The 144179-nt window shown below is 45.2% G+C and overlaps 3 protein-coding genes across 3 annotated transcripts; 2 read left to right on the top strand and 1 right to left on the bottom strand.

The window, feature by feature from the left end:
• Positions 1 to 9364: 9364 nt before the first annotated feature.
• LOC135513286 (claudin-18-like) lies at positions 9365 to 14951 on the top strand. The gene is made up of 5 exons (XM_064936164.1): positions 9365 to 9857; positions 12940 to 13104; positions 13238 to 13382; positions 14115 to 14234; positions 14486 to 14951. The coding sequence occupies exons 1-5, from the start codon at positions 9638 to 9640 to the stop codon at positions 14619 to 14621; spliced, it is 786 nt and encodes a 261-aa protein (XP_064792236.1). The 5' UTR covers positions 9365 to 9637; the 3' UTR covers positions 14622 to 14951.
• A 90-nt stretch (positions 14952 to 15041) lies between these two features.
• dzip1l (DAZ interacting zinc finger protein 1-like) lies at positions 15042 to 39434 on the bottom strand. Its single transcript, XM_064936165.1, has 16 exons — positions 39209 to 39434; positions 38685 to 38977; positions 35442 to 35526; positions 33620 to 33744; positions 27922 to 28083; positions 27141 to 27275; positions 25286 to 25348; positions 25063 to 25203; positions 24899 to 24929; positions 22736 to 22816; positions 22512 to 22645; positions 21771 to 21993; positions 21415 to 21544; positions 19256 to 19587; positions 18695 to 18837; positions 15042 to 17183 (listed from the first exon to the last, which is right to left on the bottom strand). Exons 1-16 carry the CDS (start codon positions 39432 to 39434, stop codon positions 17010 to 17012), a joined length of 2478 nt encoding a protein of 825 aa, XP_064792237.1. The 3' UTR covers positions 15042 to 17009.
• A 29656-nt stretch (positions 39435 to 69090) lies between these two features.
• Positions 69091 to 129492, top strand: hs2st1b (heparan sulfate 2-O-sulfotransferase 1b). The gene is made up of 7 exons (XM_064933246.1): positions 69091 to 69494; positions 117263 to 117501; positions 121327 to 121412; positions 126420 to 126558; positions 126693 to 126790; positions 127079 to 127236; positions 128992 to 129492. Exons 1-7 carry the CDS (start codon positions 69371 to 69373, stop codon positions 129216 to 129218), a joined length of 1071 nt encoding a protein of 356 aa, XP_064789318.1. The 5' UTR covers positions 69091 to 69370; the 3' UTR covers positions 129219 to 129492.
• The last annotated feature ends 14687 nt before the right edge of the window (positions 129493 to 144179 follow it).

Raw genomic sequence — 144179 nt, 5'->3', positions numbered from 1 at the left:
AAATGTATATGTAAAATGTATGTCTATGTAGCAGAAAAGCTGTAAAAACAAACTAAAAGATAATTGTCCTCCCAAGAGCGGTGGGTGGTGAAGGTGTAACGACATTCATTAGAAGAAGGTGAAGACCAAGGTGTTCATATTATTTATTCTGACTGAACACTGAATACAAACTAACAAAAAGAACCACTTCTGACAGGTGCAACAAACACTAACCAGAAAATAACCACCCACAACTAACAGTGGGAAAACAGGCTGCCTAAGTATGGTTCTCAATCAGAGACAACGATCGACAGCTGCCTCTGATTAGGAACCATACCATTTGATTTGATACCAGGCCAAAACATAGAAATACAAAACCTAGATATACAAACATAGAATGTCCACACCCTGACCAAACAAAAAAATAGAAACATACAAAGCCACGGTCAGAGCATGACAGAAGGGATTAATAAACATTCAAATTATATAAAAAAATACATATATATATATATATATATAAAGTGAGCTAGCAAGTTTTTAAAATACATATTTTGTTGATATTTTGACATTTGTGAAAGCTTATGTAAAACGCTCATATCCTTGGCAAGAATACGAAAAGCTTTACAACAAGGTTCTCCCAAAGCAGGGTTTTGTAAAGGACTGCTTGGATGTAGAATGCTGACCTACCATATTCTCCTGTCAACCACGGAGGTTACATTTGTTCTCTGCTATCTAGCACAGCAGGACTCCACTCAGGGCAATAATCTGCCCTGGGCTGTCACTCACTCACAGTCCCTGGCACAGGAAGGTAAAACAGGAAAGTAGAGTACACTTCCTCCTTCCATGGTTTGTGAGCACAAGACTGCAGGTAGATGAAGTCTGTCAGATAAGCCCTGAAGTGGCATACTGCATCCTGGTTGTGAGGACAGCGGTGCAGGACAGGTAGACTGTGTGTCCTGGTTGTGAGGACAGCAGTGCAGGTCAGGTAGTCCGTGAGTCTCTGTGTGTGTCAGATAGGACCCAAAGGGCATGGTGCAGCCTCGTACTTAAAGCTTCCAACACAAAGCAGGGCTGTCACGTCTCCTCTCCTCCTATCCACCTCTCCTCTTCGCTTCATCTCCCTCCTCTCTACCACCTCCTCTCCACCCCCACCACTTCTCCACCACCCCTCTTCGCTTCCTCTCCCTCCTCTCCACCTCCCCCTCTCTACCTCCTCTCCTCCTCCTCTCCACCTCTCCACCTTCTCTCCACCCCCACCCCCTCTCTACCTCCCCTCTTTACCTCCTCTCCCCCATCTCAAACTCCTCTCCTCCTCTCAACCTCCACCCTCACCTCCTCTCCTCCTCTCTCCTCTCCTCTCCACCTCCTCCTCTCCTCCTCTCTCCATCCTCTCCACCTCCTCCTCTCTACCTCCTCCTCCCCTCCTCTCTCCCTCCTCTCCACCTCCCCATCTCCTCCTCTCTCCCTCCTCTCCACCTCCTCCTCTCCACCTCCTCCTCTCCTCCTCTCCACCTCATGTTCTCCTCTCCACCTCCTCATTTTCTCTCCACCTCCTCTCCTCTCAACTTCTCCTTTCCACCTTCCCTCTCCTCCTCCTATCCATCTCCTCTCTTCTCCACTCCTCTCTTCCCTCCTCCTCCCATCTCCTCTCCACCTCTCCTCATCTCTACCTCTCCACTTCCACATCCTCTTCTCTCCACCTCCTCCTCCTCCTCCTCCCCACCTGTCTCTAAACCTGCAGCTGTATAGACATAATTAACCCAGGAAGGTTGACTGTGGTTTAGCCTGACACCTCTACATCCCCCTTACTCTTCTGATCAACCTCAGCTCAGGTAAATAGTGGAATTAAGTACTGCTAAGTATCTTGTCGTGCACAAACAGATCAGGAACTCTGTTCCGTTGCTGCTGACATGTTGCTGTTGTTGGGCTCCTCCTCTGTTTTTGTTAGGTACCAGAACTACACTACCGTTCAAAAGTTTGGGGTCACTTAGAAATGTCCATGTTTTTTAAAGAGAAGCAAAAAATAAAAATAACATCAAATTGATCAGAAATAAAGTGTTGACATTGTTAATGTTGTAAATTACTATTGTAGCTGGAAACGGCTGATTTTTAGGGAATATCTACATAGGTGTACAGAGGCCCATTATCAGCAACCATCACTCCTGTGTTCCAATGGCACGTTGTGTTAGCTAATCCAAGTTGATCATTTTAAAAGGCTAAATGATCATTAGAAAATCCTTTTGCAATTATGTTAGCACAGCTGAAAACTGTTGTTCTGATTAAAGAAGCATTAAAACTGGCCTTCTTTAGACTAGTTGAGTACCTGGAGCATCAGCATTTTGTTCTGAGAAATTAAGGCTATTCCATGCGAGAAATTGCCAAGAAACTGAAAATCTTGTGCAATGCTGTGTACTTCTCCCTTCACAGAACAGCACAAATTGGCTCTAACCAGAATAGAAAGAGGAGTGGTAGGCCCCTGTGCACAAATGAGCAAGAGGACAAGTACATTAGAGTGTCTAGTTTTTGAGAAACAGACGCCTCACAAGTCCTCAACTGGCAGTTTCCTTAGGTAGTACCCTCAAAACACCAGTCTCAACGTCAACAGTGAAGAGGCAACTCCGGGATGCTGACCTTCTAGGCAGAGTTCCTCTGTCCAGTGTCTGTGTTATGTTGTCCATCTTTAATATTTTAGCCTTCATTTCTCAGAACAAGAATAGACTGACGAGTTTCAGAAGAAAGGTGTTTGCTTCTGGCAATTTTGAGCCTGTAATCGAACCCACAAATGCTGACGCTCCAGAGACTCAACTAGTCTAAAGAAGGCCAGTTTTAATGCTTCTTTAATCAGAACAACAGTTTTCAGCACTGCTAACATAATTGCAAAAAACTTGTATTAGCTAACACAACGTGCCATTGGAACACAGGAGTGATGGTTGCTGATAATGTGCCTCTGTACGCCTATGTAGATATTCCATTAAATAAATCTGCCATTTCCAGCTACAGTAATCATTTACAACATTAACAATGTCTACGCTGTATTTGTGATCAATTTTATGTTATTTTAATGGACAACAAAAAAAGTGTTTTTCTTTTTAAAAAACATGGACATTTCTAAGTGACCTCAAACTTTTCAACGATAGTAGACATCTTACAACGCGATAGTCAGTTACACTCTTTGTAGAGGATTATCTGTCAACAATAGCCAGGTCCCCAAAAAGGCAGACATGTAGGCTATTGTAAGTCTCTGCTGCTAGGTATGTCTGCACGCTAAACCAAGATCTAGGCCTACTCGGAGCAAGGCAATGTGTATCGTGCTGATACAAGGCAGTGTACAGGAACCTGACAGGTTCAGACCCACCAAGCAGGGAAATAACTAACAGAAGACCAGTTCTTTTTTTCCAGAACAGTTTTGTTTTATCAAGTTTCAGCCGAGGTAGAGTCGCTACCGTCTCTCTGTCCCGGAGGTCCAGCAAACTTAATCTCTCATTCATGCACCCCCCCCCCCCCCCACCTCAACGCCAAACAGACGGGAACTAATTTACTGCCTCATCCTCATTCTTTCAGCGGCGCCAAGTAGCTGTATACAGTACATACCAGATCAAAGCCGTAATTGAAAAATAATTATAGGCACTTAATCATAGAAAGCAGTGGGCTAATTGAAGTGGCAACAAGGAGGCGAGTGGTCGGCCCTCGGAATCGTGGCAGAATAGATGATATTGCATTGTCTTTAATAAAGCATCTTCTTCAATCCTCATTGTCTCTCAGATTAAATTGGAGAGGGCTATTAGCCTGGTTAATTGACTCTCTAATTTAGATCTCGCCCTACTGAATGCATAACGGATGCACGCCTGTCGGCCAATGATGTGTGCACTCTGTCACACCGTCCTGCTAGACTCCGATTGGTTAATTGCTCAGGGATTTTAGAAGTTTTCAGTCATTCTTCAAAATGGAACAGAACAGTGAGACTCCGTCTCTCTCTCTCTCTCTCTCTCTCTCTCTCTCTCTCTCTCTCTCTCTCTCTCTGACAGAATTGTCAAATGTGTGCTGAAATCCTAATTGTCCTCCTTCTGACCTGTTCACATTCTCTAAAAGTTCCTGAGGCCCGTTGAGAAATACAAATGGCACATTTCCGCTCAAGGCCTCTTTGCGTGAATGAAGGCGTTCTTATCACGCTCTCTGCAAACGTCTCCCCTGCTGTGATGGTGGAGACAGCCTGGTTGGAGACAGCCTGCTCCAGCTCTGCCCTCTAGTGGTGAAAGTCTGGTAGTAAAGTGATTGCTGTCAGAACAAGAGGCCATTTGAGGAGGAGTTCTGCTTCCCCAATGAGACCCTATTCCATATAAAGTGCACTACTTTTGACCAGGGCCCATGTTAAAAAGGGAATAGTTTGCCATTTAGAACTCAGTCGAGGAGGTCAAGGCAGCCATCTGACGGTGAAAGGAAGGTAGTTGGAAGTAAATAAATGCACCTATTTTACCACCATTTCCCAGGGCAGCCTTTCATCATGTTCAACAGAGATAGGTGTGTTTTGTGATCCTTCCTTTTCTCTGTGGCCTCACTAATGGAAGTCAAAATTCACTAATGAAATAGAACTCGGTGTAAAGAAAAATGCCCCCTAAAAGTTACAGCCCTGAAAACTTTTCTACAACATGTTCAGCACTTGTAAAATGACAGTGGGCTGATAAAGCCGTCAGATGACTTCAAAATTGGACGTCTGTCCATGTCCTCAGGATGTCTGGAAATGCTTTCAAAACCCGGCCACTAGGGGGCAGCAGTGGGCTCAATTACCATCGACTAGGCATGGGTTTGCTAGGGTATTGTAGACAGAGGTGGTGGATGGTTGTAATCACATGACTCCAGAACCGAAGGTCGTGTCTTCAATATCAGTGGTAGGCACATTTGGTTTTTACTTAATCCTATCCCAAACCTTAACCCTTCACTCAACTTAAGGTTGTAACCCTATCCAAAACCTTAACTTCGGGAACAGAATGATGAGGAGCAGCAGGAGCAACCCAGAGGTGTCACACTTGGAAATATGATGTTTGGACGTCAGAATCTGAAGAATCTGAAAAAAAAGTGATGGCCCTTGTCAAAAGTAGTACACTATCTACAGATGTAGGATCATAATTTGTGTGTGCTACAACAAGAAAATAATCCTGCAGCAACTGGGAAAAGTGAATTATCGTATGGATTATAATCATAGGCCTTTTTAAACCTCAAATACACTTCAATACACTTCAAGTTTTAAGAGACAATCCTACATCTGTATGGAATAGAGTGCATTTTGGATAAAGCCATAGTCTGCTGCAAGAACTACAGTACCACTCTACTGACAGTGATAACACTAAGTAGTAAGAACGCTGTGTGAATATGTACAAAATACTACTACTGGTATACTACTTGAATACGGCCTAATGTCACGTTGGTGTGAAGGATCGGGAGACAGAAGCAGGAATGCGTAATAGGATTTTTTATTAAACACAAATTATGGCGTGCCGTGTAAAGGCACGGGGACGAAGACCAAACAAACACGTAACGAAAACACAGGGTTGAAACCCAAAACAAAAGAGTGAGGAGTACCTCGAATAAATAACACTGTAATCATCTGCGCAATCCACAAGGTCACGAAAGCCCAAAACACACAGCAACAGGTACTCAAACGCACCAATGGACATTGTAACAATAATCAACCTCCCAATGGAAACCAAAGGGCACAAATACAGTGAGGGAAAAAAGTATTTGATCCCCTGCTGATTTTGTACATTTGCCCACTGACAAATAAATGATCCGTCTAACTGTAATGGTAGGTTTATTTGAACAGTGAGAGACAGAATAGCAACCAAAAAATCCAGAAAAAACGCATGTCAAAAATGTTAGAAATTTATTTGCATTTTAATGAGGGAAATTGGTATTTGACCCCCTCTCAATCAGAAAGATTTCTTCTCTCAGGTGTCTTTTATACAGGTAACAAACTTAGATTAGGAGCACACTCTTAAAGGGAGTGCTCCTAAACTCAGTTTGTTACCTGTATAAAAGACACCTGTCCACAGAAGCAATCAATCAATTAGATTCCAAACTCTCCACCATGGCCAAGACCAAAGAGCTCTCCAAGGATGTCAGGGACAAGATTGTAGACCTACACAAGGCTGGAATGGGCTACAAGACCATCGCCAAGCAGCTTGGTGAGAAGGTGACAACAGGTGGTGCGATTATTCGCAAATGGAAGAAAAACAAAAGAACTGTCAATCTCCCTCGGCCTGGGGCTCCATGCAAGATCTCACCTCGTGGAGTTGCAATGATCATGAGAACGGTGAGGAATCAGCCCAGAACTACACGGGAGGATCTTGTCAATGATCTTAAGGCAGCTGGGACCATAGTCACCAAGAAAACAATTGGTAACACACTACACCGTGAAGGACTGAAATCCTGCAGCGCCCGCAAGGTCCCCCTGCTCAAGAAAGCACATATACATGCCCGTCTGAGGTTTGCCAATGAATATCTGAATGATTCAGAGGACAACTGGGTGAAAGTGTTGTGGTCAGATGAGACCAAAATGGAGCACTTTGGCATCAACTCAACTCGCCGTGTTTGGAGGAGGAGGAATGCTGCCTATGACCCCAAGAACACCATCCCCACCGTCAAACATGGAGGTGGAAACATTATGCTTTGGGGGTGTTTTTCTGCTAAGGGGACATGACAACTTCACCGCATCAAAGGGACGATGGACGGGGCCATGTACCGTCAAATCTTGGGTGAGAACCTCCTTCCCTCAGCCAGGGCATTGAAAATGGGTCATGGATGGGTATTCCAGCATGACAATGACCCAAAACACATGGCCAAGGCAACAAAGGAGTGGCTCAAGAAAAAGCACATTAAGGTCCTGGAGTGGCCTAGCCAGTCTAAAGACCTTAATCCCATAGAAAATATGTGGAGGGAGCTGAAGGTTCGAGTTGACAAACAGCCTTGAAACCTTAATGACTTGGAGAAGATCTGCAAAGAGGAGTGGGACAAAATCCCCCCTGAGATGTGTGCAAACCTGGTGGCCAACTACAAGAAACGTCTGACCTCTGTGATTGCCAACAAGGGTTTTGCCACCAAGTACTAAGTCATGTTTTGCAGAGGGGTCAAATAGTTATTTCCCTCATTAAAATGCAAATCAATTTATAACATTTTTGACATGAGTTTTTCTGGATTTTTTTGTTGTTATTCTGTCTCTCACTGTTCAAATAAACCTACCATTAAAATTATAGACGGATCATTTCTTTGTCAGTGGGCAAACGTACAAAATCAGCAAATACTAATTAACTAACTAAATACTTTTTTCCCCCTCACTGTATACAAATACAATCAGTGGGAATAGGTGTTGTGCTTTCGTTCTGAAAGTAGATGAGGAGTCAGGCGCAGGAGATCAGAGATGTCAATCTAGCGGTTTTTAATAGGTACAGGTACAAACACCCCCCCAAAAAAACGCCCAAGACAATGGTAACTCACAGTTACTCACGGAAGGAGAAAAAAACCCAACGCTCCTTACTATAATAAACACACGTGAGTAAACTGAGGAAAGCCTCCACAAGCAGCATGAAAATAATCCTGCCCAAGCCTAAGCGGGAAAACAGGGGTAATATACACACAGAGGAATTAAAGCAAATGAAAACCAGGTGTGACAGAACCAAAGACAAAACAAATGGAAAAAGAAAAACGGATCGGTGATGGCTAGTAGGCCGGCGACCCCGACCGCCGCCTGAGCACCGCCCGACCTTCGTTGGAAGTCGCGACAATAGGAGCCAGGTGTACGTAATGAAAGTTCCCAGAGGGATCCATGACACCTAAATTCCATTATTCTAAAACTATAAAACAACTTTTATTAAATATAATAGCTTAGTATTTATTGAGCCCTGTTCCCAGGAATGAGAGAAATGCTTGTGTTCTGTCCATGTCTTATCAGACAGTTAAGGTGGTCTACTACAGGCACCGTATCTGCTCCATTTCTCTGGGTGAACCCCCATCTAATCTCTTTATCTAACTGATTAGACTTCTAACGACCTGAGAAGGCCATTCCACTACAATACAGTCTCACAGCATATCTCTCTTGACTCTCACATTTTCATAAACTACAAAGAGACATTGGCCTTATAGCTTTCAGGTATAGCCATCATTCTTTCTGTCACTTTCTATCATATTAAATATATAACGTACTTCTAACAAAGTAAAAAAAAATACTTTTCCAAATTAAATTTGTGTAACAGATATTTCTTTCCGTCAGGAACCGGCATATTCTGTTGAATAAATCCATTTCATCTTTCGGATGTTATATTCAATGACCTGAAATTACCGATATTTTGTGTCTCTCTCGAACGCAGGTGCCTGACATTTCTTTTCAAGATATCAGCCTTTGTCAAATTGGTTTCAGTTCTCCACAACGATACAATCATATCAGTATTTTCTATTTACCTTAGCTTGACTGGCTGACTGACTGGCTGGCTGGCTGGCTGGCTGGTGGTGATACAGAACTACAGTGTGTCAATAGAGTCATCGGGTATCATTATTAAAAAGGGACAGAAACAGACACAAAACACAGAACCAAAGTAGCAAATGCTTTTCTATCCACATCAAGGATGCGTTAGATACTTACTGTGTATCCTTAAGTTTAAGGCAAAAATACAAAAAAACTGCTTGTATAGAGAAATATCTGACTTCATGCTGCTAGCTACAAAGTATAGACATCAAATATACAACATGTTAAATACTGTAGGTCGAGTGTTCATTTGACTTCTAGGTTCTCAGATCAGTTTGAGAAACTCTTGTGAGAACCCCCCCCCCCACACACACACACACACTGATGTAATGAGAGGAACCCCCCCCACACACACACTGATGTAATGACTGCAACCCCCCCCCACACACACACACACACACTGATGTAATGAGAGGACCCCCCCACACTGATGTAATGACTGGACCCCCCCCCCCCACACACACACACACACTGATGTAATGAGAGGACCCCCCCCCCCCCCCCCACACACTGATGTAATGACTGGAACCCCCCCACACACACACACACTGATGTAATGAGAGGACCCCCCCCCCTGGGCTAAATGTGGAGTATCAATTCAGAAATGGAATACGCAGTCTTGTTATCAAAGTATTGGTCAACCTCTTAGCTTCCTGTGCGACCGTTACACCTCCCGTAACCGCCCCTCCCAACTGTAAGGGGTACATACCAAATGCCACCCTATTTGCTAAATAGTGAACCACTTTTGCCCAGAGATCATGGTCAAATGAAGTGCACCATATAAGGGAATAAGGGTGGAATTCGGGACGTAGGCGATGACTTGGCAGCAGTGGGCAAACACAGAGGGACAGATGTAACAGTCTTTCATGAGGTCAAGCCTGCCAGTATCAGATTCACTTCAAACACAGCGAGTCAAAAAGCCCAGTCTCAGTGTTGGCACTGCGGCATTAGAAACAATCAGAAGCTGAGAGACTCTGCAGTAGCTAAGGTTCAGATTTTTTTGTTTGCTTTTTTGTTATTTTTGCCTACCGAGAGAAAAAAGAAGAAGATCGTGATAGCGGTGAACGTTAGTTCCACCAGAGAGACAGAGAGGTAGGAGTTGGTTTCCCACCGAGACCGAAGAGAGAGAAGAGAGGCATCTGCATCATGGCGGCGACCCTGTGCCAGGTGATGGGCTTTGTGCTGAGCCTGCTGGGGGTGGGTGGGATTATAGCCGCCACTGGGATGGACCAGTGGGCAACGGAGGACCTGTACGACAACCCTGTGACCGCCATCTTCTCCTACTCAGGACTCTGGAGATCCTGTGTCCGGCAGAGCTCCGGATTCACAGAGTGCCGACCCTACTTCACCATCCTGGGGCTACCAGGTACGGGGCGGCAGGGTAGCCTAGTGGTTAGAGTGTAGAGGCGGCAGGGTAGCCTAGTGGTTAGAGCGTTCGACTAGTAACCGGAAGGTTGCAAGTTCAAACCCCCCGAGCTGACAAATACAAATCTGTCATTCTGCCCAGTTAACCCACTGTTCCTATCATTGAAAATAAGAATTTGTTCTTAACTGACTTGCCTAGTTAAATAAATAAAATAAACACTGAACCAAATATTCTGATTAAAGGTTGACTGAGACCAAAACATTGGAGAATTAGATCCATTAAATAGCTGGCATCAAGATCACTGACGTGCTGGAGTTCACCATTGCCAACCTTACTTCGACGAACGCCATTGTCCTCATACAGTTGCGGCAGCCTCTTCACAGTAGTGACCAGAGCAACAAGCTCTTTGACTCAACATGTAATAGTAACTTGTTGATTTACTGTGATAGTTTAGTTTACTCAGTTACTATGGATCCAGGTCAACAGTTCATTAGTAAGTTGGACAAATTTCCATTTTATTACACACACAAAAGAAAGCCAGGAAAAGTAGGATATTAGTTTATGCTAGGTTAATTTACACGATGTATGAATATATGGTAATATTGATGGTAATATTGATGGATCAGTAAAAGTCACACCACTGTGGGGATAGACTCAGAATCATAAATAAAAAGTAGATTAATATTGTAGTGTTTGTAGTGATTGGGGAAATGGCTAAATAGTTTGAATTTAGTTCCCCGAGAACCACATATGAAAAGAAGGTAAAGCGAGGCACACCCTTCGTTAGTTACGTAAGCGCGGAAACTCTTACTGAAAGTACAACCGTTGCCCGAAACTGTGACAGCAACTCATGAAAATGATTTGCAAACACCTGATAAGGTTCGTTCCCTGTTCAAGAGTACATAGTGATAAGAACCAGAGGATAGGCAGCCATTTCATGACCTCATTTACATCATGAAGACAAGGAGGGGTTTGACATCGAACAAAAAAAGGAACCTAAAATGGCCGCCACAAAGATAATTTATCGGCTTTATGCTGGTTGCATTGGGCCAGTTTTCGATATCTGCTGCCACAGCCATCTGGGGTTTACAGAACCATTATTTCTCAGTTGTAACGTCTCGATTAAGTTTTATATGTTGAGTACATCTCAAAGGTGTGGCTCTGTCTAAACAATATATTACATTTGTTTTTATAAGTACACATTCATTAATGGAATAAAACAAACATTTGTTTCTTTCACTTGACTTTGAAACCATTTTGAGCATTTCTAATCTAGTTTCTTCAGCAGTGTTTGATCTTTAACAGTGCGTGTTAAAAACAGGAAGGGAGATTATCTTCCTGCAAAACAAAGTATAGTTTAGTAAGGTGGTTCATTTTAAAGAATAGAGGCCATGATGAAAAGGCCATGATCAATAAAAGGTCAAATTTGGGGGGGGGGGGGTTTCTCACAAAATTTAGTTTTGATAGACGCACTAGAGATATTTGTTTTTGTTTCACAAAATCTAGTTGTGTTGATTTAAACAACTGTACAAGATCAGTTCAATCTTATAAAAAATTAAAATAGAGTTGATAAACGCACCAGAGATATTTGTTTAAGCACGGGCTGCGTTTTCATCCACCACATCCGTTGATGTAATTCTTCCTCATTTCATTTGTCACAAGACGTCCTGAAACTCGGTCTTCTCACATCTGCAAAAATAATGTGTGTTAAATATGTGTCCAAACAAAACTAAAAAAAAAATCCTGAACTTTTTTTTATATCTCCTAGATATAGGACAGACACTTCCAAACTTGATTCCTTGTGATTTATTTTTTTGAATGTCTGTTTTGCAATTAATGAATGTGTTATTTCATACATTTCTATGGGTTCTTGCAGTAAAGGCCATATTCTATATTTTATCAGAAAATTATATATTTTTATAAATTGAGACCTTACAGGGGACCTACAGAGACCTACAGGGGTCCTAAAAGAGCTAAATGAGCCATGGTATGAAAAAAATTCCAAATGTTAGCTTAGTAGACCCTGCCCCCCCCACACACACACAACAAAGGAAAGCAGTACTTATAGGATATACACAATTACAGGTCACCTAAGTACCAAATAAAGACAAGTAGATCTGACTGTGTGTTTTGGTTTGACCTATAGACTAGTCTATCTGACTGTGTGTTTTGGTTTGACCTGTAGACTAGTCTATCTGACTGTGTGTTTTGGTTTGACCTATAGACTAGTCTATCTGACTGTGTGTTTTGGTTTGACCTATAGACTAGTCTATCTGACTGTGTGTTTTGGTTTGACCTATAGACTAGTCTATCTGACTGTGTGTTTTGGTTTGACCTGTAGACTAGTCTATCTGACTGTGTGTTTTGGTTTGACCTGTAGACTAGTCTATCTGACTATGTGTTTTGGTTTGACCTGTAGACTAGTCTATCTGACTGTATGTTTTGGTTTGACCTGTAGACTAGTCTATCTGACTGTGTGTTTTGGTTTGACCTGTAGACTAGTCTATCTGACTGTATGTTTTGGTTTGACCTGTAGACTAGTCTATCTGACTGTGTGTTTTGGTTTGACCTGTAGACTAGTTTATCTGACTGTGTGTTTTGGTTTGACCTGTAGACTAGTTTATCTGACTGTGTGTTTTGGTTTGACCTGTAGACTAGTCTATCTGACTGTGTGTTTTGGTTTGACCTATAGACTAGTCTATCTGACTGTGTGTTTTGGTTTGACCTGTAGACTAGTCTATCTGACTGTGTGTTTTGGTTTGACCTGTAGACTAGTCTATCTGACTGTGTGTTTTGGTTTGACCTGCAGACTAGTCTATCTGACTGTATGTTTTGGTTTGACCTGTAGACTAGTCTATCTGACTGTGTGTTTTGGTTTGACCTGTAGACTAGTTTATCTGACTGTGTGTTTTAGTTTGACCTGTAGACTAGTCTATCTGACTGTGTGTTTTGGTTTGACCCGTAGACTAGTCTATCTGACTGTGTGTTTTGGTTTGACCTGTAGACTAGTCAATCTGACTGTGTGTTTTGGTTTGACCTATAGACTAGTTTATCTGACTGTGTGTTTTGGTTTGACCTGCAGCTATGCTCCAAGCTGTGCGGGCCCTGATGATAGTGGGGATGGTCCTGGGAGCCATCGGTTGTCTGGTCGCCATCTTTGCCCTCAAGTGTCTGAAAATGGGGAAAATGGAGGACAGCGTCAAGGCTACCATGACGTTGACCTCCGGGGTCATGTTTCTGCTCGGAGGTGAGGTGGTAATGTTTTGGTATTGATGTTCATAACTGGCAAGCAAAATCTTTCTGATTCAAATTTGGGTTTAAAGCCAAAAAGACACATTTCTGTGATCTGAATATGACAATGTAATTTCCATCCTCCTTAGGTGTTTGTGGCATTGCTGGAGTGTCGGTCTTTGCCAACCTAATCGTTAGCAGCTTCCGGTTCACCACCTATGCAGATGGTGGATATGGAGGAGGAGGAGTACTGGGGGGAGGATTAGGAGGAATGGGTGGATCTCTCACTCCCAGGTACATTAAAGCCCTCAAACAGTATTTTATTAATTGTCTTAATCGTCACTGTAGTCCAAATATATTTTTGTATCATTTGTGTAATTGAAAACTCTCGGTATAATCTTGTTTGGCGTGTCAATACAAATGTAAATATATTTACGTACACAGCCCTGATTGGTGGATAGGATCTTCTGGACTCTAGAGCCTACCCAGCTTACCCCTTTAAAGTAGGAGGATACATATGCAAATAAAAGATGACTGGTCATTGGTCCCAAAAAAAATCAGATCAGATTGTGATGTCATGATCTGGGCCAAAAATTCCAGGCATTATTTTTCAAACAGCTCTTACAGAATTTTGTGGGGTTTATTTTCAACCTCATAGTGTGGAAATATCATCAAAACAAATGGCAAAATCAAGTTAAAAAATAAACAAACTGTACTGGCCCTTTAACAGCAACATGAGAAGAATTCACTTTTGTTGTGTCCCAAATGGCACCTTATTCCATATATAGTGCACAACTATTGACCAGTGTCTTATGGGATAAGATACAGCATTTGTTTCTATTAGTGGACATGAACAAGTGGTATAAAATGAATATGTGGGCCCTGGTCAAAAGTAGTACACTATGTAGGGAAGAGTGTGGCATTTGGGTGACAAGCCTTGGTACATAAGTTGGTATCAATTATAAGGTGATGATGGCAATTTGTATTTTTTTTTTTACGTGTCAATGTATGTCTTTGGTTTCTCAGGTACACCTTTGGCTCCGCCCTCTTTGTGGGGTGGATAGGCGGAGCCGTGCTGGTCGTGGGAGGGGTTATGATGTGTATGGCCTGTCGGGGGATGGTTCCACCAGAGGAGAAGAGACCAAAGTAAGTTAGATTTTTCTCCACCAGATCATGAGTCAGAGAAACACGCTCATTCCCTCCATAAAATGACATCATTCTCAAGAAGAAAAAACAAACATAAAAGAGAACTTTCAAATCATGAAACGCATGCCTGATACATGGCTTAAACATTAAAGTTATAGTGTGACCAAACTTTCAAGTAATTCCTGAATATTCCCGTGTTATTCTTAATCACAAATAGAATCCATAATCATTTTGTTTTCTTTCTACCTCAGTTATGGGATGGCCTACAAGCCTGCTTCCCAGCACACAACAGTTTACAAAGCTAACACCAGACCCAGAACGGCCTATGACGATTCTTTCAGAGCCCAGAGTATGGATGGAAGACAATCCAACCAGCAATATGTGTGAAGAATATAATATTATGTACCGTTAGGTTTTAGAGATTCTCTGAAACGAAGCAAAACTGTTTTAATGTATCGATGCCAATCTCATGTAGCTCTGAAGGGCTTAGAAGATTTCATAGAGGGTTGCTATAGAGGTTTCATAGAGGGTTGCAATAGAGGTTTCATCGAGGGTTGCTATAGAGGGTAACTTTGAAGGAAGTACTTATTTAGGTTTGATTCATTATTTTTGTACTTGGAGCTCTCTTATGTTTCTGTGTTTTTGTTATTCTGCATTTAAGGGGACAATATTGTAATTTTCGAATGCATCTATATTAAAAGAATCACATTTCCAGAACTTAATGTTTGTTTGTTTTTTGTTTTCAAACGCAGCATAAAATATATTTAAAAAAAGGTTAATGAACAATCAATTTCTTCACACATCGAATTGTAGAAATATTTAACTATTTATTCATAGTGGAAATAGTGGTAAATATGTTATAAATATGAATATTGGTAAGTTCCTTTCAAAATTAGAAAATAAAAATATATATTAACCGTAGCTATATCAAAATCATTAAAAACAAAACAACAGTACAGAATCATTAAAAACAAAACAACATACACTACAAAATCCCTACAGTGGCAGGAAGTATTCACCACTTGCAATGAAAATGGATTAAATTGATATTTTGTTTTACTGGCCTACACACACACACACACACACACACACACACACACACACACACACACACACACACACACACACACACACACACACACACACACACACCGCCCCATATTGTCAAAGTGGAATTATGTTTTTAGACGTTTTTACAGATTCATTAAAAAATGAAGAGCTCAAACTGTCAATAAGTTTTCAAGCCCTTTTGTTATGACAAGCCTAAACAAGTTCAGGAGTAAAAATGTGCTTAACAAGTCACATAATAAGTTGCATGGATTCACTCTGTGTACAATAATAGTGTTTAACATGATTTTTGAATGACTACCTCATCTCTGTACCCCCACACATACAATTATCTGTAAGGTCCCTCAGTCGAGCAGGGAATTTCAAACACAGATTCAACCACAAAGACCAGGGAGGTTTTCCAATGCCTCGCAAAGAAGAGCACCTATTGGTAGATGGGTAAAAAATAAATAAAAACAACAGCCATTGAATATCCTAAGCACATCTTTACTCCTGAACTTATTTAGGCTTGCCATAACTTTCTGAAGGCACTATATCTCCTGATTATAAAAAAAACCAAGTCATTACTACATTCAAAGTCCCAACATAGTTTGAATCCTACCAAGAAAGTCCCTATATATACACGGAACAAAAATATTAATGCAACATGCACCTTTTTCCAACTGTTACTGAGTTATAGTTCATATAAGGAAATCAGTAAATTGATTAAAAAAAATCATTAGGCCCTAATCTATGGATTTCAAATGACTGGGCAGGGGAGCAGCCATGGTTGGGCCTGGGAGGGCATAGGCCCACCCACTTGGGAGCCAGGCCCAGCCAATCAGAATGAGTTTCTCCCCACAAAAGGTCTTTATTACTGACAGAAAGCTGTCCGGGTGGCTGGTCTCAGACAATCTTGTAGGTGAAGAAGCCTGATGTGGAGGTCCTTGGCTGGCGTGGTTACACGTGGTCTGCGGTTGTGAGGCCAGTTGGACGTACTGCCAAATTATCTAAAACGATGTTGGAGTCAGCTTATGGTAGAGAAATGAACATTCAATTCTCTGGTAACATCTTTGGTGGACATTCCTGCAGTGCAGTCAGCATGCCAATTGCAGCTGCCTGAAAACTTGAGACATCTGTAGGATTGTGTTGTGTGACCAAACTGCACATTTTAGGAGTGGCCTTTTATTGTCCCAAGCACAAGGTGCACCTGTGTAATGATCATACTGTTTCATCAGCTTCTTGATATGCCACACCTGTCAGGTGGATAGATTATCTTGGCAAAGGAGAAATGCTCGCTAACAGGGATAAATAAATTAGTGCCAAAAATTTGATAGAAATACACTTTTTTTTTTTTTTTTTTTTTATATGCTTTTTATTGCGCATATGGAACATTTCTGTAATCTTTTATTTCAGCTCATGACACATTGGACCAACATTTTACATGTTGCGTTTCTATTTTTTGCTGAGTGTAGCTTGATTCTGGAAAATGGAATAAAACCGAAAGGTTATTTGATTCTGTAATTGTTTTATAACTGGTATTACAAGCCGGCTCCTCATCACGTTGGAATGCATCTTCTGTAATTGTTTTAAAACTTGGAAGAGAGTAATTCATATTTCACATACGCCCATTGAAAAATAGATTTCCATCTCAAAAAAAGGCACTCCTCTGGATAAATAAAGGATACATAGCACTAAATAAACATTTAAAAAAACAGGAAAAGTGCATTAAAGCCCTCCTGCTCTGCTAGTTGAGGAGCTCCACACGTTGGTTCCTGAGGTTCCTCCCAGGCCCACCTCGGTGCTCCCTCGCCCCCCTAGGATCTGAGACTGGCCCCCTACCGGCAGGGACAGGATCTCCTCGATGGAAGACAGTTCTAGGTCGCTTTCTTCGTCCGATAACTGGGACAAAATGGAACATGTATGAATATTGAATCACTCGTGTAGGTATCACACAAAGAAACAGAAACAGCTCTATGCTATAGAAGTATTGAGAGAGGAAATAAACAAATAAAAGTATATTGATACATAGAGAGACATTATAAAGGCTCATACATGCTTTTAAAGAATTATATCTACAACTTTAAGTAAAGTGTTACGAGTGTACAGAGCCTTCAGAAAGTATTCATACCCCTTGACTTATTCTACATGTTGCTGTTGTTACAGCCTGAACTCAAAATGGATTAAAAAAATGTTTTTTTTTCCACCCATCTACACACAATAACCCATAATGACAAAGTGAAAACATGTTTTTAGAAATGTTAGCAAATGTATTGAAAATGTAATACAGAAATATCAAATTCACATAAGTATTCACACACTAGTCAATACTTTGTAGAAGCACCTTTGGTAGCAATCTAGAGCTGTCAGGCTTTCTGGGTAAAAGGTGGTGCTGCATTGCCAATCCGACGTCTGCATTTGGCCGTACAGCATTTACGGTGATACGGCCTCTGCAGACGTCGGGGCATTCATTACTTCTTGTACTCTACGGAGCAGTGCAGAGCTGTTATGAAGGAAGTTCTCAAGGAAGTGAGTTTGTGTTTATACAGGATGTACCGCCCCCCACCTACCGTCAACCAATCATGTCAATGCGGAGCTATACAGAGCCCTCCACATTGTTACAAAATTTGGGCGCTAAATTTGCAGAGCTCAATTTGGCCTCTGCATGCCTCCGGAGGCTCCGCAATTGGTTCAGTATTACTTTAGTGCCTTGTTGCAAACACAATGCATGTTTTGGAATATTTATATTCTGTACAGGCTTCCTTCTTTAGCTCTGTAATTAAGTCACCATTGGCCTCATGGTGAAATCCTTGAGCGGTTTCCTTCCTCTCCGGCAACTGAGTTAGGAAGGACGCCTGTATCTTTGTAGTGACTGGGTGTATTGATACACCATCCAGAATGTAATTAATAACTTCACCGTGCTCAAAGGGATACTCAATGTATGTTTATTTTGTTTACCCATCTACCAATAGGTGTCTTTTGCAAGGCATTGGAAAACCTCCCTGCTGTTTGAATCTGTGTTTGAAATTCACTGCTTGACTGTACAGATAATGTTAAACACTATTATTACATGCAACTTATTATGTGACTTGTTAAGCATAATATGACCCCTGAACTACAGTATGTGGGCTTGCCATAACAAAGGGGTTGAATAATTATTGACTCAAGACATTTCAGTTTTTCAATTTTTAATTTGTAAACAAACAAAAAATAAAACAAAAAAAATAGTTCTACTTTGACATTAGGGGGTTTTGTGTCTTGGCCCAGTGACAAAAAATAAAAATGTGTCCATTTTAAATTCAGACTGTTAACACAACAAAAGGTGTCCATTTTAAATTCAGACTGTTAACACAACAAAATGTGGAAAAAGTCAAGAGAGTGCGAATCCTTTCTGAAGGAGCTGTATTTCTTACCTGTAGGGGTTTTAACGCTGTCCTGGGTTTGGGTTTGGGTAAGACGTTGGCTGCTACTGGTGGCATCACCACTCTGGTTCCTCCTACTGGCTTGTTCATTGGACAACTCAACTGTCTCTCCAAGCTTCTGGTCAGGGTTTTAACTACAGACCCAGACAACACAAAACAAGGGACACAACTGAAATAATCCTGATACTTCTTCAATACTCATTATTAGAGCCCTGGGCAAGATGAAAACTTACTGTATAGCAATGCAATGACAATAGAACTGTAAGGTTTACACAGTGAGATGATACGTTTTTGGATTCATGGAAGATTGGCGGCAGCGTAGCCTAGTGGTTAGAGCGTTGGACTAGTAACCGGAAGGTTGCGAGTTCAAACCCCCGAGCTGACAAGGTACAAATCTGTCGTTCTGCCCCTGAACAGGCAGTTAACCCACTGTTCCCAGGCCGTCATTGAAAATAAGAATGTGTTCTTAACTGACTTGCCTGGTTAAATAAAGGTAAAATGAAATTAAAATTGGCCCTTATCGTGGGCTAAAACAGATCCAAACAAACAAACCAGTCTGATTTTGTGCTCCACGGTGGGTTGTTAGACTTGTAGGCCCTTCTGAGAGCTCTGTGTCTGTCCCAGACCAGTCCTCTCCCTGGGTAGAACCAGACATGTGGTACCTCTGCCTTGAGCTGGATCCAGACCGCACCACCCTCACAGAGGGGCCATACCTACTGCCAGGGCTGGTGGCAAAGACAGCAGACCTACTGCCAGGGCTGGTGACAGAGACAGCAGACCTACTGCCAGGGCTGGTGACAGAGACACCAGACCTACTGCCAGGGCTGGTGACAGAAGGAATGTCTTCTCCTGACGCCTCATCCTCAGAACTGAAGGGAGGGGTGCTGAAAGAGAAAGACATGTTTGTGACATTAACGCACATTTAAAGAAGGGTGGGAAATATATATTTTTTTTACATTTGTAAAACTTTTTTTTTTTTTTTTTACATAAAACAGACAATTATAAAAATGAAACCTATTCAAAACACATTCTTACAAAACAAATCCCAAGCTAGGGAGAGGTGCTGAAAGAGAAATGCATATTAGGTTAGGCTCCTCGGGAGGTTAAAGTAAGTACAATACAGTACAATATGACAAGAAAGGAGAGGAAAGGAGAGGACAGGAAAGGAGAGGAAAGGAGAGGACAGGAAAGGGAGAGGAAAGGAGAAGACAGGAAAGGAGAGGACAAGAAAGGAAAGGAGAGGACAGGAAAGGAGAGGACAAGAAAGGAGAGGACAGGAAAGGAGAGGACAGGAAAGGAGAGGACAGGAAAGGAGAGGACAGGAAAGGAGAGGAGAGGAAAGGAGAGGACAGGAAAGGAGAGGACAGGAAAGGAGAGGACAGGAAAGGAGAGGACAGGAAAGGAGAGGAGAGGAAAGGAGAGGACAAGAAAGGAGAGGACAAGAAAGGAGAGGACAGGAAAGTAAAGTACAGTACAAAACAGTACAGGAGTGGGGTATTTCAGTAGATACTGTAAGCATGACAGTGGGGTATTTCAGTAGATACTGTGGGCATGGCAGTGGGGTATTTCAGTAGATACTGTGGGCATGACAGTGGGGTATTTCAGTAGATACTGTGGGCATGGCAGTGGGGTATTTCAGTAGATACTGTGGGCAGGGCAGTGGGGTATTTCAGTAGATACTGTAAACATGACAGTGGGGTATTTCAGTAGATACTGTGGGCATGGCAGTGGGGTATTTCAGTAGATACTGTGGGCATGGCAGTGGGGTATTTCAGTAGATACTGTGGGCATGACAGTGGGGTATTTCAGTAGATACTGTGGGCATGACAGTGGGGTATTTCAGTAGATACTGTGGGCATGGCAGTGGGGTATTTCAGTAGATACTGTGGGCATGACAGTGGGGTATTTCAGTAGATACTGTAAACATGACAGTGGGGTATTTCAGTAGATACTGTGGGCATGGCAGTGGGGTATTTCAGTAGATACTGTGGGCATGGCAGTGGGGTATTTCAGTAGATACTGTAAACATGACAGTGGGGTATTTCAGTAGATACTGTGGGCATGGCAGTGGGGTATTTCAGTAGATACTGTGGGCATGGCAGTGGGGTATTTCAGTAGATACTGTAAACATGACAGTGGGGTATTTCAGTAGATACTGTGGGCAGGGCAGTGGGGTATTTCAGTAGATACTGTAAACATGACAGTGGGGTATTTCAGTAGATACTGTGGGCAGGGCAGTGGGGTATTTCAGTAGATACTGTGGGCAGGGCAGTGGGGTATTTCAGTAGATACTGTAAACATGACAGTGGGGTATTTCAGTAGATACTGTGGGCAGGGCAGTGGGGTATTTCAGTAGATACTGTGGGCATGACAGTGGGGTATTTCAGTAGATACTGTGGGCATGACAGTGGGGTATTTCAGTAGATACTGTGGGCATGGCAGTGGGGTATTTCAGTAGATACTGTGGGCAGGGCAGTGGGGTATTTCAGTAGATACTGTGGGCATGGCAGTGGGGTATTTCAGTAGATACTGTGGGCATGGCAGTGGGGTATTTCAGTAGATACTGTAAACATGGCAGTGGGGTATTTCAGTAGATACTGTGGGCATGGCAGTGGGGTATTTCAGTAGATACTGTAAACATGACAGTGGGGTATTTCAGTAGATACTGTGGGCATGGCAGTGGGGTATTTCAGTAGATACTGTGGGCATACCTGTTCTTTTTTCTATGAGTGCTTGGTGTCTGTTGAGTTCGTGGAGCCTTCTTTTTCCTCAAGGAGACCTTCACCTTCACCGGTGTCTGTCTGCTTTTTGGACTCTTCTCCCGGCTCGGACTCCTCTTCTCTAAAGACAAACGTGTTAGTGTGCTAAGCAGATCTGGGGGATTTCAGTTTACTTCCTGAATTGAGTAAATTGAAATATAATTGAGCGCAACCTTTGTACTAAGAGCAGGAGTGTATATGTGAGAATGTAGAGACTGAGAAGCACATCCCCGTGGAGGTGAGGCTGTGTTACATGGTTCTTGGACCTGAGGGTTAGGTACAATACGGAGGTGGGTGCTGGTTCTTACTGTGGGACTGAGGGGTGGTACTGGGTATGGTAACCTGTCTGGGTAAATTAGGTACGGTGATCCCCTGGCTCCTCTGTAGGGCGTGCACTCTGCGCATCAGCTCTCTGGCCAGGCTCTCCCTGAGCTCCAGGAGGTCTGCTTTCTGTCTGGACATCTGATGTCGCTGACCAGATACCAACGTGCTCAGGCTCTTAAAGGTCTTCTTGGATATACCCTTGGTTCCCTGGAATGTTACATAAGGGATTTTTAGATATAAATCACTTCTCCCATCGGTCATTTGTTATAATAAAATGACAGATTTCTACTTCAGATAGTGTTGGACTAGTAACCGAAAGGTTGCAAGTTCAAATCCCGAGCTGACAAGGTACAAATCTGTCGTTCTGCCCCTGAACAGGCAGTTAACCCACTGTTCCTAGACCGTCATTGAAAAAAAGAATTTGTTCTTAACTGACTTGCCTGGTTAAATAAAGGTTAAAAAACTTTAACTTTAACTTAACTTTGCCATCATACAAATTGAGGCTGCAGACTTTGTGAAAGTTAATATTTGTGTCATTCTCAAAACTTTTGGCCACGATTGATGAGGGGGGGGGGGGAAACTATTTAATCAATTTTAGAATAAGGTTGTTTGTAACAAAGTGTAGAAAAAGTCAAAAGGGTCTGAATCATTTCCAAAAGGCAGTGTATTTCACTTTGTGACAACTGCTGATTTAATTGACTGAGTGATTGACTCAATACATGTACCTTTCTGAGACCCATCTTCTCCAGCCTCTCCTCCAGGGTTTCCTCTAGTATGGGTCTGAACTCCTTCACCAAGGCGGGGTTCCTCCGGAGGGACTCCAACAGTCTACTCCTGGTCTCACCAGAGTCCTCCAGATCTAGGAGATATCGAAGGATGTTGACGGTATTGTTCTATAAAAAGAAAACTAACAAAAAGAAACATGATTCATAGTATGATTCATACATACTTTCTTCCTCTTCCTCCTCCTCCTCTTCCTCCTCCTCCTCCTCTTCCGTGGAGTGTTGGAACGTTTGTTTGATGGGAGTATCTGACAGAAAACCATCACATTAAAATAGACCATAGTACATATCTCAACAACCTCACCACACCAGTCATCCAACAACTACACCACACCAGTCATCCAACAACTACACCACACCAGTCATCCAACTACACCACACCAGTCATCCAACAACTACACCACACCAGTCATCCAACAACCACATCACACCAGTCATCCAACAACCTCACCACACCAGTCATCCAACAACCTCACCACACCAGTCATCCAACAACTACACCACACCAGTCATCCAACAACCTCACCACACCAGTCATCCAACAACCACACCACACCAGTCATCCAACAACTACATCACACCAGTCATACAACAACCTCACCACACCAGTCATCCAACAACTACACCACACCAGTCATCCAACAACTACACCACACCAGTCATCCAACAACCTCACCACACCAGTCATCCAACAACTACACCACACCAGTCATCCAACAACCTCACCACACCAGTCATCCAACAACCTCACCACACCAGTCATCCAACAACTACACCACACCAGTCATCCAACAACCTCACCACACCAGTCATCCAACAACTACACCACACCAGTCATCCAACAACCTCACCACACCAGTCATCCAACAACTACACCACACCAGTCATCCAACAACCTCACCACACCAGTCATCCAACAACCTCACCACACCAGTCATCCAACAACTACACCACACCAGTCATCCAACAACCTCACCACACCAGTCATCCAACAACCTCACCACACCAGTCATCCAACAACTACACCACACCAGTCATCCAACAACTACACCACACCAGTCATCCAACAACTACACCACACCAGTCATCCAACAACTACACCACACCAGTCATCCAACAACTACATCACACCAGTCATCCAACAACTACACCACACCAGTCATCCAACAACTACACCACACCAGTCATCCAACAACTACACCACACCAGTCATCCAACAACCACACCACACCAGTCATCCAACAACCTCACCACACCAGTCATCCAACAACCACACCACACCAGTCATCCAACAACCTCACCACACCAGTCATCCAACAACTACACCACACCAGTCATCCAACAACTACACCACACCAGTCATCCAACAACGACATCACACCAGTCATCCAACAACTACATCACACCAGTCATCCAACAACTCCACCACACCAGTCATCCAACAACCTCACCACACCAGTCATCCAACAACCTCACCACACCAGTCATCCAACAACCTCACCACACCAGTCATCCAACAACTACACCACACCAGTCATCCAACAACCTCACCACACCAGTCATCCAACAACTACACCACACCAGTCATCCAACAACCTCACCACACCAGTCATCCAACAACTACACCACACCAGTCATCCAACAACCTCACCACACCAGTCATCCAACAACCTCACCACACCAGTCATCCAACAACTACACCACACCAGTCATCCAACAACCTCACCACACCAGTCATCCAACAACCTCACCACACCAGTCATCCAACAACTACACCACACCAGTCATCCAACAACGACATCACACCAGTCATCCAACAACTACATCACACCAGTCATCCAACAACTCCACCACACCAGTCATCCAACAACCTCACCACACCAGTCATCCAACAACCTCACCACACCAGTCATCCAACAACTACACCACACCAGTCATCCAACAACTACACCACACCAGTCATCCAACAACTACATCACACCAGTCATCCAACAACTACACCACACCAGTCATCCAACAACTACACCACACCAGTCATCCAACAACTACACCACACCAGTCATCCAACAACCACATCACACCAGTCATCCAACAACTACACCACACCAGTCATCCAACAACCACATCACACCAGTCATCCAACAGATTCCCATTCAGAGACACACAGAAGCATCCAGGATCGACGCCCTGCTCAAGGGCACGTCAAAAGATCTCCCACAAGGCCAAAAACAACTGTGACCCTCACCCTCCAAGACCCCCCCCCCCCCCACACCACCCTTATTGAATACAATAACAAAGTCTAGAGTAAATGGGCCTGTGTTTTGTATTACCTGCCACTGTTCTTCTGGACATCTTGTTGATCTGTGATACAGAAGGTAATACAACCCTGATTAAAAACGCTCTCGACCAAGACGACAACTTAACGTACTGCCGTGATTATAGATGGACAGCATCAACAACAACAGCATAGCGTCGGTAGCAGATGATCATATACCTTATCCTCCTGAGACCTGATGAGCCGGTCTTTCTGTTGGACCCTGGCCGACAGGGTAGTGACCTGTTGTTCTAGCCTGTGTCGGTCTGACCTTTGTTCTACAGACAGGGCCAGCTGCAACCTATCATTCTCACTCTGCAGCTGAGGAGGACAACACGTCAGGAGGAGAATACTTTAGTGGCCGCTATTCAACCCCCGACACACGCACAGACATGCATCTTACCTCGTCTCTCTCAAACACGTGCCTGTTCTGGATCTCTTTAAACCGTTTGTTCCACTCACGCTTCTGAAGGAGACGGACAGAGATAGAAAAAAGGCCAATACCAACATGGATTTTGTGTCGATTGTTCTGATTTCATTGCAAGGTGTCTTAATGGACCACATACTGACATCTCAGCTGGTGATTACATACACACATACATACATACATACATACATACATACATACATACATACATACATACATACATACATACATACATACATACATACATACATACATACAGTGGGGCGAAAAAGTATTTAGTCAGCCACCAATTGTGCAAGTTCTCCCACTTAAAAAGATGAGAGAGGCCTGTAATTTTCATCATGAGAAAAAAAATCCAGAAAATCACATTGTAGGATTTTTAATGAATTTATTTGCAAATTATGGTGGAAAATAAGTATTTGGTCACCTACAAACAAGCAAGATTTCTGGCTCTCACAGACCTGTAACTTCTTCTTTAAGAGGCTCCTCTGTCCTCCACTCGTTACCTGTATTAATGGCACCTGTTTGAACTTGTTATCAGTATAAAAGACACCTGTCCACAACCTCAAACAGTCACACTCCAAACTCCACTATGGCCAAGACCAAAGAGCTGTCAAAGGACACCAGAAACAAAATTGTAGACCTGCACCAGAATGGGAAGACTGAATCTGCAATAGGTAAGCAACTTGGTTTGAAGAAATCAACTGTGGGAGCAATTATTAGGAAATGGAAGACATACAAGACCACTGGTAATCTCCCTCGATCTGGGGCTCCACACAAGATCTCACCCTGTGGGGTCAAAATTATCATAAGAACGGTGAGCAAAAATCCCAGAACCACACGGGGGGACATAGTGAATGACCTGCAGAGAGCTGGATCCAAAGTAACAAAGCCTACCATCAGTAACACACTACGCCGCCAGGGACTTAAATCCTGCAGTGCCAGACGTGTCCCCCTGCTAAGCCAGTACATGTCCAGGCCCGTCTGAAGTTTGCTAGAGAGCATTTGGATGATCCAGAAGAAGATTGGGAGAATGTCATATGGTCAGATGAAACCAAAATAGAACTTTTTGGTAAAAACTCAACTCGTCGTGTTTGGAGGACAAAGAATGCTGAGTTGCATCCAAATAACACCATACCTACTGTGAAGCATGGGGGTGGAAACATCATGCTTTGGGGCTGTTTTTCTGCAAAGGGACAAGGACGACTGATCCATGTAACGGAAAGAATGAATGGGGCCATGTATCATGAGATTTTGAGTGAAAACCTCCTTCCATCAGCAAGGGCATTGAAGATGAAAAGTGGCTGGGTCTTTCAGTATGACAATGATCCCAAACACACCGCCCGGGCAACGAAGGAGTGGCTTCGTAAGAAACATTTTAAGGTCCTGGAGTGGCCTAGCCAGTCTCCAGATCTCAACCCCATAGAAAATCTTTGGAGGGAGTTGAAAGTCTGTGTTGCCCAGCAACAGCCCCAAAACATCACTGCTCTAGAGGAGATCTGCATGGAGGAATGGGCCAAAATACCAGCAAGTGTGTGAAAACCTTGTGAAGACTTACAGAAAAAGTTTGACCTCTGTCATTGCCAACAAAGTATTGAGATCAACTTTTGTGATTGACCAAATACTTATTTTCCACCATTATTTTCAAATAAATTCATTAAAAATCCTACTATGTGATTTTCTGGATTTTTTTCTCATTTTGTCTGTTATAGTTGAAGTGTACCTATGATGAAAATTACAGGCCTCTCTCATCTTTTTAAGTGGAAGAACTTGCACAATTGGTGGCTGACTAAATACTTTTTTGCCCCACTGTACATACATACATACATACCTGCTCAGACATCTTCTTCTTCATCATCATCACCCTCTTCTCTGCCTCTTCTCTCTGCTGCAGGTCCTCCTCCTCTTGATAGGAGCCCAGGTTAGAAACAGTCACTTCTTCTCTGGTCTGGAGCTCCTGCAGTTTCTGTCAAGTGAGTTTTCCCATCTTGTTAAGTCATGAGACAACACAGTAAGTAAAAGAAAAAAACTGAACTTATTTTCATGTTTGGAATTAAGTATTTGTTTCAGAAGAATACATTGAGGAATAAAAAAATATATATATTTATTTATTTATTTATTTTTAAATGGCATCCTCTTTTTGGGGGAAACAGAGGCACTGTTTGCTTCAGCAGCTCGGTTATTGTTTTTGTTTTGATGATGAAACGGATGAGAGCAGGGTACAGCATCGGCGTGACAAAAATGTATTAAATAGCGGTACATATTGTGATGTTCTACTGTGCGTGCGATGATGTCAGAGCGGAAAGAAACCATGTTGGTTGTATGCAGTAATTCACTTGTTGGTTGTAATATCCCAAACGGATGTGACTGTTTCACCATTAAGGATTATAGCTTCAAAGGACATCGGAAAATGACTTGATACTGGTTTTGTGTGTCAGGCAAGCAGCAGGGGTGTGTGCTTGAGCTTTTGAAAACCGGCTCTTTCTTTACACTGTGGCGCCATCTAGTGGCTGGAAAGCACTACACCTCGGATTGACTCAACATCAATTTTACCACCACGCCACTAAGCCCCTGGTTCATGCGTGTCCTTTAAAAATGGGAATAGGACTCACAGCCTCGATGGAGGAGCTCCTGCTGGCCATATCTCTGAACTCCTGCAGGAACAGCTGCTTCAGGTCCCTCATTTCCTCATGAAACTTCTTCCTCTCCTCCTCTTTCCAGCTCTCCATCTTCTCTCTCTCCGAGGTCTCTTTCCTTCGCTGATCTTCCAGCTCCTGTTGGTTAAACCCATTGAAGCACTCATGAGAGACCACAGCAGTTTAGATATACATCTGGGATGGGGAACTGTGAAGGGGGTGGGGGAACACAACAACAACAACAATCTGAACTCATCATGAGTGGCCACACCGGCTCGTTGGTCGGCACGTACCCACATCCACACCTACACCCACACCTATACCCACATCTATACCCACATCCACATCTACACCCACACCTATACCCACATCTATACCCACATCCACATCTATACCCACATCTACGCCCACACCTATACCCACATCTATACCCACATCCACATCTACACCCACACCTATACCCACATCTATACCCACATCCACATCTATACCCACATCCACACCTACACCCACACCTATACCCACATCTATACCCACATCCACATCTATACCCACATCTACGCCCACACCTATACCCACATCTATACCCACATCCACATCTACACCCACACCTATACCCACATCTATACCCACATCCACATCTATACCCACATCTACGCCCACATCTATACCCACATCTATACCCACATCCACAACCACATCTACATCTACACCCACACCTATACCCACATCCACACCTACACCCACACCTATACCCACATCTATACCCACATCCACATCTATACCCACATCTATGCCCACATCTACATCTACGCCCACACCTATACCCACATCTATACCCACATCCACATCTACACCCACACCTATACCCACATCTATACCCACATCCACATCTATACCCACATCTACGCCCACATCTATACCCACATCTATACCCACATCCACAACCACATCTACATCTACACCCACACCTATACCCACATCCACACCTACGCCCACACCTATACCCACATCTATACCCACATCCACATCTATACCCACATCCACAACCACATCTACATCTACACCCACACCTATGCCCACACCTATACCCACATCCACAACCACATCTACATCTACACCCACACCTATGCCCACACCTATACCCACACCTATGCCCACATCTACATCTATACCCACATCTATGCCCACATCTACATCTATGCCCACATCTATACCCACATCTACATCTATACCCACATCTACGCCCACATCTATACCCACATCTATACCCACATCTACATCTATACCCACACCTACATCTATGCCCACATCTACATCTATACCCACATCTATACCCACATCTACATCTATACCCACATCTATACCCACACCTACATCTATGCCCACATCTACATCTATACCCACACCTATACCCACATCTATACTCACATCTATTCCCACATCTACATCTATACCCACATCTATGCCCACATCTATACCCACATCTACATCTATACCCACATCTACATCTATACCCACATCTATACCCACATCTACATCTACGCCCCCACTTATACCCACATCTACACCCACATCTACACCCACAACTATACCCACATCTACATCCACATCCACATCTATACCCACATCTATGCCCACATCTATACCCACATCTATACCCACACCTACATCTATGCCCACATCTACATCTATACCCACATCTACATCTATACCCACATCTATACCCACACCTACATCTATGCCCACATCTACATCTATACCCACATCTATACCCACACCTACATCTATGCCCACATCTACATCTATACCCACATCTACATCTATACCCACATCTATACCCACACCTACATCTATGCCCACATCTACATCTATACTCACATCTATGCCCACATCTATACCCACATCTATACCCACACCTACATCTATGCCCACATCTACATCTATACCCACATCTACATCTATACCCACATCTATACCCACACCTACATCTATACCCACATCTACATCTATACTCACATCTATACCCACACCTATACCCACATCCACATCTACATCTACATCTACACCCACACCTATACCCACATCCACACCTACACCCACACCTATACCCACATCTATACCCACATCCACAACCACATCTACATCTACACCCACACCTATACCCACATCCACACCTACACCCACACCTATACCCACATCTATACCCACATCCACATCTATACCCACATCTATACCCACATCCACACCTACACCCACACCTATACCCACATCTATACCCACATCCACATCTATACCCACACCTATGCCCACACCTATACCCACACCTATGCCCACATCTACATCTATACCCACATCTATGCCCACATCTACATCTATGCCCACATCTATACCCACATCTATACCCACATCTACATCTATACCCACATCTACGCCCACATCTATACCCACATCTATACCCACATCTACATCTATACCCACACCTACATCTATGCCCACATCTACATCTATACCCACATCTATACCCACATCTACATCTATAACCACATCTATACCCACACCTACATCTATGCCCACATCTACATCTATACCCACACCTATACCCACACCTATACCCACATCTATACTCACATCTATACCCACATCTACATCTATACCCACATCTATGCCCACATCTATACCCACATCTACATCTATACCCACATCTACATCTATACCCACATCTATACCCACATCTACATCTACGCCCCCACTTATACCCACATCTACACCCACATCTACACCCACAACTATACCCACATCTACATCCACATCCACATCTATACCCACATCTATGCCCACATCTATACCCACATCTATACCCACACCTACATCTATGCCCACATCTACATCTATACCCACATCTACATCTATACCCACATCTATACCCACACCTACATCTATGCCCACATCTACATCTATACTCACATCTATACCCACACCTATACCCACATCTACATCTACGCCCACACCTATACCCACATCTACACCCACATCTATACCCACATCTATGCCCACACCTATACCCACATCCATACCCACATCTACATCTATACCCACACCTATACCCACATCTATACCCACATCTACATCTATACCCACACCTATACCCACATCTATACCCACATCTACATCTATACCCACATCTATACCCACATCTATATCTATACCCACATCTACATCTATACCCACATCTATACCCACACATGCAGTCAGTGCAGGCCATAGCCTTTTGGGGGCCTTAAGTTACAGTTTATTTGGGGCCCCCACTTCGTGAGCAAAACATTTTAGCCGGTCCCCCTCTTGAGAGCAGAGGGAAAAAAAAAAATATTTTAGGAGTTAATTTTCTGCAATTCTACACATTTTGCCATGGAGCAGAGAGACATGTTCGCAGTTTTGAATAGGATATCTATGTGAGAGGGACGAACAAAATCAAGGGGGGCAACCGGTCCGTAATTCAACCATGATTACAACTAGTTTAGATAGGTAAATTAGTCTAGTCTAAAACGGTTTAGATGACATGGGCTAATTGAGTGAATGTTGGTGGTAATCAGTGGCTGTATTGGAGGGGGATTACTGTCCTGAATCTGCCTGTATTGGAGGAGGATTACTGTCCTGAATCTGCCTGTATTGGAGGGGGATTACTGTCCTGAATCTGCCTGTATTGGAGGGGGATTACTGTCCTGAATCTGCCTGTATTGGAGGAGGATTACTGTCCTGAATCTGCCTGTATTGGAGGGGGATTACTGTCCTGAATCTGCCTGTATTGGAGGAGGATTACTGTCCTGAATCTGCCTGTATTGTAGGGGGAGTACTGTCCTGAATCTGCCTGTATTGGAGGAGGATTACTGTCCTGAATCTGCCTGTATTGGAGGGGGATTACTGTCCTGAATCTGCCTGTATTGGAGGAGGATTACTGTCCTGAATCTGCCTGTATTGGAGGAGGATTACTGTCCTGAATCTGCCTGTATTGTAGGGGGAGTACTGTCCTGAATCTGCCTGTATTGGAGGGGGATTACTGTCCTGAATCTGCCTGTATTGGAGGAGGATTACTGTCCTGAATCTGCCTGTATTGGAGGAGGATTACTGTCCTGAATCTGCCTGTATTGGAGGAGGATTACTGTCCTGAATCTGCCTGTATTGTAGGGGGAGTACTGTCCTGAATCTGCCTGTATTGGAGGGGGATTACTGTCCTGAATCTGCCTGTATTGGAGGGGGAGTACTGTCCTGAATCTGCCTGTATTGGAGGAGGATTACTGTCCTGAATCTGCCTGTATTGGAGGGGGATTACTGTCCTGAATCTGCCTGTATTGGAGGAGGATTACTGTCCTGAATCTGCCTGTATTGGAGGGGGATTACTGTCCTGAATCTGCCTGTATTGGAGGAGGATTACTGTCCTGAATCTGCCTGTATTGGAGGAGGATTACTGTCCTGAATCTGCCTGTATTGGAGGAGGATTACTGTCCTGAATCTGCCTGTATTGGAGGGGGATTACTGTCCTGAATCTGCCTGTATTGGAGGAGGATTACCGTCCTGAATCTGCCTGTATTGGAGGGGGATTACTGTCCTGAATCTGCCTGTATTGGAGGGGAAGTGGTTTCACTTATTGTCTGAGAATATAACCAGCTTCTCAGGCTCATGGATCACCTCAGAGAACACTGCTACTCCAGCTGCTCTCTCTTCATCTGACTACATTTTCTCTCATAGTCTGAGAGCATCTGGTCGTCAAGGCGATGACACAGGACTACTAATGCATCCTATGTGGGGATTCTCTTTTCTCCCTCTCTCACCTGTCCATCTCCTCACTCACCTGTCCATCTCCTCTCCATCTCCTCACTCACCTGTCCATCTCCTCTCCATCTCCTCACTCACCTGTCCATCTCCTCACTCACCTGTCCATCTCCTCACTCACCTGTCCATCTCCTCACTCACCTGTCCATCTCCTCACGCACCTGTCCATCTCCTCACTCACCTGTCCATCTCCTCACTCACCTGTCCATCTCCTCACTCACCTGTCCATCTCCTCACTCACCTGTCCATCTCCTCTCCATCTCCTCACTCACCTGTCCATCTCCTCACTCACCTGTCCATCTCCTCACTCACTTGTCCATCTCCTCACTCACCTGTCCATCTCCTCACTCACCTGTCCATCTCCTCACTCACCTGTCCATCTCCTCACTCACCTGTCCATCTCCTCACTCACCTGTCCATCTCCTCACTCACCTGTCCATCTCCTCACTCACTTGTCCATCTCCTCACTCACCTGTCCATCTCCTCACTCACCTGTCCATCTCCTCTCCATCTCCTCTCCATCTCCTCACTCACCTGTCCATCTCCTCTCCATCTCCTCTCCATCTCCTCACTCACCTGTCCATCTCCTCACTCACCTGTCCATCTCCTCATTTGAATTCCATGCTGTCACTATCACTTGTCCGCTAAAGCTTAACATTGTTGTAATCTATCGCCCACCAGGTGCCCTTGGAGAGTTCCTCAATGAGCTTGACACCTCGATAAGCTCATTTCCTGACGATGGCTCACCGTACTGAGTGGCTTCAACCTCCTGAAGTCTCCCTTCCATTCATTTTCTTTCCCCTCCCACTCACAAGGCAGGCAATACGCTTGTGTATAGTGTTACCTGCTGTTTCCTAAGGGCCTCTGCTTCCCTCTCTACGTCCAGTCTAGTCTGGGACAGTTTCAGCACCTCTCTCAGCTCCTCTATCCCATCCTCCATCTGTTCCACCTGCCTCTTCTTCTGCCGCTCTGAGGATAGGACAACAGACAGTAGGGATCTGCCTCTATGAGGAGAGGACAACAGGCAGTAGGGATCTGCCTCTATGAGGAGAGGACAACAGACAGTAGGGATCTGCCTCTATGAGGAGAGGACAACAGACAGTAGGGATCTGCCTCTCTGAGGAGAGGACAACAGACAGTAGGGATCTGCCTCTCTGAGGAGAGGACAACAGACAGTAGGGATCTGCCTCTATGAGGAGAGGACAACAGACAGTAGGGATCTGCCTCTATGAGGAGAGGACAACAGACAGTAGGGATCTGCCGCTCTGAGGAGAGGACAACAGACAGTAGGGATCTGCCTCTATGAGGAGAGGACAACAGACAGTAGGGATCTGCCTCTCTGAGGAGAGGACAACAGACAGTAGGGATCTGCCTCTCTGAGGAGCGGACAACAGACAGTAGGGATCTGCCTCTCTGAGGAGAGGACAACAGACAGTAGGGATCTGCCTCTATGAGGAGAGGACAACAGACAGTAGGGATCTGCCTCTATGAGGAGAGGACAACAGACAGTAGGGATCTGCCTCTATGAGGAGAGGACAACAGACAGTAGGGATCTGCCTCTCTGAGGAGAGGACAACAGACAGTAGGGATCTGCCTCTATGAGGAGAGGACAACAGACAGTAGGGATCTGCCTCTCTGAGGAGAGGACAACAGACAGTAGGGATCTGCCTCTCCGAGGAGAGGACAACAGACAGTAGGGATCTGCCTCTCCGAGGAGAGGACAACAGACAGTAGGGATCTGCCTCTATGAGGAGAGGACAACAGACAGTAGGGATCTGCCTCTCTGAGGAGAGGACAACAGACAGTAGGGATCTGCCTCTATGAGGAGAGGACAACAGACAGTAGGGATCTGCCTCTCTGAGGAGCGGACAACAGACAGTAGGGATCTGCCTCTATGAGGAGAGGACAACAGACAGTAGGGATCTGCCTCTCCGAGGAGAGGACAACAGACAGTAGGGATCTGCCTCTCCGAGGAGAGGACAACAGACAGTAGGGATCTGCCTCTATGAGGAGAGGACAACAGACAGTAGGGATCTGCCTCTATGAGGAGAGGACAACAGACAGTAGGGATCTGCCGCTCTGAGGAGAGGACAACAGGCAGTAGGGATCTGCCTCTATGAGGAGAGGACAACAGACAGTAGGGATCTGCCTCTATGAGGAGAGGACAACAGACAGTAGGGATCTGCCTCTCTGAGGAGCGGACAACAGACAGTAGGGATCTGCCTCTCTGAGGAGCGGACAACAGACAGTAGGGATCTGCCTCTATGAGGAGAGGACAACAGACAGTAGGGATCTGCCTCTATGAGGAGAGGACAACAGACAGTAGGGAACGCAACCACTCAGTGATTATTAGAGCACGATGTAGGTAGGCAACATGAGGTCGAAGGTTAAATTCCTGCATGAGGTATATGCGCCACTTTCAATGGTCACAGTTCTGTAAGTCACTTTGGATAAAAGAGATTAAGTGGCTACTAAATGAACATATCATAATTGAAAAATGCACTCTAAATCACATAACACAGTACTGTTCAAACCTCCTAACCAGATAAACGTGTTTTATAATGCATTGTGGGTTGAATGATAGCCATTGTGTTGACTGACTACTTACAAATAAAGAGTACATCGGGTACAAAAAAAAGTCTGAGGAGTGAAGATATCAAACCTACCTGTGTCTGTCAGCTCCGGATGCCTGCGCTGTAGGTGGGCTTGTAAGTAGGAATAGTTGATGAAGGACTTCTCACAGCATTGGCACTGAAAAATATCATAGTTTGGTCAAGGTGGAGGGTACAGTATAGAGATGGTCAGGGTGGAGGGTACAGAGATGGTCAGGGTGGAGGGCACAGAGATGGTCAGGGTGGAGGGTACAGAGATGGTCAGGGTGGAGGGCACAGAGATGGTCAGGGTGGAGGGTACAGAGATGGTCAGGGTGGAGGGTACAGTACAGAGATGGTCAGGGTGGAGGGTACAGTACAGAGATGGTCAGGGTGGAGGGTACAGAGATGGTCAGGGTGGAGGGCACAGAGATGGTTAGGGTGGCGGGTACAGTATAGAGATGGTCAGGGTGGAGGGTACAGTACAGAGATGGTCAGGGTGGAGGGTACAGTATAGAGATGGTCAGGGTGGAGGGTACAGAGATGGTCAGGGTGGAGGGTACAGTACAGAGATGGTCAGGGTGGAGGGTACAGTACAGAGATGGTCAGGGTGGAGGGTACAGAGATGGTCAGGGTGGAGGGTACAGTACAGAGATGGTCAGGGTGGAGGGTACAGTATAGAGATGGTCAGGGTGGAGGGTACAGTATAGGGATGGTCAGGGTGGAGGGTACAGTATAGGGATGGTCAGGGTGGAGGGTACAGTATAGAGATGGTCAGGGTGGAGGGTATAGTATAGAGATGGTCAGGGTGGAGGGTACAGTATAGAGATGGTCAGGGTGGAGGGTACAGTATAGGGATGGTCAGGGTGGAGGGTACAGTATAGAGATGGTCAGGGTGGAGGGTACAGTACAGAGATGGTCAGGGTGGAGGGTACAGTACAGAGATGGTCAGGGTGGAGGGTACAGTATAGAGATGGTCAGGGTGGAGGGTACAGTATAGAGATGGTCAGGGTGGAGGGTACAGAGATGGTCAGGGTGGAGGGTACAGAGATGGTCAGGGTGGAGGGCACAGAGATGGTCAGGGTGGAGGGTACAGTATAGAGATGGTCAGGGTGGAGGGTACAGTATAGAGATGGTCAGGGTGGAGGGTACAGAGATGGTCAGGGTGGAGGGTACAGTACAGAGATGGTCAGGGTGGAGGGTACAGAGATGGTCAGGGTGGAGGGTAGAGTATAGAGATGGTCAGGGTGGAGGGCACAGAGATGGTCAGGGTGGAGGGTACAGTATAGAGATGGTCAGGGTGGAGGGTACAGTATAGAGATGGTCAGGGTGGAGGGTACAGTATAGAGATGGTCATGGTGGAGGGTACAGAGATGGTCAGGGTGGAGGGTACAGTACAGATGGTCAGGGTGGAGGGTACAGTATAGAGATGGTCAGGGTGGAGGGCATAGAGATGGTCAGCTGTCAGAAGAACAGGCCTTCATATTGGCTTAGTGTTTTCTGTCATTCTTACAGACTGCAGAGTTTAAACATTTCATGGGGCATTTACTTAAACGAAACTATGACACTGACAGTTGAAGTCAGAAGTTTACATACACCTTCGCCAAATACATTTATACTCAGTTTTTCACAATTCCTGACATTTAATCCTAGTAGAAATTGCCTGTCTTCGGTCAGTTAGGATCAGCACTTTATTTTAAGAATGTGAAATGTCAGAATAATAGTAGAGAGAATTATTTATTTCAGCTTAATTTCACATTCCCAGTGGGTCAGAAGTTTACATACACTCAATTAGTATTTGGTAGCATCGCCTTTAAATTATTTAACTTGGGTCAAATGTTTCGGGTAGCCTTCCACAAGCTTCCCACAATAAGTTGGGTGAATGTTGGCCCATTCCTCCTGACAGAGCTGGTGTAACTGAGTCAGGTTTGTAGGCCCCATTCCTCCTGACAGAGCTGGTGTAACTGAGTCAGGTTTGTAGGCCCCATTCCTCCTGACAGAGCTGGTGTAACTGAGTCAGGTTTGTAGGCCTCCTTGCTCTCACACGCTTTTTCAGATCTGCCCACAACTTTTCTATAGGATTGAAGTCAGGGCTTTGTGATGGCCACTCCAAAACATGATGCTGCCACCCCTGTGCTTCATGGTTGGGATGGTGTTCTTTGGCTTGCAAGCCTCCACCCTTTTCCTCCAACATAATTATGGCCATTATGGCCAAACAGTTCTATTTCTGTTTCATCAGACAAGAGGACATTTCTCCAAAAAGCACAATCTTTGTCCCCATGTGCAGCTGCAAAACGTAGTCTGGCTTTTTTATGGCGGTTTTGGGGGCAGTGGCTTCTTCCTTGCTGAGCGGCCTTTCAGGTTATGTTGATATAGGACCTGTTTTACTGTGGATATAGATACTTTTGTACCTGTTTCCTCCAGCATCTTCACAAGGTCCTTTGCTGTTGTTCTGGGATTGATTTGCACTTTTCGCACCAAAGTGCGTTCATCTCTAGGAGAAAGAACGCGTCTCCTTCCTGAGCGGTATGACGGTCCCACGTGGTCCCATGGTGTTTATACTTGCGTACTATTGTTTGTACAGATGAACGTGGTACCTTCAGGCGTTTGGAAATTGCTCCCAATGATGAACCAGACTTGTGGAGGTCTACAATTTCTTTTCTGAGGTCTTGGCTGATTTCTTTTGATTTCCCCATGATGTCAAGCAAAGAGGCACTGAGTTTGAAGGTAGGCCTTGAAATACATCCACAGGTACACCTCCAATTGACTCAAATGATGTCAATCAGCCTATCAGAAGCTTCTGAAGCCATGACATCATTTTCTGGAATTTTCCAAGCTGTTTAAAGGCCCAGTCAACTTAGTGTATGTAAACCTCTGACCCACTGGAATTGTGATACAGTGAATTATAAGTGAAATAAACTGTCTGTAAACAATTGTTGGAAAAAATGACTTGTGTCATGCACAAAGTAGATGTCCTAACCGACTTGACAAAACTATAGTTTGTTCACAGGAAATTTGGGGAGTGGTTGAAAAACAAGTTTTGTTTGACTCCAACCTAAGTGTATGTAAACTTCCGACTTCAACTGTAATAGCAATTAAATTATTGGTCAGGAGGACAAACGGGTTTAACGACATTGTGAGCTCATCAAACTGACATTTACAAATATGCTCACTTGATACTAAACCCAAATATCACAAGCCAATTGGAAAGAATAAATTCAAGACAGCATTAAAGCGCAGAAGTGAGTTGATGGGTAGAAATAAAAGAATATAATTTGATGGTTGTAAAAAAGGGTGTGGTCCAAAGATAACGTGTACCTTGTGGTAGTTGTTGAAGCTCGCCTGCAGTAGAAGCTGCTGTGTGGCTAGCATCTTCTTCCTGAGTTTGCTCTCCTGTTTAGTGGCCTGTAGCTCAGAGTCCAGCCTGGCCCTCTCCTCTCCCTCTCGGACTGCCTTAGAGAGGACCCCCTGTAAACGGTCCTCTAGCCCAGACACCTGGGAGCTCAGGTAGTCCTGACAGTGCAGCAGGTACTCTGTGCTGAGCTGGGACATACGTAGTAGGTTGACAAGGGCCGGGTCAACAGGGCTACGGCAGTAGGGACACCTCTCACCTTCAGGGATGGAGTTGAGGGTCAATTTTAAATGTAAACAGTCCTTGTTTGGTGCATTAAACCAATAAGCAATGAAGTAAAAAATTAAAATAAAAAAAAGTTTTAAAAATAAAATGGGAGGTTCACACACAAAAAATTGACAAAAGTCAGAACAGCTCCAATTGGAGTCATTGCTTTTCAATTGACTGAAGTGAAATGGAATTGACCCCAGGACCAACCCTGCTCTGTTACCTGTGACATCACAGAAGGTGACAGCAGATATGTACTCCTGCAGTACGACCACGTCCATCTCCCTGGCCACGTGATCCACATCCAGGGCAGAGAGGCGCCGCCAGTCCACGGATTCAGTTCGGGCTCGGAAACGTAGGGGCTGCAGGGGGCCAGAGCTCCAGGAGGAGGGGAAAGAGAGGAGGCCGGACACAGGAGGGTCACTGGGGGTTCTGAACTGGCCAGGCATGGTGATGTAGGCTCTGGCAGGGAATGAGGTGGGGTAGTGGCACTTGGAGGAGATGCTGCTGTGAAAGAAAGAAAGAAAGAAAGAAAGAAAGAAAGAAAGAAAGAAAGAAAGAAAGAAAGAAAGAAAGAAAGAAAGAAAGAAAGAAAGAAAGAAAGAAAGAAAGAAAGAAAGAAAGAAAGAAAGAAAGAAAGAAAGAAAGAAAGAAAGAAAGAAAGAAAGGAGAACCCTATTAACACTGAACAAAAATAAAATGCAACATGTAGAGTGTTGGTCCAATGTTTCACGAGTTGAAATAAAAATATCCCAGAAATGTTCCATAAGCATAAAAAGTGGATTTCTCAAATGTTGAGCACAAATTTGTTTACATCCCCTGTTAGTGAGCATTTCTCCTTTCCCAAGATACTCCATCCATCTGACAGGTGTTACATATCAAGTTGATTAAACAGCATGGTCATTACACAGGTGCACCTTGTGCTGGGGACAATAATAGTCACTCTAAAATGCGCCGTTTTGTCACACAACACAATACCACAGATGTCTCATGTTGAGGGAGCGTGCAATTGGAATGCTGACTGCAGGGATGTCCACTAGAGCTGTTGCCAGATAATTTAATGTTATAAGCCGCCTCCAAGGTCATTTTCGAAAATTTGGCAGTACGTCCAGTCCGGCCTCACAACCGCAGACCACGTGTAACCACACCAGTCCAGGACCTCCACATCCGGCTTCTTCATCTGCGGGATCATCTGAGAACAGCCACCCGGACAGCTGATGAAACTGTGGGTTTTCACAACCGAAGAATATCTGCACTAACTGTCAGAAACCATATCTGGGAAGCTCATATGTGTGCCCGTTGTCCACACCAAGGTCTTGACCTGACTGCAGTTCGGTGACTTCAGTGGGCAAATGCTCACCTTCGATGGCCACTGGCACGCTGGAGAAGTGTGTTCTCCATGGATGAATCACGAGTCCAACTGTCCTGGGCAGATGGCAGACAGAGTGTATGGCGTAGTGTGGGCGAACGGTTCGCTGATGTCAACGTTGTGAACAGAGTGCCCCATGGTGGCCGGTGGGGTTATGGTGTGGGCAGGAACAAGCTACAGACAACTAAAATGTACATTTTATCAATGGCAATTTGAATGCACAGAGATACCGTGATGAGATCCTGAGGTCCATTGTCATACCAATCATCCTACGCCATCACCTCATGTTTCAGAATGATAATGCAAGACACAAGGATCTGTACACAATTCCTGGAAGCTGAAAATGTCCCAGTTCTTCCATGGCCTGCATACTCACCAGACATGTCACCCCTTGAGCATGTTTGGGATGCTCTGGATAGAGGCTTCTTCACCTTGGACTCAAACATTAACCTGGGGTAATAACTCATCTTGTATCAATAAACACCTGGAGAAGAATGTTGTATTAATTTATTTCACCTTTATTTAACCAGATAGGCAAGTTGAGAACAAGTTCTCATTTACAATTGCGACCTGGCCAAGATAAAGCAAAGCAGTTCGACACATACAAAACAAACATACAGTCAATAATACAGTAGAAACAAGTCTATATACGATGTGAGCAAATGAGGTGAGATATGGGAGGTAAAGGCAAAAAAAGGCCATGGTGGCAAAGTAAATACAATATAGCAAGTGAAACACTGGAATGGTAGATTTGCGGTGGAAGAATGTGAAAAGTAGAAATAAAAATAACGGGGTGCAAAGGAGCAAAATAAATCAATAAATACAGTAGGGGGAGAGGTAGTTGTTTGGGCTAAATTATAGAAGGGCTATGTACAGGTGCAGTAATCTGACTGCAGAATGACTGCACACGGCATAGCACTGGAGTTTTAAGTGCAGCTTCATAGACTTGTCTCCTTGGAGTTAATGGTGTAAACAGATCAGCTCATAAGAATCCATTGTTCCAATGTAGCCTGGCCTTACAAAACACAAACAAACAGGATCGTTGCTGCATCCTTGTTGCTATCCTTTCAACAGGTGAGAGAACAACACCGCCTTCCTTTCAAGAGGGATTTCACTGGTCATGTGTGGCAGTTGATATGAGGGAGGCGCTAGCTAGCAACGCCAAGGGTATTTTTTGGGGTGTTTTTTATTAGGATCTCCATTAGCTGTTGCAAAAGCAGCTGCTACTCTTCCAAAACATGAAATATAATACAGAACATCAATAGACAAGAACAGCTCAAGGAAAGAACTCCATACATTGTTTTTAAAGGCACACAGCCTACATATCAATGCATACACACAAACTATCTGGGTCAAATGGAGGAGAGGCGTGAGGTGTTGCTTCATCTGTTTTTTTTAACCAGATTTGCTGTTTATTTGAGCAAGATGAGATGGAAGTTCCAAGCAATAAGGGCTCTATATAATACTGTACGTTTTCTTGAATTTGTTCTGGGTTTGGGGACTGTGAAAAGTGCCCTGGTGGCATGTCTGGTGGGATAAGTGTGTGTGTCAGAGCTGTGTGTAAATTCACTATGTAAACAATTCGGGATTTTCTTATGAAAAAATAAAGAATTGATGCAGTCAGCCTCTCCTCGACTCTTTACCAAGAGAGATTGGCATAGTATTTATATCAGCCCTCTGATTACAATTAAGAGCAAAACGTCCCGCTCTGTTCTGGGCCAGCTGCAGTTTAACTAGGTCTGTCCTTGCAGCACTGGATCACACGACTGGACAATAATCAAGATTAGATTAGGGGTCGTAGGCTCAACTTCCCGCATGGATCACATACTACACAACTAGGATTGTGGTTAGCTAAACTCACCGGACTAAATGGCACGAGACGTAACTAGCTATCCAGATCTGACAGCAAAGAGTTACCGGAAAATGCATCATAGCATATTGAAAGTTTCAAAGTTAGCTAGCTTGCTTACCTGTCCTTGGCGTAGCCCTGTTTTGGTATATTGCTTGCTCCTGCGAAGTAAACTTATTGGCACTTTTCTCAAATATGCAATATTTCAGTAAAAGGTTTCTAGAGGTAGAACTTTGCAAAAAATATAATTTGCACGAATAATGCATGTGGTGTTTGCACCAAAAAACGGTGTGATGGGTGGAGGGCTGCCCCCCTGCTGCCTTCTACAAGGGAAGGCGCAGCAACAAGGCACGCTCTGGCTGTTACCTAGGAAACGAAACGCCCTTTGGGCCATTGTCTTGCGTCAGATGGCGTCACTCCTACGTGACTCTCATCCCTCGAACGATTTGGGACTATGCGCCTGAATTCAGCGCGTTCAAGACAACTGGGAACTTGGGATTTAACGAGCTCCAACTGGGGGAAAAATATTTAGAACGGTCATCCAGCTCGGAATTCCAACTCGGGAACTCACGCCTCTTTCTAGAGCTCGAAATTTTTGAATTTTTCGAGTTTCCAGTTGTCTTGAAAGCACCATTATGCCGCGTTCGAGTACCAGTCGGAACTAGGAAACTCAGAAAGGTTTGACTTACTAACTGGTTGAACGCAGCACGTGTATAACTACAACCTGTTAGCATGTCTGACATTTCCGAGTTTGCTAGTTCCCGACTAGCATATAAATGTGGCATAGGCTTCTTTCTGACAACGGCCGAAGATGTAATATACACACTACATGCCAAAAACTATATGGATACCTGAACGTCAAAACATCTCACTCAAAAATCATGGGCATTAATATAGAGTTGGTCCATTTGCTGCTATAACAGCCTCCACTCTACTGGGAACGCTTCCCACCACTTTTTTCCTATATTTATATTTTATATATTTAATTTTTAATCCCAGCCCCCAACCTCGCAGGAGGCATTTGCCTTTTGGTAGGCCGTCATTGTAAAGAAGAATTTGTTCTTAACTGACTTGCCTAGTTAAATAGAGGTTAAAAAAAAAATAAAAAAAATAGATGTTGGATCATTGCTGGGGGGACTTGTTTCCATTCAGCCACAAGAGCATTAGTGAGATAGGGCACTGATGTTGGGCGATTAGGCTTGGCTTGCAGTCGGCGTTCCAATTCATCCCAAAGGTGTGCGATGGGGTTGAGGTCAGGGCTCTGTGCAGGCCAGTCAAGTTCTTCCACACCGATCCCGACAAACCATTTCTGTATGGACCTCGCTTTGTGCACAGGGGCATGGTCTTGCGGAAACAGGAAAGGGCCTTCCCTGAACAGTTGCCACAAGTTGGAAGCACAGAATCATCTAGAATGTCATTATATGCTGTCACATTAAGATTTCCCTTCACTGGAACACTTGGGGCCTAGCCCAAAACAAGAAAACAGCCCCAGCCCATTATTCCCCTCCACCAAACTTTACAGTTGGCACTATACATAAATTTGAAGCATTTTTTAAAATATGTTTATTGTTTTGATCAATTGCAAAGATATTGGCAACTTTGTATGTGTAGTCCACTTTGTTGTGAAGTTATCTGCGGTCACAGAGAGGCGGATAAACCACGTGATTCTGTGTATAAAGTTATGTGGGAGGGCAAATAAGCATCTAACGACCAAATATATGGTAGTGAGAGGAAGCGCAGTGGGCGAGAAGATGGAACGAGATGGATTTTGGTCGATATTGTTACAAATGTTGTAATCTGTGAAACATTTGCTCTTAATAGAGTTTCCTGTTCTCAAATCTACAATCTGCTATGAACAGAGGTGTGTAGACTTTACCCTTTGCAAAAAAATAAAAAATCACGTTGTGTATGACTGCAAAGGTGAATTGAGTTATTGCACATGCGCACTTCCCCGAGTAGGCGTTCCCTAACGAAACATGAAGATAATGCTAGAACGCGCCAATAGGATCTCTCTATCGCGTACTTGGCTCTGCCCACAATGACTCATTTGTTCCCATTGGAAACGACAGGCGGTGGTCTGTCTTGGTTGAGTTATAAATCTTTGGCTTCGCAAGCCAACGTCGCCATGACGTTAACTATAAGCGTGACCAGGGATTTGTATTGGAGAAGCAGTTTTATCCTATGTTCATACTGTACTGTCTTTGGTTTTGGGAAAGATTTAAGATGCTTCTACGTAGGTTCTATTGATGCATTTAGCCACAATATGCTTTTGGGAAACCAGGCCCAGTGAGGTTGTGCAGAAGGAATCAATGCGCTTTCAAATCAAATTGTATTGGTCACACACATATTTAGCAGATGTTATTGCGGGTGTAACGAAATGCTTGTGTTCCTAGCTACAACAGTGCAGAAATATCTAACAATTTACAAATTAATATACACAAATCTAAAAGTAAAAGAATGGAGTTAAGAAATATATAAATATTAGGACAAGTAATGTCTCAGTGGCATTGAATAAAATACAGTAGAATAGAATAAAGTATATACATATGAGATGAGTAAAGCAGTATGTAACATTATTAGAGTGGCCAATGATTCCATGTCTATGTATATAGGGCAGCAGCCTCTAAGGTGCAGGGTTGAGTAACCGGGTGGTAGCCGGCGAGTGATGGTTATTTAGCTGTCTGATGGCCTTGAGATAGAAGCTGTTTTTCAGTCTCTCGGGTCCCAGCTTTGATGCACCTGGACTGACCTCGCCTTCTGGATGATAGCGGGGTGAACAGGCAGTGGCTCGGGTGGTTGTTGTCCTTAATGATCTTTTTGGCCTTCCTGTGACATCGGATGGTGTAGGTGTCCTGGAGGGAAATCAACTCAAATCAAATTTTATTTGTCACATACACATGGTTAGCAGATGTTAATGCGAGTGTAGCGAAATGCTTGTGCTTCTAGTTCCGACAATGCAGTAATAACCAACGAGTAATCTAGCTAACAATTCCAAAACTACTACCTTATACACACAAGTGTAAAGGGATGAAGAATATGTACATAAAGATATATGAATGAGTGATGGTACAGAGTGGCATAGGCAAGATGCAGTAGATGGTATCGAGTAGAGTATATACATATGAGATGAGTATGTAAACAAAGTGGCATAGTTTAAAGTGGCTAGTGATACATGTATTACATAAAGATACAGTAGATGATATAGAGTACAGTATATACGTATACATATGAGATAAATAATGTAGGGTATGTAAACATTATATTAAGTAGCATTGTTTAAAGTGGCTAGTGATATATTTTACATCAATTCCCATTATTAAAGTGGCTGGAGTTGAGTCAGTGTGTTGGCAGCAGCCACTCAATGTTAGTGGTGGCTGTTTAACAGTCTGATGGCCTTGAGATAGAAGCTGTTTTTCAGTCTCTCGGTCCCAGCTTTGATGCACCTGTACTGACCTTGCCTTCTGGATGATAGCGGGGTGAACAGGCAGTGGCTCGGGTGGTTGTTGTCCTTGATGATCTTTGTGGTGTAGGTGTCCTGGAGGGCAGGTAGTTTGCCCCCGGTGATGCGTTGTGCAGACCTCACTACCCTCTGGAGAGCCTTACGGTTGTGGGTGGAGCAGTTGCCGTACCAGGCGGTGATACAGCCTGACAGGATGTTCTCAATTGTGCATCTGTAGAAGTTTGTGAGTGCTTTTGGTGACAAGCCGAATTTCTTCAGCCTCCTGAGGTTGAAGAGGAGAGGCACTGCTACGCCTTCTTCACGATGCTCTCCACTACTGTTCCATCGATGTGGATAGGGGGTGTTCCCTCTGCTGTTTCCTGACGTCCACAATAATCTCCTTAGTTTTGTTGACGTTGAGTGTGAGGTTATTTTCCTGACACCACACTCCGAGGGCCCTCACCTCCCTGTAGGCCGCCTCATCGTTGTTTGTAATCAAGCCTACCACTGTTGTGTCGTCTGCAAACTTGATGATTGAGTTGGAGGCGTGCGTGGCCACGCAGTCGTGGGTGAACAGGGGGAGGCTCAGAACGCACCCTTGTTTTACTAGGCAAGTCAGTTAAGAACAAATTCTTATTTTCAATGGAAAATAAGGAACAGTGGGTTAACTGCCTGATCAGGGGCAGAACGACAGATTTGTACCTTGTCGGCTCGGGGATTCGAACTTGCAACCTTTCGGTTACTAGTCCAACGCTCTAACCACTAGGCTACCCTGCCGCCCCAGTGTTGAGGATCAGCGGGGTGGAGGTGTTGTTACCTACCCTCACCACCTGGGGGCGGCCCGTCAGGTAGTCCCGTACCCAGTTGCACAGGGCGGGGTCGAAACCCAGGGTCTCGAGCTTGATGAAGAGTTTGGAGAGTACTATGGTGTTAAATGCTGAGCTGTAGTCGATGAACAACATTCTCACATAGGTATTCCTCTTGTCCAGATGGGTTAGGGGCAGCGTGCAGTGTGGTTGAGATTGCATCGTCTGTGGACCTATTTGGGCGGTAAGCAAATTGGAGTGGGTCTAGGGTGTCAGGTAGGGTGGAGGTGATATGGTCCTTGACTAGTCTCTCAAAGCACTTCATGATGACGGAAGTGAGTCCTACAGGGCGGTAGTCGTTTAGCTTAGTTACCTTAGCTTTCTTGGGAACAGGAACAATGGTGGCCCTCTTGAAGCATGTGGGAACAGCAGACTGGGATAGGGTTTGATTGAATATGTCCATAAACACACCAGCCAGCTGGTCTGCGCATGCTCTGAGGGCGAGACTGGGGATGCCGTCTGGGCCTGCAGCCTTGCGAGGGTTAACACGTTTAAATGTTTTACTCACCTTGGCTGCAGTGAAGGAGAGTTTGCATGTTTTGGTTGCGGGCAGTGTCAGTGGCACTGTATTGTCCTCAAAGCGGGCAATAAAGTTATTTATTCTCCCTGGGAGCAAGGCATCCTGGTCCGTGACTGGGCTGGTTTTCTTTTTGTAATCCGTGATTGACTGTAGACCCTGCCACATACCTCTTGTGTCTGAGCCGTTGAATTGAGATTCTACTTGCTTTCAGTTTCACGCGAATGCTGCCATCAATCCACGGTTTCTGGTTTGGGAATGTTTTAATCGTTGCTATGGGAACGAAGGCAGTGTGCCCCCGGTGATCAGTTGGGCAAACAGCACAACCCTCTGGAGAACCCTGCAGTTGTGGACGGTGCATTTGCCGTACAAGGGGGTGATACAGCCCAACAGGATGCTCTCAATTGTGCATTTGTAAAAGTTTGTGAGGGTCGTAGGGGCCAAGCCTGATTTCTTCAGCCACTGTTACGCCTTCTTCACCACACTGTCTGTGTGGGGGGACCATTTCAGATTGTCAGTGATGTGTACGCAGAGGAACTTGAAGCTTTTCACCTTCTCCACTGCGGTCCCGTCGATGTGGATAGGGGGCTGTGCTCCCTCTGCTGTCTCCTGAACTCCACGATCAGCTCCTTTGTTTTGTTGACGTTGAGGGAGAGGCAATGCGGTCATGGGTGAAGAGAGAGTACAGGAGGGGGCTGAGCATGCACCCTTGTGGGGCCCCTGGGTTGAGGATCCGCGTAGTGAAGGTGTTGTTTCCTACCTTCCCCACCTGGGGGCGGCCCGTCAGGAAGTCCAGGACCCATTTGTAAATATCAATAATAAGTGATATCCGTTTTTCTGTAGGTTACACCACTGCTCTCATCCCTACCTCCATGGTTTTATTCAAATTGGATAATGTTTGGATGCCGACAGCAGTCGACCAATTGGAAGACATAGTGGCCTACAAAAGCCTATTCCTGCTCTTTCCCCGCGATCCATCAAACACATTTGGTGTGTCATCATAGTGGTCACTGACATCATAGTGGTCTCTGACATCAGTGGTCTCTGACATCATGGTGGTCTCTGACATCATAGTGGTCTCTGACATCATAGTGGTCTCTGACATCATAGTGGTCTCTGACATCATAGTGGTCTCTGACTTGAGGTCAGACTCGCTCAGTTGGAACAAACTGAAACTTGACACTTTTTTTCAATTCTGATTTGAAGGTCACTGAGAAAACAGAGAAATGTCAAAGATTTTTTGTCGGCAAACGTCCTTCCTGTATTTAAAAGTAATCCTCAAAGTAATCATCTAGTTTTTCAAAAGTACAGTGCCTTGCGAAAGTATTCGGCCCCCTTGAACTTTGCGACCTTTTGCCACATTTCAGGCTTCAAAAATAAAGATATAAAACTGTATTTTTTTGTGAAGAATCAACAACAAGTGGGACACAATCATGAAGTGGAACGACATTTATTGGATATTTCAAACTTTTTTAACAAATCAAAAACTGAAAAATTGGGCGTGCAAAATTATTCAGCCCCTTTACTTTCAGTGCAGCAAACTCTCTCCAGAAGTTCAGTGAGGATCTCTGAATGATCGAATGTTGACCTAAATGACTAATGATGATAAATACAATCCACCTGTGTGTAATCAAGTCTCCGTATAAATGCACCTGCACTGTGATAGTCTCAGAGGTCCGTTAAAAGTGCAGAGAGCATCATGAAGAACAAGGAACACACCAGGCAGGTCCGAGATACTGTTGTGAAGAAGTTTAAAGCCGGATTTGGATACAAAAAGATTTCCCAAGCTTTAAACATCCCAAGGAGCACTGTGCAAGCGATAATATTGAAATGGAAGGAGTATCAGACCACTGCAAATCTACCAAGACCTGGCCGTCCCTCTAAACTTTCAGCTCATACAAGGAGAAGACTGATCAGAGATGCAGCCAAGAGGCCCATGATCACTCTGGATGAACTGCAGAGATCTACAGCTGAGGTGGGAGACTCTGTCCATAGGACAACAATCAGTCGTATATTGCACAAATCTGGCCTTTATGGAAGAGCGGCAAGAAGAAAGCCATTTCTTAAAGATATCCATAAAAAGTGTTGTTTAAAGTTTACCACAAGCCACCTGGGAGACACACCAAACATGTGGAAGAAGGTGCTCTGGTCAGATGAAACCAAAATTGAACGTTTTTGGCAACAATGCAAAACGTTATGTTTGGCGTAAAAGCAACACAGCTCATCACCCTGAACACACCATCCCCACTGTCAAACATGGTGGTGGCAGCATCATGGTTTGGGCCTGCTTTTCTTCAGCAGGGACAGGGAAGATGGTTAAAATTGTTGGGAAGATGGATGGAGCCAAATACAGGACCATTCTGGAAGAAAACCTGATGGAGTCTGCAAAAGACCTGAGACTGGGACGAAGATTTGTCTTCTAACAAGACAATGATCCAAAACATAAAGCAAAATCTACAATGGAATGGTTCAAAAATAAACATATCCAGGTGTTAGAATGGCCAAGTCAATGTCCAGACCTGAATCCAATCGAGAATCTGTGGAAAGAACTGAAAACTGCTGTTCACAAATGCTCTCCATCCAACCTCACTGAGCTCGAGCTGTTTTGCAAGGAGGAATGGGAAAAAATGTCAGTCTCTCAATGTGCAAAACTGATAGAGACATACCCAAAGCGACTTACAGCTGTAATCGCAGCAAAAGGTGGTGCTACAAAGTATTAACTTAAGGGGGCTGAATAATTTTGCTGTTTTCTTCTTACAAATGTGAACATTTAAACTACAAATTATTATGACCCCATCACTGAGAGACGAGACTCTCTGTTTCCCTCTACGATGCCTACAATCCTCAATAGAACAGAGCGGACAAGACCAGGTACTAAATCAGACTGTGGGGGGGAATAATGAACATTATCAATGATGATGTCCTGTTCTACACAGATGATGATACAAAAATATTTCCTGATGATCTTCTGAACTAATACCGTTGTGATGCATTTTCAGTCACTTCAAACCAATGGCGTGGCCATAAATTCATTGGTGGGTGGGGCCTGCCGAAATTTGGGAGGGGCTGTGTTGACTGTGATAAGACATTGGATTATGAGCCATCTTGTTTGATACATGAACAAATGAAATCGGCAGTGGCATGGTGCATGTAGCCATAGAAACACAGTTATGTACAGTGGCAAGAAAAAGTATGTGAACCCTTTGGAATGACCTGGATTTCTGCATAAATTGGTCACAACATTTGATCTGATCTTCGTCTAGGTCACAACAACAGACAAACACAGTCTGCTTAAACTAATAACACACAAACATGTCTTTATTGAACACACCGTGTAAACATTCACAGTGCAGGGTGGGAAAAGTATGTGAACCCCTGGATTTAATAACTGGTTGACCCTCCTTTGGCAGCAATAACCTCAACCAAATGTTTTCTGTAGATGTGGATCAGACCTGCACAACGGTCAGGAGGAATTTTGGACCATTCATCTTTACAAAACTGTTTCAGTTCAGCAATATTTTTAGGATGTCTGGTGTGAACCGCTCTCGAGGTCATGCCACAGCATTTTAAATAGGGTTGAGGTCAGGACTCTGACTGGGCCACTCCAGAAGGCAGATTCTTCTTAACCTCATTGAGCATTCTGCAATGTGCTCTTGCAGTCACCTTTGCAGGACGGCCACAACTAGAGAGAGTGGCAACAGTGCTGAACTTTCTCCATTTATAGACCATTTGTCTTAACTTGGACTGATGAACATCAAGGCTTTTAGAGATACTTCTTTAACCCTTTCCAGTCAACAATTTTTGATCTTAGGTCTTCTAAGATCTCTTTGTTCAAAGCATGGTTCACATCAGGCAATGCTTCTTGTGAATAGCAAACTCACATTTTGTGAGTGTTTTTTCTAGGGCAGGGCAGCTCTCACCAACCATCTCTTGACTCATTGATTGGACTCCAGGTTAGCTAACTCCTGAGTCCAATTAGCATATTGAGAAGTCATTAGCCTTGGGGGTTCACATACTTTCCCCAACCTACACTCTGAATGTTTAAATGATGTATTCAATATAGACAAGAAAAATACAATCATTTGTGTGTTATGAGTTTAAGCAGACTATGTTCGTCTATTGTTGTGACTTAGATGAAGGTCAGATAAAATGTTATGACTAATTTATGCAGAAATCCAGGTAATTCCAAAGTGTTCACATCATTTTTTTTTTGCTACTGTATGCCTCAATGCAGTCATATTCGTGGCTTATTGGGGGTGGGGCTTTCAGTTAGTTATTTTTGGCAACCCATCCCGTGAGAGTGAATGTCATTCTAGCTCATCTGTTCTGTTATATTTAATCAAATCTGACTAACCCACTGGACTGCTTGCAATTCACTGTATCTGTTAGTGTTTGCATGTTTAGGTAAAAACACGTTTGGAACACTGACAAGTAACAAGTATAAAAATCTGAGTGGATGGGCCTGGTACGTCTATGTCACTGCTTTAAACTATACTTCCTTCAGATTGAAATACTATCAAAGTACTGTCATAGCCCCCAATTGAGAAAAGTATACATTGTCTGTTGATTACATCACTTTTTTTTTTACATGGTTGTGGTCGCAATTATTATTTTTTATATCAAAATGAGGTCGTGGGCCAAAAAAGTTTGGGAACCCCTGGTTTAGGATAACGAACAGCTGGTGGCGCCAAATAGTTTTTTTCCCTCTGAATAAATTCTTGCTGTGTAGACAGAAATAGCATAATTCATAGTTTCACAATCACCATTTTAGTTCAGTTAATTACATCTTATTTTAAACAATATTTGCATTGCGAGGACTTGCAGATTACGTTTTCTCATCCTCACTGCCTCCTCCAATGGGCTGTTCTCTTCCTCACTGCCTCCTCCAATGGGCTGTTCTCGTCCTCACTGCCTCCTCCAATGGGCTGTTCTCTTCCACACTGCCTCCTCCAATGGGCTGTTCTCGTCCTCACTGCCTCCTCCAATGGGCTGTTCTCTTCCTCACTGCCTCCACCAATGGGCTGTTCTCGTCCTCACTGCCTCCTCTAATGGGCTGTTCTCTTCCACACTGCCTCCTCCAATGGGCTGTTCTCTTCCTCACTGCCTCCTCCAATGGGCAGTTCTCGTCCTCACTGCCTCCTCCAATGGGCAGTTCTCGTCCTCACTGCCTCCTCCAATGGGCTGTTCTCGTCCTCACTGCCTCCTCTAATGGGCTGTTCTCTTCCTCACTGCCTCCTCCAATGGGCTGTTCTCTTCCTCACTGCCTCCTCCAATGGGCTGTTCTCTTCCTCACTGCCTCCTCCAATGGGCTGTTCTCTTCCTCACTGCCTCCTCCAATGGGATGTTCTCTTCCTCACTGCCTCCTCCAATGGGCTGTTCTCTTCCTCACTGCCTCCTCCAATGCTGAGAAGAGGGCCTGTCTTTCACTATCTGTTCAATGTGCTGTTTGCAAGTTGCACTACATGAAGCAACTCACCACCATTTAGGTATCCCTCGCTCAACCCCAATACTATCCCATACAGAGCTACAGTATTAGACAGTGTTTCTAATAAAATACACAAATAGCTATTTAACAAGGGGAGGTGCACGATGATGATATTTGCACAAGGGGCAGATCTACAGGGGGTAAGAAGGTAGAGATTTTTTTTTTACCTTTATTTAACCAGGCAAGTCAGTTAAGAACAAATTCTTATTTTCAATGACGGCCTGGAAACAGTGGGCTAACTGCCTGTTCAGGGGCAGAACGCCAGATTTGTAACTTGTCAGCTCGGGGGTTTGAACTCGCAACCTTCCGGTTACTAGTCCAACGCTCTAACCACTAGGCTACACTGCCGCCCCCGGCTACACTGCTAGGGGTGTGTCCCATTCCTTCTGGTTATCAGACGGAGGGGCTAGTTTTGGATCGCTCTTAGTCAGGAACCGCCCCTCAACCTTTCCGTAAGACGACAGGGTCATGAGAATCAGCCCTTAGGATCAATGGGACTCACAAGGCCACCCCATGGAGGAGTAAAAAGTTCTGATCAAATCACATTTTATTTGTCCCATGTTTCGTAAACAAGAGGTGTAGACAAACAATGAAATGCAGACTTATGTGTCCTTCTCAACAATGCAGACTGACAGGCTCTTCCTAACAATGTAGACTTAAGGTCCTTCCCAACAATGCAGTCTGATGGGCGCTTCTCAACAATGCAGATTAACGGGTCCTTCCCAACAATGCAGACTGACAGGCTCTTCCCAACAATGCAGACTGACAGGCCCTTCACAACAATGCAGAATTACAGGTCCTCCCATCAATGCAGACTTACTGGTCCTTCCCAACAATGCAGACTGACAGGCTCTTCCCAACAATGCAGACTGACAGGCCCTTCCTAACAATGCAGACTGACGGGCTCTTCCCAACAAGGCAGACTTACGGGCTCTTCCCAACAATGCAGACTGACAGGCTCTTCCCAACAATGCTGACTTACAGGCTCTTCCCACATCCGTTTGCATGGTACGAGTCTCTGTGTCTTCGACTGAGCTTTCAGTCCTGACAGTGTCCAGTTCCCATTCCACCAGGGCATTAGCATCCCCTGGAACCCACAGTCTCACAATGTCCCCCACCCTTCTCCCGAAGGGTAACCTAGGCAACTTGCTTTTTCCTCAGGAGTACCGTGTTTCTATGAAGGGTAGTATGACTGACTAGGCACAAATAAGTCAGTGCTCATCTCAACTCAGTCTCTTGTCCCCGTGCCAGTGACTTGATGCTTTGAAACAACCCCAAAGTAAGGTTTGAGCCTGTTGTCGTGTACCACGGCACGATACGGTCCATTACACTGTACTACCTCATACAGCACCTCTGACAGTTTATTTTCGCAAATTTGAAAGGACCCTTGAATTTCTTTATCAGTTTGAGTGACAACCCCCCTTTGTCCTCTGATTATCTCTAAGCCACACATTCATTTTCCTCATATCTCTGGGGTGTCACCTTTTAGATTAAAGTATTGCTTTTGTTTGCCTGTGGCTTTTAGGTGATTTCTCTTTACAGCTTCCCTTACAGTGCTTAAATTACCCCTTGCACCTTTCGCACATACTGGCTGCATTCCAAACACTTAACAGACGCACCCTATCCCCTCAGCCCTCAAATTAAGTGGACACCTCTGAAGACGTATCATGACGTCTGACACTTGCAGGGCAAGGAGGAAGTAATTGTAAATGGATGTCGTCTGGAGATAGAGAGGAGGACCAAGGTGCAGCGTGGTAAGCGTTCATGTCTTTTCAATAAACAAACTGAACACTGGAACAAAACAATAAACGATGTGAACAAAACAAAACAGTACCGTGTGGCCCTAAACGCTCACACGGAAACAAACACCCACAAACCAAAAGTGAAACCCAGGCTACCTAAGTATGATTCTCAAACAGGGACAACAATTGACAGCTGCTTCTGATTGAGAACCATACTAGGCCGAACTCAAAAACCAACATAGAAAAACAAACATAGACTGCCCACCCCAACTCACACCCTGATCATACTAAAACAGAGACAAAAACAAAGGAACTAAGGTCAGAACGTGACGGGAATTCATTTTAAAAAATGGACCGCCCTTTTGCCTGAAAATGTATCAGCAACGATTGTGTTTTCAGCCACCAGTAGCTTGTGGTGCTTTATAGGCACTACAGTCAATTATGATTGCATGTCTACTTATATTAACTATATAATTATTAATATACGCCTACTGTATGATAGCTAGCAAATTAATTAGCTAACTAACGTTAGCCTGCCTAGCTGGAACTTCTAAAGGAGAAAATGTTTTATTTCTACAATTTCCAAAAGATAACCAAACAAAAATATCATTACTTTTACGAGATGTGTTTGTGCACTATTAGCACAATTTCTAACTTATTTACGTTCATTTTAACTTATACTTGTATGTTGACTCCATATTGACGTTGAGATTTTTCTTAGACGTACAATCATCGCAAATTGAATTATGTTTCAGGCCCCGAAGTGAACATAATTGTACACTCACAAACTCCATTAAAAAACGGCTTGGCTAATCATTTGGACCGACCACAAATATGACCGCGGGGATTCCCCCAAGGGCATAATGCGAGGGTAGGTGGACGAGGGAGTGGCATTTATGAGTTTGAAACGCAGCCACTGAAAAACATCATGTTTCCCTTCCTTTTGTTGTGTTCCCATAACCACATCAACCGGTAAAGTCATTTCAGGTAACAAACAGCACCCTGTATGGTGTGAACCCCTGTGGAAGATTGAACACTCCTCCTGTATGACATCACATATGGGGCGGCAGGTAGCCTAGTGGTTAGAGTGTTGGACTAGTGTCATGACGTTGGCCTCTTTGGGTTTAGCAAGCCCCATCCCCCTCTCCCTGCCTCCCCCTTGCCTCCTTCAACTAGGCTGCTGTGGTCAGAGAGACGTTGTAAATTCCTGAGAAGACCCTGCCACATGGCCACACAGTAGAGAGAGAGAGAGAGTAGATTTTCATGGAGAACAAAGGAAATCCTTCCACCTCACAGAACTTGAGGTACGAACACATTTCATGTTCCGGAGAAGGTATAAAAGATCCGGGAAGAATCCAGCTACGAACTGGTCCGTTTGTCACAACTTGGGAAGCTCATGGGAGAAAGTGTGGCCACATTACCATAACGCTGTTTATATAATAGCCTCAGATATGAGGTTTACATTTAATTGTTGTATAAGATGAATGAGTGAGTATGATACTGTTTGTATAATGGTGTAATATGATTTTGGACTGTTTAATGAAGAAAAATACAATTACCTTTTGATTTGAACTAAATCAGAGGACCGCCCCTGAGCCCAGTTCGGGTCAGACATCATGGGACAGCCCTCTTCGGCCCTTCCGAATAATATCCCCACTCTGGTTTTCAATCAGCAGACCAAGCTTACCTCAATTACGAGATGGTTAACCATTGCTAGCGGTCATCAGCTAACCTTTAGCTCGGAAAGCTCTCGCAGGTTCGAACAACGCGACTCTAACCAGAGCATAACGGACCTATTATTTTTATCCCCGGATTCCCACCGCAAACGGAACACTTTAATCTGGATCTTCACAACTAGCTAACTAGCTAACTGCAACCTCGGATGATTACTCCTGGCTAGCGTTTCCATCCACTTAGCTTGAAGCTAGCCCAGCCAGAGCTCCTGTGCTACCACCGAAGCATACTCCTGGGCTACAATATCCGGATCCACGACCGGTCTATCGATGTCACCGCATGAAGAGGCATAAACAGACTTAACCCCATCGCGACGTCCCCCAAAGGCTAACTTTCTAGCCCTTGCTATCTGCTTGCTTGCTAATTCGGCCTGCTAACTGCTAGCTTGTTTAGCCCCGGTCTGCTAACTGCTAGCTTGTTTAGCCCCGGCCTACTAACTGTTAGCTTGTTAGCACAGGCCTGCTAACTGTCTGAATCGCCGCGTCCCCAGCCAGCCCAACCACTCACTGGACCCATATTTACTTTCAATCTCTTTTCGATTTTTAATTTGATTAGACCGGTAACCTGCCTCACCCAATGTGATACGGAATCGCTATTATTTTTAATTTTCAGAACACATTCAAGAACCTCCAGAAGCTAACCAGCTAACTAGCTACAAGCTATTTAGTCATTGTTAGCCAATATGCTAGCGGCTTTTACCTTGTGCACAGCCAGCCAGTTTTTTTAACCTGGATAATACTCGCCAGTCTAGCTTCCCTGTCCCATCCACCGCTGCCCCTGGACACTGATCACTTGGCTACATAGCTGATGCATGCTGGACTGTCCATTAATCACGGTACTCCATTCTGCTTGTTTATGTTTTATCTGTCGGCCCCAGCCGCACTCAGGCTCTGTGTGTAGTTAATCCGACCCTCTCTACCTAGTCAACGCCATTTTACCTGTTGTTGTTGTGCTAGCTGATTAGCTGTTGTTGTCTCACCTACTGTTTTAGCTAGCTCTCCCAATCAACACCTGTGATTGCTGTATGCCTCGCTGTATGTCTCTCTCAAATGTCACTATGCCTTGTATACTGTTGTTCAGGTTAGTTATCATTGTTTTAGTTTACAATGGAGCCCCTAGTTCCACTCTTCATACCCCTGATACCTCCTTTATCCCACCTCCCACACACGAGGTGACCTCACCCATTACAACCAGCATGTCCAGAGATACAACCTCTCTTATCATCACTCAGTGCCTGGGCTTACCTCCGCTGTACCCGCACCCCACCATACCCCTGTCTGCGCATTATGCCCTGAATATATTCTACCATGCCCAGAAATCTGCTCCTTTTATTCTTCATCCCCAACGCTCTAGGCGACCAGTTTTGATAGCCTTTAGCCGCACCCTCATACTACTCCTCCTCTGTTCCGCGGGTGATGTGGATGTAAACCCAGGCCCTGCATGTCCCCAGGCACCCTCATTTGTTGACTTCTGTGATCGAAAAAGCCTTGGTTTCATGCATGTCAACATCAGAAGCCTCCTCCCTAGGGTTTGTTTTACACACTGCTTTAGCACACTCTGTAAACCCTGATGTCCTTGCCATGTCTAAATCCTGGCTCAGGAAGGCCACCAAAAATTCTGACATTTCCATACCCAACTATAACATTTTCCATCAAGATAGAACTGCCAAAGGGGGAGGAGTTGCAGTCTACTCCAGAAATAGCCTGCAAAGTAATGTCATACTTTCCAGGTCCATACCCAAACAGTTCGAACTACTAATTTTAAAAATTACTCTCTCCAGAAATAAGTCTCTCACTGTTGCCGCCTGCTACCGACCCCCCTCAGCTTCCAGCTGTGCCCTGGACACCATTTGTGAATTGATCGCCCCCCCATCTAGCTTCAGAGTTTGTTCTGTTAGGTGACCTAAACTGGGATATGCTTAACACCCCGTCAGTCCTACAATCTAAGCTAGATGCCCTCAATCTCACACAAATCATCAAGGGACCCACCAGGTACAATTCTAAATCTGTAAACAAGGGCACCCTCATAGACGTCATCCTGACCAACTGGCCCTCCAAATACACCTCTGCTGTCTTCAACCAGGATCTCAGCGATCACTGCCTCATTGCCTGTATCCGCTACGGATCCGCAGTCAAACGACCACCCCTCATCACTGTCAAACGCTCCCTAAAACACTTCTGTGAGCAGGCCTTTCTAATCGGCCTGGCCCGGGTATCCTGGAAGGACATTGACCTCATCCCGTCAGTTGAGGATGCCTGTTACTTCTTTAAAAGTAACTTCCTCACCATTTTAGATAAGCATGCTTCGTTCAAAAAATGCAGAACTAAGAACAGATATAGCCCTTGGTTCACTCCAGACCTGACTGCCCTCGACCAGCACAAAAACATCCTGTGGCGGACTGCAATAGCATCGAATAGTCCCTGCGATATGCAACTGTTCAGGGAAGTCAGGAACCAATACACTCAGTCAGTCAGGAAAGCTAAGGCCAGCTTCTTCAGGCAGAAATTTGCATCCTTTAGCTCCAACTCCAAAAGGTTCTGGGACACTGTGAAGTCCATGGAGAACAAGAGCACCTCCTCCCAGCTGCCCACTCCACTCCAGGTTCTCCTTTACCCAAATCCAAATAGCAGATGTTCTGAAAGAGCTGCAAAACCTGGACCCCTACAAGCCTGTTCAACCTCTCTTTCATATCGTCTGAGATCCCCAAGGATTGGAAAGCTGCCGCAGTCATCCCCCTCTTCAAAGGGGGAGACACCCTGGACCCAAACTGTTACAGACCTATATCCATCCTGCCCTGCCTATCTAAGGTCTTCGAAAGCCAAGTCAACAAACAGGTCACTGACCATCTCGAATCCCACCGTACCTTCTCCGCTGTGCAATCTGGTTTCCGAGCCGGTCACGGGTGCACCTCAGCCACGCTCAAGGTACTAAACGATATCATAACCGCCATCGATAAAATACAGTACTGTGCAGCCGTCTTCATCGACCTTGCCAAGGCTTTCGACTCTGTCAATCACCATATTCTTATCGGCAGACTCAGTAGCCTCGGTTTTTCTGATGACTGCCTTGCCTGGTTCACCAACTACTTTGCAGACAGAGTTCAGTGTGTCAAATCGGAGGACATGCTGTCCGGTCCTCTGGCAGTCTCTATGGGGGGGCCACAGGGTTAAATTCTCAGGTCAATTATTTTTTCTGTATACATCAATGATGTCACTCTTGCTGCTGGTGAGTTTCTGATCCACCTCTACGCAGATGACACCATTCTGTATACTTCCGGCCCGTCCTTGGACATTGTGCTATCTAACCTCCAAACGAGCTTCAATGCCATACAACAATCCTTCTGTGGCCTCCAACTGCTCTTAAACGCTAGTAAAACCAAATGCATGCTTTTCAACCGTTCGCTGCCTGCACCCACACTCCCGACTAGCATCACCACCCTGGATGGTTCCGACCTTGAATATGTGGACATCTATAAGTACCTAGGTGTCTGGCTAGACTGTGAACTCTCCTTCCAGACTCATTTATTTTTTATTTTACCTTTATTTAACCAGGCAAGTCAGTTAAGAACAAATTCTTATTTTCAATAACGGCCTAGGAACAGTGGGTTAACTGCCTGTTCAGCGGCAGAACGACAGATTTGCGAAATAACTAATTACAGAGAATCTTTGATAAAAACTATCAGTATTCAGTTAATGATAGTAAAGACAACATTTATGACGCCCCGTGCGAGGAATCTAAGAGAGAATTAGACTTTGCTGTAGAATTCTACATATCAATTTTGCAAACAGACTGCTGTGTATACATTCAAATTGGTTGTGTGTGTGTGTTCCCATTCGAAGGGGCTCCAGAGCGCCTCCAGTAGTGGTTTTTAGCTTCAGAGCAATGAGTGATAAATTCCAGATTTACTCTGTTAGGCCAAACGGTACTATTTCTGTCGGTCAATATTAACTTCTAGAGCCAGTAAGGTTAGAAATTAGAAGATATTCGTTTGGTGTCCGAGCCTAAGTATTTTTGTCCGCCTACCGCACAACAACAGTGTGGACAGACTACAGGCATACCCGTATTATGTACCGTGTCGCTCCGGTCAACACAACGCTAGAGTATGCCGAATTATTTAATATGAGATGTCACTAGTAAACCCACCCTTTCCATGGTAAAAGGGACGCTATTTTGTGCTTAGAACGTATTATTTCTGAACAACGTCGGATTACGAGATGTTAAACTAACAGAGGGGGAACATTTTTCACTTCCTGTGTTCCGTTGAAATTCCTCCACCTTGCGCTACGGAAGTCCCGCCCTTTGTACTTCCGTTTGATTTCAGCATTCTGCATCACTGGTGGTGAAGAATCGCAAATACATCTCTTAAAAGAAGGGATGGAAATCCAAACGTGGATCACGTTAAAATAATCCAGCAATCTCAATTGCTTGAGTCTCATTCAATGTATTTATTTAAATTGTCGGACATACCTTTCTAGGTTCATCCAATTAAATGAGACACCTTAAACTTTGCAATAGTAACCAAGATTAACCAACTTCCCAGGTGAATTTAAAGTTTAACTTCCAGATAGCCTATACAGGTTTGATTATTCATTAAATTTGATCAATCAGTAAAAACTGCTTCTGCAAAGCACAATCAATCAGTCCCGCCTCCAGCGGGAATCCCATATGGCTTTGGCCTGAGGGGAAAGTGTATCATAGTGGTAAATGTACCTAACATTTTCTTTATGATAATCCAGCAATCTCAATTGCTTGGGTATTATCGTCTCATTCAATTTATTTATTTAAATTGTCGGACATACCTTTCTAGGTTCTTCCAATTAAATGAGACACCTTAAACTTTGCAATAGTAACCTAGATGAACCAACTCCCCAGGTTAATTTAAAGTTTAATTCCCAGATAGCCTATCCAGGTATGATTAATCATTATCATTGATTAATTCAATTTGCTTTTGCAAATTCATTCACATCCAACTTCCACAGTACTGTCCAGTACTGATGGTTCATTAACGTCTATAAATAGAATAAAATCGTCTTTGCAGCTCCCAATATATTCAAAAACCAAACTAGGTTAAACATTTTTTCCTTTCAAAATGTTCTAATAATGTGCAAGCTATCAGAGGGGTTAGTCCACACTCGCCCGCTAATTAGTGAACCTCCACCCGCGAATGGATTGATCTCTGACCTCAGCAGCGATACCAACCGTAATTATGCCATTAGTGGGAAAGCAGACAACAACGCTTTCCAAAATCAACCATCGGGTGCAGGACTCGTAAAGGTTCTCTCCAGTCTAGCCTTGATGTCTTGCCATCCGAGATTGGCATCTGTCCAATACCACAGTGCACAGCTGAAGCACGAGCAGGTAATGGGAGACATAAAGAGACAGAGCGAGAGAACCGGGAAACCAATGACAAATGCAGAAAGGGGAAACATTCTGCTAGCTATGGAACTGCGCATGAAAACTGAACAATTAAATGTAATTGCAAAAAACGTATGACGATGAACAAGCACTAGCTCTTCAACGAAATTGTCTTCTACAGGAACAAAATCATATGCTACAGGAACAAATCAATTTAGCCAAAACTAAATACGATGATGTCCACGCCAAACTAGGTAAATCTGAAGAGTTATCTACAAACAGGAGCGCTCAACTTGATAACATGCATGACGTTTTGTTGAACGTTACTCAAAGTAACATGGTTCTACTCAAAACGCTGCAGACCAAAGAAAATCAGTTAATGAACACAATGACTAAGTTGGATGATAAATCAGCAGAACTCATTGAAGTCGCTGACCAAATGAATGATGAGAGAACTCAGGTGATGAAGATGGAAATATTGATTTCTAAGCAAGCGGAGGAAATCTCATCACTGAATCTCTCGCTCTGTACTCAAGACCTCTATCTGCAAACCATGACAGATAAGTTTGAGACCGAAAAGGAGCAAGTGTGACGCTCAGGTGTCCAAAAGCAGTACTCTAAGTGCTGAAGTGGATACTGTAATGCAGCAGAATACTACCCGTAGGTACCATTTGACAGTCATTAACAAAGACAGCCAGTTTATGGATCAAAGTTCTGTTCCTTCTTTCCACTAAAACCATATGATTGTGGGTTGTACAGAGTGGTTTGTGTTTTGTTCATTTGTAAAAGATTGCAGCCCCCCCCCCCCCCCCACCTCCCAGACTTAATGAGTCTGTTTACAGAGACGGGACGAGGTAACAAACACATAATGGTCGTGTCGGGTTACTCTACTAGGTGGTCAGAGGCACAAGCCATACCCAATCAGGAAGCAGTAACAGTTGCCAAGAAACTGGTAGAGGAATCTGTGTTGAAGCTCTATCCATAGTGACCAGGGGTGACATTTTAAATGAACAATTTTTTTTTAGAGAAAACATGTAAACGGACTCATTAAGTCTACAGCTCTCCTCTCAAAACGACGGCCTGTGACAGACCTTGTCATGGGGTGCTGGGGGGGGGCTGGACGCTGTAAATTGTATGCAGCGTACGCCACACAGCACTTATACCACTGCTTTTATGGCTCTCTGCTAGCCTGGCCAGTTATATCTGGCTCTAATTTTACTCGTTGAGTTTTTCAACACCTAAATAGCCTCCTGTTCTATCATTGTGGATAAAGGTTAAGTGTCTCATGTACAAGTTCCTCTGGTACAACCCCTCTCCAGATGGTGTCATCTGTCTCCTAGTTTTAAAAATCACTGGCTACTTTAATATATGGAACGCTAGTCACATTAATAATGTTTACTTATCTTACATTACCCATCTCATATGTATATACTGTATTCTACACTACCTACTGTATCTTAGTCTATGCCTCTGACATTACCCATCTCATATGTATATACTGTATTCTATACTGTTCTACTGTATCTTAGTCTATGCATTACCCATCTCATATGTATATACTGTATTCTACACTATTCTACTGTATCTCTGACATTGCTCGTCCATATATTTATATATTCTTACTTCCATTCCTTTACTTAGATTTGTGTGTATTGGGTATATGTTGTGAAATTGTTAGATATTACTGTACTGTCGGTGCTAGAAGCACAAGCATTTTGCTACACCCACAATAACATCTGCTGAACACGTGTGACAAATAAAATTTGATTTGATTTGAATACTTCCTCTCCTGATTTGACAGTGGCCAACTGGCACATGCTACTACTCTCTCTCTCGCTCTCTCTCTCTCTCCCCCCTCTCTCTCTACCCTGTGTCACGTGTCGCTATCCATTATGAAATATAGATTTGGGTCTGGGAAAGCCAGTTTGGGGGGGGGGGGTAAGCTTGGATTTTAATTAATTAAAAGCCACTTCACACGCTGCATTTCACTCAAAACATTGTCCCCCTTATTTGTCAATCTGTACAAAGGCGTCCGTCAACGCTACAAAACTGGGGCCATGAACTGACTGTCTCTGTTTCCAAGGGGTCAGTGGGCACTCCCTCAGCCGAGATAACGTTTCCCAGGTAGCTCACCTACGACCTGAACAAACGGGCACTTAGAAGGCTTCACCTTCTAAGTCCTGCCTGCTCCAATCTGGTGAAAAACTCGTCTATAAACGTTTCACATCCTCCTGGAATGTACGACCAAACTCTACGATGTCGTCTAAGTACACCAGACATGTTGTCCACTGTAAATCAGCTAAAACCAGGTCCATGAGACGCTGGAAGCTGCTTGGAGCATTTGTCAACCCGAACCCAATGACCTGGAATTCAAAAAGCCCTCTCTTTGTCACAAAAACAGTTTTGCAACCATCCTCGGGATGCATCTCGACTTTGCCGATACCCACTGGCTAAGTCTAAAGTGGAAAACCACTGAGCTAGCGAGTCCAAGGTCTCGTCGATCCTAGGAAGTGGATAAGCATCTTTAAGTGTTCTCGTTTAACCTTCTGTAAATCGCACAGAACCTGATTGAGCCGTCCTCCTTTCTTACTCACACCATTGGTGGTGTCCATGGACACTGTCGGATGGGTTAACTTTTCCCCTTTTCTAACATGTCCTGCAAATGCTTGTGAAACGTTGCTTCCAGATGAACAGGTACCCACCTCAACACTTGTTTGATAGGCACAAGCATTTCGCTACACTCGCATTAACATCTGCTAACCATGTGTATGTGACAAATAAAATTTGATTTTGATTTGGTGTCCCCTGTGTCAATCCTCGTGTCGCCCAAAGTAAAAAATATATATAAAAAAAATCACCAGTGGTTTTTAAACACTTCCACATACCTTCCCACCAATGTATTTTTATAGCTCTCAGCTGCACCTCATTTAGCTGGCTGAAATCTATGTCCAGCTTTTGGATGAACTGTGCTTTGCTTCCAGATGAACACTTGTTTCATAGGCCTGGTGTCCCCTGTGTCAATCCTCGTGTCGCCCAAGTCGAAAAAAAAGAAAATCGCCAGTGTTTTAAACACTTCCACATACCTTCCCATCAATTTATTTTTACAGTTCCCAGCTTTTGGATGAACCGGTTTTATGTCCCACTTTGCTGTGGTGGGAGGAGTATGGCAGCTGGTTAGAATCCTGTAGCCTACCTATTTTTTTTTCACGTGCAATGTGCAACCACAGTGCCAGCAGACCCTGCTATTGGTCAAAATAGGTCGTCCTCTGTCGTTCCCGGGGAAACTAGACCCTCCCTCCCCTCTCCCCCTGGTCCAGGCTGTATCTGATCAAGCTCTATAGCAATGCTAATGGCCTCTTCCAAAGTTTTTGGTACTCCTTTGCGCAGGTGCAAACAAAGATCACTGCACCCAATGTGTGTAATAAAATGATCTCGTGCATCAGGTCAATCAGGTCAATCAGGTCGCACTTTTATCTGGATAAATCTTTTGAAGCTAGCCTGCTTAAATCATGCCCAAAGTCACAAATGCACTCACCCACTCTAAGTTTTCTGTCCTGAAAAAAAATAAAAAATGCACGAATCCAGTCAGCATGTTTCGATGGCTCAGAATGGCGCTGCAAAGCCACTGTGGTGGGAAAATTTGGAGGGAGAAGTCGAAACAACCTGGGAGCAGCAATCAAATAACCACCAACCGAACGACAGCTGGTGGTGGATCAGCCGGGTGCCACAGACAGACGGATTGACCAGCCGGTGCTCATGCCAGGATCTTTCCAGGGGAAGGAGAGCAAATGGACTGTTTTGGATTGAACAATTTGAGTTAACAGCAGTGAAAGTGAATGCTGTTGTAATCGTTCTTTGTATCCTGAGGTTAAAGTATTACAAAATCTCAAGAGTATTTCCTCTCAGCAACAGCATGAGAAAGTTCAAACTATTTGCTGCTCGCCATCCATTCACTGCTGTTAACTCAAATGTGTTAATGTGTCAAATAGTGGCTAGTGTTTTTGTGTGGTTTAGGCCCGGACCATCACAGTAGGTGTGAGCAGAGCATGTTGAACATCTGATACATACCTCTTAGGTCTTCGGTCAGCAACAGCCTGCCTCACTGCCTGCGTCACACCCTGATTGGTGTCACACCCTGATTTGCGTCACACCCTGATCTGCGTCACACCCTGATCTGCGTCACACCCTGATCTGCGTCACACCCTGATCTGCGTCACACCCTGATCTGCGTCACACCCTGATCTGCGTCACACCCTGATCTGTTTCACCTGTCTTGTGCTTGTCTCCAACCGCCACCAGGAGTCTCTCATTTTCCCCCATTATCCCCTGTGTATTTATACCTGCGTTTTCTGTTTGGCTGTTGCCTGTTCAGTCTCTTTTCCTGTTGTCAAGTTTTTGTTTCTAGTCTTCCCGGTTCTGAGCTTTCTGCCTGTCCTGAAACTTTACTGACTCTGACCCGGTTACGAACCTCTGCCTGCCCTCGACCTGCCCCTGTGTTATAATACATAATCAGAGAATTTAACTATCTGCCTCCTGTCTGTATCTGGGTCGTATCCTGGGTCGTGATAGCCTGACAGTAAGCAACAGATTACAGTGAAATATACTGTATATTTTTTAAGAGAAATGCCATGACAGTGGAGGTGCAACTTAGAAACCCGCAACCAATACATTTTCACCCGCGACATCGTTTTCAAAGTATACCAATTTGGCGGGAAAACCGTGAACATGGCAACAATGCTTTCAAGACTATTCGAAACTCGAAACCTCAGTGTTAAAACATTTGAGTAGCTACATTTTTGCATAGAGGTTCCTATTGGTTGATTCTGATACCACAGATAGAACAATGAGACAGATATCTCACCGGATGTATAAATGTGAAGGATCCGCTTGGCTTTTCCACTCACCAAATATGGTGGTGAAAGGAAGCCCAGTGGCCGGCAGTGGGAGAAGATGGAATTGCACATGCGCACCTCACAGAGTAGGCGCTCGCTAACGGATGTACCAATAGGATCTTGCTAGCTCGTGCTTGGCTCTGCCCACCTCATTGCTTGTTCTGCACACTATGACTAATTTATTCACATTGGAAACGACAGGCTGTGGTCTATCTTGGTTTAGTTATAAAAAATCTTTGCTGATACTTTCCAAGTGTGAAACTTTTTTGCAACAACTTTGCAATACGAAAAGGGTAGAGTTCCGAGTTGTCTTGAATTTGGCATGAGAACGAACCAAGCGCTATTGTTATATCAAAGATGGTGGATAAATGATGACAGTTCACTCAGGCCGTTTACCATTGAATAAAATGCTAAATTCCGGTCTGCTCTCCCATAGTTCTTATTATACCCAGCCCTAACTAACAGTCCTAACACGGCAGAAAATCTGTCAATGAGAAAGTGTCAAATTTGGTCTACAACAAATAATGGCCTACTTGCTACCTGAGGTTTATTTGATCAAATTTAAGTTTTGTAGTGCTTAAGATGTTGAGTGGTACTGTATATACAATGCCTTCGGAAAGTATTCAGACCCCTTGTCTTTTTCCACATTTTGTTACATTACAGCCTTATTCTAAAATGGAATAAATTGTATTTTTCCTTCATCAATCTACCCACAATACCTCATAATGACAGAGTAAAAACAGGTTTTAGAAATCTTAGCGAATGTATACACACACACACATACATATTTGCTAAGATTTCTAGCAACTATCTTCAGATCTCTCCAGAGATGTTCAATCAGGTTCAAGTCAGGGCTCTGGCTGGGCCACTCAAGGACATTCGGAGACTTGTCCTGAAGCCACTCCTGCATTGTCTTGACTGTGTAATTAGGGTCGTTGTCCTGTTGGAAGGTGAACCTTCGCCCCAGTCTGAGGTCCTGAGCGAGCTGCAGCAGGTTTTCATCAAGGATCTCTTTGTACTTTGCTCCATTCATCTTTCCCTCGATCCTGATTCGTTTCCCAGTTCCTGCCGCTGAAAAGCATCCTTACAACATGATGCCGCCACCACCATGCTTCGCCGTTGAGATCGTGCCAGGTTTCCTGCAGATGTGACACTTGGCATTCAGGCAAAATAGTTTAATCTTGGTTTCATCAGACCAGAGAAGCTTGTTTATCATGGTCTGAGAATCCTTTAGGTGCCTTCTGGCAAACTCCAAGCGGGCTGTCATGTACATTTTACTGAGGAGTGGCTTCTGTCTGGCCATTCTACCATAAAGGCCTGCTTGGTGGAATGCTGCAGAGATGGTTGTCCTTCTGGAATGTTCTCCCATCTCCACAGAGGAACTCTAGAGCTCTGTCAGAGTGACTATGGGTTTCTTGGTCACCTCCCTGACCAAGGACTGCTCAGTTTGGTAGGGCGGCCAGCTCTAGGAAGAGTCTTGGTGGTTCCAAACTTCTTCCATTTAAGAATGATGGAGGCCACTGTGTTCTTGGGGATCACAATGCTGCAGATATTTTTTGGTACCCTTCCCCAGATCTGTGCCTCGACACAATCCTGTCTGGGAGCTCTACGGACAATTCCTTCGACCTCATGGTTTTTGCTCCGACATGCACTGTTTAAAAAAATTTGTAATACATTTGCAAACATTTCTAAAAACCTGTTTTTGCTTTGGCATTATGGGTTATTGTGTGTAGATTGCTGAGGATTTTTTAAATTTATTTTTTAAATCCATTTTAAAATAAGGCTATAACGTAACAGAATGTGCAAAATGTCACTGTATTTTGGCCCTATACCATAACCCCTTGTGCCTTATCGTTTAATCATAGCAGTCAAACAAATTCAATTGACATCCATTGATGGAAAATGATCTGGCGAGTTTAACAAGGGTGAATTATCTTTTCTCTTGCCATATATTTAAATTTCTTTACTAAGTAATCTCAAAGCTTGCAATAATTCTTATATTGAGGAAATTCAAATTTTGCTTCTAACACCGTTACAAGTTACACGGAACCCAAACTGGCTGCGCGCTTGTGCCATCGTGCATAAATGTATTTTGTCCCCCCACACAAAATGCGATCACGACACGCAGATTAAAATATCAACACAAGTTCTGAATTAATTATATTAATTTGGGGACAGGTCGAAACGCATTAAACATTTATGGCAATTTAGCCAGTTAGCATGCACTTGTTAGCTAATTTGTCCTATTTAGCTAGCTTGCTGTTGCTAGGTAATTTGTCCTGGGATATAAATATTGAGTTGTTATTTTACCTGAAATGCACAAGGTCCTCTACTCCGCCAATTAATCCACACATAAAATGGTCAACCGAATCGTTTCTAGTCATCTCTCTTCCTTCCAGGATTTTTCGTCTCTTTACTTTATATTATGATTGGCAACTTTCATAACTTAGGCGCATTACCGAAACTGACCTCGATCATCTTTCAGTCACCCAAATGAGGAGATGGCACATGGGTACCTGCTTCTATAAACCAATGAGGAGATGGGAGCGGCAGGACTTGCAGTGCGATCCGCGTCAGATATAGGAATGACTTCTATGCAGACACTTGTTGGCGCACACGAGCAGTGTGGTGCAATAATTGAATAACATAGATTTCTAAATTTATTTTGCAATGCAAGAGGTGTCGTCAGCCTGTTACTATAATGTTCCTTCTTAATTGGCTTGGTAACGTTATAGAAAATGGTCTATTGTATAGATATGGCAACTAATCTCCTGCTGTTTTGGCGGTGCGGGTTTTGAGTGATCATTCCCTTGAAATGGTCCTATCCTGGCAACCCTGCTTGAAAGCGCGCTGTGTGTATAGCAGGCTGCTTTTCACCGGAGCACGGATGAAACTACGGACGGAGCGGAGAGAATTTGGACCGCGAAGAGAACAAGACCCAACGTTGAACTGATTTGATAAGTGTCAGATATTACATTAGTGGGTAGCATTAGTTAGTTTTTTAATCCCTTGATAAATGAACGCAAGTCTCGGACATTCCCATCGTTTGCGTGCATTGATGAACACAAGACTTGACTTCACCCTGTCTCTTATGAATATTGAATTCGCGGTATGAATTGTTTACATCTGATAGTTTGATGGGGCTTTTAAGGATTATGATGCCTCCCAAGTTACAGCTTTTGTCTATTTTGGTTTTTGGAGTGTCGATGCTCTTCATTGAAAACCAAATCCAGAAATTGGAGGAGTCGCGGGCAAAACTGGGTAAGCATTTGAACGTTGTTGTGCACACGATATTTTATAAAATATCAACACTAGTTACGTGCTAAGTGTTTGTAAACATTGTGTTTGGAGAATTACAATCATCGATTTTGGATTGGAAAGCTATCTTGGGGTTTTTGGGTAACGTTTAACTAGCTTAAAATAGCTTTCCAGCCAAGAGTGCAGTTTTGCATTCTAATCGAGCTAGCTTGCAGCTGGTTACCTAAAGGCAACTCCGTAGCTAGTTGACTGGCTACAATGTATCCCCTGTTTCCACATTTAGCTGATGTTTTCCAACAACAAACTAGTTAACTTAATACGTTTTAGTATTTACCAGAAGATACCCGAACCTACCGTAATGCTTTTTTTTACACTGAGCTGCACTGGGGTCAGAACGTAATCATGGTTTCATTAACACAAGAGATCAACATCGCAAATTGGGAGTGATGAACCAATGGAAGACCATCCCATTTAAATGACAGAAGGGGGTGGACATTGGGTGATGCTAATATGGGTGAGGGACATGGCAGGATCAAAATTGGGGAGAGATTAACTTTAGGAAAATTGCGTTGCTATTGACATTTCGAATTTCACTAGTTTCCAGTAACTATAGTTTCCAGGCCATACGGGATTTACTGTTGATGCATAGCACTACCAAGCTGTTGCTAGCATGAGGGTGATGCAAACGTGGCTATACAAATTTATTTGGAAAAGGATCTCGGCCTTCAGACACGATGGAGTCGGAAAACATACCTCAATGCAGAGATGTGATATGCCACTGTACTCCAAATTGTAACTTTATCCACACTGATACATAGACAAGATTGAAATACTGCTAGTTTTCCTTGAAAAATCCCCTTTTTGTCCTCATGCTAGCTAGCATGAGGTGGCTACTGCTAGCTAGCATGAGGTGGCTACTGCTAGCTAGCATGAGGTGGCTACTGCTAGCTAGCATGAGGTGGCTACTGCTAGCTAGCATGAGGTGGCTACTGCTAGCTAGCATGAGGTGGCTACTGCTAGCTAGCATGAGGTGGCTACTGCTAGCTAGCATGAAGATGAAAGTTGCCGTTTCCTGGGTAAAAATGTGCAGTGTTTCAATCTTCTCGTTGCACAGCTGCATTGTAACTCAGTTGGCTGGAAATCTGAGTTGTCTTGTTCAAATCAAGCTAAAGATAGAGCAGGAAGGGCTCTCATATCTATGCGTGAAGAGTTTTGATTTGAAGAAGCTAGCTGTCACAGCTATAGCTGTGTTGGTCATGTTTCCCATTCCCTTAGAGGCAATTCTGCATCATGCAGTTGTCCCCACCTAGGTCTGATCCAAAAGATTTCCCCTCTCCAACAAATAGAATGTCATGTTATCGTTTCACCTGGGTATGATATTGCTGTAGCCAGACAGCAAAGAGAACACGCCCCTATCCGCACAGACAGGGCCGCTGTGGAGAGGGTCAAAGGGTTGGACATCACCGAGGACCTGTAACGGTCCCCTTCACACCGACAGAATGGTGATGAATGCTCAACAGAGCCTTGTTGAAGAAATTAGTCTTGGCCCCCCAATACCCTCCCTCACAAACTTACACAGATGCACTGTTGAGAGCATCCTGTCGGGCTGTATTACTGCATGGTAAGGCAATTGCCCTGCCTGAAACCGTGTCATAGGAAGGCCAAGAAAATCTTCAAGGACCTCAGCCACCCAAGCCATGGTCCTGTTCACCCCTCTACCATCTAGAAGATCTTCAAGGACCTCAGCCACCCGAGCCACGGCCTGTTCACCCCTCTACCATCTAGAAGATCTTCAAGGACCTCAGCCACCCGAGCCACGGCCTGTTCACCCCTCTACCATCTAGAAGATCTTCAAGGACCTCAGCCACCCGAGCCACGGCCTGTTCACCCCTCTACCATCTAGAAGACATCTATCTCCAGGCCATCAGACTAGCCAGGCCTCCGCCCTGAACCTTATTTTATTGAGCTTTATTTACTTAGGCACGTTGGTTCATAAGAACAAATTCTTATTTACAATGACGGCCAAACTGACGACGCTGTGCTGCCCCTATGGGACTCCCAATCACTGGCCGCCCGGTCGTGATACAGCCTGGAATCGAACCAGGTTCTGTAGTGAAGCCTCTAGCACTGAGATACAGTCCCTTAGACCGTTGTGCCATTCTGGAGCCCAGAACCTTAGACTCTAGCCGGCTACCACCCGGGACTCTAGCCGGCTACCACCCGGTACTCTAGCCTGCCACCACCCGGTACTCTAGCCTGCTACCACCCGGTACTCTACCCTGCCACCACCCGGTACTCTAGCCTACTGCTGCTCTATGTACATAGAATCATTGAACACTGATCACTTTTAATGTTCACACACTGTTCTACACACTTTATATATCTATATACTGTATTCTACACATGGCTCATCCTGTATAACTAACTACTGCTTGATATACACACATTTTCTATTCACATTCGGTATATACACACCATTCACATATATTATATTCTGGACTCTGGTCCGGAAGATCATTTCCTGCAATTCCATCCATCTTGCCATGGGGTTTTGTACTGTGTATTTAAATACGATATTCTTGACATAGCTCCAAACCATCTCTACTACTGTACATACCATTCTTAGTATATATTTGTAAATTAATCCCGTGTTGATACAGTGCCTTCAGAACGTATTCATACCCTCGATTTATTCCACATCTTGTTGTGTTACAGCCTGAATTCAAAATGGATTAAATACATTTTTATCTTTTTCCCAGCTACACAAAATACCCCATAATGACAAAGTGAAAACATGTTTATAGACATTTTGTAGAAGCACTTCTGACATTGACTACAGCTGTGAGTCTTTCTGGGTAAATCTCTTAAGTGCTTCCCACACCAGGATCGTTCAACATTTGCCCATTATTCCTTTCAAATTGGTTGTTGATCAAAAGCTAGAGAAACTATTTTCAGGTCTTGCCATATATTTTAAAATCGATTTAAGCCAAAACTGTTACTCGCCCACTCAGGAACATTCAGTGTCTTCTTGGTTAGCAACTCCAGTGTAGATTTGGCCTTGTGTGTTAGGTTATTGTCCTGCTGAAAGGGGAATTTATCTCCCAGTGTCTAGTGGAAAGCAGACTGAACCAGGTTTTCTTCTAGGATTTTGCCTGTTCTTCGCTCCCTCCTTCCATTCTTTTTTTTTATCCTGAAAAACTCCCCAGTCCTTAATGATTACAAGCATACCCATAACATGATGCAGCCACCACTATGCTTGAAGATATGGATAGTGGTACTCGGTAATGTGTTGTATTGGATTTGCCCCAAACATGAGGCTTTGTATTTAGGACATAAAGTGTATTTCTTTGGCACATTTCCAGCAGTGTTACTTTCGTGCCTTGTTGCAAACAGGATGCATGTTTTGGAATATATATATTTTTAAATTCAGTACAGGCTTCCTCCTTTTCACTCTGTCAATTAAGTTAGCATTGTGGAGTAACTACAATGTTGACCAATCCATTAAACTCTTAACTGTTTTAAAGTCACCATTGTCCTCATGGTAAAATCTCTGAGCAGTTTCCTTCCTGTCCGGCAACTGAGTTAGGAAGGAGGCCTGTATCTTTGTAGTGGCTGGGTGTATTGATACACCATCCAAAGTATAATTCACAACTTCACCAGGCTCAAAGGGATATTTAATGTCTGCTTTACATTATTTTTTACCCATCTACTAATCGGTGCACTTCTTGGCGAGGTGTTGAAAAACCTCCCTGTTCTTTGTTTGAAATTCACTGATCGCCTGAGGGACCTTACCTCTATACCCCACACATACAGATAATTGTGAGGTAGTCATTCAACAGTCATGTTAAACTCTATTATTGGAGCCAAAGTGAGTCCATGCAACTTAGTATGGGACTTGTTAAGCACGTTTTTACTCCTGAACTTGTTTAGGCTTACCATAACAAAAGGGGTTGAATATTTATTGACTGAGACATTTGAAGCGGCAGGGTAGCCTAGTGGTTGGAGCGTTGGACTAGTAACCAGAAGGTTGCAAGCTCAAATCCCCGAGCTGACAAGGTACAAATCTGTCGTTCTGCTCCTGAACAGGCAGTTAACCTACTGTTCCTAGGCCATCATTGAAAATAAGAATTTGTTCTTAACTGACTTGCCTAGTTAAATAAAGGTAAAATACAATTTCAGTTTGACATTTTTAAAATTAATTTCTTTCTCTTTGGGATGTAGTAACACAACATCTCACTGCACCCTCTATATCGTTGCTAAACTGTGTACGCGACCAATAAACAATTTGTTTTGATAATGTCTGTCAGTTGTCTGCGAAGGCTAAGCCATAACCATCCCAGAGGATAATTTTTCTGGTTCCTCTGAAGCGGGGTACAGACAAAGCTGCTCGTCGAGACTAGCCGTCATGCTCCCCTTTTGGTGTAAGTTACATATTTGTTTTAAATAAGGGAGGGGGGGGGAGTGTGTGTGTGTGTATAAATATAACAATCAATTGAGTATATCATGACTAATGAACCAATGAATAATGAACAGAAAGCATGTTTTTATTCCGATCTAATTTGTATTTGTCACAAGCTGCCTAAACAACAGGTGTAGACATAACAGTGAAGTGTTTAACTTTTCCAACAATGCAACAAGACCACAAAAACAAGGGTTTAAAAGATACAATAATAGAACTAGTGACCTGAGGAATAAGTACACAGCTTTCGGACATGTCCTGAATTTTCATTATGGATGAGATTGGGGAGGGGAGGGGAGGGGGGGTCTGAAATCCAATAATACTGTAATTAAATGGGATTAAATGTGGACGGCTGCTGTATCTGGAGAGGTGAAAGGTGACGAATGAGCAGCAATGGGGAATAATCCCCATCGTGCTGCCCGTCTGTCACTATAGCCCAGTCTCTGACGCATCAATGACTGCGTCCCAAATCACACCCTATTCCCTAATATAGTGCACTACTTTTGACCAGGGACCCCCTAGGTATTTCAAACTCTGAATAGGAGTAAACTGTACAGAAACTTTTACATATAGTTCTACTATGCAGGCTATCAATACAAATGGATGTTTTAATAAAAATAAAAAGAGATCTATCTTTTTTATATGCATTTCCCGTTATGATTTACTGCACAGTGACGGGTAGGTCACGCCAGCTCATTGTGTGAAACGCATTGCACCTACCATGAGCAGCTTCCTTGTGGTACTGCATATAATACATGCAGTACCACTAATACATTGCCATTAAGGCTATTGTTAAGGCCCACCACACCAGGAAGCTGCTGACACAACCCTGGAAACAAAGAGGATTGTAATAGTTGTTACTAGGTAGACAAGAAGAAGAAGCAGCTTAGCCAGACCTTTATCCTGTTGTCCACGTCCCTGCTGATCGTGCAACAGATTGACGTTCGGAGTGTGCTACTAGACGGTGGCAGTACTTCAGAAGGGGGGGGTTGTTCTGCCCGCAGGGACTGGTTGAGGGCACTGTCCAAGGATTAAGTTTGAGTGGGAGAGGAGGGCTCTATATTAATAGATGGTAGTAAGTAGGGCCAGGACGATACCTCAAGTTTCTGCTCTGATGGGGGTCCTAGGCTATTTGGAGGGAGAAAGAAGAGCAGGATGTCTATTTTGTGTTTGAGTAGACAATTACAGTGGCATTACCCATCCTGCCAATGGGTCAACCCTTTTGACCAGATGTGACTATCCTTTCTGATTGAACAGGATTCGTCTGCCCAGCGACGTTTGTAGAGTGCATTTTGCCATGTGCACGATTGATCATTAGCCCCTCTTTTGTTGCTGTCTTAACAGCTTTTTTTTATTTTTTTATTTATTTATTTTACCTTTATTTTACTAGGCTAGTTACTAGTTAAGAACAAATTCTTATTTTCAATGACGACCTCTTATTTTCAATGACGACCTGTTCAGGGGCAGAACGACAGATTTTGTACCTTGTCAGCTCGGGGAGTTGAACTTGCAACCTTTCGGTTACTAGTCCAATGCTCTAACCACTAGGCCACCCTGCCGCCTTATCCACGAATGCACACAGATGACACAGTGGCTATTTACCTAGGATACATGGTTGAATTCACAAGAACAAGGCATGTGCTTATATTTGAATATGTCTTAAGTCTGGTATGTGAGCTGCAATGGGTTTTATACTTGGCAATGTTACTTTTTTAGAAGAAATTCTAAATATCATTGTAAAACTGAACCTAATGGGGATGTTTCCTTCGTGTCCTCAATGCATTTCCCCACTTCTTTCCACTGCAATATTAGCAAGGGTTCTTGTTGTGGAGTGGGTTTTCTTGGTACCCTGGCAAGTCTCCTTGGCAAAGTGGGCTTCACGGAGGGGAAGAAAGGAGTGAGAAGGGGGGGGGGGGAGAGATTTGACAGACGCCTCTCTCACGGTTCAGTAAGGCCCTGTTCTTTTCTGGGCCTGGTTTTCATGTCTGTTCAATCTGGATCTCTGCTCAGCAACCTTATCACGAAGACTGCAACTTTTCAGTCCAACCTGCTGGAGCCATTTTGTATTTTCATGGACGGTTGGAATCCCAGCAAAATGCTCTCTGATTTCTTGTTTTAAGTGGTGCAGAGACAGAGGTAACTTTTTAATGTTTTGGTTCCATATATTTAAAACATCTAATTTTTTCTGTTTTTTAAATTGTTTTAACTGTTCTAGGGTTAGGCTATTATTGCTGCACGACAAAGTTATCTCTGCGAATCATTGTAATGTTTGTGTCAATTAATCCTGTAAGGGATGGGTTGTCAACTGGTGATTAGACACGGAAATAAAATACAAATTCATCAAATAATAATTGAACAAAACGTATCTGTTGTCCCACAACTTGCCAGCCCCAAAATAAGGTTTTGTTTCTGTGTAACTGATTTTTAATTATTCATGTTTTTGCTCACTCTGTAAGCAATTGTCTGAGTCCACTGGAGTAAGTTTGGTTCGAGTTGGTGATTGGCAGCACATCCATTATGATACTGGTTAGCTGAGTGATGAATGGAGGTTGTGTGTGTGTGTGTGTGTGTGTGTGTGTGTGTGTGTGATACGACTGCAGCAGGACTATCGTCTTTCTGACTGTCAATATTAATCTTTTATCAGGAGGCTGGCTTTTGTGTTAATCAGCAGTGCTTTGATAAACGAGCTGCCAGTCAAACTGCAAATGTAGTGGTGAGGAGAGCGATGCCAGGCCAGACCACACATTCTACTTCGACAGGACTTAATCTGCTGCTGTGGGCAAACTACCAAACTGGCACACCACGATGAGAGGTTTTGATTTCTACCGGTTTTGTCTTCTTCCTCTCAGCCTTGTGTGGTTTAGACTGGACGGACGGACAGGCAGAGACCAACCGAGACAGATGGCAAGTGGAGGATGGTCATTCTCTTTTTAGAAACTAATGACTCCGGTCTGATTGTCGATTTTGGGTGTTTTTGTCAAGTAACAAAGCCTAACACTTCCCCGTTCTAGGCAGATATGAGTAATTCATCTAAACTAGAGTGGAAGTGAGTGCATGAGCACTATGGAAGACATGGTACCCTGAATAATGAGTCCCCAATGGAAAAGAAAAGAAGAGTGAATGCCTCCTCTCCCTGTCTCAGCTGAAGGCATGCTGATTCCTGTCTCTAACACTCTGCATGGCCCAGAATGCCTCCTCTCCCTGTCTCAGCTGAAGGCATGCTGATTCCTGTCTCTAACACTCTGCATGGCCCAGAATGCCTCCTCTCCCTGTCTCAGCTGAAGGCATGCTGATTCCTGTCTCTAACACTCTGCATGGCCCAGAATGCCTCCTCTCCCTGTCTCAGCAGAAGGCATGCTGATTCCTGTCTCTAACACTCTGCATGGCCCAGAATGCCTCCTCTCCCTGTCTCAGCTGAAGGCATGCTGATTCCTGTCTCTAACACTCTGCATGGCCCAGAATGCCTCCTCTCCCTGTCTCAGCAGAAGGCATGCTGATTCCTGTCTCTAACACTCTGCATGGCCCAGAATGCCTCCTCTCCCTGTCTCAGCTGAAGGCATGCTGATTCCTGTCTCTAACACTCTGCATGGCCCAGAATGCCTCCTCTCCCTGTCTCAGCAGAAGGCATGCTGATTCCTGTCTCTAACACTCTGCATGGCCCAGAATGCCTCTTCTCCCTGTCTCAGCTGAAGGCATGCTGATTCCTGTCTCTAACACTCTGCATGGCCCAGAATGCCTCCTCTCCCTGTCTCAGCTGAAGGCATGCTGATTCCTGTCTCTAACACTCTGCATGGCCCAGAATGCCTCCTCTCCCTGTCTCAGCTGAAGGCATGCTGATTCCTGTCTCTAACACTCTGCATGGCCCAGAATGCCTCCTCTCCCTGTCTCAGCAGAAGGCATGCTGATTCCTGTCTCTAACACTCTGCATGGCCCAGAATGCCTCCTCTCCCTGTCTCAGCTGAAGGCATGCTGATTCCTGTCTCTAACACTCTGCATGGCCCAGAATGCCTCCTCTCCCTGTCTCAGCAGAAGGCATGCTGATTCCTGTCTCTAACACTCTGCATGGCCCAGAATGCCTCTTCTCCCTGTCTCAGCTGAAGGCATGCTGATTCCTGTCTCTAACACTGCATGGCCCAGAATGCCTCCTCTCCCTGTCTCAGCTGAAGGCATGCTGATTCCTGTCTCTAACACTCTGCATGGCCCAGAATGCCTCCTCTCCCTGTCTCAGCAGAAGGCATGCTGATTCCTGTCTCTAACACTCTGCATGGCCCAGAATGCCTCCTCTCCCTGTCTCAGCTGAAGGCATGCTGATTCCTGTCTCTAACACTCTGCATGGCCCAGAATGCCTCCTCTCCCTGTCTCAGCTGAAGGCATGCTGATTCCTGTCTCTAACACTCTGCATGGCCCAGAATGCCTCTTCTCCCTGTCTCAGCTGAAGGCATGCTGATTCCTGTCTCTAACACTCTGCATGGCCCAGAATGCCTTCTCTCCCTGTCTCAGCTGACTTCTTCCTGTCTAACTCTATGTCCCTGTCACACTACCATGTACACACTCACTGTCCCTCAACTAGGAATGTGACACATAATTTTTTTCTTAATGTTTAAACTATTTTATTTTGTATTTTTAAATCTGGTTTTCTTGTAAAATGATTGCATTCCACATGAATTCACAATGCTGCTGCTGTAACGGATGTGAAACGGCTAGCTTAGTTAGCGGTGGTGCGCGCTAAATAGCGTTTCAATCGGTAACGTCCCTCGCTCTGAGACCTTGAAGTAGTTGTTCCCCTTGTTCTGCAAAGGGCCGTGGCTTTTGTGGAGTGATTGGTAACGATGCTTCGTGGGTGATTGTTGTTGATGTGTGCAGAGTGTCCCTGGTTCGCTCCCGGGTATGGGCGAGGGGACGGTCTAAAGTTCTACTGTTACACTGCTAGCAACAATATGGGTCTCATGGTACATCCCGTTCAGATGGTTGCACATTGCACCTGTACTACCATTTGACTCACTATGCTGTGTATTTTCTCCATGCACTTCCTATCGCTGAGTCTACTATTTTAAATTACACAACCCAGGCCTTTATAGCCTATTATCCTGTTGGGCTATAACACAAAGTTTTGTTTTGTGATAACTGCACAGTGATTTAAATTTTGTGGAGGCAAAAAGTGGGATTTTTTTTTTAACTTGATAAGGTTCCCAATTTTAGTTTAAACGTTCACACCCCTACCTTCCATCTCAATTCCAGCTGGGTGTCCACATTCCATTATGTCATCAGCAACTTGTCTGATTTTAATGTTGTATAATAGGCTAGTCATTGAGTGGTAAAACAGGCTACGTGGCAGATTCTGCAGGCGTTTAATCTGACATATCCTTCTAACCTGTTTTTATTTAATTTAATTTATTTATTTTTATTTAAAAAAAAATGGGGGGGGGACTTTAATGAGATACATGTTTAGTCCTGCTTGATAAAGCTTAGGCATGGATCTCTGAGTGTATGTTTCTCTGAATGCATTCGAATTTCATCTGGTGAATTCCTTTTATAGTTTGGGCCCAAAAATTGTTTAGTAATTTGTCAAATGTATCCATAATTGATCATGTCCTTGCAGCCAGGCTACCGTACAGAATTAATGACCTATCACATTCCAGACAGTCCAATTCACGATCAGGACTCTCGACTAGGGGCGCCACGACTGTGATTCTGAACTTGTTCCACTTCCTGCTATTACACACGTTCACTGGAAAACAGACTTCTGGTGGGGAACAACAAACTGTTTGTGCTCCAACGTGACCCGGGACAGGACAGCTATATTGATCCAGAGAAGAGGGGGGTGATGGTGGCAATAAGGAGAGGGAGATCATAGAGATTACAGTGGCCTTTTTCACTGGCTGACATCCGATCGCATCGCTTCTACAGGGCTACCGTGTCTGTTCGCTTCTACAGGGCTACCGTGTCTGTTCACTTCTACATGGCTACCGTGTCTGTTCGCTTCTACAGGGCTACCGTGTCTGTTCGCTTCTACAGGGCTACCGTGTCTGTTCGCTTCTACAGGGCTACCGTGTCTGTTCGCTTCTACAGGGCTACCGTGTCTGTTCGCTTCTACAGGGCTACCGTGTCTGTTCGCTTCTACAGGGCTACCGTGTCTGTTCGCTTCTACAGGGCTACCGTGTCTGTTCGCTTCTACAGGGCTACCGTGTCTGTTCGCTTCTACAGGGCTACCGTGTCTGTTCGCTTCTACAGGGCTACCGTGTCTGTTCGCTTCTACAGGGCTACCGTGTCTGTCTGCCTAGTTCTGTGTGCTGCCTTGAGCTTCAATGATTTATTTCTGTTTACTTCACTAAAATACTCAATCTTTCCACAAAAAAAATCCTTGGGTCTTTTCTGAGCTTTGGAGGATGGTATTTTAGATCTGGGCAGATCCATGTAAAAGGACGCATGAGCATCAACATGTGAAGTCAACTCTGGTGTCAAATGAAACCGACGAGTCAGTTTAAGGCATACATTTTTCAATAATTTTCTATCCTAAATGTGAGTGAGTCTGATTCTTGGGTCAAACTAATGGAAAAGGGGTCTTTTTTAGAAACGTCTACTAGAAACAGTCTTAAGGTATTGGAAATACATCAACACACCATGTTGAAGTAAAGACCCCTGACAACTTTTTTTTGGTTCGGACCAGCCTTGATTTGGCCCAAACAGACTTCTAGATTTGGTTCTGTCCAGATCTGAACCAATCATAGATATTTGGAGAGCACAGTATGTTACAGGAGAGCGCAGTAAAGTGTAGTTCATTACACAGTGGAGTACCACACGAGTTGAATACACTGCAATATTCTGAACTATACTGCACTTTATTAATGTCTAAACTTGTGAATGATCTATGATTGGTTCAGATTTGGTCCTGACCAACCCAATTTTATCTTGCTTGGGGGCGGAGCTCATTAAAATAATAGAATAATAACCAAATATATGCGAATATGCGATTCACCACTTACTTACACAGACTGGTCATGTGGAGTATAGTCTCTGTTGTTTAATTAGTACATAGTTAATACCTGCATTTCAAGAAGGGATCCAGCCTAAGGCACTAGAAATTAGCGTTTTAAAGCTGATATAAATAAAGATTTATTTTTTGTGTGTGTTTCAGTCACCTTTTTTGGACCCCACCAGTTTGCGCCTGAGGGTCATATGCAAACAAGGAAAATGCACGTTCCGGTTGTGCTTCTCGTGGCTGGTGATTTTAATGCAGGGAAACTGAAATCTGTTTCACCTCATTTTATTATTACCTCGTACCCCTGCACATTGACTGGGTACTGCTACTCCCTGTATATAGCCATGTTATTACCTCATACCCCTGCACATCGACTGGGTACTGCTACTCCCGTATATAGCCATGTTATTACCTCATACCCCTGCACATCGACTGGGTACTGCTACTCCCGTATATAGCCATGTTATTACCTCATACCCCTGCACATCGACTGGGTACTGCTACTCCCTGTATATAGCCATGTTATTACCTCATACCCCTGCACATTGACTGGGTACTGCTACTCCCGTATATAGCCATGTTATTACCTCATACCCCTGCACATCGACTGGGTACTGCTACTCCCGTATATAGCCATGTTATTACCTCATACCCCTGCACATTGACTGGGTACTGCTACTCCCGTATATAGCCATGTTATTACCTCATACCCCTGCACATCGACTGGGTACTGCTACTCCCTGTATATAGCCAAGTTATTACCTCATACCCCTGCACATTGACTGGGTACTGCTACTCCCTGTATATAGCCATGTTATTACCTCATACCCCTGCACATCGACTGGGTACTGCTACTCCCTGTATATAGCCAAGTTATTACCTCATACCCCTGCACATTGACTGGGTACTGCTACTCCCTGTATATAGCCAAGTTATTACCTCATACCCCTGCACATCGACTAGGTACTGCTACTCCCTGTATATAGCCAAGTTATTACCTCATACCCCTGCACATTGACTAGGTACTGCTACTCCCTGTATATAGCCAAGTTATTACCTCGTACCTCTGCACATCGACTGGGTACTGCTACTCCCTGTATATAGCCAAGTTAATTTTTAAGTTTTAATGGCTATTCATTAGTCACTGTGTCGTTATTCCTCAATGCACTTTTTTAAATTCAAATGTTTTACATTTTAAATCTGCATTGTTGTAAAAGGACCTATAAAATAAGCTTTTCTCACTTAGTCTTCAGCTGTTGTTTATGAAGCATGTGACGAATACGACTTGATTAGCTTCTGCTCGTCTTGTGTTAGGGGCCTATTGTGCTCGACCTAAACAGATGGTGGGATGTCTTGGTCCACAGGGGAAAGTCTTGGTTCATTTCATGATGTAGCCTCATAAGGGGGGGGGGGGAGAGAGAAAGAGTCTGCGTTTTCCAGTTGAAGACATAGTAGGGGGCATGTGCTGTAGCACCAACCTGTCCAAAGCCCATTTCCCCAAAGCATTGCATCGTGGGCACATCTCTATAACTGATGATTTTTTCCTGCAAAGGATTAGACTAAATGTAAATCTCTCTCTCGCTCTCTCTCTAGCTCTCTCGCTCTCTCTCTCGCTCTCTCTCTCTCTCTCTCTCTCTCTCGCTCTCGCTCTCGCTCTCGCTCTCGCTCTCGCTCTCGCTCTCGCTCTCGCTCTTGCTCTCGCTCTCTCATGCTTATTTTACCCACTGTGATATTGCTGTTTGGTACCTGTCGCTTTGTTTCAGGCGTAACATCAGCTGCTGCGGATGATTTGTTCTTTATCTCCCACTGAGGTGGGCGGCCTAGTGGAAACAGAACCATTACACTCTTTGCTAAACTTTAAAAAATGCACACCTTTTTTGGGTGTTTGATTTGACTAAGAATTACAAAAAATAATATATATATATATATATATATTTTAGGAAGAACAAAGTCGCAATGGATTTGTCATTGAGGCTAGGTTACTCAAATTAGCGTGGAAAATGCTGATGTCTGTTGTTGACGTGTCAGGCATAGGTGTATAGGTGGCAGGGAAGTCAGGCGCAGGAGAGTCAAACGGAGTGTAAAATGGAGTCTTTTAATAAAGTCCACGTAACATGTTCCATAACACTAAAAGGTACATACATCATCAAACATGGGTACAAGGACCCGACGCGCACCTATACAACATAAAACTACACTGACAATAAAACAATCTCTGACAAAGACATGAGGGGAAACAGAGGGTTATATACACAACAGGTAATGAATGGGATTGAAAACAGGTGTGTGGGAAGACAAAACCAATGGAAAATGGATCAATGATGGCTGGAAGACCGGTGACATCGAACGCCAAGCACCGCCTGAACAAGGAGAGGCAACGACTTCGGCAGAAGTCGTGACATGACGTCACAGTTTTTCTTACCAATTTGAGTGAGCCAGTGAGTTGTACAGTAGATTCTACTTTTCTTAAAGCTTGGGCAGTAGCATCACTAAGCCAAAGCCTATTGGATTGAACACAAATCTGCTATGGTGAACCACTGAGGTGGTTATTGAAAGTACTCTATCTGGGACACAGCAAGTAAAATATGTCTGTGACAGCTGCTCAAATGATTTACGAGGTTGTGATTGGCCTTACCTCTATTTATGCCATCTGCTCTGTCTGTAGAACAGCACGGGAGCATGGCCTGCATACACCACATTATCCTGTCTGTAGAACAGCATGGGGGCCTGCATACACCACATTATCCTGTCTGTCTGTAGAACAGCATGGGAGCCTGCATACACCACATTATCCTGTCTGTCTGTAGAACAGCATGGGAGCCTGCATACACCACATTATCCAAATTGTAATGTCACTGTGTGAGTGGTGCAAATACTGGCTCTCCAATGTACTAGGAAAATATATATATGAACGTTTTCATATCTAATAATTAATGTAAGATCCGTGGGTGTGCCTTGAATCTTTTTGCACAAATCTCCCATCGTCATCATCAGTCTGCAGCAATAGATGTGTATTCAATTAGCGTACGCGCACACAGTAGTCTAGCGCCAGGAAAACGTCAAACTGTAGGTCAGTGTTTATAAGACTGACAACATCATTAATTAAAACACCTGTTTGTAGTTATAGATTTGGCTGCGATGGATAATTTTATAATTTGAAGCATGCGGCTTGAATTGATTAGTCCTATTGATCATCATGATATCAATACAATGTGTCCTAGCCCAGTGTCCCAAATGACACCCCTATTTGCCCTATTCCCATTGTAGTGCACGAAGCCCATAGGATTCTGGTCAAAAGTAGTGCACTATGTAGGGACTAGGGTGCCATTTGGGATACATACAGGTATACTTGTTTCACTTGCCAATGTCTTGTTGGCTTTGTGATTCATATGCTATGCTGCAGATATTTAACGGGGGGGGGGGGGGGGCGCGCGAGTTAAGCAGGGAGGGAGAAAAGAAGTCAAATACTTTCTCTCTTTAGCAGCGCCGTTGTAGTGATAAATAATTCAGGGAGAGGTCCATGGGGACGTTGTTAAAAGTGAACTCATCTCTGACAATAAGATACAGTTCTCTAGGTTGGTGTAGGCTACAGTAAGCAGAGGTAGGCTCTAAGGACCTTACGATATGATATTATCACGATACTTCGGCGCCGATATGAATTACCTATTACGATGCTATGTGTGTTGTGATTTGTTGATTTTATTTGATGTTCCAATCATATTGCTCCCTATGTAACGTCTGCTGCAGAGAGACGAGAGAGCGTGACGAAACGAGCTTTGATCGTTCCAGGAAATGAGGTCTGAAAAGATGAAGAATAATCGAGACTTGGAGTCAAATATCGATATATCATCAAAAAATAACTACTGATCACCCCCCCCCACACCCGGCTAAGTGTTTACGGTCTGCAATAATACTGTTAATTTCAACTAGATCTGATCAGTACATTTTCTTACAAAATGGAATTAAAATCCCTCCTTTAAATATTTTTTATTTTAATCACACTATTTGAGTGTATGGAAAGCATCTTTTCCGCCAGCCTATGAGCAGGTGGGTAAATTCTGCCTTCCATGCAGGGTTTCTCCAATCTGCTCCCTGTCCGTACATTCTGTACCTCCCCAAGATGGCGCTCCATCTCTATCACCTGGATCCATTTGCCCCTTGAATATACATTCAATTTTTTTTTAAATTTTATTATTTTTACCTTTATTTAACCAGGCAAGTCAGTTAAGAACAAATTCTTATTTTCAATGACGAACAGTGGGTTAACTTCAGGGGCAGAACGACAGATTTGTACCTTGTCAGCTTGGGGGTTTGAACTCATAACCTTCCGGTTACTAGTCCAACGCTCTAACCACTAGGCTACCCTGCCCTAACTTTGCCCCCGTTGTTGCGATCTTGGTCACGGTAACCTGACTGTGACGTTGGATCGAGATTTAAATTCCACCGACTGAATGCACTGCTTTCATTTCTTCATTCAGAACTGTAAGATAGCCAGCCAGTCTCTCCACACAGCTTGTCCATTTCATGAAACCTTCATAAATAATTATGTTTTAAATTTGATTTTTTCTAACATGCCAATGTTTAGAAATCTGCCTTTTTTGGCTATGCACTCTCCTCAATGGGATATATATATATAATTACACAGACACCAAAGTTTAAATGTTTTATTAAAGTTCTGATTTTGCGTGCAAATGTAACATCCATCACACTGGAATCACCCATAGATGGTTCCAAAATTCTGGTTAAAAAGGTACCGCAACTGGGAGGGACAACATGGGCTTTGTCGTGTTCAGTTGCAAAGTGTTTTAAAAACATTTGGTTGCAGTGTGACCTAATGAACACGTTTGATGAGACTGTGTTAGAGAATCGGTGTGGTGGAGTCAGCAACAGTTTCACTGGTGCACAACACATCCATACAGTACGAACAGAGTTTAGCCCAAGAAACAAATCTTCTCATCGAGTGAAAATAGACCCTCTCTGCAGGAGAGAGAGAGAGAGAGAGGGAGGTGACTTTGCTGAGCTATTCTCTCTGAGAAACCTTTCACTGACTGAATTCGCATGTCTGCTGCTGTTTTGATTTCATGCCTGTCCTTGAACGCTATCAAGTATCAGAGGAAAGAATGGGTGGTGAGTACACCTGCATGATTTATGATAAAACGGAGAGCATTTCAAGTGTAATAATATATATATATATATTTTTAGCTTGTCTTATCAGATATTGACAATCTTAATCAGCAGCACAAAAGGTGAACTGGAATAATGGTCATGTTAGCTAAGCATTGGCAGCCATGGGGTCAGGCCAAACTGCCATCTGTGTCGATGCTGTTTACATTAGCTCACTATTATTATGTGAGTTTATTATGATGGATTATTTTCCCCGAGTGGCTCAGCGCTCTTAAGGCACTGCATCTCAGTGCTAGAGGCGTCACTTACAGACACCCTGGTTCGAATCCAGGCTGTATCACAACCGGCCGTGATTGGGAGTCTCATAGGGCGGCGCACAGTTGGCCCAGTGTCGTCCGGGTTTAGCCCGTGTAGGCTGTCATTGTAAATAAGAACTTAACTGACTTGCCTCGTTAAATCAAGGTAAAATAAAATTTAGATTTATAAAAAATGTCTCCTCTCTTGGTCTCTGTCTCCCTCCACATGGGTGGCAGACCTCTCTCCCTTCCAAGTGGGTTGAGTGTAAACTTTTTGGCCAATTTCCACACTAATAGACAAAGACGCGGTTGTGTAGCTAAAGCTTTGTTCATGCGGCATTCATGAATGAGAAAGTTAAATGGACTTGAAATGTGGCCAATAGGAACGCAATAAAATATTATGAATGAAACTAAAAGTAAATGTGATCAGACTTCAAATTTTTTTTTTGTTGCTTTTTTTGACATTTTACTATACAAGTTGTGATGGCAACTTTAAGAGGGATGGGCCCACCAGCATTGCTGTTCTAACCTTGCTGCTGGAGAAGCATGATGAGGCCTAACCCCCCCCCCCCATGGTCAGTGCTGATGAGGCCTAACCCCCCCCCATGGTCAGTGCTGATGAGGCCTAACCCCCCCCATGGTCAGTGCTGATGAGGCCTAACCCCCCCCCCCATGGTCAGTGCTGATGAGGCCTAACCCCCCCCCATGGTCAGTGCTGATGTGGCCTAACCCCCCCCCCCCCCATGGTCAGTGCTGATGAGGCCTAACCCCCCCCCCCCATGGTCAGTGCTGATGAGGCCTAACCCCCCCCCCCCCCATGGTCAGTGCTGATGAGGCCTAACCCCCCCATGGTCAGTGCTGATGAGGCCTAACCCCCCCCCATGGTCAGTGCTGATGTGGCCTAACCCCCCCCCATGGTCAGTGCTGATGAGGCCTAACCCCCCCCCCCCATGGTCAGTGCTGATGTGGCCTAACCCCCCCCCCCCATGGTCAGTGCTGATGAGGCCTAACCCCCCCCCCCCATGGTCAGTGCTGATGAGGCCTAACCCCCCCCCCCCCCCCATGGTCAGTGCTGATGAGGCCTAACCCCCCCCCCCATGGTCAGTGCTGATGTGGCCTAACCCCCCCCCCCCCATGGTCAGTGCTGATGTGGCCTAACCCCCCCCCCCCCATGGTCAGTGCTGATGTGGCCTAACCCCCCCCCCCATGGTCAGTGCTGATGAGGCCTAACCCCCCCCCCCCATGGTCAGTACTGATGAGGCCTAACCCCCCCCCCCCCCCCATGGTCAGTGCTGATGTGGCCTAACCCCCCCCCCCCCATGGTCAGTGCTGATGAGGCCTAACCCCCCCCCATGGTCAGTGCTGATGAGGCCTAACCCCCCCCCCCCCCCCCCCATGGTCAGTGCTGATGTGGCCTAACCCCCCCCCATGGTCAGTGCTGATGAGGCCTAACCCCCCCCCATGGTCAGTGCTGATGTGGCCTAATCCCCCCCCCCCATGGTCAGTGCTGATGAGGCCTAACCCCCCCCCCCCCCCCATGGTCAGTGCTGATGAGGCCTAACCCCCCCCCCCCCATGGTCAGTGCTGATGAGGCCTAACCCCCCCCCCCCCCCCCCCCCCATGGTCAGTGCTGATGTGGCCTAATCCCCCCCCCCCCCATGGTCAGTGCTGATGAGGCCTAACCCCCCCTCCCCATGGTCAGTGCTGATGAGGCCTAACCCCCCCCCCCCATGGTCAGTGCTGATGAGGCCTAATCCCCCCCCCATGGTCAGTGCTGATGAGGCCTAACACCCCCCCCCCCCATGGTCAGTGCTGATGAGGCCTAACCCCCCCCCCCCCCATGGTCAGTGCTGATGAGGCCTAATCCCCCCCCATGGTCAGTGCTGATGTGGCCTAATCCCCCCCCCCCCCATGGTCAGTGCTGATGTGGCCTAACCCCCCCCCCCCCATGGTCAGTGCTGATGAGAGCTATGGTTGCTCAGTGGACCAGATGAGAAACCACCCAGTGTATTTCAGTAGCTGTGAGGTCCTGACAATAGCGTTCAGTCCAGCAGACTGCTATGTCTTGTCTCAGAATAAAAAAAAATAAAAAAAACACTCACTTGTTAGCAACAGATATCTTTCATTTCGGTTTATGTAAAAAAAAATGTTAGACTCCCGATATTCCAGTAAGAGAATATCAAAAGGGTAATACGATAACCTGCTGTTTAAAAAAAAATGATCTGAATGACTGCTTCCTTTATAGTCGTAAAATATCTTCATTATTGTAAAAGTGACTAGCTTGCATAGTGTGCCTTGTATCCCGCCCTCACGCCTTTCAAGGTTAAAGACATGCATGAATTACTATACAGTTCTGACAGAACTAGACAAACTATTGACCGTTCTGTCAAACTTGCCCTTTTTCTTCTGTCTGTAGATAAAGGCTATTTCTAGTGAAGTGTAACTTGGATGTTGGCTAACAGTGTTTTCCACAAGAACATGGAGTAAGCGGCCGGTCGAATGGAGTAAGCGGCCGGTCGAATGGAGTAAGCGGCCGGTCGAATGGAGTAAGCGGCCGGTCGAATGGCGTAAGCGGCCGGTCGAATGGCGTAAGCGGCCGGTCGAATGGCGAAGCGGCCGGTCGAATGGCGTAAGCGGCCGGTCGAATGGAGTAAGCGACGGTCGAATGGAGTAAGCGGCCGGTCGAATGGAGTAAGCGGCCGGTCGAATGGAGTAAGCGGCCGGTCGAATGGAGTAAGCGGCCGGTCGAATGGAGTAAGCGGCCGGTCGAATGGCGTAAGCGGCCGGTCGAATGGCGTAAGCGGCCGGTCGAATGGCGTAAGCGGCCGGTCGAATGGCGTAAGCGGCCGGTCGAATGGCGTAAGCGGCCGGTCGAATGGCGTAAGCGGCCGGTCGAATGGCGTAAGCGGCCGGTCGAATGGAGTAAGCGGCTCTATTTTGGTGTCCTCTGATACATTCTAAAGACTTGACTCACTCTGTTTACCTCCCAGGTTGGAACAATGTGTTGTGGTATTGTGTAGAAAGACATGACTTTATAATTGAAATGACTGAGAAATGGTATGAATTCAGTGTATTTAAGTCTCTAGGCCAACACATTTAACCTCTTGAGATTAGTCTTAGTTACTGTTTTACTGCGAGATATGGATTGCCACAGTGATGTTTGTTCTTCAAATTGTGTTTTATGAACAAACTGAAACATTAGAGAAATAGACCACATTTATCTTGAAGATTTAAAGATTTTGGTTTTCCATTTTCCCCAGTTTCTCTCTAAATCACTTTTTTTTTGTTATTTAAAAAAATGTTATATATATAAGAAAAACAACATTTGGATGTAAATCCACAGCATTGCTTAAACCACATCAGGCGACCACCTTTGTGGTCAGGGAAAAATCAGTCTGTGGTTACCCTTTTATTTTTAAGTGTGCACCTAGTGTGTTTTTGTAGTGAACATATGATGGTAGAGTTTGCATAACAAATACCAGAGGTTGGCTGAATAGTGAAATCTGTATGTAAGTAAAAGTAACCCTCTTAAGAAACTACTCAAGTAAGAGTAAAAAAATAAAATGACTACAGAACCAATTTTGTTTTTACACTTCTTGGTATTATTTTGACAGCAAACGATAACAACTTAGTGCAATTTATTTGTATTATTTATGCCCGCCACAGCACCATCTTGCAGATGTCCTCCAGCACAGGTAGGCTGTACAGTTTCAATTACAGTCTTATTCAAAGTTGACTTATAGTGGAACTGACAACATTTTAACTACTTTGCAGATATGAAACAGACAATCATAATATCAGTCAAACATATCAAATTCCCAGTTTTGTTACAAAACCAATTTAAAGGTTTTAAAAATAGATTCTATTTGCCTCTACATTCCATGACGTACACGAAGGCATTGTTGACACAATATATGAATACAGTTTCATTCATGACCAACGTAATTCACCAATACATTTCTTGGCAGTGCAAAGAATATTGCTATCAGGTTGTCAGTCACAGCTGGCCTGGTACATGTGTTGCTGCCTCCATTCGGGATGCACTGTTTCAGTTCCAATGGCTCAATATTTTGGATAAAAACAGGACAAATGTAATTGGGGCTGACCAATGCCAATACAGTCAAACTAGCAAAGGCAATGATCACAAGTCAGTCATAACGTGGCTAATAGGCTAGCGCATCTATTTATGTAGCAAGCTAATAACACGGAGCCTAATGTTAGCTAGTTAGCTGCTAGGAAGATATCATGTCATTGGAGGAGTGGTAGCTAGAGATGCATGTGGCATTTGCTTAGCTAGCAAGAACTTAAACGACTTATCTAGTTAGCCAGCCTTAGCAGCTCTGCTAGGGTGAGTAAAATGGTCAGAATGAGGTGTTCTCTCATTTGTGTCTGGAAGTAGCAAGCTAACCAATTTTAGCCAGTTAGTTTTGGGTGCTTGGTTGGGACATGAATGCATTGTTGTCAGGCAAGCTACAGAAGGACAAATAGGCTACAATTCCCCGTATTTTATCAGTGCAATTTTTTTATGGCTCAAACTGAAAAAGTTTGAGGGTTTATCGAATGTTCCTTCGTTGATGGATCTTTTTGTTGCATAACTGAGGGAGAGAGGGCCAACCTATTTTTATGGTTGTTTGATCAATAGGACTGCAATGTTCCCAAATGTAAGCGGACTCCCAAGTGGTATTGACATATTTGCAGAAATCCTTCCAGGTGTATCTAACAAGATGCCAATCGCTTAAAGGCAAGCTTCCTTCACCCTCTCTCCTCACCCGCAAAATATCAATTGCATCTCGTGCCCTACACTGGCCTGTTAATTATGACTGGCAACACGATGTGTGTGTGTGTTGTCTTTCGTTATGATTAAACTATGCTGTTATGGAAAAATACAATTTGCCCGTAGCGTCTTTCCTATACAGATTTAAATTGCTGCTCTATTTCTATAGAAACATTTTGATTTCAAAGGTTTTAAAAGGAACAGTACTTTTTGGGGGGGTTCGATCCAGTTTAGAAATGTATTTTACTGGTCGGAACAGTGGAATGGAACAAACACATCATGGTTCTGTTCAGAACAAAACGATTGGGAAATCATTTCTGTTCCAATCTTTGTTACGAACCTACAAACACAAATCTTTATTAGGAGTGAAGCCGTGCGCTTCTCTTCAAGAGCCATGGTGGAGATGCGGGGTTTTGACGGACAACTTTGAAAGCCAATGGACTTAAGAGTTCTGACAAGCTATTTTGAATACATTTCATTGGTCAAGGGGTCGTTAACCCTTAAAACAAAGAGAAACAATAGTATCGATTTCATGATTTAATTTTTTTATAATTTTATAACATTTTGATGGACAAGGCTTTCAAGTGATTTGGTCAAATGTAACAGAGTAAAAAGGAAGTTACTTCCTTCAGAAATGACTTGAGTACAAGTACAGCCCACAGAGTTCCTCCAGGCAGTCCTAGTTCCTCCAGACAGTAACTATGACAGTACTGGTTCCTCCAGACAGTAACTATAACCGTCCTAGTTCCTCCAGGCAGTACAGCCCACAGACAGTAACTAGAATAGTACTAGTTCCTCCAGGCAGTACAGCCCACAGACAGTAACTATAACCGTCCTAGTTCCTCCAGACAGTACAGCCCACAGACAGTAACTAGAACAGTCCTAGTTCCTCCAGGCAGTACAGCCCACAGACAGTAACTAGGACAGTACTAGTTCCTCCAGGCAGTACAGCCCACAGACAGTAACTAGAACAGTACTAGTTCCTCCAGGCAGTACAGCCCACAGACAGTAACTAGAATAGTACTAGTTCCTCCAGGCAGTACAGCCCACAGACAGTAACTAGGACAGTACTAGTTCCTCCAGACAGTACAGCCCACAGACAGTAACTAGAACAGTACTAGTTCCTCCAGGCAGTACAGCCCACAGACAGTAACTAGAACAGTACTAGTTCCTCCAGGCAGTACAGCCCACAGACAGTAACTATAACCGTCCTAGTTCCTCCAGGCAGTACAGCCCACAGACAGTAACTAGAACAGTACTAGTTCCTCCAGGCAGTACAGCCCACAGACAGTAACTATAACAGTCCTAGTTCCTCCAGAATTGTACCGAAATACTATAACGTGTTAATCCCCACCAGACAAATACTGGATTGATAAAAAAGAATCATGCTATTTCTTCTGCCAGGTCAGCGTAGGTTACTTTGTAGTTGACATTTCATTGAGAAGGTTTTTGGGGGAAGCCTGTCCATCTATCAGAGCAGTGGGCATTCTCATTTCATCTACATATAGTTGCAGGAAATATGAATGACTGACTGCATTCTGTTCATGTCTTATGATAAACTTTAGCAAATAATACATTCTCTACTAAGGTCAATATATATATATATTTTTAAATGTGTTATCCTGTTTTAATGCCTGGATTCTGCGAGGGGGTCCCAATTATCGTATTTGAACCAGGATGTGGCTCTCCACTACCTATTGTTCCTACAGTGATGATTCACCATCGTCGTCAAATTGTTTTAGTGATTTATCTGCAGATAATTGACAAAAAGTGTAGGCCTACCGTTTGCCTTTGCAAATTTAAGGAGCCAAATGAACGGCTATATAATTGATCCAATTCGGTAGGCTACGTTGACTGACAAATCACTCATTGTTTGACCAGACCCGACACATCCTTGGAAAGGGAGCCAAGGAAATCCTTGGGTTTTACGTGTCCTGATACAATACCGTGGACATATAACCTCCAAACGAGCTTCAATGCCATACAACAATCCTAGTGCTCTTCAACCGATCGCTCTCCGCGCCCGCCCGCCTAGCATCACTACTCTGGACACTTCTTACTCTGAACGCTTCTGACTTAGAATATGTGGACAACTATGCATACCTTGGTGACTGGCTAGACTGTAAACTCTCCTTCCAGACTCATATTAAACATCTCCCATCCAAAATTAAATCTAGATTCAGCTTCCTATTTCGCAACAAAGCCTCCCTCACTCATGCTGCCTAACATACCCTTGTAAAACTGACTATCCTACCGATCCTTGACTTTGTAGATGTCATTTACAAAATAGCCTCCAACACTACTCAGAAAGTTGGATGCAGTTTATCACAGTGCCATCTGTTTTGTCACCAAAGCCCCATATACTACCCACCATTGGGACCTGTATGCTCTCGTTGGTTGGCCCTCGCTCCATATTCGTTGCCAGACCCACTGGCTCCAGGTCATCTATAAGTCTTTGCTAGGTAAAGCTCTGCCTTCTCAGCTCACTGGTCACGATAACAACACCCACCCGTAGCACGCGCTCCAGCAGGTATGTCTCACTGGTCATCCCCAAAGCCAACACCTACTTTGGCAGCCTTTCCTTCCAGTTCTCTGCTGCCAATGACTGCAATGAATTGACTTATCTCCCTCATTAACTTTAAGCGTCAGCTGTCAGAGCAGCTTACCGATCGCTGCAGCTCTACACAGCCCATCTCTGATTAGCCAAATCAACCAACTAACTACCTACCTCATCCCCATATTTGTTATTTTTTTCTATCACTCCAGTGTTAATTACTAAATTGTAATGACTTCGCCACTATGGCCTATTTATTGCCTGGCCTCCTTACTTCATTTGCACACACTGTATATAGACTTATTCTATTGTGTTATTGACTGTATATTTGTTTATTCCGTGTGTAACTCTGTTGTTTGTGTCGCACTGTTTTGCTTTATCTTGGCCAGGTCGCAGTTGTAAATGAGGTCTTGTTCTCAACTGGCAACCTGGTGAAAAAAATAAATAAAATAAAATAACCACGTTGCATGATTTATGGATGGCAAAGGGATATACAGTATATCGATTTTTATTCAGCAAATTTGACACCTTTTATAAACTAGTCAACACTTGCTGTTCAGTTGTCAATCAACGCACAGTAAATAGTCTACGCGCCAGGACTCCGTGTGACTGGCTATGTGACACACGCAAAAGAAAAGCAAAGAACTTTTCAGAGAATAGTGACTAGACTAAGTCGTGGAATTTGCCTCATTATCACCATTACTTGCATTACATGGGGACGTGCAAATTCGTGAGCATCATGCTCTCTCTCTCCCTTCCGTGTGAGGACATTTCGACCGTCAGGGTAGCCTAGTGGTTAGAGCATTGGACTAGTAACCGAAAGGTTGCAAGTTCAAATCCCCGAGCTGACACAAAATCTGTACAAATCTGTCGTTCTGCCCCTGAACAGGCAGTTAACCCACTGTTCCTAGGCCATCATTGAAAATAAGAATTTGTTCTTAACTAACTTGCCTAGAAAAATAAAGGTAAAATAAATAAATAAATAACCACAGATCTGTATATAATAATTCCAAAGGCAGGCCTATTTTTGGACAGATTTTGGCGAGAGTGAAACCGCTCGTTTCGTCTCTTCCTCTCTGCTGCGTCACTGTGTCATCGCTCACTTTGTGACCTGACAGGCACCTATCAATGGATCGCTAGAAGATGCACATTGTCCATATTCTAGTGGGAGAGGGCTTGACAGACTAGCGGGTTGACTAGCGGGTTGACTAGCGGTTTGACTAGCGGATTGACTAGCGGATTGACTAGCGGGTTGACTAGCGGGTTGACTAGCGGGTTGACTAGCGGATTGACTAGCGGGTTGACTAGCGGGTTGACTAGCGGGTTGACTAGCGGATTGACACTTCAATGAAAAGTCGTATGGTTTCGAATGAAGTGGACAATGTCGCCGGCTGACGGATGAGTCTGCAACCGACTGATGAGCCGACAGCCGGGTCCTAATGGGGAAACACCAGGGTGAAGAAAGGAACCCCTCAGTGAGATGATTGATGGCAGTGACACAGTATAATCTCCCACTCCTCTCTCTGTTACTCTGTGATCACATATCCCTGTTAATGTTTGTCCTTCACTGAGGGAATAAGAGGTTGTTCACTTTACAGGCCATCTAATGCCCACTTCTGATGATGCATGGCACATTGTGCATCCCAAATGGCATCTTATTCCCTAAAGAATTAACCACGGTTGACCCGGAGAGCCCTATGTGTCTAAAGTAGTGTACTGAATAGGGTGCCGTTTGGGACTCCAGCAATGATGGCACTCTCTCTTTAGAGAGAGACAGAAAGCTCATCACACTTCAGGAAATCAATAGACCAATTAGACTGCAGGGTTGTAAGTGGGTCAGGTTCACGGATCCCGATTGGTCATCAGCCAATTTTGTCATTGTGTTGTGCATTTAGTGCCGTCTGGGACCTGCACTGTGACTGCATAGGGAAGGACCTTCATCTGTAGAGCCCACTGATGATAGCAGTGACAGACAGTCTGGCAGATGGGGAGACTGTTAGTAGGGTGACAGACAGTCTGGCAGTCGGGGAGACTGTTAGTAGGGTGACAGACAGTCTGGCAGTCGGGGAGACTGTTAGTAGGGTGACAGACAGTCTGGCAGATGGGGAGACTGTTAGTAGGGTGACAGTGAGTAGGGTGACAGTCTGGCAGATGGGGAGACTGTTAGTAGGGTGACAGACAGTCTGGCAGTCGGGGAGACTGTTAGTAGGGTGACAGACAGTCTGGCAAATGGGGAGACTGTTAGTAGGGTGACAGTCTGGCAGTCGGGGAGACTGTTAGTAGGGTGACAGTCTGGCAAATGGGGAGACTGTTAGTAGGGTGACAGACAGTCTGGCAAATGGGGAGACTGTTAGTAGGGTGACAGACAGTCTGGCAGTCGGGGAGACTGTTAGTAGGGTGACAGTGAGTAGGGTGGCAGACATACGGACAGTTAGTAGGGTGACAGACAGTCTGGCAGATGGGGAGACTGTTAGTAGGGTGACAGTGAGTAGGGTGACAGACATACGGACAGTGAGTAGGGTGACAGACATACGGACAGTGAGTAGGGTGGCAGACATACGGACAGTTAGTAGGGTGACAGACAGTCTGGCAGATGGGGAGACTGTTAGTAGGGTGACAGTGAGTAGGGTGACAGACATACGGACAGTGAGTAGGGTGGCAGACATACGGACAGTGAGTAGGGTGGCAGACATACGGACAGTGGGTCTGGCAGTCGGGGAGACTGTTAGTCTGGCAGTCGGGGTGACTGTGAGTAGGGTGACTGTGAGTAGGGTGGCAGACATACGGACAGTGAGTAGGATGGCAGACATACGGACAGTTAGTAGGGTGACAGACAGTCTGGCAGTCGGAAACTGTTAGTAGGGTGACAGACAGTCTGGCAGTCGGGGAGACTGAGTAGGGTGACTGTGTAGGGTGGCAGACATACGGACAGTGAGTAGGGTGGCAGGTGAGTAGGGTGGCAGGTGAGTAGGGTGGCAGACATACGGACAGTGAGTAGGGTGGCAGGTGAGTAGGGTGGCAGGTGAGTAGGGTGGCAGACATACGGACAGTGAGTAGGGTGGCAGTGAGTAGGGTGGCAGACATACGGACAGTGAGTAGGGTGGCAGGTGAGTAGGGTGGCAGACACAGTGTGGGTCTGCTCAGTTTTCCTCACTGATTTTGAAGGTTGATTGACTCCATGTTGGAGTGGCTGTGGTCATTCTCTCGGTATGATCTAAATGAGTTTGAAAAGGTGTTTGTTGTGATTTACTCTCTTGGTAAATCTGCTCTTGAATGGTATTGCTGCTTTTTGTTTTACCAGCCAAGTCTTTGGTACTACAGGAAAGTCTGCACTGTACTGCACAGGGAAGTCTGTACTGTACTGCACAGGGAAGAACACAGTGGCCTCCATTATTAAATGGGAAGAAGTTTAGTACCGCAAACTCTTCCTAGATCTGGCCGCCCGGCCAAACTGAGCAATCGGGGGAAAAGGGCCTTGGTCAGGGAGGTGACCTAGAACCCAGTGGTCACTCTGACAGAGTTCCTCAGTGGAGATGGGAGAACATTCCAGTAGAACAACCGTTTCTGCAGCACTCCACCAATCAGGCCTTTATGGTACAGTGGCCAGTCGGAAATCATGCTTCAGTAAAAGGCACATAACAGCCTGCATGGAGTTTGCCAAAAGGCACCTGAAGGACTCTGACCATGAGAAACAAGATTCTCTGGTCTGTTGAAACCAAGATTGAACTCTTTGGCCTGAATGCCAAGCGTAACATCTGGAGGAAACCTGGCACCGTCCCTACGGTGAAGCATGGTGGTGAAGCATGGTGGTGGCAGCATCATGCTGTGGGATGTTTTTCAGCGGCAGGGACTGGGAGACGAGTCAGGATCGAAGGAAAGATGAACGTAGCAAAGTACAAAGAGATCCTTGATGAAAACCTGCTCAGGACCTCAGACTGGGGTGAAGGTTCACTTTCCAACAGGACAACGACCCAAAGTACACAGTCAAGACAATGCAGGAGTGGCTTCTGCACAAGTCTCTGAATGTCCTTGAGTGGCCCAGCCAGAGACTGGAATTTAACCTGATCTAACATTTCTGGAGAGACCTGAAAATAGCTGTGCAGTGACGCTCCCCATCCAACCTGACAGAGCTTGAGAGGATCTGCAGAGAAGAATGGGAGAAACTCCCCAAATACAGGTGTGTGCTGAGCTTGTAGCGTCATACCCCAGAATACGAGAGGCCGTAATCGCTGCCAAAGGTACTTCACAAAATACTGAGTGAAGGGTCAGAATACTTAACTTAAATATTACATATTTACATTTTTTAATACATTTGCACACATTTCTAAACTTGTTTTTTTGCTTTGTCGTTATGGGGTATTGTGTTTAAGTTAATGAATGAACTTGTTTTAAACCATTGCAGAATAAGGTTGTCTCGTATCAAATTGTGGAAAAAGTCAAGGGGTCTGAATGCATTGTATATCAAGAAGTTATCTTTTTTCCTAAACCAATCAGAGGGGGAGGGTAGGCTCGGTCTATATTGAATGTTTACCCTGCCCACGTCCCCCACTGGACAACCCCCCCACACAATTTGATATTTTTGTAAGATCCCCATCCTTGTTGCTATCCTTTCAACAGGTGAGAGAACAACACCGCCTTCCTTTCAAGAGGGATTTCACTGGTTGTGTGTGGCAGTTGATATGAGGGAGGCGCTAGCTAGCAACGCCAAGGGTATTTTTTGGGGTGTATTTTATTAGGATCTCCATTAGCTGTTGCAAAAGCAGCTGCTACTCTTCCAAAACATGAAATATAATACAGAACATCAATAGACAAGAACAGCTCAAGGAAAGAACGACATACATTTGTATTTAAAAAAAGAAAAATATGTTTTATTTTTTTATTAAATGTACAAGTTGCCTACATATCAATGCTCAAACACAAACTATCTGGGTCAAATAGGGGAGAGGCGTGAGGTGTTGCTTAGTCTGGTGTTTTAAAAACAGGTTTGCTGTTCATTTGAGCATTATGAGATGGAAGATCCAAGCAATAGGTGGCTCTATATAATACTGTACGTTTTCTTCCATCTGATTTACAATGAAGAGCAAGACGTGCCGCTCTGTTCTGTGCCAGCTGCAGCTTAACTAGGTCTGTCCTTGCAGCACTGGACCACACGATTGGACAATAATCAAGATTAGACAAAACTAGAGCCTGGAGGACTTGGAGTGTGGTGTCAAAAAAGCTGAGAATCTCTTTATTAGGGACAGACCTCTCCCCATCTCTTTACTACAGACAGACCTCTCCCCATCTCTTTATTACAGACAGACCTCTCCCCATATCTTTATTACGGACAGACCTCTCCCCATCTCTTTACTACGGACAGACCTCTCCCCATCTCTTTACTACGGACAGACCTCTCCCCATCTCTTTACTACGGACAGACCTCTCCCCATCTCTTTATTACAGACAGACCTCTCCCCATCTCTTTACTACAGACAGACCTCTCCCCATCTCTTTATTACAGACAGACCTCTCCCCATCTCTTTATTACAGACAGACCTCTCCCCATCTCTTTATTACAGACAGACCTCTCCCCATCTCTTTATTACGGACAGACCTCTCCCCATATCTTTATTACGGACAGACCTCTCCCCATCTCTTTATTACAGACAGACCTCTCCCCATCTCTATTACAGACAGACCTCTCCCCATCTCTATTACAGACAGACCTCTCCCCATCTCTTTATTACAGACAGACCTCTCCCCATCTCTTTATTACAGACAGACCTCTCCCCATCTCTTTATTACAGACAGACCTCTCCCCATCTCTTTATTACAGACAGACCTCTCCCCATCTCTTTATTACAGACAGACCTCTCCCCCTCTCTTTACTACAGACAGTCCTCTCCCCATCTCTTTATTACAGACAGACCTCTCCCCATCTCTTTATTACAGACAGACCTCTCCCCATCTCTTTATTACAGACAGACCTCTCCCCCTCTCTTTACTACAGACAGTCCTCTCCCCATCTCTTTATTACAGACAGACCTCTCCCCATCTCTATACTACAGACAGACCTCTCCCCATCTCTTTATTACAGACAGACCTCTCCCCATCTCTTTATTACAGACAGACCTCTCCCCATCTCTATATTACAGACAGACCTCTCCCCATCTCTTTATTACGGACAGACCTCTCCCCATCTCTTTATTACGGACAGACCTCTCCCCATCTCTTTATTACGGACAGACCTCTCCCCATCTCTTTATTACGGACAGACCTCTCCCCATCTCTTTATTACGGACAGACCTCTCCCCATCTCTTTATTACGGACAGACCTCTCCCCATCTCTTTATTACGGACAGACCTCTCCCCATCTCTTTATTACGGACAGACCTCTCCCCATCTCTTTATTACGGACAGACCTCTCCCCATCTCTTTATTACGGACAGACCTCTCCCCATCTCTTTATTACGGACAGACCTCTCCCCATCTCTTTATTACGGACAGACCTCTCCCCATCTCTTTATTACGGACAGACCTCTCCCCATCTCTTTATTACAGACAGACCTCTCCCCATCTCTATTACAGACAGACCTCTCCCCATCTCTTTATTACGGACAGACCTCTCCCCATCTCTTTACAACCATTGACTCTCTATGTTTTGACCGTGGCAGTTTACAATCTAAGGTGACGCCAAGTTATTTAGTCTCCTCAACTTTCTCAACAGCCACACAATTAATTTATAATATTTAGACCTGCACTGTAGCCTGGGATTCTATTTGCACCCCTGTGCATGTGAGTAATAACTTCCCGATTGTTTGGTTTAGGAGAAGATGGGCTTGGCCTATGGCAGGAGGTTTGCATCTCCTCCAATGTGCAGACGGTGAAACGCAGATGAAGTCAACGGAGGTTTTCTGAATCGGCAGCAGCGCCTCTCTGCGATTTGATGTAAAGATGAATAAACGGAGGAGAGGGTTGAGAGGATGAGCCAAGGGGGATTGTAGTGGAGCGAGAGCTGAATGCCAGCCCTGTAATTAGTCCCAGCCGGAGAGGAGGCTTCCTGCCGTGTGTTTGTGAGTGCGTGCGTCTACTGGCCATGTCTCCCATTTACAGCATCGACAACCTCTTCTTCATCCTTCATTGATCTCTCAATCTGCTGTTGTTGAAGCGAAACGCACAATCACATAGCAACCAGATGCAATACCCTCTAAGCCTCTTCTCAGTCTGGGCTTTCGTATGGCTTCTCATACAGCTAGGCCTCTTCCCAGTCTGGGCTTTCATATGGCTTCTCATACAGCTAGGCCTCTTCCCAGTCTGGGCTTTCATATGGCTTCTCATACAGCTAGGCCTCTTCCCAGTCTGGGCTTTCGTATGGCTTCTCATACAGCTAGGCCTCTTCCCAGTCTGGGCTTTCGTATGGCTTCTCATACAGCTAGGCCTCTTCCCAGTCTGGGCTTTCATATGGCTTCTCATACAGCTAGGCCTCTTCCCAGTCTGGGCTTTCGTATGGCTTCTCATACAGCTAGGCCTCTTCCCAGTCTGGGCTTTCGTATGGCTTCTCATACAGCTAGGCCTCTTCCCAGTCTTGGCTTTCGTATGGCTTCTCATACAGCTAGGCCTCTTCCCAGTCTGGGCTTTTGTATGGCTTCTCATACAGCTAGGCCTCTTCCCAGTCTTGGCTTTCGTATGGCTTCTCATACAGCTAGGCCTCTTCCAAGTCTGGGCTTTCGTATGGCTTCTCATACAGCTAGGCCTCTTCCCAGTCTTGGCTTTCGTATGGCTTCTCATACAGCTAGGCCTCTCATACAGCTAGGCCTCTTCTCAAAAATGTTACCGAGTTCATATCAGTCAATTGCAATAAATTCATTAGGCCTTGATCTATGGATATTTCATGACTGGGGATAAAGATATGCAGATCTGTCACAGATAGATAGGGGTGCACATTTTGGGGAATATTCAGATGCTAACTTTCTGTGGGAATATATGGCAAGAAATATTAATACAATTTAAATGTAGATATTTTGGCGACAGAAACAAACCTTTTACTTTATCATAAGTAGACATAATTCCAAATTATTAAATCCTTCCAATAAAAAGTTACTAATTGAACTTTAATTAAATGAGTTGACTTTTCACATGGGATGATTTCACTGAACAACAAAAGGGAATATTCAGTGATCCATCGCATCTCCCAGAAACATTTTCAACATACATCTGTAAAATGATAGTCTAGAAACTAAAGCTTTGGTTGTCTTCCTCTCAGACTTCCATGTCTTCGCCCTGCACCTCCTCAATGTCCACCTCTTGAACATCAGACATCTTCACTGTCACTTTCCAACCTTGTTGAGGATGGCTCTTTGTCAGGCTCAAAAAGCCTCAAATTTGCCCAGATGGGCACCTATTTTTTTTCAACCCTTGTTGAAAAAGTTGCCCTCTGAGTTGCCCTCTGAGACGGCTGATGTTGATGGGACTTGGAGGATGATGGATGCAACAGGGGAAAGAGCCTCAGATCCACCAAGTCCCTTCCACCAGGTGGCTGATGAGATAAGTTGGCACGACTGCCATATTGCATCTCCATCCCATACTTGGGGTCCGACATGTACGCTGGGCTTCAGGCAGAAGTCTTCATGCTTTTGGATGTGTTTCAGAACTGCAGTTTCCTCTGCTTGGAGCAACCGTGTAGTGGTAAGTGCAGTACTGATTTCTTCTCTTACATCTGCAAGCAGAGTCTGAACATCAGAGAGGATGGCATTGTCTCCCTCAATTCGTGCAATGGCTACTGCTCTAGGTTTCAGGAGTTTCAGGCTCTCTCACAAAATACATCATCCAGGAGGATCCTCTTGATGGTGCTGTCCCTATCAGCAGACTGTGATATGGCCATTTCTTGGAGAGACTCCTTCCCCTCCAGGAGACTGTCAAACATGATGACGCTGGGCAGCTTCAATGTGGTGCTCTTATTCTTCTCACTTTGCTTGGTGAGGTAGATTGCTGCTATAACTTGATGACCCTTCACATACCTAACTATTTCCTTGGCTCTCTTGTCGAGGGTATCCATTGTTTTCAGTGCCATGATGTCCTTGAGGAGCAGATTCAATGTCTGAGCAGCACAGCCAATGGGTGTGATGTGAGGGTAGGACTCCTCCACTTTCGACCAAGCAGCCTTCATGTTCGCAGCCTTGTCACCAATGCAACTACCTTCTGTGGTCCAAGGTCATTGATGACAGCCTTCAGCTCATCTGCAGTGTAGAGACCGGTGTGTCTGTTGTCCCTTGTGTCTGTGCTCTTGTAGAATACTGGTTGAGGGGTGGAGATGATGTAGTTAATTATTCCTTGCCCACGAACATTAGACCACCCATCAGAGATTATTGCAATACAGTCTGCTTTCTCTATGATTTGCTTGACCTTCACTTGAACTCTGTTAAACTCTGCATCCAGCAAATTAGTAGATGAAGCATGTCTGGTTGGAGGGGTGTATGCAGGGCGAAGAACATTCAGAGATCTCTTCCAATACACATTGCCTGTGAGCATCAGAGGTGAACCAGTTGCATTCACGTTCCTCCATTGAGTCAAAACAAACTTCTGATTCCAGGAGGACCATGAGCTGTTGCTGTCGGTAAGGTGTCTGATTCATCATTTTCACCTCGAATAGAAGTAGAGGGACTTTTATCAGACGTTGCTTGTTGTGAGCGCTGAGGGAACTTTATGCACTTGGCCAGATGATTCTGCATCTTTGTCACATTCTTCACATTATTTGGCACAGTATTGGCAAATGTACACAGCTTTTCCTTCTACATTAGCTGCAGTGAAATGTCTCCACATCAGATAGTGCCCGTGGCATTTTCCTGTAAAGATTGGAGAAAAATGAGTAAAAAAAACAACATATACAATTCCATGTACAGATAAATAGTTAAGCATTTAGATTAAACAATGCCTTTGTAAGATAAATGTTTTTAACTTAAACATGTATGGAAACTAATACCCACATGGTAGCAAAAACTAACTTGCAGAAATTGACATGTTAGAAATGGTTTAAACACACTTTGCTGTAAACTACTATTTACTAGCTAACAAAAAATTATGTATGTCATATAAAATATATTCACCCCACCCAGTATTGTAATCAAAACGTACCAGAAAGCATGTAGTCCTTGGCTCAGACAGTGTCGTAGTGTGCTCAATAGCAAGATCTTGAGAATCAGCTGTACATGTGATGGATGAGTGCACTGTGCATGCAGAGGGTTGCCATTCCATTGAATTGGGGATAGTTTAACCAAAATATGCCACAAGACCTAGAATTGCCTTGTGTGTGTGTGTGTGTATCCCACAAAAAATTTCCCGGAAGGTTTCCAACCCTTTGCAACCCTAGTCACAGATACTGTACCTTTAAAAAAATAAATAAAATAGGCCTCAGGATCTCGTCACGGTATCTCTGTGCAATCAAATTGCCATCAATAAAATGCAAGTGTATTTGTTGTCCGTAGCTTATGCCTGCCCATACCATAACCCCACCACCACCACGCAGCACTCTGTTAACAACGTTGACAACAGCAAACCGCTCACCCACACGACTCCTTTGGACGCACTGCAAAATTCTCTAAAATAACGCTGGAGGCGGCTTATGGTAGAGAATGAACATACAAGTCTCTGGCAACAGCTCTAGTGGACATTCCTGCAGTCAGCATGCCAATTGCATGCTCCCTCAAATTGGGACATCTGTGGCATTGTGTTGTGTGACACAAGTACACACATTTAAGAGAGGCGTTTTATTGACCCCCCCCCCCCCAGCAGCACAAAGTGCACCTGTGTAATCACGCTATTTAATCAGCTTCTTGATATGCCACACCTTTTTGGTGGATGGATTATCTTGACAAATGAGAAATGTGATTTTTGTTTTTGAGAAATAAGCTATTTGTGTCCTGAAATGTCAGATTTTTATTTCAGCTCATGAAACATGGGACCGACACTTTAAATCTTGCGTTTATATATATTTTTTGTTTTTAATGTACATTTAAACCCCCTGCCATGATCATTTTAAAAAGCATAGACTCTCAAATAGAACCCTGAGGAACCCAGTTTTCCTACCAGATTATGTTTTGACCAAGCATTATTGAATGAATACTCTGAGGGACACTGGTCAGATCTCTTCTAACACAACACAGCCTGGGGACATGGGAACCTCCGACGCGTTTTGACCCTGTGACCCCAGCCTGGTGTCTTTCTTAACACCCACCACCAGGTGCCTATTAATTGGGCCGGCTGGTCGGTGGCACCAGAGGCTCAGTGAGACATGGATCTCAACACGTCAGACCCCCCCCCCCTCTCCCAGAGGACAAGCTGTACAGCATGTCAGACCCCCACCCCCCAGAGGACAAGCTATACAACACGTCAGACTCCCCCCAGAGGATAAGCTGGGATTCACCCAGCCAACCAAAGTGGTCACCCCGCCACTAAAAACAATTATTTACCAATCCCAGATTTCTCCCTCTGATCTCAGCCTCTTGGTGACCCTGTTTTTTAAACCATGAACTTTCTGTCTGTGCTGTTGAAAATACTGTTGCAGTCTAGTCCTGAAGAAGTGTCTTCAGAGAACTGCTTTTACATCCCAGTATTTTCAGTCTAGTCCTGAAGAAGTGTCTTCAGAGAACTGCTTTTACATCCCTTGTTTCCAACTGTCAGCTGTGATCTTCATCTCTGAATTTTTTTGACCCAAATAGCACCCTATTCCCTATATGTTGGGCCTATAGGTCTACTTGTCAAGTGTAGTGCACTAATAGTAGGATGCTGGTCGGGACGAGCCCCCCTGAGTGACACTGTCAACCCCTCACCTGATCCACAATTGCAGGCTTCGGGGACACGTTAGTCTCAGGTCTGGGGAAGGCATTGACAGGACAGCCAAAAAGGTGACAGTAAGTGAAATGGACACACTTTTTTTTTTTTTGGGGGGGGGGTCAAAGCTTTGTTAATTTTGATACTCCTGTTCATGCCATTTCACCAGTGACGTTGGTCTGCATCCTGATTTTTGTTTCAGGCCATGATAATATGTGAACGCTGTTTCACTGCATTTATCAAAGCATGTTTTTTTTTTTTAAAGATTTCCTAGATTTCTACTGAATCATTAGCATTTTGCTCATTGCAGAAGGAAGGAACGTACAGAGCCCCTACGGCTGGATACAAGAAACAGAATAATTAGGCCACAGCACAATAATGTAAGGGATTCCCCCCCTCTTGTTCTCTGCTCCCAGCAGTGTTCTGTAATTTCATTAAGCTGTCTATTCCCCCCCCCCCCCCCCCCCACCATGCTATACGGTGGCAAGTGTAACACTAATTGGGAACCAGTATTAGAGAGGGCTTGTCTTGTCTGGTGATTCGACAGGGTTCAGGGCAGGCTTGGCAGGGATTGAGGGAGGAGAGGGGGTGACGATGGGGTTGAGAGGAGACTGGGAGGAGGGGGTTGAGAGGAGACTGGGAGGGAGGAGAGGGGGTGACGATAGGGTTGAGAGGAGACTGGGAGGAGGGGGTTGAGATGAGACTGGGAGGAGGGGGTTGAGAGGAGACTGGGAGGAGGGGGTTGAGAGGAGACTGGGAGGAGGGGGTTGAGAGGAGACTGGGAGGAGGGGGTTGAGAGGATGAGGTTGAGGGGGTGAGACGGGGGTTAGCCCTACACTCGTGTTGGATGGGCTGTGAGATGAGGTTTCATCAGAGGAAGCTTCTTAATTGGGATGAGGATTTCTGACAGTGTTGAGTCTCGTTCTCTATGGGCTCTTTTTGAGATCTGCCTCCGTCGAGGGAGAAGGAAGAGGTTTCTGTTTTAGTTTAAGATTCTTTTTAAGCCTAAACATCATGCAGGCCGGTGGTGCTTTGAGTCGGTCAGCTAGATACCGTGATGAGAGTGAGATGTTTTCAGTGGAAACTGACAAATGTACAGATCTTTTGGCTCAAAAGGATAAAACTGACTCCTAATTTTCCCCAAAAGCACAATTTTGGTTTCCTGTTTCAGCACGGTGGTTGTGTTTCCCCAGTCTTTGTTGGTGACATTGACTGTGATTAGGCTGTCAGAGATCATCAACTGCAATTTTATTTTGCCCCGTAAAGTTTTCTGAGCAAAAAATCAATATGTATTTATTTTATTTAAAATAAAAATGTAAATTTCGGTCTCCCGGGTGGCGCAGTGGTTAAGGGTGCTGTACTGCAGCGCCAGCTGTGCCACCAGAGACTCTGGGTTCGCGCCCAGGCTCTGTCGTAACCGGCCGCGACCGGGAGGTCTGTGGGGCGACGCACAATTGGCCTAGCGTCGTCCGGGTTAGGGAGGGCATGGCCGGTAGGGATGTCCTTGTCTCATAGCGCACCAGCAACTCCTGTGACGGGCCAGGCGCAGTGCGTGCTAACCAAGGTTGCCAGGTGCACGGTGTTTCCTCCGACACATTGGTGCGGCTGGCTTCCGGGTTGGATGCGCGCTGTGTTAAGAAGCAGGGCTTGGTTGGGTTGTGTATCGAAGGACGCATGACTTTGAACCTTCGTCTCTCCCGAGCCCATACAGGAGTTGTAGCGATGAGACAAGATAGTAGCTACTAAAACAACTGGAAACCACGAAATTGGGGAGAAAAAGGGGGTAAAATTCTCACAAAAAACATTAAAAAAGTGTAATTTGGGGGTAGATTTTTTTTGGTGTTCAACTTTTTGATCATCAAAGAATGTAAATCATTAGAAATTCAGCTCAAAATAATTGTAATGTATTTCCACTCATAGCAATGTGAAACATTCAGCATCAATTTGTAGCGTAAAAATTATTCATTAAGTTCCTGCCCCCCCCTTCTGGATTAGGTCATGCTGAGGGATGGAACAGGTGGCTAGATGACCGCAGGGAGAACGGATGGCGTCCCACTGTTCGGCAGCTCCAGATTTGGGACTAACATGGCCTATGGATCAAAATCTCATCCGAATTTGTCCTAAATTCACCTTGCTGACATGTTGGATTTGTCTGGTGAATTGTGACTGTTGACCAGCTCTAGAAACATTAACTTAATGGAAAGCGCTAAAATATCTCTCCATGGAACCAGAACAAATTAAGTCTGAATAAACCAATAAATATGTCCAAATGCAGTTAGTCCTGAAGTTTCTCATTGTCCTAAGCAGCTCAGTTTCTCATTTTCCTAAGCAGCTCTGTCCCAAATCAACTTCAGAGTCACTGTGTTCGCCAGTCACCGAGTCAATCGAAAGGACAAAACTAATTTCAGCGTTTTATTCATCGTTGCCTGTCCTCCACCTCCCAGAATGCTGTGTGTCCTGGGTTAGAGGGTGTGTCCCAAAAGTAAGGGTCTGGTAAAGGTAGTGCACGATGGTGCGCTCCAACACGATTGGGACAGTGACCCATGTTCTGTTTTGGCTCTGTACTCCAGCACTTTGGATTTAAAATGATACAAGCTTTGATTTAATGCTAGGAATATGGGACTAGATTTTAAACTACACTAAGCCTTTGACTACTTTTAATACTTTATGAATGCCCTGTTATATGTGTATTCAGACCCCTCGATTTTTTTCCACATTTTGTTAAGTTACAGCCTTATTCAAAAATGGATCTAATATATATTTTTTCTCACTTCATTTACATGCAATAGCTCATAATAAAAAGACAGAAAATAGTTTTTTGTAAATGTTTGCAATTTTGTTTTTACAAATAAAAAACAGAAATACCTTATTTACATAACTATTCAGACCCTTTACTATGAGACTTTAAATTGAGCTCCGGTGCATCCTGTTTCCGTTGATCATCCTTGAGATGTTTCTACAACTTGGAGTCCACCTGTGGTAAATTCAATTGATTGGACATTATTTGGAAAGGCACACACCTGTCTATATAAGGTCCCACAGTTGACAGAGCAAAAACCAAGCCATGATGTCGAAGGAATTGTACGTAGAGCTCTGAGACAGGATTGTGTCAAGGCACAGATCTACAGTGAAGCATGGTGGTGGCAGCGTCATTCCGTGGGGATGTTTTTTAGTGGCAATACCAATTAAACGTGTCATTTCCCCAATACTGTTGGAGCTCACTGGGGAGTTTTTCCTAGCCCCCGTTTAGGCTGGGAGACTAGTCAGGGTTGAGGGAAGCTGAACGGAGCAAAGTACAGAGATCCTTGATGAAAACCTGCTCCATAGCGCTCAGGACCTCAGACTGGGTCGAAGGTTCACCTTCCAACCGGACGACGACCCTAAGCACACAGCCAAGATAATACAGGGGTTTCTCTGAATGTCCTTGAGTGGCCCAGCCAGAGCCCAGACTTGAACCCCATCCAACCGAAAGCGCTTGAGAGGATCTGCAGAGAAGAATGGAAGAATACAGGTGTGCCGAGCTTGTAGCTTCATACCCAAGAAGACTCAATGCTGTAAGGTGCTTCAGCAAAGTACTGAGTAAAGGGTCTGAATACTTATGTAAATGTGATTATTTCAGTTTTAGATTTTTTTTTAAATAAATCTGCACAAAATAAACATATATATATATATATATATAAGTTGTTGTTTGTCATTATGGGGTATTGTGTGTAGATTGAGGGGGGGGGACTATTTTACCAATTTTAGAATAAGGCTGTAACATAACAAAATGTGGATAAAGTCAAGGGGTCTGAATACTTAAAAGGGGGAACTATGTACAAAGCGTTCTGTAATTTCTAAACGGTTCAACCAATATGTATGAGAATAGTCATTGTATCATTTAAAATCCAACGTTCTGGAGTGCAGAGCCAAAACCAATTAAACGTGACCTTTCCCCAATACTGTTGGAGCTCACTGGTTTTTCCCTAGCCACCGTTTAAGCTGGGTTTCTGTAAAGCACTTTGTGACATCAACTGATGTAAGAAGGGCTTTATAAATACGTTTTGATTTGATTTGGGGGGTACCATTTGGGACTTATCCAGCTTGACAGAGGTTGAGTATTTCTGGGCGTAGGGTACTTTTTTAGGTTTTATCTGCCATCCCATGGGGGCCATTATAAGACACGGTTCAGGGCAGCATGAAGCTGCTCATGCAGAGAAGAAGAGAGAGAGGAAGCTATTTGACTGCTCTCTCATCTCTTCCTGATGATGACTGGTCATGTTTGTCTCTTTTAAATTCTACGCTGTCAAGAGAATGTTGATACGTGGCCAGGTCTGTTATGGCTGTCCACAGGGTTGTTTTTTACCCATAAATCAGTTGAACTTAGGATAGAATATGGTGGTGTACAATGGTCTTTGGGATGTTCTCTCTCTCTCTCTCTCTCTCTCTCTGCCTGTCTGTCTCTCTCTCTCTCTGCCTGTCTCTGTCTCTCTCTCTCTCTCAATTCAATTCAATTCAAGGGGCTTTATTGGCATGGGAAACATGTGTTAACATTGCCAAAGCAAGTAAGGTATATAATATATAAAGTGAAATAAACAATAAAAATTAACAGTAGACATCACACATACAGAAGTTTCAAAACAATAAAGACATTACAAATGTCATATTATATATATATATATACAGTGTTTTTACAATGTGCAAATGGTAAAGGACACAAGATAAAATAAATAAGCATAGATATGTGTTGTATTTACAATGGTGCGTGTTCTTCACTGGTTGCCCTTTTCTCGTGGCAACAGGTCACAAATCTTGCTGCTCAGATGGCACACTGTGGAATTTCACCCAGTAGATATGGGAGTTTTTCAAAATTGGATTTGTTTTTGAATTCTTTGTGGATCTGTGTAATCTGAGGGAAATATGTCTCTCTAATATGGTCATACATTGGGCAGGAGGTTAGGAAGTGCAGCTCAGTTTCCACCTCATTTTGTGGGCAGTGAGCACATAGCCTGTCTTCTCTTGAGAGCCATGTCTCTCTCTCTCTCTCTGTCTCTGTCTCTGTCTCTCTCTCTCTGTCTCTCTCTCTGTCTCTCTCTCTCTGTCTCTCTCTCTCTCTGTCTCTCTCTCTCTGTCTCTCTCTCTCTGTCTCTCTCTCTCTGTCTCTCTCTCTGTCTCTCTCTCTCTGTCTCTCTCTCTCTGTCTCTCTCTCTCTGTCTCTCTCTCTCTGTCTCTCTCTCTCTGTCTCTCTCTCTCTGTCTCTCTCTCTCTGTCTCTCTCTCTCCCTGTCTCTCTCTCTCTGCCTGTCTCTCTCTCTCTGCCTGTCTCTCTCTCTCTCTGCCTGTCTCTCTCTCTCTCTGCCTGTCTCTCTCTCTCTCTCTCTGCCTGTCTCTCTCTCTCTCTCTGCCTGTCTCTCTCTCTCTCTCTCTCTCTGCCTGTCTCTCTCTCTCTCTCTCTCTCTGCCTGTCTCTCTCTCTGTCTCTGCCTGCCTCTCTCTCTCTCTCTCTCTCTCTGCCTGTCTCTCTCTCTCTCTCTCTCTCTCTGCCTGTCTCTCTCTCTCTCTCTCTCTCTCTGCCTGTCTCTCTCTCTCTCTGCCTGCCTCTCTCTCTCTCTCTCTCTCTGCCTGTCTCGCCCTCTCTCTCTGCCTGTCTCGCCCTCTCTCTCTGCCTGTCTCGCTCTCTCTCTCTGCCTGTCTCGCTCTCTCTCTCTGCCTGTCTCGCTCTCTCGCTCTCTCGCTCTCTCTCTCTCTCGCTCTCTCTCTCTGCCTCTGCCTCTGCCTCAAGTGCATTCGTGAAAAAGCACTGTCATTGCACCAATGTGTACCTAACCATAAACAGCAATGCCTTTCTTTTAAAATCAATACACAAGTATATATTTTTAAACCTGCATATACATTTTTTTTTCTCTAAATGATAGTTTCCGGATTTGACCATATCAATGACCTAAGGCTCGTATTTCTGTGTGTTATAATTAAGTCTATGATTTTATATTTGATAGAGCAGTCTGAATGAGCGGTGGTAGGCAGTAGCAGGCTTGTAAGCATTCATTCAAACAGCACTTTCGTGCATTTGCCAGCTGTGCTTCAAACCTATCAACTCCGAGATTAGGCTGGTGTAACCGATGTGAAATGGCTAGCTAGTTAGCGGGGTGCACGCTAATAGCGTTTCAATCGGTGATGTCACTCGCTCTGAGACCTTGTAGTTGTTCGCCTTGCTCTACAAGGTCCGCGGCTTTTATGGAGCGATGGGTAACGATGCTTTGAGGGTGGCTGTTGTCGACGTGTTCCTGGTTCGTGCCCAGGTAATGGCGAGGAGAGGGACTGAAGCCATACTGTTACACTGGCAATACTATAATGCCTATAAGAACATCCAATAGTCAAAGGTATATGAAATGCAAAAATACAAACCTAAAACTTCTTACCTGGGAATATTGAAGACTCGTGTTAAAAGGAACCACCAGCTTTCATATGTTCTGAGCAAGGAACTTAAACGTTAGCTTTCTTACATGGCACATATTGCACTTTTACTTTCTTCTTTAACACTTTGTTTTTGCATTATTTAAAACCAAATTGAACATGTTTCATTATTTATTTGAGGCTAAATTGATTTTATAAATAAGTGTTCATTCAGTATTGTTGTAATTGTCATTATTACAAATAAATACATTTAAAAAGTTGTCTGATAATCAGTATCTGCTTTTTTTGGTCCTCCAATAATCGGCATCGGTGTTGAAAAATCATAATCGGTCGACCTCCAGTGTGGAGACTGAGAGACTAATTCTAAAGCAGCTCTCACACCTAAGTAGATTAAGCACTGGTGTTTGTGTTCTGGAACACTGGTGTTTGTGTTCTGGAACACTGGTGTTTGTGTTCTGGAACACTGGTGTTTGTGTTCTGGAACACTGGTGTTTGTGTTCTGGAACACTGGTGTTTGTGTTCTGGAACACTGGTGTTCGTGTTCTGGATCAACAGCAAGACGCCGACAGAGATACTCGCCTCGCTTCGAGTTCTTAATAAACTATGCAGTATGTATTTTTTATTTTTTATGTATTTTTTCTTACATTGAAATCTTAAGTCTTGTTACATACAGTCGAGAAGAACTATTGGATATAAGAGCAACGTCAGCTTACCAACATTACAGCAAGGAATACGACTTTCCTGAAGCGGATCCTGTGTTCAGACCACCACCCAGGACCACCCAGGACCACCCAGGACCACCCACCACCCAGGACCACCCAGGACCACCCACCACCCAGGACCACCCACCACCCAGGACCACCCACCACCCAGGACCACCCAGGACCACCCAGGACCACCCAGGACCACCCACCACCCAGGACCACCCAGGACCACCCACCACCCAGGACCACCCAGGACCACCCAGGACCACCCACCACCCAGGACCACCCACCACCCAGGACCACCCACCACCCAGGACCACCCAGGACCACCCAGGACCACCCAGGACCACCCACCACCCAGGACCACCCAGGACCACCCAGGACCACCCAGGACCACCCACCACCCAGGACCACCCACCACCCAGGACCACCCACCACCCAGGACCACCCACCACCCAGGACCACCCACCACCCAGGACCACCCACCACCCAGGACCACCCAGGACCACCCACCACCCAGGACCACCCACCACCCAGGACCACCCACCACCCAGGACCACCCACCACCCAGGACAATGGAGCTATTTCCAGTAGGCAATCCAAAACAATGACGCCGCATGAGGGCCAGACTTACTATACTATATTTATTTAACATCTTGAGATGGGGAAACCATGTTTAAATGAAGTTGAACATTGCTCTTTATGACAATGTTAAAATTAGATCAAATCAAATGTTTTTTGTTTTTTTGACCAAGTTACACTTCTCAAAAGGCACTGAATTGGTGAAATTACCCGAACAGAGGCCCGCCAGCAGAAGACAGGATGCCTGTCCTCTGACACTGCAGCAGCAACGGAAGCACCCCGAACACACTTGCCAACGATGCTGAAAAAAAAATCCTAGGAGAAACACTGCGCACACACTGACAAGGCCATACCTGTAATTAACTTCCGTCAGACTGCGACAATAGAAACAAACTTCACTTGTAATTATGCCTCCTCTCTTTAAATGTTTTCATCAAAGGTTTAATCACCTGGAAACAGGTTTGTGCGTTGCGAAGGGGCAGGTTGTTTTAGATAATTGAGCCACGCTAACGAGGGAAGACGTGCGGTGCTCTGCTCGCTGGCCTGATGAGCCCCCCCCCCCCCCCCCACACCTCCTTTTTTATTTTCAGAGTACAGAGCAGTTCTTCTAAATGCCTGCATGCAGATAGTAGTGCAGTTTGGAGAGAGTAGTGCAGTGTGGAGAGAGTAGTGCAGTTTGGAGAGAGTAGTGCAGTGTGGAGAGAGTAGTGCATTGTGGAGAGAGTAGTGCAGTGTGGAGAGTAGTGCAGTGTGGAGAGAGTAGTGCAGTGTGGAGAGAGTCGTGCAGTGTGGAGAGAGTCGTGCAGTGTGGAGAGAGTCGTGCAGTGTGGAGAGAGTCGTGCAGTGTGGAGAGAGTCGTGCAGTGTGGAGAGAGTCGTGCAGTGTGGAGAGAGTCGTGCAGTGTGGAGAGAGTCGTGCAGTGTGGAGAGAGTCGTGCAGTGTGGAGAGAGTAGTGCAGTGTGGAGAGAGTAGTGCAGTGTGGAGAGAGTAGTGCAGTGTGGAGAGAGTAGTGCAGTTTGGAGAGAGTAGTGCTGTGTGTAGTGCAGTTTGGAGAGAGTGATGCAGTTTGGAGAGAGTGGTGCAGTTTGGAGAGAGTGGTGCAGTTTGGAGAGAGTGGTGCAGTTTGGAGAGAGTGGTGCAGTTTGGAGAGAGTAGTGCAGTTTGGAGAGAGTCGTGCAGTGTGGAGAGAGTCGTGCAGTGTGGAGAGAGTCGTGCAGTTTGGAGAGAGTAGTGCTGTGTGTAGTGCAGTTTGGAGAGAGTAGTGCAGTTTGGAGAGAGTGGTGCAGTTTGGAGAGAGTGGTGCAGTTTGGAGAGAGTGGTGCAGTTTGGAGAGAGTGGTGCAGTTTGGAGAGAGTGGTGCAGTTTGGAGAGAGTGGTGCAGTTTGGAGAGAGTGGTGCAGTTTGGAGAGAGTGGTGCAGTTTGGAGAGAGTGGTGCAGTTTGGAGAGAGTGGTGCAGTTTGGAGAGAGTGGTGCAGTTTGGAGAGAGTGGTGCAGTTTGGAGAGAGTGGTGCAGTTTGGAGAGAGTGGTGCAGTTTGGAGAGAGTGGTGCAGTTTGGAGAGAGTGGTGCAGTTTGGAGAGAGTGGTGCAGTTTGGAGAGAGTGGTGCAGTTTGGAGAGAGTAGTGCAGTTTGGAGAGAGTAGTGCAGTTTGGAGAGAGTAGTGCAGTTTGGAGAGAGTAGTGCAGTTTGGAGAGAGTAGTGCTGTGTGTAGTGCAGTTTGGAGAGAGTAGTGCAGTTTGGAGAGAGTAGTGCAGTTTGGAGAGAGTAGTGCAGTTTGGAGAGAGTGGTGCAGTTTGGAGAGAGTCGTGCAGTGTGGAGAGAGTCGTGCAGTGTGGAGAGAGTCGTGCAGTTTGGAGAGAGTCGTGCAGTTTGGAGAGAGTAGTGCAGTGTGGAGAGAGTAGTGCAGTTTGGAGAGAGTAGTGCAGTTTGGAGAGAGTAGTGCTGTGTGTAGTGCAGTTTGGAGAGAGTAGTGCAGTTTGGAGAGATTAGTGCAGTTTGGAGAGAGTGGTGCAGTTTGGAGAGAGTGGTGCAGTTTGGAGAGAGTAGTGCAGTTTGGAGAGAGTAGTGCAGTTTGGAGAGAGTAGTGCAGTGTGTAGTGCAGTTTGGAGAGAGTGGTCCTGTAACAGAAATAGTTTAGACCTTCAGGTCTCAGACGGCTGTGGTGTGAACTGAAACATCCTCTGTTACAGGATGATGGAGACCTTGGTCTTAGACAGCTTTTTAACAGAGAGACGAGCTTCACATCCAGGCGGCTTCCAGGTTGATGCATGGTGCCTTGGGAAGCCGTGATCGATAATGGGACCTAGTTATTTTTATGCACCAGTGGGCATCTATCTACTGTAGACGAAGGATGTGGCTCAATTACCAGCTTTGTGTCATTACACCGTTTCAGTTCGTACAGGGAGCCATCAGCGGAACGAGTGATCAGTCCCATCTGTCGTTGTTAAAACATGCCTGTCCTTCACCCTCTCTATCCCCCCCTCTCTCTCTCTATCCCCCCTCTCTCTCTCTCTACCCCCCCCTCTCTCTCTCTATCCCCCCCCTCTCTCTCTATCCCCCCTCTCTCTCTCTATCCCCCCCTCTCTCTCTCTATCCCCCTCTCTCTCTCTATCCCCCCTCTCTCTCTATCCACCCTCTCTCTCTCTATCCACCCTCTCTCTCTCTATCCACCCTCTCTCTCTCTATCCACCCTCTCTCTCTATCCCCCTCTCTCTCTATCCCCCTCTCTCTCTATCCCCCTCTCTCTCTATCCCCCCTCTCTCTATCCCCTCTCTCTATCCCCCCTCTCTCTCTCTCTATCCCCCCTCTCTCTCTCCTTCTATCCACCCCCTCTCTCTCTATCCCCCCTCTCTCTATCCCCCCTCTCTCTCTCTCCCTCTATCCACCCCCCTCTCTCTCTATCCCCCTCCACCCCCTCTCTCTCTCTCCCCCCCCTCTCTCTCTCTATCCCCCCTCTCTCTCTCTATCCCCCTCTCTCTATCCCCCTCTCTCTCTATCCCCCTCTCTCTCTCTATCCCCCTCTCTCTCTCTATCCCCCCCTCTCTCTCTCTCCCCTCTCTCTCTCTCTCTCTCTCCCCCCTCTCTCTATCCCCCCTCTCTCTCCCCCTCTCTCTCTCCCCCTCTCTCTCTCTCTCTCTCCCCTCTCTCTCTCTATCCCCCCCCTCTCTCTATCCCCCCCTCTCTCTCTCTATCCCCCCCTCTCTCTCTATCCCCCCTCTCTATCCCCTCTCTCTCTCTATCCCCCTCTCTCTCTATCCCCCCCTCTCTCTATCCCCCCCTCTCTCTCTATCCCCCCTCTCTCTCTATCCCCCCCTCTCTCTCTATCCCCCCTCTCTCTCTCGCTCTACCCCCTCTCTCTCTCTCTATCCCCCCCTCTCTCTATCCCCCTCTCTCTCTATCCCCCCTCTCTCTCTATCCCCTCTCGCTCTATCCTCTCTCTCTCTATCCCCTCTCTCTATATCCCCTCTCTCTCTATCCCCCTCTCTCTCTCGCTCTACCCCCCCTCTCTCTCGCTCTACCCCCCCCCTCTCTCTCTCTCTATCCCCCCCTCTCTCTATCCCCCTCTCTCTCTATCCCCCTCTCTCTATCCCCTCTCTCTCTCTCTATCCCCTCTCTCTCTCTCTATCCCCTCTCTCTCTATCCCCTCTCTCTCTCTATCCCCCCTCTCTCTATCCCCCCCCTCTCTCTATCCCCCCTCTCTCTCTATCCCCCCTCTCTCCCCCTCTCTCTCTCTATCCCCCTCTCTCTATCCCTCCCCTCTCTCTATCCCCCTCTCTCTCTATCCCCCCTCTCTCTCTCTATCCCACCTTAAGTGAAAAACACTGGGCCAAGTAATTGACTATAGCCTGCTTATCTGGAGGCACTTGTCATAGAAGATGAAAGGCTGTTGTGTCCACGTCCTGAGGCCTCCCCTGCTCCCTCTGCTGGTACACTGTGACACTCCAGTCTATCCAGCAGTGTGCTCTGTCTTCATCATTTATTCCCCCAGTATCCCTTATTTATTGTTAAACCAGATCATTGCTAGCGACCATTGTTGCCTCGTTGGCACAATAAATATTTTCTGAGCGTGAACCTTGACCTTCCTCTTGTCTCCCTCCTATAAGAGCGTACCATCGCCAGACATGAGGTGAGGGAGGTGGAGCAGCGTCACACCCAAGATGGCGTACGGGACACGCCGTCGCTGGCTGAGGCAGAGGACGTGGTTATCATATATAACCGGGTGCCCAAGACGGCGAGCACGTCGTTCACCAACATCGCCTACGACCTGTGTGGAAAGAACCACTTCCACGTTTTGCACATCAACACCACCAAGAACAATCCTGTCATGTCCTTACAAGACCAGGTGAGAACACTTTATAAACACTCCTACAACAAGACGCATCCACCAGCATTTAGAAACAGGAGGTATTAAGTTTATTTTTTTACCTTTATTTAACTAGGCAAGTCAGTTCTTATTTTCAACGACGGCCTAGGAACAGTGGGTTAACTGCCTGTTCAGGGGCAGAACGACAGATTTGTACCTTGTCAGCTCGGGGATTTGAACTTGCAACCTTCCGGTTACTAGTCCAACGCTCTAACCACTAGGCTACCCTGCCGCCCCTACACTCTAACCACTAGGCTACCCTGCCGTCCCTACACTCTAACCACTAGGCCACCCTCCGCCTCTACACTCTAACCACTAGGCCACCCTGCCACCCCTACACTCTAACCACTAGGCCACCCTGCCGTCCCTACACTCTAACCACTAGGCTACCCTGCCGCCCCTACACACTAACCACTAGGCTACCCTGCCGCCCCTACACTCTAACCACTAGGCTACCCTGCCGTCCCTACACTCTAACCACTAGGCTACCCTCCGCCTCTACACTCTAACCACTAGGCCACCCTGCCACCCCTACACTCTAACCACTAGGCCACCCTGCCACCCCTACACTCTAACCACTAGGCCACCCTCCGCCTCTACACTCTAACCACTAGGCTACCCTCCGCCCCTACACTCTAACCACTAGGCTACCCTGCCGCCCCTACACTCTAACCACTAGGCTACCCTGCCGTCCCTACACTCTAACCACTAGGCTACCCTGCCGCCCCTACACTCTAACCACTAGGCCACCCTACCGCCTCTGCACTCTAACCACTAGGCCACCCTGCCGCCCCTGCACTCTAACCACTAGGCTATCCTGCCGTCCCTACACTCTAACCACTAGGCCACCCTGCCGCCTCTACACTCTAACCACAAGGCCACCCTACCGCCTCTACACTCTAACCACTAGGCCACCCTGCCGCCCCTACACTCTAACCACTAGGCCACCCTGCCGCCCCTACACTCTAACCACTAGGCCATCCTGCCGCCCCTACACTCTAACCACTAGGCCACCCTACCGCCTCTGCACTCTAACCACTAGGCCACCCTGCCGCCCCTGCACTCTAACCACTAGGCTATCCTGCCGTCCCTACACTCTAACCACTAGGCCACCCTGCCGCCTCTACACTCTAACCACAAGGCCACCCTACCGCCTCTACACTCTAACCACTAGGCCACCCTGCCGCCCCTACACTCTAACCACTAGGCTACCCTGCCGTCCCTACACTCTAACCACTAGGCTACCCTGCCGCCCCTACACTCTAACCACTAGGCCACCCTGCCGCCCCTACACTCTAACCACTAGGCCATCCTGCCGCCCCTACACTCTAACCACTAGGCTACCCTGCCGTCCCTGCACTCTAACCACTAGGCCACCCTCCGCCTCTACACTCTAACCACTAGGCCACCCTGCCACCCCTACACTCTAACCACTAGGCCACCCTGCCGTCCCTACACTCTAACCACTAGGCTACCCTGCCGCCCCTACACACTAACCACTAGGCTACCCTGCCGCCCCTACACTCTAACCACTAGGCTACCCTGCCGTCCCTACACTCTAACCACTAGGCTACCCTCCGCCTCTACACTCTAACCACTAGGCCACCCTGCCACCCCTACACTCTAACCACTAGGCCACCCTCCGCCTCTACACTCTAACCACTAGGCTACCCTCCGCCCCTACACTCTAACCACTAGGCTACCCTGCCGCCCCTACACTCTAACCACTAGGCTACCCTGCCGTCCCTACACTCTAACCACTAGGCTACCCTGCCGCCCCTACACTCTAACCACTAGGCCACCCTACCGCCTCTGCACTCTAACCACTAGGCCACCCTGCCGCCCCTGCACTCTAACCACTAGGCTATCCTGCCGTCCCTACACTCTAACCACTAGGCCACCCTGCCGCCTCTACACTCTAACCACAAGGCCACCCTACCGCCTCTACACTCTAACCACTAGGCCACCCTGCCGCCCCTACACTCTAACCACTAGGCCACCCTGCCGCCCCTACACTCTAACCACTAGGCCATCCTGCCGCCCCTACACTCTAACCACTAGGCCACCCTGCCGCCTCTACACTCTAACCACTAGGTCTGGCTGTGTCTTCTACAGTGTTTAGCCTGGTCTGGCTGTGTCTTCCACAGTGTTTAGCCTGGTCTGGCTGTGTCTTCCACAGTGTTTAGTCTGGTCTGGCTGTGTCTTCCACAGTGTTTAGTCTGGTCTGGCTGTGTCTTCTACAGTGTTTAGTCTGGTCTGGCTGTGTCTTCTACAGTGTTTAGCCTGGTCTGGCTGTGTCTTCTACAGTGTTTAGCCTGGTCTGGCTGTGTCTTCCACAGTGTTTAGTCTGGTCTGGCTGTGTCCTCTACAGTGTTTAGTCTGGTCTGGCTGTGTCTTCTACAGTGTTTAGCCTGGTCTGGCTGTGTCTTCCACAGTGTTTAGCCTGGTCTGGCTGTGTCTTCCACAGTGTTTAGTCTGGTCTGGCTGTGTCCTCTACAGTGTTTAGTCTGGTCTGGCTGTGTCTTCCACAGTGTTTAGTCTGGTCTGGCTGTGTCTTCCACAGTGTTTAGTCTGGTCTGGCTGTGTCTTCCACAGTGTTTAGTCTGGTCTGGCTGTGTCTTCCACAGTGTTTAGTCTGGTCTGGCTGTGTCTTCCACAGTGTTTAGTCTGGTCTGGCTGTGTCTTCCACAGTGTTTAGCCTGGTCTGGCTGTGTCTTCCACAGTGTTTAGTCTGGTCTGGCTGTGTCTGCCACAGTGTTTAGCCTGGTCTGGCTGTGTCTTCCACAGTGTTTAGCCTGGTCTGGCTGTGTCTTCCACAGTGTTTAGCCTGGTCTGGCTGTGTCTGCCACAGTGTTTAGCCTGGTCTGGCTGTGTCTTCCACAGTGTTTAGTCTGGTCTGGCTGTGTCTTCCACAGTGTTTAGCCTGGTCTGGCTGTGTCTTCCACAGTGTTTAGTCTGGTCTGGCTGTGTCTTCCACAGCCCTGACTCCACAGCCCTGACTCCACAGCCCTGACTCCACAGCCCTGACTCCACAGCCCTGACGTGTTTAGTCTGGCTGTGTGCATTTGTATTCCTGACTGTCACTGCGACTCCTGCTGAGAACACGGAGAACCAGCAGAAGGAATGCCTTGGAGCCTCTGGCTAGAGCCGTGATGGTGTTAGTTCTGTCCGCTCCTCTGCTCTGCCAAGGTAATAGCCTGTCTGTTCTCACAGCGGTCTCTTCCCTGTGCAGACGATACGACATGGGTGGGGAGAATCTGAGCATTGTTAAATGTCACCTAGATAGATGAGAGAAACTCGTAGCCACAAGGGACTGTAGTGTGGATTGCACATAAATCCAATTCGATCTTTGATGTTCTTTTTAAACTTATCTGTTTGGATAAGAGTGTTACCTCAAAATAAGAAATAGGAAAATGGGAACGTTAACAAAACCTTTCAGTTTGAAGAAGAAGATGTTAATGGAGACAGGAAGGAAGTTGTATATTTTTTTGTTGTCATTTTTTTATTTTTTAACCTTTTTATTTAACTAGGCAAGTCAGTTAAGAACAAATTCTTATTCACAATGACGGCCTAGGAACAGTGGGTTAACTGCCTTGTTCAGGGGCAGAACGACAGATTTTCACCTTGTCAGCTCGGGGGATTCAATAGTACAGCCTTTTCAGTGACAAGTCCAATGCTCTAAACCACTAGGCTACCCTGCCACTCTAATGTACTTGTCCTCGTGTCTGTGTCAGACATGCATAGACCACATGGATAACAAACTAATCAGCTTGTGTGATTAGGACTCTTGATTTGTGCTTCCAGGTGCGCTTTGTCCGTAACGTGACGTCCTGGAGAGCGATGAAGCCTGGGTTCTACCACGGACATGTGGCTTTCCTCGACTTCTCCAAGTAAAACTCTCCACAACATTCTTTACTTAAATATGGCTGCTGTCCCCGTACAGGGATCAACATCAGGGGAAATTTCAGAGTGACAACTAAAAATACAATTTCGTAACATTAAACATTCTTGAAAATGCAAGTGTCTTACACCCTTCAAAAGATTAGAATCTTGGTAATCAAACTACGTTTTCAAATTTAAAATAGCTATTACAGAGAACATATCCCATGCTTTTGTTTGAGAAGAGCAATCAAGAACAGAAACATTTTCCGCCATGCCAGTTTTTAGACATTCACATCTGAAGGTAAAATTATGACTTACATTCTGATATCTTGCTCTTATTTCTCTTCCTGAGTATCCCATTGATCAAATGAAGTGCCGTTTTCTTTGATAAAATCCATTTTTATAGCCTAAATCTAAACATTTTGTAAACTATTTGTGCCGGGAATTGCATCTCTATAAATTTTTTTTACAGAGCATTCGGCTTGATTCGCCCATGTAAACACTCTCCACAACATTCTTTACTTAAACGATATCAGTAACAAACACATTTTATATGACACATGAAGAAGGTCATGACTTGGTGCTTTTATTTATTTACTGATGTAGATTTCTTTTTCTTTTTTTACTGCTCTCATTGCTTGTATACTTATCCGACTGTGGGATTCATCTTTGCTCTTCATTTCCTCAAAACGGCTGCTGCCACCATGTGGCTGAAAGCGGAACTAGTCCTGTATTTGTGAAATGCATTGGGAGTGAATCAAAAGCTCCAAAGATGTTCAGCTATTATTTTAGCACTTCACTTCTAACTGTTGTCTTTAGGTGTGACCCTAACTGTTGTCTTTAGGTGTGACCCTAACTGTTGTCTTTAGGTGTGACCCTAACTGTTGTCATTAGGCGTGACCCTAACTGTTGTCATTAGGCGTGACCCTAACTGTTGTCATTAGGCGTGACCCTAACTGTTGTCATTAGGCGTGACCCTAACTGTTGTCATTAGGCGTGACCCTAACTGTTGTCATTAGGCGTGACCCTAACTGTTGTCATTAGGCGTGACCCTAACTGTTGTCATTAGGCGTGACCCTAACTGTTGTCATTAGGCGTGACCCTAACTGTTGTCATTAGGCGTGACCCTAACTGTTGTCATTAGGCGTGACCCTAACTGTTGTCATTAGGCGTGACCCTAACTGTTGTCATTAGGCGTGACCCTAACTGTTGTCATTAGGCGTGACCCTAACTGTTGTCATTAGGCGTGACCCTAACTGTTGTCATTAGGCGTGACCCTAACTGTTGTCATTAGGCGTGACCCTAACTGTTGTCATTAGGCGTGACCCTAACTGTTGTCATTAGGCGTGACCCTAACTGTTGTCATTAGGCGTGACCCTAACTGTTGTCATTAGGCGTGACCCTAACTGTTGTCATTAGGCGTGACCCTAACTGTTGTCATTAGGCGTGACCCTAACTGTTGTCATTAGGCGTGACCCTAACTGTTGTCATTAGGCGTGACCCTAACTGTTGTCATTAGGCGTGACCCTAACTGTTGTCTTTAGGTGTTCTCCTAACTGTTGTCATTAGGCGTTCTCCTAACTGTTGTCTTTAGGCGTTCCCCTAACTGTTGTCTTTAGGCGTTCCCCTAACTGTTGTCTTTAGGCGTTCCCCTAACTGTTGTCTTTAGGCGTTCCCCTAACTGTTGTCTTTAGGCGTTCCCCTAACTGTTGTCTTTAGGCGTTCCCCTAACTGTTGTCATTAGGGACAGGTACACCACTGTTCAAACGTTTGGGGTCACTTAGAAATGTCCTTGTTTTTGAAAGAAAAGCACATGTTTTGTCCATTAAAATAACATCAAATTAATCAGAAATACAATGTAGACATTGTTAAAGTCGAAAATTACTTTTGTAGCTGGAAATGGCAGATTTTTTTTAAAGGAATATCTACATAGGCGAACAGAGACCCATTATCAGCAACCATCACTCCTGTGTTCCAACGGCACGTTGTGTTAGCTAATACAAGTTTATCATTTTAAATGCTGAAAGGCTATTCCATGTGAGAAATTGCCAAGAAACTGAGGTCAGCATCCCGGAGTCGCCTCTTCACTGTTGACGTTGAGACTGGTGTTTTGCGGGTACTATTTAATGAAGCTACCAGTTGAGGCGTCTGTTTCTCAAACTAGACACTCTAATGTACTTGTCCTCTTGCTCAATTGTGCACTGGGTCCTCCCACACTTCCTGTTCTGGTTAGAGACAGTTTGCGCTGTTCTGTGAAGGGACTAGTACACAGCGTTGTACGAGATCTTCAGTTTCTTGGCAATTTCTCGCACGAAATAGCCTTCATTTCTCAGAACATGAATAGACTGACGAGTTTCAGAAAAAAAGTATTTGATTCTAGTCATCTTGAGCCTGTAATCGAACCCACAATTGCTGATGCTCCAGATACTCAACTAGTCTAAAGAAGACCAGTTTTATTGCTTCTTTAATCAGCACAACAGTTTTCAGCTGTGCTAACATAATTGCTAAAGGGTTTTCTAATGATCAATTAGCCTTTTAAAACGATACACTTGGATTAGCTAACACAACGTGCCATTGGAACACAGGAGTGATGGTTGCTAAGAACGGGCCTCTGTACACCTATGTAGATATTCCATTAAAAATCAGCCGTTTCTAGCTATAGTAGTCATTTACAACATTAACAATGTCTACACTGTATTTCTGATAAATTTGATGTTTTAATGGAGATTATTTTTTTTTAAGTAACTCCAAACTTATGAACTGTGGTGTTTAGTCCTAACTATTGTGATTAGGTACAACACATTCGGGAAGTATTCGTACCCCTTGACTTTTTCCACATTTTGTTACAGCCTTATTCTAACATGGATGAAGTAAAATCCTCATCCGTCGACACCCATTACCCCACAATGACAAAGCGAAAACAGGTTTTTAGAATGTTTTGCAGGTATAAAATATAAACAGACCATATTTACAGAGTGGCCTTGATCAGAGAGGTGACCAAGAACCCGATGGTCACTCTGACAGAGTTCCTCTGTGGGGATGGGAGAACCTTCCAGAAGGACAACCATCTCTGCAACACTCCACCAATCAGGCCTTTTGTGGTAGAGTGGCCAGATGGAAGCCACTCCTCAGTAAAAAGCACATGACAGCCCGCTTGGAGTTTGCTAAAAGACACCTAAAGACTCTCAGACCATGAGAAACAAGATTCTCTGGTCTGATGAAACCAAGATTGAACTCATTGGCCTGAAGCGAGGTGGTAGCAGCATCGTGCTGTAGGTTTGTTTTTCAGCGGCACCATCCCTATGGTGAAGCATGGTGGCGGCAGCATGTGTTTCAGCAGCAGGGACTGGGAGATTAGGCAGAATCGAGGGAAAGATGAACGGAGCAAAATACAGAGAGATCTTTGATGAAAACCTACTCCAGAGCACTCAGGACCTCAGACTGGGGGGCGAGGGTTCACCTTCCAACAATACAACGACCCTAAGCACACAGCCAAGATGATGCAGGAGTGGCTTCGGGACAAGTCTCTGAATATCCTTGAGTGACCCAGTCAGAGCCTGGACATGAACGTGATCGAACATCTCTGGAGAAAATAGCTGTGCAGGGACTCTCCCCATCCAACCTGACAGAGCTTGAGAGGATCTGCAGAGAAGAATGGGAGAAACTCCCCAAATACAGGTGTGCCGAGCTTGTAGCGTCATACCCAAGAAGACTCGAGGCTGTAATCACTGCCAAAGGTGCTTCAACAAAGTACTGAGTAAAGGGTTTGAATACTACTTATGGAAATGTCATATTTCAGTTTTTATTTTTAATACATTTTCAAACGTTTCATTTGCTTTGTCATTATGGAGTATTGTGTGTAGATTGATGAGGGGGAAAAAAACAATTTAATCATTTTTAGAATAAGGCTGTAACGTAACAAAATGTGGGAAAGGTGTAGGGATCTTATTACTTTCCGAATGCACTGTAACTATCCTAACAATTGGGATTAGGTATACTGCTAACTATTGGGATTAGGTATACTGCTAAGTATTGGGATTAGGTATACTCCTAACTATTGGGATTAGGTATACTGCTAACTATTGGGATTAGGTATACTCCTAACTATTGGGATTAGGTATACTCCTAACTATTGGGATTAGGTATACTCCTAACTATTGGGATTAGGTATACCCCTAACTATTGGGATTAGGTATACCCCTAACTATTGGGATTAGGTATACCCCTAACTATTGGGATTAGGTATACTCCTAACTATTGGGATTAGGTATACTCCTAACTATTGGGATTAGGTACAGGTATACTCCTAACTATTGGGATTAGGTACAGGTATACTCCTAACTATTGGGATTAGGTATACTCCTAACTATTGGGATTAGGTATACTCCTAACTATTGGGATTAGGTATACTCCTAACTATTGGGATTAGGTATACTCCTAACTATTGGGATTAGGTATACTGCTAACTATTGGGATTAGGTATACTCCTAACTATTGGGATTAGGTATACTCCTAACTATTGGGATTAGGTATACCCCTAACTATTGGGATTAGGTATACTCCTAACTATTGGGATTAGGTATACTCCTAACTATTGGGATTAGGTATACTCCTAACTATTGGGATTAGGTATACTCCTAACTATTGGGATTAGGTATACTCCTAACTATTGGGATTAGGTATACTCCTAACTATTGGGATTAGGTATACTCCTAACTATTGGGATTAGGTATACTCCTAACTATTGGGATTAGGTATACTGCTAAGTATTGGGATTAGGTATACTGCTAAGTATTGGGATTAGGTACAGGTATACTCCTAACTATTGGGATTAGGTATACTCCTAACTATTGGGATTAGGTATACTGCTAAGTATTGGGATTAGGTATACTCCTAACTATTGGGATTAGGTATACTGCTAAATATTGGGATTAGGTATACTGCTAACTATTGGGATTAGGTGTACTGCTAAATATTGGGATTAGGTATACTGCTAACTATTTGCCCTCTGATAGGTATGGGGTGAGAGGTAAACCCGTTTACATCAACGTGGTCCGGGACCCCATCCAACGCCTCGTATCATACTACTACTTCCTGAGGTTTGGAGATGACTACAGGCCTGGCCTTCGACGGAGAAAACAAGGTGACAAAAAGGTATTGTTGTGTACATATACAAACAGTTACACAGTAACATACTGGCTTTCAATGGTGTTTTAAAATGTCTTATCGCCCTAGTGAGTGTATATGAAGCTCTATTTCTGACGTTTGTGTGTGTGTGTTTTTTTTAGACCTTTGATGAGTGTGTGTCAGCAGGTGGTTCTGACTGTGCCTCTGAGAAGCTTTGGCTCCAGATCCCGTTCTTCTGTGGACACTACTCAGAGTGCTGGTGGGTACCAACATGGCTGCCAGCGCTGGGTGGGAGCCAACATGGCTGCCAGCGCTGGGTGGGAGCCAACATGGCTGCCAGCGTTGGGTGGGAGCCAACATGGCTGCCAGCGCTGACCCACTTATCCCCATTGCACCGGCTGGGTCAATGTGTTAGTAATCAGAACACATTGATAACGTAATGATTAAGTCATTTGTTGTTGTTAAACAGTGTGTAAACCACAGATATCTCTCATTAAATGAGTTTTCTATTTGTAATTACCATGTTGTGTGTGTGTGTGTACTATAGGAATGTAGGCAGCAGGTGGGCCCTGGATCAGGCCAAGTATAACCTGCTGAATGAATATCTACTAGTCGGAGTGACAGAGGAGCTGGAAGACTTTATCATGATGCTGGAGGCAGCCCTGCCCCGCTTCTTCAAGGGTGCCACAGGCCTCTACAAAACAGGTACTGTACTGGCACATCATGTATCCTGGTTCCTCTCACTTAGCCTCAGCAGATAAAACCCTGTCAGTGTTCTCGCCTTGTCTCTGTGCGCCATGTCCTTCTGACCGACCCTGGTCTGCAGCCCCACTCTGCCGCTCTGCTCTTTTCTTGGTAACAGCGTTTAGTACACTGGGGCAGAATAACCTACTATATTTAGGGCACTTGGGCAGAATAACCTACTATATTTAGGGCACTTGGGCAGAATAACCTACTATATTTAGGGCACTTGGGCAGAATAACCTACTATATTTAGGGCACTTGGGCAGAATAACCTACTATATTTAGGGCACTTGGGCAGAATAACCTACTATATTTAGGGCACTTGGGCAGAATAACCTACTATATTTAGGGCACTTGGGCAGAATAACCTACTATATTTAGGGCTCTTGGGCAGAATAACCTACTATATTTAGGGCACTTGGGCAGACCAAGTGAAGGAGTAGCCTGTTGGATAGATACAGTGGTTGCTCCACTAAAAGTTTTTGCAATTATGCTGCGGTACTTAGAGGTAATTTGTTGATTAGTACGGTACCCTGCGTCACCACTTCATTGCTTCAGACCACCACAAGGGGGAGTTAGAGCACTGATTATGCTTTTGAGTCCAACTGTGTCTCTAACTGACAATGAATGGGTGGCATAAACCTCAATAGAAACTGATAATTGTGCATAAATTAAGGTTTTTATAATTTTATTTTGTTAGGATTGTTTTGCGCTTACTGTAGTACTGTAGGCCATTCCCGACCAGTCACGTTGTACAGCGCCTAAGACACTGCATAGCAGTACAAGCTGTGTTGCTACAAATGCTGGTTCAATACCCGTGCCGCCCTCAACTGGGAGACCCATGAGATGACAAGGTTTTTTTGTGTCTTTTTTCTCGCTTTAAAAACAGAAATAAATAACAAACTGGCTTTATTTACAAATTAGTAACAAGTAACAATATCTCACCCCATGTTCAAGAATGGCCTATTTCTCGCTCATTTTACATTGTTTGAAAATGAAATCATCTCCAAAATATTATTTTTTATTAGCAGGACAATATATATTGGTCATGGCTCCCAAGTGGTGCACAATGGGACTGCCTTGCAGTTCTCCAGCTGTATCCACTGAAAGCGTGCAAGGGTCAAGACACGAGGGCAGGGGGCGCGGGATGGGCCGCAGAGCCACGCACAGAAGACAGACCGAGGAGGAGGTAGGGCGGGTGGACTCCCACCCTGCCACACTGGGTAGCACAGAGCAACACTTTAAGGGGCGTTGCACTAATAATGGGGCTGACGAGGGAAATGTTCCCGCTGTTCTAGCAGGTAGCTGGACTGTAGACTTGCCAAGATGGAGGGTAGGGGGAGAATTCTATCATTAAATGTATTTCTAGGTTAGGTTCTAAGTTGTTGTTGTTTATCACATCTGAACGTGATTGGGAGGCGAACAATTGGCCCAGCGTTTCTCTCTCTATAAAAACATAAATGTTTTGGCCTTTATTTACTTTTCAAAAAAACAAGTCAGCGATTTTGTAATCTGAATAATCTCCAAATATCGTTATATATTGTCAAGTTGATGGCACAGTCATATAGCCGGCACCTATATAAAGCTGAGTGACTCACTCATTCATGGCTTTTAATCAAAATAAACGAGTACTGTGCGCTGCAATACGCTGCAACTTTTAAAGGACGAACCTCTGTAGACCCTAACCGATCCTCTCCTGTTCCCGTGTGCTCCCAGGTAAGAAGTCCCACCTGCGGAAGACCACAGAGAAGAAGCCACCCACCAAGGAGTCCATCGCCAAGCTGCAGCAGTCCGACATCTGGAAGATGGAGAATGAGTTCTATGAGTTTGCCCAGGAGCAGTTCCAATTTGTCAGAGCCCACGCCGTCCGGGAGAAGGACGGGGAACTCTACCTGCTGGCACAGAACTTCTTCTATGAGAAAATCTACCCCAAAGTGAACTAGGGTGGAACTGGGTTAACATCAGGCCAGGTGGATGGTGATGAGGTCTGGGTTATCAGGCCAGGGGGATGTTGATGAGGTCTGGGTTATCAGGCCAGGGGGGTGTTGATGAGGTCTGGGTTATCAGGCCAGGGGGATGTTGATGAGGTCTGGGTTAACATCAGGCCAGGGGGGTGTTGATGAGGTCTGGGTTAACATCAGGCCAGGGGGGTGTTGATGAGGTCTGGGTTATCAGGCCAGGGGGATGTTGATGAGGTCTGGGTTAACATCAGGCCAGGGGGGGATGGTGATGAGGTCTGGGTTAACATCAGGCCAGGGGGGGATGGTGATGAGGTCTGGGTTAACATCAGGCCAGGGGGTGTTGATGAGGTCTGGGTTAACATCAGGCCAGGAGGGTGTTGATGAGGTCTGGGTTAACATCAGGCCAGGGGGGATGGTGATGAGGTCTGGTTTAACATCAGGCCAGGGGGATGGTGATGAGGTCTGGGTTAACATCAGGCCAGGGGGATGGTGATGAGGTCTGGGTTAACATCAGGCCAGGGGGGTGTTGATGAGGTCTGGGTTAACAGGCCAGGGGGTGTTGATGAGGTCTGGGTTAACATCAGGCCAGGGGGGATGGTGATGAGGTCTGGGTTAACATCAGGCCAGGGGGGATGTTGATGAGGTCTGGGTTATCAGGCCAGGGGGGTGTTGATGAGGTCTGGGTTAACATCAGGCCAGGGGGATGTTGATGAGGTCTGGGTTAACATCAGGCCAGGGGGTGTTGATGAGGTCTGGGTTAACATCAGGCCAGGGGGTGTTGATGAGGTCTGGGTTAACATCAGGCCAGGGGGAATGTTGATGAGGTCTGGGTTAACATCAGGCCAGGGGGGTGTTGATGAGGTCTGGGTTATCAGGCCAGGGGGGAATGTTGATGAGGTCTGGGTTAACATCAGGCCAGGGGGTGTTGATGTGGTCTGGGTTAACATCAGGCCAGGGGGATGTTGATGAGGTCTGGGTTAACATCAGGCCAGGGGGATGGTGATGAGGTCTGGGTTAACATCAGGCCAGGGGGATGGTGATGAGGTCTGGGTTAACATCAGGCCAGGGGGGTGTTGATGTGGTCTGGGTTAACATCAGGCCAGGGGGAGATGGTGATGAGGTCTGGGTTAACATCAGGCCAGGGGGATGGTGATGAGGTCTGGGTTAACATCAGGCCAGGGGGGAATGTTGATGAGGTCTGGGTTAACATCAGGCCAGGGGGGTGTTGACGAGGTCATACACTCTACTCTCTGTGTTAGTTCAGACGGCAGAGCCTGACCATTATTCACCCTGTAACACACGTTACAGAATGCCATCATAACATTAACTGGATGGGGACCTACTGTGTAGCTGTACCATGTCTGGGGGATACTGTGCTGGTTTCATTGGTTCCTTGTTCTTCACTGTAGTTGTTGACTTCTACAAGGTATTTGAACAGGTCTCAAATCCAACATGGTGTCCTGTACTTCTCTGCAGCTGGCCACTTCTACAAGTTATTGAAGCCAGATCCAACATGGTGTCCTGTACTTCTCTGTAGTTGGTCACTTCTACAGGTTATTGAAGCCAGATCCAACATGGTGTCCTGTACTTCTCTGTAGTTGGTCACTTCTACAGGTTATTGAAGCCAGATCCAACATGGTGTCCTGTACTTCTCTGTAGCTGGCCACTTCTACAGGTTATTGAAGCCAGATCCAACATCTGACCTGCGTGTATCTACACGCAGGTCAGAGGTCAATAAGCCCCCCCTCCACTGGGGACCTGCCTTGTGGTCTTCAGGCTCCAACTCAAAATGGCTGCCCAACCACAACCACATCGGACGACATCCAACAAAAGATTTTGTCTATTTTACGTTTTGTTTTTGAAAATTTAAATCAAACAACAAATAAGAAGGTCAATTCAAAAGAAAACAGGAGTATGTCAGAAATTGGGACGTTTGATTTGTTGAACAAAATGTCAGATCAAAGTGTCAGAAGGACAGTTTGCTGGCTCGTGTCAGAAGGACAGTTTGCTGGCTCATGCCTAAGCTGGGTGACTGTGAAAGGGAGGTAATGTACTAACAAGGAGGAAAGAGTGGCTTCAGCTCGGCGTGATGCCGGGTGGCTTCAGCTCGGCGTGATGCCGGGTGGCTTCAGCTCGGCGTGATGCCGGGTGGCTTCAGCTCGGCGTGATGCCGGGTGGCTTCAGCTCGGCGTGATGCCGGGTGGCTTCAGCTCGGCGTGATGCCGGGTGGCTTCAGCTCGGCGTGATGCCGGGTGGCTTCAGCTCGGCGTGATGCCGGGTGGCTTCAGCTCGGCGTGATGCCGGGTGGCTACAGCTCGGCGTGATGCCGGGTGGCTACAGCTCGGCGTGATGCCGGGTGGCTACAGCTCGGCGTGATGCCGGGTGGCTACAGCTCGGCGTGTTAAGGGCTGTTCATCTACATTGTGTGTGTACAGTCGTTGCCAAAAGTTGAGAATGATACAGCATTCATTTTCATTCTGCTGCCTCAGTTTGTATGATGGCAATTTGCATATACTCCAGAATGTTAAGAAGGGTGATTAGATGAATTGCAATTATTTGCAAAGTCCCTCTTTGCCATGCAAATGAACTGAATCCCCCAAAAACATTTCCACTGCATTTCAGCCCTGCCACAAAAGGACGAGCTGACATCATGTCAGTGATTCTCTCGTTAACACAGGTGTGAGTGTTGATGAGGACAAGGCTGGAGATCACTCTGTCTTGTTGATTGAGTTTGAATAACGGGTTGGAAGCTTCAAAAGGAGGGTGGTGCTTGGAATTATTGTTCTTCCTCTGTCAACCATGGTTACCTGCAAGGAAACACGTGACGTCATCATTGCTTTGTACAGAAACGGCCTCACAGGCAAGGATATTGCTGCCAGTAAGATTGCACCTAAATCAACCATTTATTGGATCATCAAGAACTTCAAGGAGAGCGGTTCAATTGTTGTGAAGAAGGCTTCAGGGCGCCCAAGAAAGTCCAGCAAGCGCCAGGACAGTCTCCTAAAGTTGATTCAGCTGTGGGATCGGGGCACCACCAGTACAGAGCTTGCTCAGGAATGGCAGCAGGCAGGTGTGAGTGCATCTGCACGCACAGTGAGGCGAAGACTTTTGGAGGATGGCCTGGTGTCAAGGGCAGCAAAGAAGCCACTTCTCTCTTGGAAAAACATCAGTAACAGACTGATATTCTGCAAAAGGTACAGGGATTGGACTGCTGAGGACCGGGGTAAAGTCATTTTCTCTGAATCCCCTTTCCGATTGTTTGGGGCATCCGGAAAAAAGCTTGTCCGGAGAAGACAAGGTGAGCGCTACCATCAGTTCTGTGTCATGCCAACAGTAAAGCATCCTGAGACCATTCATGTGTGGGGTTGCTTCTCAGCCAAGGGAGTGGGCTCACTCACAATTTTGCCTAAGAACACAGCCATGAATAAAGAATGGTACCAACACATCCTTCGAGAGTAACTTCTCCCAACCAACCAGGAACAGTTTGGTGACGAACAATGCCTTTTCCAGCATGGTGGAGCACCTTGCCATAAGGCAAAAGTGATAACTAAGTGGCTCGGGGAATAAAATATTGATATTTCGGGTCCTTGGCCAGGAAACTCCCCAGACCTTAATCCCATTGAGAACTTGTGATCAATACTCAAGAGACGGATGGACAAACAACCAACCCACAAATTCTGACAAACTCCAAGCATTGATTATGCAAGAATGGGCTACCATCAGTCAGGATGTGGCCCAGAAGTTAATTGACAGCATGCCAGGGCAGATTGCAGAGGTCTTGAAGAAGAAGGGTGAACACTGCAAATATTGACTCTTTGCATCAACTTCATGTAATTCTCAATAAAAGCCTTTGACACTTATGAAATGCTTGTAATTATACTTCATTATTCCATAGTAACATCTGACAAATATACCTAAAGACACTGAAACGGCAAACTTTTTGGAAATTAATATTTGTGCCATTCTCACAACTTTTGGCCACGATTTGTATATTTTAGGTCCACTGTTAGCAGTTTACAGAATAAACACATGAAACCACAGTACATAGGTAGTGTGTCAATGCACTATCTGATGTACTGGACCAAATGTTTGGTAAGACTTCTGTGAGCATTGTACCTTTTTTCGGTGTGTCTTTTAACATCTAGTTAATTTGTAGCCCACTAAGAGAAAAATTCTCAGATTTGTATAAAATAATCTCCGTTCTGTACTATCGACCTGAAGTTCCTCCCATTTTTAAACCACCACAACATTCCAAACGTGTTTCATTCATCAGTTTGTTGGAGTTGTCCGGATAACGAACTTGTCTTTAGCCCAACGTTTTAGTGTGTGAATGCAGCAGCAATTTGTTGCTATGACTCAACAGTGGGTGTGTGATCAACGTTGACCAGAAATGAGACTTGTTGTTATTATTATTATTATAATTTTTACCCCAGCCAGTCCCAAATGGCGCTCCACCCCTCTCCCTTGGCCCTAACCCTTTTTGTGTTTGCAGATCAGAAAGGTCTGTTATATCTCCCACCATGTTGCATACACCGTACAAATGTACAGACAGTGGTTTGGCCCACGGGGAAAGGTGCAAATCGGTTTATGCCTTAATGTTGTTTTGGTAACAGGGTCACGCTCGTTAGAGAGCGAGCTACGCGAAGAAGAAAAACGCATCAGCGGCTTGATAGTGCCTTCATCATATCATCATTTTTATTTCCCAAATTACACCCGATTACCTGTTTAGTGCACGACTGTTCACCACTGCCCTATGGGGCCCTGGTAAAAAGTAGTGCACTACATAGGGAATAGGGTGCGATTTTGGGATGCATATTTATACAAGACTCCTAAGCCACTTTTTGCTATCCCGTGTCATTTTCACTTGTTTTTCTGAATGTTGTGCTCATTCATTTGACACAATTATCTGTTCTGCCAGTATACCACTTTTTCTTCTTTCATTTTAAATGTCTTATTGTAAACAACCTAAAACGTTTTAAATAAATACTGAACTGTTTCACAGTCTTCGCTGGTCTTCTGTTTTTTTTTTAAGTGTAAACACTCGGTTAATTAAAGACATCCTTTTGTTGAAGTTTTCCTGTTTGGTGAGCAATATCCCATGAATAAAAACAGTAGAGTTCAAGGGTAAAAACAAAGATACAGCTGTAAACCATTGTGTTTGGGAGAAGTTCATCCTCGCCTTCCATCATGTTTACATATGTAATGCATGTTTGTCTTTAGCTCACTTACCTGAGAGATACAGCTGTAAACCATTGTGTTGGAAGGCTAGGATGAACTTTTCCCAACACAATGGTTTACAGCTGTATCTCTCAAGTAAGTGAGCTAAAAACAAACATGCATTACATATGTAAACTTGATGGAAGGCTAGGATGAACTTTTCCCAACACAATGGTTTACAGCTGTATCTCTCAGGTAAGTGAGCTAAAGACAAACATGCATTACATATGTAAACATGATGGAAGGCTAGGATGAACTTTTCCCAACACAATGGTTTACAGCTGTATCTCTCAGGTAAGTGAGCTAAAGACAAACATGCATTACATATGTAAACATGATGGAAGGCTAGGATGAACTTTTCCCAACACAATGGTTTACAGCTGTATCTCTCAGGTAAGTGAGCTAAAGACAAACATGCATTACATATGTAAACATGATGGAAGGCTAGGATGAACTTTTCCCAACACAATGGTTTACAGCTGTATCTCTCAGGTAAGTGAGCTAAAGACAAACATGCATTACATATGTAAACATGATGGAAGGCGAGGATGAACTTTTCCCAACACAATGGTTTACAGCTGTATCTCTCAGGTAAGTGAGCTAAAGACAAACATGCATTACATATGTAAACATGATGGAAGGCTAGGATGAACTTTTCCCAACACAATGGTTTACAGCTGTATCTCTCAGGTAAGTGAGCTAAAGACAAACATGCATTACATATGTAAACATGATGGAAGGCGAGGATGAACTTTTCCCAACACAATGGTTTACAGCTGTATCTCTCAGGTAAGTGAGCTAAAGACAAACATGCATTACATATGTAAACATGATGGAAGGCGAGGATGAACTTCTCCCATCATGTTTACATATGTAATGCATGTTTGTCTTTAGCTCACTTACCTGAGATACTTCTCTTATATTGCTTAATGTTTTCTGTCTTTTACGTTGACTCTTTCCTGTTGAATTTACAACAAGGATTTGCTGTAAACTGGAAGTCATTCTTGTTGTTTCAGCCTTTCTCCAGGTGCAGAAAAAGACCCGGTCAAAAAGTGGCATTGTCTTCTCTTTTTTTTTTTTAAACCACTGTTGTTTTGAACATACTGACATCGTGATTTAAAAATAATCCAACAGCAAGCTAGCTAGTAACAGTCAGTCAGTGCCTCTTCCTCTGTGGTGCTGTAGAAGTGATGCTGTCAGTCAAATAACTCTAAATCATAAGCTGAAAGAGAGGATGCTGCACTAGAAATGTGACAGAACAACAACTAATAAGAGGATGCTGCACTAGAAATGTGACAGAACAACAACTAATAAGAGGATGCTGCACTAGAAATGTGACAGAACAACAACTAATAAGATGATGCTGCACTGGAAATGTGACAGAACAACAACTAATAAGAGGATGCTGCACTGGAAATGTGACAGAACAACAACTAATAAGAGGATGCTGCGCTGGAAATGTGACAGAACAACAACTAATAAGAGGATGCTGCACTGGAAATGTGACAGAACAACAACTAATAAGAGGATGCTGCACTGGAAATGTGACAGAACAACAACTAATAAGAGGATGCTGTGCTGGAAATGTGACAGAACAACAACTAATAAGAGGATGCTGCACTGGAAATGTGACAGAACAACAACTAATAAGATGATGCTGCACAGGAAATGTGACAGAACAACAACTAATAAGAGGATGCTGCACTGGAAATGTGACAGAACAACAACTAATAAGAGGATGCTGCACTGGAAATGTGACAGAACAACAACTAATAAGAGGATGCTGCACTGGAAATGTGACAGAACAACAACTAATAAGAGGATGCTGCACTGGAAATGTGACAGAACAACAACTAATAAGAGGATGCTGCGCTGGAAATGTGACAGAACAACAACTAATAAGAGGATGCTGCGCTGGAAATGTGACAGAACAACAACTAATAAGATGATGCTGCACAGGAAATGTGACAGAACAACAACTAATAAGAGGATGCTGCACTGGAAATGTGACAGAACAACAACTAATAAGAGGATGCTGCACTGGAAATGTGACAGAACAACAACTAATAAGAGGATGCTGCACTGGAAATGTGACAGAACAACAACTAATAAGAGGATGCTGCACTGGAAATGTGACAGAACAACAACTAATAAGAGGATGCTGCACTGGAAATGTGACAGAACAACAACTAATAAGAGGATGCTGCGCTGGAAATGTGACCTCAACCGTAACGAGAGCCTTATTTAATCACTATGGAAACAGTAGCCGCCCTATGAATTCACACCAACGGCATCGTAAATTGTAAAGCATTGTAAAGCTTAACAAGTCTGACCTTTTAACAGTCTATAGAAGAGGCAAACCATAGGACTCTTATTAACAATAGCCTTGAATATTATGTGGGAGGGAGAAACTGTTCTGATCTGTACCTAGGAGACTACCTAACTTCACCCAGCTTTGTGCACTACTTTATTACTACACCCTATTCCCTACATAGTGCACTACTTTAGACCAGGGCCCTAACACCCTATTCCCTGCATAGTGCACTACTTTAGACCAGGGCCCTAACACCCTATTCCCTACATAGTGCACTACTTTAGACCAGGGCCCTAACACCCTATTCCCTACATAGTGCACTACTTTAGACCAGGGCCCTAACACCCTATTCCCTACATAGTGCACTACTTTAGGCCAGGGCCCTAACACCCTATTCCCTGCATAGTGCACTACTTTAGACCAGTGCCCTAACACCCTATTCCCTACATAGTGCACTACTTTAGACCAGGGCCCTAACACCCTATTCCCTGCATAGTGCACTACTTTAGGCCAGGGCCCTAACACCCTATTCCCTACATAGTGCACTACTTTAGACCAGGGCCCTAACACCCTATTCCCTGCATAGTGCACTACTTTAGACCAGGGCCCTAACACCCTATTCCCTACATAGTGCACTACTTTAGACCAGGGCCCTAACACCCTATTCCCTACATAGTGCACTACTTTAGGCCAGGGCCCTAACACCCTATTCCCTACATAGTGCACTACTTTAGGCCAGGGCCCTATCACCCTATTCCCTGCATAGTGCACTACTTTAGACCAGGGACCTAACACCCTATTCCCTGCATAGTGCACTATCCTAACACCCTATTCCCTGCATAGTGCACTACTTTAGACCAGGGCCCTATGGGTAAGTAGTGCACTGCATTAGGAATAGAGTGCCATTTTTTTATTTTTTATTTTATTTTACTAGGCAAGTCAGTTAAGAACAAATTCTTATTTTCAATGACGGCCTAGGAACAGTGGGTTAACTGCCTGTTCAGGGGCAGAACGACAGTACCTTGTCAGCTCGGGGATTTGAACTTGCAACCTTTCGGTTACTAGTCCAACGCTCTAACCACTAGGCTACACTGCCGGCCCGTGTGTGTGTGTGTGTGTGTGTGTGTGTGTGTGTGTGTGTGTGTGTGTGTGTGTGTGTGTGTGTGTGTGTGTGTGTGTGTGTGTGTGTGTGTGTGTGTGTGTGTGTGTGTGTGTGTGTGTGTGTGTGTGTGTGTGTGTGTGTGTGTGTGTGTGTGTGTGTGTGTGTGTGTAACAGAGAGCACAAGGAGAGCCAGAGCAGCCGTCTCAGAAAATAGAAACTCAATTACCAGTTTAGCTGTAGGCAACATGGCGTGTTGGTTGTGTTCATTAACTACATCCAATAGGATAATTACTGCTTCTCAATTAAAAACACTGTCTCTCTCTCTCTACAGTGTATTGATGTCAGCTGATGAGTTCTCTGAAGGGTAATAGGAGAACGGAAAACAACACAAGTGAATGTTTCCACTGTGGGGTTTTTATGTTGCTGATTTCTTTTTTTAACTTTGGAGTTTTTAATGATGGATTGTTTGTTTTTGTGTGTGATTTAATGATAGTGAAATTAATCTACCAGTTTTTGCTATTTAGCTTTAAAAAAATAAAAAATAACAAACACTGCTTTGTTTTAGTTTTATATAATGCTAAAATAACACCCCCCACCCCTTCAACGGTCACAGATGAATAGGAGTAATAGCCTTCTTGGACAGCCTTCTCTTATTTAATCAATCTGAATTCTGTAAATAGCCACAATTGTTCTGGTTAGTTGATTTGTTTCTGTGTGCTGAGATTTTAATGGTTTCACTGTTCCATTTTAAAAAGGCCTTTTGTTGACTTTAGTCTTAGTGCCACTAGAGGGCGCTAAGAAACCACTGAACCACTACACGACCCTGTTCATTTTCTAAGCTAGCCGGTCTGCTTTCCCTGGGACTGTTCACTGGTCTGTTAACCAGCAGACCTCATTAATGCACCTGTACAGAGCAGAGCCAAATGGAACAAACGAATAGGATATCACCATTAAGAATACAGATTGAGCCATTATGGCTCAATTGGTTCTGGGCCCTAATGGAGATCTCTATAAATAGTTTATCTTCTTGGTCTTGGACAATTTGTGCAGCTGCACTCTCAGGGCATTGCATAATGACACCGCTCCATTTTAATCCAGAGTTTATGGCATAAATAGGTTGTTCCCATGATTTCGCTATTTATTGCAAAAAGGAAGAAGGAAGTTTTAGCAGCAGCAGTAAAAAGGAAGTTTTAGCAGCATCTCACCTCTCACAAACAGCTTTACTGAACCAGTGGTAAAAAAACGAGGCTACCTCTCCGGGAGATCTAACATGATTGCTATTACAGTGTTTACTGTGATTTGGACAAGACCTTCCATTGATCTTAATGGAATACGTGATCCTATTGAGTTAATGAGCTCCTAAACGGTGACCTCATTCAGCTAGTGACAGTTGACCTGACTGGTATCCACGAGCTATGTAGCCGTAACCCTCTGGACTATTTTTGGGGGACTTCAGTGGAGTGTGTCAGATCCTTATATTTGGATCGCAATATGAGGCTCTTGTCCAGGGGAGACTCACCCAGCTAGTTGACCAGGGGAGACTCACCCAGCTAGTTGACCAGGGGAGACTCACCCAGCTAGTTGACCAAGGGGAGACTCACCCAGCTAGTTGACCAAGGGGAGACTCACCCAGCTAGTTGACCAAGGGGAGACTCACCCAGCTAGTTGACCAAGGGGAGACTCACCCGGCTAGTTGACCAGGGGAGACTCACCCGGCTAGTTGACCAGGGGAGACTCACCCGGCTAGTTGACCAGGGGAGACTCACCCGGCTAGTTGACCAAGGGGAGACTCACCCAGCTAGTTGACCAAGTTGAGACTCACCCAGCTAGTTGACCAGGGGAGACTCACCCAGCTAGTTGACCAGGGGAGACTCACCCAGCTAGTTGACCAGGGGAGACTCACCCAGCTAGTTGACCAGGGGAGTCTCACCCAGCTAGTTGACCAGGGGAGACTCACCCAGCTAGTTGACCAGGGGAGACTCACCCGGCTAGTTGACCAAGGGGAGACTCACACAGCTAGTTGACCAAGGGGAGACTCACACAGCTAGTTGACCAAGGGGAGACTCACCCAGCTAGTTGACCAAGTTGAGACTCACCCAGCTAGTTGACCAGGGGAGACTCACCCAGCTAGTTGACCAGGGGAGACTCACCCGGCTAGTTGACCAGGGGAGACTCACCCGGCTAGTTGACCAGGGGAGACTCACCCGGCTAGTTGACCAGGGGAGACTCACCCGGCTAGTTGACCAGGGGAGACTCACCCAGCTAGTTGACCAGGGGAGACTCACCCAGCTAGTTGACCAGGGGAGACTCACCCAGCTAGTTGACCAGGGGAGACTCACCCAGCTAGTTGACCAAGGGGAGACTCACCCAGCTAGTTGACCAAGGGGAGACTCACACAGCTAGTTGACCAGGGGAGACTCACACAGCTAGTTGACCAGGGGAGACTCACCCAGCTAGTTGACCAGGGGAGTCTCACCCAGCTAGTTGACCAGGGGAGACTCGCCCATCTAGTTGTCCAGGGGAGACTCACCCAGCTAGTTGACCAAGGGGAGACTCACCCAGCTAGTTGACCAAGGAGAGACTCACCCAGCTAGTTGACCAAGGGGAGACTCACCCAGCTAGTTGACCAAGGGGAGACTCACACAGCTAGTTGACCAAGGGGAGACTCACCCAGCTACTTGACCAGGGGAGACTCACCCAGCTAGTTGACCAGGGGAGACTCACCCAGCTAGTTGACCAAGGGGAGACTCACCCAGCTAGTTGACCAAGGGGAGACTCACCCAGCTAGTTGACCAGGGGAGACTCACCCAGCTAGTTGACCAGGGGAGACTCACCCAGCTAGTTGACCAAGGGGAGACTCACCCAGCTAGTTGACCAGGGGAGACTCACCCAGCTAGTTGACCAAGGAGAGACTCACCCAGCTAGTTGTCCAGGGGAGACTCACCCAGCTAGTTGACCAAGGGGAAACTCACCCAGCTAGTTGACCAAGGGGAGACTCACCCAGCTAGTTGACCAAGGGGAGACTCACCCAGCTAGTTGACCAAGGGGAGACTCACCCAGCTAGTTGACCAAGGGGAGACTCACCCAGCTAGTTGACCAGGGGAGACTCACCCAGCTAGTTGACCAGGGGAGACTCACCCGGCTAGTTGACCAGGGAAGACTCACCCGGCTAGTTGACCAAGGGGAGACTCACCCGGCTAGTTGACCAAGGGGAGACTCACCCAGCTAGTTGACCAAGGGGAGACTCACCCAGCTAGTTGACCAAGGGGAGACTCACCTAGCTAGTTGACCAAGGGAGACTCACCCAGCTAGTTGACCAAGGGGAGACTCACCCGGCTAGTTGACCAGGGAGACTCACCCGGCTAGTTGACCAGGGGAGACTCACCCGGCTAGTTGACCAGGGGAGACTCACCCGGCTAGTTGTCCAGGGGAGACTCACCCGGCTAGTTGACCAAGGGGAGACTCACCCGGCTAGTTGACCAAGGAGAGACTCACCCAGCTAGTTGACCAAGGGGAGACTCACCCAGCTAGTTGACCAAGGGGAGACTCACCCAGCTAGTTGACCAAGGGGAGACTCACCCAGCTAGTTGACCAGGGGAGACTCACCCGGCTAGTTGACCAGGGGAGACTCACCCGGCTAGTTGACCAGGGGAGACTCACCCGGCTAGTTGACCAGGGGAGACTCACCCCGCTAGTTGACCAGGGGAGACTCACCCAGCTAGTTGACACCCACCCAGCTAGTTGACCACGGGAGACTCACCCAGCTAGTTGACCAGGGGAGACTCACCCAGCTAGTTGACCAAGGAGAGACTCACCCAGCTAGTTGACCAAGGGGAGACTCACCCAGCTAGTTGACCAAGGGGAGACTCACCCAGCTAGTTGACCAAGGAGAGACTCACCCAGCTAGTTGACCAAGGGGAGACTCACCCAGCTAGTTGACCAAGGGGAGACTCACCCAGCTAGTTGACCAAGGGGAGACTCACCCAGCTAGTTGACCAGGGGAGACTCACCCGGCTAGTTGACCAGTTGAGACTCACCCGGCTAGTTGACCAGGGGAGACTCACCCAGCTAGTTGACACCCACCCAGCTAGTTGACCACGGGAGACTCACCCAGCTAGTTGACCAGGGGAGACTCACCCAGCTAGTTGACCAGGGGAGACTCGCCCGGCTAGTTGACCAGGGGAGACTCGCCCGGCTAGTTGACCAGGGGAGACTCGCCCGGCTAGTTGACCAGGGGAGACTCACCCGGCTAGTTGACCAGGGGAGACTCACCCGGCTAGTTGACCAGGGGAGACTCACCCGGCTATTTGACCAGTTGAGACTCACCCGGCTAGTTGACCAGGGGAGACTCACCCAGCTAGTTGACCAGGGGAGACTCACCCAGCTAGTTGACCAGGGGAGACTCACCCAGCCAGCTAGTTGACCAGGGGAGACTCACCCAGCCGGCTGGTCGACCAGGGGAGACCCACCCAGCTCTCTTGAGCTAATTGACCTCGGTAAGATTTTAACTGGTGCTTTATAAAATAAATCGAACAGGGCCAGGTTGTTTTCGGAAGGTACCTGAATTCATCCCATAACAAACGCTCATGAACACAACCCAGAGGTAGCCTGACTTGACTACCTTCCCGGCTGGGGCTGACAGGACAGGACCTGAACTTGACTACCTTCCTGGCTGACAGGACAGGACCTGAACTTGGCTACCTTTCATGGTTGGGGCTGACAGGACAGGACCTGAACTTGACTACCTTCCTGGCTGGGGCTGACAGGACAGGACCTGAACTTGCTTGGCCAAAGGGGATCATCATCATGTCTAGCTTGTTTCTTGCCTTACACTGTTTCATGTAAACGTGTTGCTCTAAAACTGTAGCCCACATGTCTGAGCGAGGCAGTGGGCCAAGGAAAACTCACATGCTCTTGCCCTTAGGTCTGGCCCAGATTCCCTGACCAGCTCGGACCAGCACAGATTGATTACATTTTCATTTGTGGAATCAGAACTCGATCACATTCTGGTCACAAGGCAGAATTTAAAGGCCCAGTGCAGTCAAATTTGGTTTAACTGTGTTTTATCTATATCTCCACACTATGAGAAATAATTATGTGAAATAGTGAGAATGATGATGAGGCCCTTTTTAAGTGGAAGAGCTGTTTTGAAAAGTCCGCCTGCAATTACAGACAGTTTTGGTGGGATTGGCGTTTTAACCTGCCTGGTGTCGTCACCAGGTGGTACATTGAGCAATAGACCAATAAGAAAGAGTTCCAAACTTCTCTGCGAATAACATCTAGTTTTCAGTTTTCCCCCTCCCCACTCAGACCACTCCCAGTCCGTTCTAGCTCTTAACTCAGAAGCTATTTTTGGTTGACCCTATAAGAAAAGAAAGGTTCAGTACTTTTTAAATTTTAAAGAAGCTATTTTTATGTCTTATTGACTTTTTGTAATTGGAATGTGGTTAATTGCCCCCCCCTCCCCCACAAAAAAAAGTATTTGCTATTGAGATAAAAAAAAAAATGTCTGCATTGGACCTTGAAAGTAATGAGCTGAGTGAAAGACGGAGACGGGATGCAGAATACTATGAACGTTCTACAACGATGTACGATACTGTGTTTTATCTATATCAGTTGGGCTGACCAACCAGAGCTCCCGCACTGTGGCTAACCGGGCTGTCTGCATCGTGTCCTACCCACCACCTGCCAACCCCTCTTTTACACTGCTGCTACTCTCTGTTCATCATATATGCATGGTCACTTTAACCATATCTACATACTACCTCAATCAGCCTGACTAACCGGTGTCTGTATGTAGCCTCATACTGTTACAGCCTCTCTACTGTATGTAGCCTCGCTACTTTTATAGCCTCACTACTGTATATAGCCTCTCTACTGTACATAGCCTCGCTACTGTATATAGCCTCGCTACTGTATATAGCCTCGCTACTGTATATAGCCTCGCTACTATTTATAGCCTCGCTACTGTATATAGCCTCGCTACTGTATATAGCCTCGCTACTGTATATAGCCTCGCTACTGTATATAGCCTCGCTACTATTATAGCCTCGCTACTGTATATAGCCTCGCTACTATTATAGCCTCGCTACTGTATATAGCCTCGCTACTGTATATAGCCTCGCTACTATTATAGCCTCGCTACTGTATATAACCTCGCTACTGTATAAAGCCTCGCTACTGTATAAAGCCTCGCTACTGTATAAAGCCTCTCTACTGTACATAGCCTCTCTACTGTACATAGCCTCGCTACTGTATATAGCCTCGCTACTGTATATAGCCTCGCTACTATTATAGCCTCGCTACTGTA

This window comes from Oncorhynchus masou, chromosome 24 (assembly GCF_036934945.1).
Source record: "Oncorhynchus masou masou isolate Uvic2021 chromosome 24, UVic_Omas_1.1, whole genome shotgun sequence".
Lineage (NCBI taxonomy): Eukaryota > Metazoa > Chordata > Actinopteri > Salmoniformes > Salmonidae > Oncorhynchus > Oncorhynchus masou.
The sequence above is the reverse complement of the archived record's forward strand: the minus strand, read 5'-3'. Positions and strand labels throughout refer to the sequence as shown.

What these genes read in the sequence shown, in the direction of transcription:
- LOC135513286 (XM_064936164.1), top strand. Translation starts at nt 9,638, where the DNA reads ATGGCGGCGACCCTGTGCCAGGTGATGGGCTTTGTGCTGAGCCTGCTG. An exon ending in GGTGGATCTCTCACTCCCAG is followed by an intron (nt 13,383 to 14,114) that starts GTACATTAAAGC and finishes TTGGTTTCTCAG; the next exon opens with GTACACCTTTGGCTCCGCCC. An exon ending in CCAGAGGAGAAGAGACCAAA is followed by an intron (nt 14,235 to 14,485) that starts GTAAGTTAGATT and finishes TTTCTACCTCAG; the next exon opens with TTATGGGATGGCCTACAAGC.
- dzip1l (XM_064936165.1), bottom strand. Translation starts at nt 39,434, where the DNA reads ATGCCTGGCCAGTTCAGAACCCCCAGTGACCCTCCTGTGTCCGGCCTC. An exon ending in ACGTGTTTGAGAGAGACGAG is followed by an intron (nt 25,204 to 25,285) that starts GTAAGATGCATG and finishes TGTCCTCCTCAG; the next exon opens with CTGCAGAGTGAGAATGATAG. An exon ending in TCAGGTCTCAGGAGGATAAG is followed by an intron (nt 24,930 to 25,062) that starts GTATATGATCAT and finishes TCTGTATCACAG; the next exon opens with ATCAACAAGATGTCCAGAAG.
- hs2st1b (XM_064933246.1), top strand. Translation starts at nt 69,371, where the DNA reads ATGGGGCTTTTAAGGATTATGATGCCTCCCAAGTTACAGCTTTTGTCT. An exon ending in TCATGTCCTTACAAGACCAG is followed by an intron (nt 117,502 to 121,326) that starts GTGAGAACACTT and finishes TTGTGCTTCCAG; the next exon opens with GTGCGCTTTGTCCGTAACGT. An exon ending in GAAAACAAGGTGACAAAAAG is followed by an intron (nt 126,559 to 126,692) that starts GTATTGTTGTGT and finishes TGTTTTTTTTAG; the next exon opens with ACCTTTGATGAGTGTGTGTC.